General features: G+C 45.5%; 2 protein-coding genes across 2 annotated transcripts; both read right to left on the bottom strand.

Moving 5' to 3' along the window:
* Positions 1-11: 11 nt before the first annotated feature.
* On the bottom strand, positions 12-6,084 carry LOC120043705 (charged multivesicular body protein 6-like). Its single transcript, XM_038988256.1, has 8 exons — positions 5,849-6,084; positions 5,304-5,413; positions 3,494-3,581; positions 3,234-3,320; positions 2,603-2,668; positions 2,387-2,467; positions 1,221-1,296; positions 12-92 (listed from the first exon to the last, which is right to left on the bottom strand). Exons 1-8 carry the CDS (start codon positions 5,912-5,914, stop codon positions 43-45), a joined length of 624 nt encoding a protein of 207 aa, XP_038844184.1. The 5' UTR covers positions 5,915-6,084; the 3' UTR covers positions 12-42.
* An 8,517-nt stretch (positions 6,085-14,601) lies between these two features.
* Positions 14,602-124,379, bottom strand: ttyh2l (tweety homolog 2, like). Its single transcript, XM_038988250.1, has 14 exons — positions 124,092-124,379; positions 115,627-115,799; positions 100,088-100,199; positions 43,134-43,354; positions 40,558-40,653; positions 35,601-35,673; positions 31,530-31,599; positions 30,391-30,446; positions 29,402-29,494; positions 25,079-25,171; positions 24,365-24,507; positions 23,364-23,549; positions 22,950-23,028; positions 14,602-15,500 (listed from the first exon to the last, which is right to left on the bottom strand). Exons 1-14 carry the CDS (start codon positions 124,218-124,220, stop codon positions 15,417-15,419), a joined length of 1,608 nt encoding a protein of 535 aa, XP_038844178.1. The 5' UTR covers positions 124,221-124,379; the 3' UTR covers positions 14,602-15,416.
* Positions 124,380-131,904: the final 7,525 nt, after the last annotated feature.

The raw sequence follows: 131,904 nt of genomic DNA, 5'->3' as shown, positions 1-131,904 counted from the left end.
TTGGACTAGCTCATCTACTGTTGTTATTGTTGAGTCTTGTCTCTACGCTGCCAGCATCTCTCTGTTCTCCTTGTTCCTTGCTGGTCTTCTCTCTTGAGAACAAAGAAACCATGGTCAGGGACTGTATCTACAATGTGTCTCAGAGTAAGAGTGCTGATCTAGGATCAGGTCCCTCTGTCCATATAATCCTATGAATACATGACCTAAAAAGGCCAAACTGTTCCTAGATCAGCTTTTACTGTGAGACTGTCAATACTTACCACCATAATGATTGAGGTAATGTAACAGGGTAGACAGTACTACTACCACCATAATGATTGAGGTAATGTAACAGGGTAGACAGTACTACTACCATCATAATGATTGAGGTAATGTAACAGGGTAGACAGTACTACTCCATCATAATGATTGAGGTAATGTAACAGGGTAGACAGTACTACTACTACCATCATAATGATTGAGGTAATGTAACAGGGTAGTAATGTAACAGGGTAGACAGTACTACCATCATAATGATTGAGGTAATGTAACAGGGTAGACAGTACTACTACTACTACCATAATGATTGAGGTAATGTAACAGGGTAGACAGTACTACTACCATCATAATGATTGAGGTAATGTAACAGGGTAGACAGTACTACTACTACCATCATAATGATTGAGGTAATGTAACAGGGTAGACAGTAACTACTACCATCATAATGATTGAGGTAGTGTAACAGGGTAGACAGTACTACTACTACCATCATAATGATTGAGGTAATGTAACAGGGTAGACAGTACTACTACTACCATAATGATTGAGGTAGTGTAACAGGGTAGACAGTACTACTACCACCATAATGATTGAGGTAATGTAACAGGGTAGACAGTACTACTACTACCATCATAATGATTGAGGTAATGTAACAGGGTAGACAGTACTACTACTACCATCATAATGATTGAGGTAATGTAACAGGGTAGACAGTACTATTACCACCATAATGATTGAGGTAATGTAACAGGGTAGACAGTACTACTACTACCACCATAATGATTGAGGTAATGTAACAGGGTAGACAGTACTATTACCACCATAATGATTGAGGTAATGTAACAGGGTAGACAGTACTACTACTACCATCATAATGATTGAGGTAATGTAACAGGGTAGACAGTACTACTACTACCATCATAATGATTGAGGTAATGTAACAGGGTAGACAGTACTGTTACCTGGCTCTGTCTCAGCTGGTTCTGGGACCTCTGGTAGAGGCTCAGTGGGGACCTCTGGAAGTTCTACATCTTCACCCTGCAGCAGTAGAGGGAGACAATGGTTACACAGGTTAAACAGGACTTGATCAGCTCAGGTCATCAGTACCTGACCTGGGAAACCAGTCAAGTGCAATTAACTACCAGGTGGAAAAGAAAACCAGAAGTGTTTTGGTCCTCCATGGCAGGTGTTGTTTCACCACCCTCTTCCTCTACCTCCTGGTATTATACCCAGAGGAGACTGATGTAGCTCAGTATGATACACACCTGAGTGATAGCCTCAGTTCAGATAACAGCCAGAGGGACTGATGTAGCTCAGTATGATACACACCTGATGTGATCGTCTCCAGTTCAGATAACAGCCAGCGGAGACTGATGTAGCTCAGTATGATACACACCTGATGTGATCGTCTCCAGTTCAGATAACAGCCAGAGGAGACTGATGTAGCTCAGTATGATACACACCTGAGATGATAGTCTCCAGCTCAGATAACAGCCAGAGGAGACTGATGTAGCTCAGTATGATACACACCTGAGTGAATCGTCTCTCAGTTCAGATAACAGCCAGAGGAGACTGATGTAGCTCAGTATGATACACACCTGAGTGATCGTCTCCAGTTCAGATAACAGCCAGAGGAGACTGATGTAGCTCAGTATGATACACACCTGAGTGATAGCCTCCAGCTCAGATAAACAGCCAGAGGAGACTGATGTAGCTCAGTATGATACACACCTGAGTGATCGTCTCCAGTTCAGATAACAGCCAGAGGAGACTGATGTAGCTCAGTATGATACACACCTGAGTGATCGTCTCCAGTTCAGATAACAGCCAGAGGAGACTGATGTAGCTCAGTATGATACACACCTGAAGTGATAGCCTCCAGCTCAGATAACAGCCAGAGGAGACTGATGTAGCTCAGTATGATACACACCTGAGTGATAGCCTCCAGTTCAGATAACAGCCAGAGGAGACTGATGTAGCTCAGTATGATACACACCTGAGTGATCGTCTCCAGTTCAGATAACAGCCAGAGGAGACTGATGTAGCTCAGTATGATACACACCTGAGTGATAGTCTCCAGCTCAGATAACAGCTAGAGGAGACTGATGTAGCTCAGTATGATACACACCTGAGTGATAGCCTCCAGCTCAGATAACACAGCATCCTCATCCTCCTGAGTCAGGGAGCCTGACAGCATCTCATCTATTTGCTGTAGGATCAACCAGAGCAGAGCATGTCAGCTGGGCAGCAACACACTGAAGAACTTGGGATGGATTAAGAGTTAGGACTGTAAAAAGGGGTATATCAAATTGATTGATGACACCATGGGAACAGAGAATCTCACCCTCTGGTATTCTATAGCATCCTGGGTCTCATCCATGATCCTCTCCACGTCCTCTAGTGACATGGCCTGAGAGGACGAGACAGGGACAATGTCAAGTTAGGAGCAGAAAGTCTTCTACTTTACTTATTCTCAGCGAGAGAGAGAGAGAGGAGAGAGAGGAGAGAGAGGAGAGAGAGGAGAGAGAGGAGAGAGAGAGAGAGAGAGAGAGAGAGAGATGAAACATTTTAAAGAGAATAATTCTCTGAGCAGGTTGTGGCCAGCCAGCCAGACAGCCAGCCAGTGTAACCCAGGATACGCAGCAGCAGTCACACCACTAGGCTCGCTGTAGTCAGGGATTTGGAACCTAATCCTTTAATCTTCAAACAATGTGCACAGTGACGCTAGCTAACACACAGTCTGTTTTCCAGGGGTGCAGATCACATAAAAGAGGTTACATGCCAGTGGAGGTTTATTCATGAACACTTAGGACACTGAGCTGAACGTCTTACACCTGTGTGAGTGTGTGTGCATGCCTAACCGCACGTGAGTGTGTGACTGTGGGCTTATTCTGTCATGTGCCTCATTTGTATTCTGAGGAAGAGCAGATTCCCCCCATAGAAAACCGTGGACTAAGAAGCGAACCATACCCTACCTCATGCATACTCTTCAGACAGTCATTTCCAACCTTCAGCCCCTCAATGACTTTCATCTCGATCTGGACAAACTCAATGTCTTGAACCTGTGAAAACATATCAGTACGTTAAGTAAGATAGCGTTCACCATACAGAACATCCAAGATATACCCAGCCAGGACACCTTTTAGAAGAGAGGTTGGCTGTGCAAAACATTACATCAATGTAGTTACGTTGTATAAAAAGTCACCATCGGACCCAAGAAGAGCCTCAGCCTCACCATGCGTTCCAGGTTTGATATCTGCTTCTCAGTCTTGTCTAGCAGTTGATCCTGATAACGCTTCTTCTTGAGAAGAACCAGTGCCTTCCTACGGAGTGGAAGAACAACACACTGCACAATAAGTCCTAACATAACAACTGTTTATTTTGCTTATCATCAAGCAGCTAGTCATGCATTGATCAGATTCAGTCAGTACACAATTCAAAGGTCAGATTCTGGTGATATGCATGCATTGGTGATTTGACTAGACTTGATAAAGCTTCGTAGTCCCAGCTGTTTGCTAGTGTAATGGGACATTTAAGATGAATAACGTTCATATGCAGTTAAGTGGTTTAACACAATGTATTCTACTTTTCCATTCTGTAATACACAGGATTGTATTTGTGCAAGGTTGAATGTTATGGCCAGTTCTACGTGCTGATAGTGTTGGAGCCAGTCTAAAGGTGCCAGTTCTACGTGCTGATAGTGTTGGAGCCAGTCTAAAGGTGCCCGTTCTATGTGCTGATAGTGTGGGAGCCAGTCTAAAGGTGCCAGTTCTATGTGCTGATAGTGTGGGAGCCAGTCTAAAGGTGCCAGTTCTATGTGCTGATAGTGTGGGAGCCAGTCTAAAGGTGCCAGTTCTATGTGCTGATAGTGTGGGAGCCAGTCTAAAGGTGCCAGTTCTACGTGCTGATAGTGTGGGAGCCAGTCTAAAGGTGCCAGTTCTACGTGCTGATAGTGTTGGAGCCAGTCTAAAGGTGCCAGTTCTATGTGCTGATAGTGTGGGAGCCAGTCTAAAGGTGCCAGTTCTACGTGCTGATAGTGTTGGAGCCAGTCTAAAGGTGCCAGTTCTATGTGCTGATAGTGTGGGAGCCAGTCTAAAGGTGCCAGTTCTATGTGCTGATAGTGTTGGAGCCAGTCTAAAGGTGCCAGTTCTATGTGCTGATAGTGTTGGAGCCAGTCTAAAGGTGCCCGTTCTATGTGCTGATAGTGTTGGAGCCAGTCTAAAGGTGCCAGTTCTACGTGCTGATAGTGTTGGAGCCAGTCTAAAGGTGCCCGTTCTATGTGCTGATAGTGTGGGAGCCAGTCTAAAGGTGCCAGTTCTATGTGCTGATAGTGTGGGAGCCAGTCTAAAGGTGCCAGTTCTACGTGCTGATAGTGTTGGAGCCAGTCTAAAGGTGCCAGTTCTATGTGCTGATAGTGTTGGAGCCAGTCTAAAGGTGCCAGTTCTATGTGCTGATAGTGTGGGAGCCAGTCTAAAGGTGCCAGTTCTATGTGCTGATAGTGTGGGAGCCAGTCTAAAGGTGCCAGTTCTATGTGCTGATAGTGTGGGAGCCAGTCTAAAGGTGCCAGTTCTATGTGCTGATAGTGTTGGAGCCAGTCTAAAGGTGCCAGTTCTATGTGCTGATAGTGTGGGAGCCAGTCTAACGGTGCCAGTTCTATGTTCTGATAGTGTGGGAGCCAGTCTAAAGGTGCCAGTTCTACGTGCTGATAGTGTTGGAGCCAATCTAAAGGTGCCAGTTCTGAGGACACTGGTTATTATTGTTGTATCTGTAGACTGTGTGAGTCACTGCCTTGTCTTATGTCTTTGGTCATGTGTTTAGAGAACATATGTGATTAGAAATGGATGTAAGGGCCTGCTCAGAAACGGCTCGTTATTTTTGCTCTGCTTCTGTGCTGGAGGCGTCTCCCCTGTTGCAACGTGTATTAATCCAGTGACTTCAACAACCGCGCCGGTCTTCATTTCACCTGGAAACACCCCATTACAACAAGATCTGGGACCTGGCTATAGCCTAGATGATGCCTGAACAAGTGAAGTATCCAGTCTCACTCTTTCTTTCCATCCTTCAGCAGCTGCTTGGCCAGACTCCTCTCCTTCTCCAGCTGCAGGGTGACTCTCTTCTGGTAGTGCTTCAGTTTATCTCTCTGCTGTTTCAGTTGCTGGAGAGTTGAACATACACAACGGGACAATCAGACACCGCCTCAATACACTCTTTTCTGAACATTGTTTACCATGTAGATAGCTAGCTAGCTAATTCTGCCATGAAAATAGTTAGCTGGCTACAGTCCCTAGCTAGTTAGCTATAAAGACCTGTCACACCCTGTCATTTGCAGGCTCGGGCACTGCTGATGCGATCACAACTGGCTAATCTAATAGTTAGCTGGCAACTGTTGATCACTTTGAGACGTCATGTCACAGTTTTAACAACTGTGACTGTCCCATGATCGCGCCTGGGTGTTGATAACTATCTAACGTTAGCTAGCAGGCATTGTTCCCAAATTAGTGTGTAGATCAGACAGCTAGCTAACGTTAATCGAGGCCAGCAAGCTAGCTAGCATCCATACTATTGAAACAGGCTAGCAACAACAACTGACCAGAATCGCTCGGTCTTGTTCTGTAACTCGAGAAGGGCGACTCTTTCTCCCGAAAACGTTTCCCATAACGTAGCCACATCCCCGCCACGATCCTCTACTTTGATACAAATGCTATTTTTTCTTGGGGAAACATGTTTTTGTCATGATGCTTACAAGTCGTTGTTCTTAGCTAACACATTTTGGTAACGTACTTCAAAGCCACATCCTGTCCGGGTTTAGTACGGCATCCGGGACGGGTCCATGTATTCCAATGACGTATGTAAACCCTGGATTGCGCATGCTATGTATTGGCACTGAGAGCCTTTGAAACCACCTGTCGGCTATATTGGCACTCCCCAGTGGTGCACCCGATAAACCACCAATCGCCCCATTAAAATATGGAAAAACCTTGCGTCCTCCATAGGACTGAATATAATTCTACAGTATTTCAATTAAATATTTCAAGGACAAAATTACATGTATTTAAGTATTTGTTTGTTGTTGTGGGTGACACTTTCTAAGTCTTAGAAATAAACGTTATGTTTCACTATATTGGATCGCTCCAATATATTGGTATCCATCCGAGGTGAGGATTTACAGATTTACACCCGTGTACACACACGTTCTCTTTCATTTTCTCGGCGGACGTCCGTATGGTTTGAGGTACAAATTATCTGAAGTTTGCTTGGTAAGTCAGTGGTAAGTGTAATATCTTGCGTGGAAGTATACTCACTAGTGGGAGGAGTGTGTCGAGTCCCCATGGGTGTTGTCCACAATGCTCGAGGTGTACCGACTCAATTCCGGGGCCGGCCCCTGTCCTTCAGGGGCCTTCGTGTCACCACGGTGGGCGACCGTAGTTTGTGACGCTGGACCTGAGGGATGCATATTTCCATGTTCCTGTTCACCCATCTCATTGGCAGTACCTCCGATTCGCTTTCGAAGGGAGTGCTTACGAATTCATGGTTCTTCCCTTCGGCCTCTCCTTGGCACCCGCTGTCCTGGCACCTCTCACATCCCGAGGGTTGTTGATCCTCAATTACCTGGACGATTGGCTGATTTGTGCACCAACCAGGACCCAGGTCCTGTCAGACAGAGACAGGCACCTGACCCACATCGGCGGGCTGGGCATTACCCCAGAGGGTGGCCTTCATTGGCATGGAACTGGACTCAGTCCTCATGAGAGCACGCCTGCCCACCAGAAGGGTTCAGGCGATCTTAACTTGCCTCAACCACTTTCGGCAGGGGCGGATAGTATCCGTCCTAACCTGCCAACGCCTGTTGGGCTTGCTGACGGCGCCCTCGTTGCTGACTCCCCTGGGCCTGCTCCATCTCCAGCCTCTTCAACGGTGGTTCAACTCCCACTGGCTGCACCCAAAGCGCTACCGTCACCGCCAGCTGTGGGTGACCGCACAGTGCTTCAGGGCATTGTTGAGGTGGCACTGTCACTCCTGGAGATGCTGAGGATGTGCTGCCGGGAGCTGGTCAGCACAGACACCTCCCAGTTCGGCTGGGGGGGTGTGGCCAGCGGCTGTTGGCTACCCACTTGGAGCGGCAGGCACATCAATACACTAGAGCGCCGAGCTGTACTGCTGGCCCTGCGGTCTTCTCTTCCACATCTGAAGGGAAGACATGTCCTGGTGAGAACGGACAACACCACAGTGGTGGCTTACATCAACCATCAGGGTGGACTGAGGTCGCACCGCCTCCATCTTATCATTCAAACAGAGATGCCTCCCTGGCAACCAGGGCTTATTTCCAACCTGTTTGTATATAATGACAATAACATCTCAAAACTATGCTGGTATTCTTTTGTCCATTATTGAATTGTTTATTATATATGCTTAGCTTAATTACTGTTTATTAGTAGTTGCCTTACATCATAAATGGCATCATACAGGGTTCTCTATGGAACCATTTTGGCTCAGTGAAGAAGAACCTCTAGAGTTCTGAACAAAGACGGGTTCTATATAGAACTTTTAGAGGTTCCATATATGAAGCAAGCGATAGGACACTTTGGTTTTATAAGGAACCTTTTTTTCTAGGTGTATGGTGACACCATTTACCAGAATTCAGCCCTACTCTTAAATATTTGAATGCCGTCTACCATTACGCCCTTCGCCTTATCACAGGCGACAGTTTTCATATGCATCACTACATCCTGTATGAAAAGGTTGGCTGGTCCTCGTTGAAGTCCCGTAGATCACTTCACTATTCCCTTTTTTTTTTTTTTTTTTTTTTTTTTTTTTACAAAGCTCTACTACACAAGTATAAAAACATGAGATACCAAACCTGCTCACAGGGTTGGTTAACTCTGGAGGTTCCTCGGGCTTCACCAAATTAGCTAAATCCACCTTCAGTTTTAAAGCTGCAATATGTAACTTTTTGGGTGACCGGACCAAATTCACATCGACGTGTGTGTTACGGATCTGTCATTCTCATTGAAAGCAAGTCTAAGAAGCGGTAGATCTGTTCTATGTGCACTATTTCTATGCTTCCTGTTATGTTTTCTCTGAAGATCGGAATTAGAAGGGCCTTATATGTACTTAATATAGCAAAAAATGCTGAGTGCCTTAAAATATAGAATGCTGAGTGCCTTAACATCTATAATGCTGTGTGACTTACAATCTATAATGCTGTGTACCTTAAAATATATAATGCTGTGTACCTTAAAATATATAATGCTGTGTACCTTAAAATATATAATGCTGTGTACCTTAAAATCTATAATGCTGTGTACCTTAAAATCTATAATGCTGTGTACCTTAAAATCTATAATTGTAACGGCAGCCTTCCCTCTCTTCACTAGAAGAGAGAGTGTAGCAGGGATCGGACCAACACGCAGCGTAGCCAGTGCTCAACATGTTTAATTAAACGAAAAAACAGTGAACACTTACAACGATATAAAACAACAAAATGTGGCAAACCGAAACAGTCCTATCTGGTGCAGACAAAACACAGAGACAAGAAACAACCACCCACAATCCCCAACACAAAACAAGCCACCTATATATGATTCTCAATCAGGGACAACGATTGACAGCTGTCTCTGATTGAGAACCATATTAGGCTGGACACAGAAACAGACTAACTAGACACACAACATAGAATTCCCACCCAGCTCACGTCCTGACCAACACTAAACAAGCAAAACACATAAGAACTCTGGTCAGGACGTTACAATAATCCTGCGTACCTTAACATCTATAATGCTGTGTACCTTAAAATCTATAATGCTGTCTACCTTAAAATCTATAATGCTGTGTACCTTAAAATCTATAATGCTGTGTACCTTAAAATCTATAATGCTGAGTGCCTTAACATCTATAATGCTGTGTACCTGTCACACCCTGGCCTCTGTTATATTGATTTTCTTTATTAGTTTAGTTAGGTCAGGGTGTGACATGGGATGTTTGTGTGTTTTGTCTATGTCTAACGTTAGTAGCTGTGTGTGCACTTTCGTTTGTAGCTTCACGTTCGTGGTTTATTGTTTTGTGTATTAGTTTGTATATTGTTCGTTTCGTCTTCGTCTCTAATAAAAGAAGATGTACTCATATCACTCTGCGTATTGGTCCGATCCATGCTCCTCCTCAGACGAGGAGGAGAACGAACGTGACAGTACCTTAAAATATATAATCCTGCATACCTTAACATCTATAATGCTGAGTGCCTTAACATCTATAATGCTGTGTACCTTAAAATATATAATGATGTGTGCCTTAACTATAACTGTGGTTCCTGTTTTTGCAGGAACAAGCTTGTATCGGCTTCTAGTGGTTCCTGCTTTTCTATAAATAACAAGTACAAAGCCTCCCCGAGCCGGCTCGGCTACCCCAACAACATCAACCTGGTGGTGGGCCGGCTACCCCAACAACATCAACCTGGTGGTGAGCCGGCTACCCCAACAACATCAACCTGTTGGTGGGCCGGCTACCCCAACAACATCAACCTGGTGGTGAGCCGGCTACCCCAACAACATCAACCTGGTGGTGGGCCTGCTACCCCAACAACATCAACCTGGTGGTGAGCCGGCTACCCCAACAACATCAACCTGGTGGTGGGCCGGCTACCCCAACAACATCAACCTGGTGGTGGGCCGGCTACCCCAACAACATCAACCTGGTGGTGAGCCGGCTACCCCAACAACATCAACCTGGTGGTTAGCCGGCTACCCCAACAACATCAACCTGGTGGTGAGCCGGCTACCCCAACAACATCAACCTGGTGGTGGGCCGGCTACCCCAACAACATCAACCTGGTGGTGGGCCGGCTACCCCAACAACATCAACCTGGTGGTGGGCCGGCTACCCCAACAACATCAACCTGGTGGTGGGCCGGCTACCCCAAGAACATCAACCTGGTGGTGAGCCGGCTAGCCCAACAACATCAACCTGCTGGTGGGCCGGCTACCCCAAGAACATCAACCTGTTGGTGGGCCGGCTACCCCAACAACATCAACCTGTTGGTGGGCCGGCTACCCCAACAACATCAACCTGGTGGTGGGCCGGCTACCCCAACAACATCAACCTGGTGGTGAGCCGGCTACCCCAACAACATCAACCTGGTGGTGAGCCGGCTACCCCAACAACATCAACCTGGTGGTGAGCCGGCTACCCCAACAACATCAACCTGGTGGTGGGCCGGCTACCCCAACAACATCAACCTGGTGGTGGGCCGGCTACCCCAAGAACATCAACCTGGTGGTGAGCCGGCTAGCCCAACAACATCAACCTGCTGGTGGGCCGGCTACCCCAACAACATCAACCTGGTGGTGGGCCGGCTACCCCAAGAACATCAACCTGGTGGTGAGCCGGCTACCCCAACAACATCAACCAGGTGGTGGGCCGGCTACCCCAACAACATCAACCTGGTGGTGGGCCGGCTACCCCAACAACATCAACCCGGTGGTGGGCCGGCTACCCCAACAACATCAACCCGGTGGTGGGCCGGCTACCCCAAGAACATCAACCTGGTGGTGAGCCGGCTACCCCAAGAACATCAACCTGGTGGTGAGCCGGCTACCCCAAGAACATCAACCTGGTGGTGAGCCGGCTACCCCAACAACATCAACCTGGTGGTGGGCCGGCTACCCCAACAACATCAACCTGGTGGTGGGCCGGCTACCCCAAGAACATCAACCTGGTGGTGGGCCGGCTACCCCAACAACATCAACCTGCTGGTGGGCCGGCTACCCCAACAACATCAACCTGCTGGTGGGCCGGCTACCCCAACAACATCAACCTGGTGGTGGGCCGGCTACCCCAAGAACATCAACCTGGTGGTGAGCCGGCTACCCCAACAACATCAACCAGGTGGTGGGCCGGCTACCCCAACAACATCAACCTGGTGGTGGGCCGGCTACCCCAACAACATCAACCAGGTGGTGGGCCGGCTACCCCAACAACATCAACCAGGTGGTGGGCCGGCTACCCCAAGAACATCAACCTGGTGGTGAGCCGGCTACCCCAAGAACATCAACCTGGTGGTGAGCCGGCTACCCCAAGAACATCAACCTGGTGGTGAGCCGGCTACCCCAACAACATCAACCTGGTGGTGGGCCGGCTACCCCAACAACATCAACCTGGTGGTGGGCCGGCTACCCCAAGAACATCAACCTGGTGGTGGGCCGGCTACCCCAACAACATCAACCTGGTGGTGAGCCGGCTACCCCAACAACATCAACCTGGTGGTGAGCCGGCTACCCCAAGAACATCAACCTGGTGGTGGGCCGGCTACCCCAACAACATCAACCTGGTGGTGAGCCGGCTACCCCAACAACATCAACCTGGTGGTGAGCCGGCTACCCCAAGAACATCAACCTGCTGGTGGGCCGGCTACCCCAAGAACATCAACCTGCTGGTGGGCCGGCTACCCCAAGAACATCAACCTGGTGGTGGGCCGGCTACCCCAAGAACATCAACCTGGTGGTGGGCCGGCTACCCCAACAACATCAACCTGGTGGTGGGCCGGCTACCCCAACAACATCAACCTGGTGGTGGGCCGGCTACCCCAACAACATCAACCTGGTGGTGGGCCGGCTACCCCAACAACATCAACCTGGTGGTGGGCCGGCTACCCCAAGAACATCAACCTGGTGGTGAGCCGGCTACCCCAACAACATCAACCTGGTGGTGGGCCGGCTACCCCAAGAACATCAACCTGGTGGTGAGCCGGCTACCCCAACAACATCAACCTGGTGGTGAGCCGGCTACCCCAACAACATCAACCTGGTGGTGAGCCGGCTACCCCAACAACATCAACCTGGTGGTGAGCCGGCTACCCCGAGAACATCAACCTGCTGGTGGGCCGGCTACCCCAAGAACATCAACCTGGTGGTGGGCCGGCTACCCCAACAACATCAACCTGGTGGTGAGCCGGCTACCCCAACAACATCAACCCGGTGGTGGGCCGGCTACCCCAACAACATCAACCATCAAACTACACCACTTTTGTTACTGGCATGTCTTTCTTTGTGCTTCATGCCAGTTCATCTCTGTTTTACCACTTGGCTAGATACGTCAACTACACAGTGCTTGACACCTGCACTTGTCTTTTCTTACTATCAGTGACTGTGCTAATAGCTGCTTCATTGAGGGAAAGTTGTACTTACTATGACTGTAATATATGGTTGTAACACCTATCTAGTACATTCATCTTAAGGTAGCTAACTATAAGTCACTCTGGATAGAGTTACTCATATGTAATGATATGTAGTATTTGTGCAGTATAATATTGTGTAATCTCTAAATGACTGTATATCTTATACAGACAGTGTGTGTGCGCAAAATAGAAAAAAACACAGAACGCTTTTTTTTTTTTTTTTTTTTTTTTTTTTTTTTAAATGTAATTGATACACCTGGTCCAATACTTTAACAAACTTAGAAAATATACAGCAGTTGACAGGTTTCAAACAAAGAAGAAAAGCATGACCACAACCAAGAATTCACACTGTACAATGATGGGTTATCTGACTGTTAAGGGCCCCTGTACAATGATGGGTTGTCTGACTGTTAAGGGCCCCTGTACAATGATGGGTTATCTGACTGTTAAGGGCCCCTGTACAATGATGGATTATCTGACTGTTAAGGGCCCTTGTACAATGATGGGTTATCTGACTGTTAAGGGCCCCTGTACAATGATGGGTTGTCTGACTGTTAAGGGCCCCTGTACAATGATGGGTTGTCTGACTGTTAAGGGCCCCTGTACAATGATGGGTTGTCTGACTGTTAAGAGCCCCTGTACAATGATGGGTTATCTGACTGTTAAGGGCCCCTGTACAATGATGGGTTGTCTGACTGTTAAGGGCCCCTGTACAATGATGGGTTGTCTGACTGTTAAGGGCCCCTGTACAATGATGGGTTATCTGACTGTTAAGGGCCCCTGTACAATGATGGGTTATCTGACTGTTAAGGGCCCCTGTACAATGATGGGTTATCTGACTGTTAAGGGCCCCTGTACAATGATGGGTTATCTGACTGTTAAGGGCCCCTGTACAATGATGGGTTATCTGACTGTTAAGGGCCCCTGTACAATGATGGGTTGTCTGACTGTTAAGGGCCCCTGTACAATGATGGGTTGTCTGACTGTTAAGGGCCCCTGTACAATGATGGGTTATCTGACTGTTAAGGGCCCCTGTACAATGATGGGTTATCTTATCTGACTGTTAAGGGCCCCTGCAGTACTTTTCTTTGACCATGTCTTAACCAATTATATGTACTGTATAAATCTATGGTCTTAACAGACCCAGGTGCATGCATTGTGCTTATAGCACATCTCACCAAATGTATATTTTGTCATTCAACATGGAACTGAAGGGATGAATTGGGAGAATGACTGCCTTACTGTAATTCTGATTTCATATCAGTCACAATGTGTCTTACTGTGATTGTGTCCAACTCGTAGTAAACAAACAAACATCCAATAAACGTGACATGAGTGATAATACTTACCAGTAATTCACCATCAACACCATTTCAGTTGTTGATGGTTTCCTCTCCTCCTATCCAGGGAATGTTTAAAATGCTAATGTACAGGCAGTAGGCCTGTAGTCTAGAATCCAACTGTAATATTACTGTAATTCAGACGGCGCATCCCAATGCTCTCTCCATCTTCCTGAAGTGTGAACTCATTCACTACTCCCTACAAGTTCAAAAGCATTGGATTGGTGTAGAAACGGGTTAGAGGGACAGTCATTTCCTTTCTAATCCATGCAGGGAAGTGAACAAGTGAGAGATTATTGGAACACAGCCACAGATTCAAGTGACACAATAGTGAACCAGAGCAATATTCAGTTGAGATGCCAAGCTACGGAAAGCCCTCGGTGTTGTCCTGAAATGAACTGGCATGGAACCTAAACTGAATATCGCTTTGTTTAATTCCTTTCAATGATTCACTGACACAATAATGAAACGGACTGATATTCAGTCGGGAATCCAGGCTAGAATTGAGCAGGACACAGCATGCAGGATGACACAGCATAGGAGAACAGAGAGAAACAGGTTAGAGGAAATAAAGGCTTTAGAAACATCGTCATGCATCCTTTCCCCTCAGTCCCTCTTACACATACATATAGTAGAAAACAGGGTTCTAAAAGGGTTCTTCGGCAGTCCCCATAGGAGAATCCCTTTCGGTTCCAGGTAGAACCATTTTCGGTTCCAGGTAGAACACTTTTGAGTTCCATGTAGAACCCTCTGTGGAAAGGGTTCTACATGGAACCTCAAAAGGTTCTACCTGGAACCAGAAGGGTTCTACTTAGAACCAAAAAGGGTTATTCAAAGGGCTCTCCTATGTGGACAGCCAAAGAACCCTTTTAGGTTCTAGACAGCACCTTTTTCTCTAAAAGTATAGACATCACATGAAAATTATCTGTTTTCCAGTCACATTTAAAAACGAGTCCATTATATTTGCCATTCCTTGACATCAATGAATAACCTGAAAGATAAGTGACAATACAGTATCCGTTTTCATCAAGTTTGACTCATCATTCTGAGGGAAGACATTATGAAGACTTTGGGTTGTGTCAAATGTGTAAGAGCTGTGTAGTCAAGTGTAAGAGGAGCTGAATGCTAGACTGGTTAGATGACACTTTGTAATAGCGATGACAGGTTGGGGAAGATTTAAGAGAGTTCATGTAATAACCATTTAACAGTCTATGGCTGTGAAGGAAATCAATCTGGTTATTTGTTGTCCCCTGAAATCCATCGAAGGTGACATCACTCGCAGGAAAAAAATATAAATGTTCAACTTGGTCCATAACAATCATGTCTTCTGATCTGGCTCGAGACGGACACTCACATTTGAAGAAAACACATAACTGAAGTGTGGGTTTGTTTGGGGAGAGAGGCAAGTGCACTTTACACTCAGGGTTCTATGTAGTCTCCTGGTTTCTACACGTACAGTACAGGACTTTGAGAGCGTCAGTGTGTTCCTGGGCTGTTGTTGACCCCATACCTCCTGCATTTAAGTAACAGATGGCCAGGAGAGCAGGGTGAGACATCCATGGACAGGGTTATCTGTAAACTCCGCTTCCTCAGTACAGTGGTAGTCCCAGACAGACCCTTCCTGAGGGGGACCAGTAGGCCATAGTTGGGGGCTATACCTGCTGGAAGTTTGTCCCAAAGTGTCTGATCTGTGCCTCAGTCATAGACAGGTAGGTGGTTCTCATTCTGGGAGAATACTGTAGGAGGAAGGAACAAAATACACATTAGATCCAATAACTGTGTGAAAGAAAAATTGTTTTTCTATCAATCAAACTTTGAAAAAAATTGCAGAAATTTTCAGACATTTGTTTTGATTAGGAGGTGCTAGGTGGTGGGTAGGTTAGAGAGTTGTGTGACTCAGTGTTCTGAACTACAGGGTAGCGGGGGAGTCGGCAGGACACAGGTCACGGGTGAAGGGCAGGCAGAGGTCAAAGGTGAGGGGCTTGTGGCCGAGTTTTGGGTTAGTGGCGGGAGGGCACATCACATGAAAAGTTCCACTCACAGGTTAACACACTGAGGGCACAACATCGCCGGAGGTCAGAGGTCACACAGCTGAGGTTAGAGGTTACAGAGCTTAGAGAGGTCACATTGTGGTCAGGACCAAACGAGCTGATTGGTTAATAATGGTCAGTCTCATTCCGGAGGTGTAGGGTTACAAGAGCAATAATTAGAACTAAGAACTAGAACTAAGAATTACAAGTAAGACTTAGAACCACCTCTTATTAGATGGGTGGAAGGAGAATGAGAGCGGTACGACAAAGGAAAGTATCCTCCTTAACAAAGGAAAGGGTAGTGTAAAGGTACAGTAAGGTTGTGTGTAGTGTATCCTCCTTAACAAAGGAAAGGGTAGTGTAAAGGTACAGTAAGGTTGTGTGTAGTGTATCCTCCTTAACAAAGGAAAGGGTAGTGTAAAGGTACAGTAAGGTTGTGTGTAGTGTATCCTCCTTAACGAAGGAAAGGGTAGTGTAAAGGTACAGTAAGGTTGTGTGTAGTGCATCCTCCTTAACAAAGGAAAGGGTAGTGTAAAGGTACAGTAAGGTTGTGTGTAGTGTATCCTCCTTAACGAAGGAAAGGGTAGTGTAAAGGTACAGTAAGGTTGTGTGTAGTGCATCCTCCTTAACAAAGGAAAGGGTAGTGTAAAGGTACAGTAAGGTTGTGTGTAGTGTATCCTCCTTAACAAAGGAAAGGGTAGTGTAAAGGTACAGTAAGGGTGTGTGTAGTGTATCCTCCTTAACAAAGGAAAGGGTAGTGTAAAGGTACAGTAAGGTTGTGTGTAGTGCATCCTCCTTAACAAAGGAAAGGGTAGTGTAAAGGTACAGTAGGTTTGTGTGTAGTGCATCCTCCTTAACAAAGGAAAGGGTAGGGTAGTATAAAGGTACAGTAAGGTTGTGTGTAGTGTATCCTCCTTAACAAAGGAAAGGGTAGTGTAAAGGTACAGTAAGGTTGTGTGTAGTGCATCCTCCTTAACAAAGGAAAGGGTAGTGTAAAGGTACAGTAAGGTTGTGTGTAGTGTATCCTCCTTAACAAAGGAAAGGGTAGTGTAAAGGTACAGTAAGGTTGTGTGTAGTGCATCCTCCTTAACAAAGGAAAGGGTAGTGTAAAGGTACAGTAAGGTTGTGTGTAGTGCATCCTCCTTAACAAAGGAAAGGGTAGTGTAAAGGTACAGTAAGGTTGTGTGTAGTGCATCCTCCTTAACAAAGGAAAGGGTAGTGTAAAGGTACAGTAAGGTTGTGTGTAGTGTATCCTCCTTAACAAAGGAAATGGTAATGTAAAGGTACAGTAAGGTTGTGTGTAGTGTATCCACCTTAACAAAGGAAAGGGTAGTGTAAAGGTACAGTAAGGTTGTGTGTAGTGTATCCTCCTTAACAAAGGAAAGGGTAGTGTAAAGGTACAGTAAGGTTGTGTGTAGTGCATCCTCCTTAACAAAGGAAAGGGTAGTGTAAAGGTACAGTAAGGTTGTGTGTAGTGCATCCTCCTTAACAAAGGAAAGGGTAGTGTAAAGGTACAGTAAGGTTGTGTGTAGTGCATCCTCCTTAACAAAGGAAAGGGTAGTGTAAAGGTACAGTAAGGGTGTGTGTAGTGTATCCTCCTTAACAAAGGAAAGGGTAGTGTAAAGGTACAGTAAGGTTGTGTGTAGTGTATCCTCCTTAACAAAGGAAAGGGTAGTGTAAAGGTACAGTAAGGTTGTGTGTAGTGCATCCTCCTTAACAAAGGAAAGGGTAGTGTAAAGGTACAGTAAGGTTGTGTGTAGTGCATCCTCCTTAACAAAGGAAAGGGTAGTGTAAAGGTACAGTAAGGTTGTGTGTAGTGCATCCTCCTTAACAAAGGAAAGGGTAGTGTAAAGGTACAGTAAGGTTGTGTGTAGTGTATCCTCCTTAACAAAGGAAATGGTAATGTAAAGGTACAGTAAGGTTGTGTGTAGTGTATCCACCTTAACAAAGGAAAGGGTAGTGTAAAGGTACAGTAAGGTTGTGTGTAGTGTATCCTCCTTAACAAAGGAAAGGGTAGTGTAAAGGTACAGTAAGGTTGTGTGTAGTGCATCCTCCTTAACAAAGGAAAGGGTAGTGTAAAGGTACAGTAAGGTTGTGTGTAGTGCATCCTCCTTAACAAAGGAAAGGGTAGTGTAAAGGTACAGTAAGGTTGTGTGTAGTGTATCCTCCTTAACAAAGGAAAGGGTAGTGTAAAGGTACAGTAAGGTTGTGTGTAGTGCATCCTCCTTAACAAAGGAAAGGGTAGTGTAAAGGTACAGTAAGGTTGTGTGTAGTGTACAACAGAACACTTACTGTTTCTAAATGTCTGCGAGTAAAAGAAAAAACAAAAATAAAGTTAGAAGCAAAATATGAGTTAGATGTCCGGTTAGGATTGTAAAATAACAAACTGTTCTTTAAGACAGCATAAAGAAATATGTGAGGTTCTGGCCTATACCCTATATGGTAGATGTAGAAAAAACAAAAGGCCAGTATGATTGGCACACAAAAAGGTTTTTGTCTCTGTCATTTGTACAAAAATAAAATATTTTTACAATATAAGATGGACAACTGCATATTGGCAACGGCTTAAAAACATCCAGTGGAAAATATAACGCTTCATAAATAAATAGGTTCCATCTATCCACATAAATCCACATCTGAATTGGATCTGTTTAAAAGACAGCTTCCTATCATCTAGTCCCACTTGTTTCCTGATGCCAGAGACTGACCCTGTGTGTCAGCGGTAGCATCTATTCCCACTTGTTTCCTGATGCCAGAGACTGATCCTGTGTGTTAGCGGTAGCATCTAGTCCCACTTGTTTCCTGATGCCAGAGACTGATCCTGTGTGTTAGCGGTATCATCTAGTCCCACTTGTTTCCTGATGCCAGAGACTGACCCTGTGTGTTAGCGGTATCATCTAGTCCCACTTGTTTCCTGATGCCAGAGACTGATCCTGTGTGTTAGCGGTATCATCTAGTCCCACTTGTTTCCTGATGCCAGAGACTGATCCTGTGTGTTAGCGGTATCATCTAGTCCCACTTGTTTCCTGATGCCAGAGACTGACCCTGTGTGTTAGCGGTATCATCTAGTCCCACTTGTTTCCTGATGCCAGAGTCTGACCCTGTGTGTTAGCGGTATCATCTAGTCCCACTTGTTTCCTGATGCCAGAGACTGATCCTGTGTGTTAGCGGTATCATCTAGTCCCACTTGTTTCCTGATGCCAGAGACTGACCCTGTGTGTTAGCGGTATCATCTAGTCCCACTTGTTTCCTGATGCCAGAGACTGACCCTGTGGGTTAGCGGTATCATCTAGTCCCACTTGTTTCCTGATGCCAGAGACTGACCCTGTGTGTTAGCGGTATCATCTAGTCCCACTTGTTTCCTGATGCCAGAGTCTGACCCTGTGTGTTAGCGGTATCATCTAGTCCAACTTGTTTCCTGATGCCAGAGACTGACCCTGTGTGTTAGCGGTATCATCTAGTCCCACTTGTTTCCTGATGCCAGAGACTGACCCTGTGTGTTAGCGGTATCATCTAGTCCCACTTGTTTCCTGATGCCAGAGACTGACCCTGTGTGTTAGCGGTATCATCTAGTCCCACTTGTTTCCTGATGCCAGAGACTGATCCTGTGTGTTAGCGGTATCATCTAGTCCCACTTGTTTCCTGATGCCAGAGTCTGACCCTGTGTGTTAGCGGTATCATCTAGTCCCACTTGTTTCCTGATGCCAGAGACTGACCCTGTGTGTTAGCGGTATCATCTAGTCCCACTTGTTTCCTGATGCCAGAGACTGACCCTGTGTGTTAGCGGTAGCATCTAGTCCCACTTGTTTCCTGATGCCAGAGACTGACCCTGTGTGTTAGAGCAGTATCATCTAGTCACACTTGTTTCCTGATGCCAGAGACTGATCCTGTGTGTTAGCGGTATCATCTAGTCCCACTTGTTTCCTGATGCCAGAGACTGACCCTGTGTGTTAGCGGTATCATCTAGTCCCACTTGTTTCCTGATGCCAGAGACTGATCCTGTGTGTTAGCGGTATCATCTAGTCCCACTTGTTTCCTGATGCCAGAGACTGATCCTGTGTGTTAGCGGTATCATCTAGTCCCACTTGTTTCCTGATGCCAGACACTGATCCTGTGTGTTAGCGGTAGCATCTAGTCCCACTGGTTTCCTGATGCCAGAGACTGATCCTGTGTGTTAGCGGTAGCATCTAGTCCCACTTGTTTCCTGATGCCAGAGACTGACCCTGTGTGTTAGCGGTATCATTTATTAAATGTGCAGACTTAAGTGCTCTGTAGTCTCGCTTGCACGTGTGTGTGTGTGTGTGTGTGTGTGTGTGTGTGTGTGTGTGTGTGTGTGTGTGTGTGTGTGTGTGTGTGTGTGTGTGTGCGTGCGCATGCCTGTGTGTGTGTGTAAGAAGAGACTAAGTGTTCTGACTCTGAAGAGTTTGATTCTCTCCCTGCACACAGCAGCACTAGAACAACGGTTCTGCTTCACAGCAACATCATGTAACATTACCAGTCAGGTCATACTGTAACATTACCAGTCAGGCCATCCTGTAACATTGCCAGTCAGGCTATCCTGTAACATTGCCAGTCAGGCCATACTGTAACATTACCAGTCAGGCCATACTGTAACATTACCAGGCAGGCCATACTGTAACATTACCAGTCAGACCATACTGTAACATTACCAGTCAGACCATACTGTAACATTACCAGTCAGACCATACTGTAACATTACCAGTCAGACCATACTGTAACATTACCAGTCAGGTCATACTGTAACATTACCAGTCAGACCATACTGTAACATTACCAGTCAGGCCATCCTGTAACATTGCCAGGCAGGCCATACTGTAACATTACCAGTCAGACCATACTGTAACATTACCAGTCAGACCATACTGTAACATTACCAGTCAGACCATACTGTAACATTACCAGTCAGGCCGTACTGTAACATTACCAGTCAGACCATCCTGTAACATTACCAGTCAGACCATCCTGTAACATTACCAGTCAGACCATCCTGTAACATTACCAGTCAGACCATCCTGTAACATTACCAGTCAGACCATCCTGTAACATTACCAGTCAGGCCATACTGTAACATTACCAGTCAGGCCGTACTGTAACATTACCAGTCAGACCATACTGTAACATTACCAGTCAGGTCATCCTGTAACATTACCAGTCAGGCCATACTGCAACATTACCAGTCAGGTCATACTGTAACATTACCAGTCAGACCATACTGTAACATTACAGTAGCATCTCTCTAGGGTCATTAGCAGGCTAGCCTCTCTCTAGGGTCATTAGCAGGCTAGCCTCTCTCTAGGGTCATTAGCAGGCTAGCATCTCTCTAGGGTCATTAGCAGGCTAGCATCTCTCTAGGGTCATTAGCAGTCTAGCCTCTCTCTACGGTCAGTAGCAGGCTAGCATCTCTCTGAGGTCATTAGCAGGCTATCCTCTCTATAGGGTCATTAGCAGGCTATGCTCTCTATAGGGTCAGTAGTAGGTTAGCCTCTCCCTAGGGTCATTAGCAGGCTAGCATCTCTCTGAGGTCATTAGCAGGCTAGCCTCTCCCTAGGTTCATTAGCAGGCTATCCTCTCTATAGGGTCATTAGCAGGTTAGCCTCTCCCTAGGGTCATTAGCAGGCTAGCGTCTCTCTAGGGTCATTAGCAGGCTAGCCTCTCTCTAGGGTCATTAGCAGGCTAGCATCTCTCTACAGTCATTAGCAGGCTAGCATCTCTCTACAGTCATTAGCAGGCTAGCATCTCTCTACAGTCATTAGCAGGCTAGCATCTCTCTACGGTCATTAGCAGGCTAGCATCTCTCTACGGTCATTAGCAGGTTAGCCTCTCCCTAGGGTCATTAGCAGGCTAGCATCTCTCTGCGGTCATTAGCAGGTTAGCCTCTCCCTAGGGTCATTAGCAGGCTAGCATCTCTCTGCGGTCATTAGCAGGTTAGCCTCTCTCTAGGGTCATTAGCAGGCTAGCATCTCTCTGCGGTCATTAGCAGGTTAGCCTCTCTCTAGGGTCATTAGCAGGCTAGCCTCTCTCTAGGGTCATTAGCAGGCTAGCCTCTCTCTAGGGTCATTAGCAGGCTAGCATCTATCTACAGTCATCTGCAGGCTAGCATCTCTCTAGGGTCATTAGCAGGCTAGCCTCTCTCTAGGGTCATTAGCAGGCTAGCATCTCTCTATGGTCATTAGCAGACTAGCCTCTCTCTAGGGTCATTAGCAGGCTAGCCTCTCTCTAGGGTCATTAGCAGGCTAGCATCTCTCTACGGTCATTAGCAGGCTAGCATCTCTCTAGGGTCATTAGCAGGCTAGCATCTCTCTACGGTCATTAGCAGGCTAGCATCTCTCTACGGTCATTAGCAGGCTAGCCTCTCTCTAGGGTCATTAGCAGGCTAGCCTCTCTCTAGGGTCATTAGCAGGCTAGCCTCTCTCTAGGGTCATTAGCAGGCCTGCATCAGAGCATCAGGCCAAATAATGGCACAAGGGAGAAGAGCATGTACTGTTTTGTCAGTATTTCAGTCCATGACCAGCAGAGAGCAGACTTTCACCATAATGTGCAGTGGAAGGGCCAATCCCAAATCGACCCCACAAATAAACCCTAGTGAAAATCTGAGAGTATTTGATTGGTATAAGCAATATGATGAAACGTCCAGATAGCAAGGTGGATCACAAGTGTATAGGGCACAGGTTTTAGGGGACAATTTAGGACTGGGCCAATTATCTGGACCAGACGCTCTTATCCAGAGAGATTTACAGGAGCAATTAGGGTTAAGTGCCTTGCTCAAGGGCACAGTGACAGATTTTTGCCCTAGTCGGCTCAGAGATTTGAACCAGTGACCTTACGGTTACTGGCCCAACACTCTTAACCGCTAGGCTACCTGCTGCCCACAGGAGGTTTCTGTCAGGCTGTGGATACTGTATGGTAGACACAGTGAAGGCAGCAGGGTGTCTTGGAGAATGTCTGTGGTCCTTCAGTACAATATGTGTTAGTGTTGATGCCATTATCTAACAAGGGACCTGTCTGGCCTCTGGCTCTACACACAGTAACTCTACATGAGTGTTGTCTGTGGTCCTTCAGTAGAACGGAGCACTGTTAATGTCAGTGACATCATCACACGAGGGACCTCCAGAACGAGAGACCTGGCCAACGTACCGAGGGTGGCGGGGATCCCCTCCCGATCAGAGGAACGTTCTCATAACGAGGGTTCCCTCCAAACAGCATGGACTGATTCCTATAGGAGAGAGACATGGGGGGAGAGATAGAGAGAGAGAGACAGAGAGAGTGAGTGAGGGGGGGTGCAGAAAGAGAGAGAAAGAGAGACAGAGAGAGAGAGTGAGAGAGGGAGTGAGAGAGCGAGAGAAACAGACAGAGAGAGAGAGAGTGAGAGAGAAACAGAGAGAGAGAGAGAGAGAGAGAGAGTCAACTTATCTGATAAAACAAACACAGTGCTGCTTATTCCAGACACACACACATGGACACAGATACGGACAGGGATAGGGACACGCACACGGACAGGGACACACAGGCCAACACAGACACCCTACCGCACCTCCTCTCTCTACTTACATGTACTCTGAGGTGGGGAGGATGGCGGCAGTCTGTGGTGGAGGGTGTGGACTGGCCTGGCTGTCCAGACTGCTGCTGAAGCTACAGAAGCTGTGTACATGGCTGGCTCTACTGGGGTTGAAGGCCATATGACGGGCCTGGGGGTTAAACGGATCCTCCTCATCGATATCGTCATAGTCCCTGTCCCTGAGATCACCACAGGGGAGAACACAGTCAGTCAGAGCCAGGCTTTCTGTTAGTTTCATTTCAAGGAAGGGCACAATGGTGCCCAAAGCAACATCCAGGCCCTCTAGCATCAACATCCAGGCCCTCTAGCATCAACATCCAGACCCTCTAGCATCAACATCCAGACCCTCTAGCATCAACATCCAGGCCCTCTAGCATCAACATCCAGGCCCTCTAGCATCAACATCCAGGCCCTCTAGCATCAACATCCAGGCCCTCTAGCATCAACATCCAGGCCCTCTAGCATCAATATCCAGGCCCTCTAGCATCAACATCCAGGCCCTCTAGCATCAACATCCAGGCCCTCTAGCATCAACATCCAGGCCCTCTAGCATCAACATCCAGGCCCTCTAGCATCAACATCCAGGACCTCTAGCATCAACATCCAGGCCCTCTAGCACACAGTAGGTTGGTGACACCTTAATTGGGGAGGACAGGCTCATAATAATGGCTGGAGCGGAGTCGGTGGAATGGTATGAAATACATCAAACACATGGTTTCCATGGTTTCCAGGTGTTTGATGCCATTCCATTTGCTCCGTTCCGGCCATTATTATGAGCCGTCCTCCCCTCAGCAGCCTCCTGTGGTCTAACATCAACATTGTTCATTGAAACCAATAAACACAAAAGAACCACTATAGCAAACATCTTTTAGGCCGTGAATCTCCCAGTCCTTATTTGGTTAGGCTTAGGTGTAAAGGTCAAGGTTGGGGTTGTGGATGTGGTTACAGGTAGGTTGAACACACATAGACCAGATACAGTGTTACCAGTGCCTACCTGCTGGTGATGAGGGTCCATGCCCGGGGGATGGCACACAGCATGACACAGAAGGCACTGACCGACAGCAGAGAGAAGAGGCAGAGGTAGAGGAGACCCTCCACCCCGTCATAACACACCCCCATCAGACCATCCAGGTAGTTCTACAACACAACATACCCTCACTGTTATCATCACTGTTATCCTCACTGTTATCCTCACTGTTATCCTCACTGTTATCCTCACTGTTATCCTCACTGTTACCCTCACTGTTACCCTCACTGTTATCATCACTGTTATCCTCACTGTTATCCTCACTGTTATCCTCACTGTTATCCTCACTGTTATCATCACTGTTATCCTCACTGTTATCCTCACTGTTATCCTCACTGTTATCCTCACTGTTATCCTCACTGTTACCCTCACTGTTACCCTCACTGTTACCCTCACTGTTACCCTCACAGTTACCCTCACTGTTACCCTCACAGTTACCCTCACTGTTACCCTCACTGTTACCCTCACTGTTACCATCACTGTTACCATTACTGTTAAGATTCGAACTCCTTTTCTATTTTTGGTATAGTCACAAAGTGGAGTGTTGTGAGATAATAGTTTTGGGGGGATTTCAAAGAACCTTTTGTCTTTTCATTCAAGTGTCTCTGGGTATGTTCTCATTCTACAGACGCATTCAGACTGTAACCATGACGTGCTCTCGTGTCAGGGTAATCATCTCACCTTATGGAGCCCCCTGCAGTCTAGCAGGGCTGTTAACTGGTTCAGGTTGAACTCTGTAGAGTTCAGCAGGCGCTGGATGCCCAGAAGGTCTCTCTGTAGACAAGGTATGAAGATAGTGTGAGGAAAAACTCACTATGTATCCTCCTGTAACACTATGGGTTCTCCTATAACACTATGTATCCTCCTGTAACACTACGTGTCCTCCTGTAACACTATGTGTCCTCCTGTAACACTATGTGTCCTCCTGTAACACTATGGGTCCTCCTGTAACACTATGGGTCCTCCTGTAACACTATGTGTCTTCCTGTAACACTATGTATCCTCCTGTAACACTATGGGTCCTCCTGTAACACTATGTGTCTTCCTGTAACACTATGTATCCTCCTGTAACACTATGTATCCTCCTGTAACACTATGGGTCCTCCTGTAACACGATGTGTCTTCCTGTAACACTATGTATCCTCCTGTAACACTATGTATCCTCCTGTAACACTATGTATCCTCCTGTAACTCCATGTGTCCCCCTGTAACACTATGTGTCCTCCTGTAACACTATGGGTCCTCCTGTAACACTATGTATCCCCCTGTAACAATATGTGTCCTCCTGTAACACTATGTGTCTTCCTGTAACACTATTTATCCTCCTGTAACACTATGTATCCTCCTGTAACACTATGAGTCCTCCTGTAACACTATGTGTCTTCCTGTAACACTATGTATCCTCCTGTAACACTATGGGTCCTCCTGTAACACTATGTGTCTTCCTGTAACACTATGTATCCTCCTGTAACACTATGTATCCTCCTGTAACACTATGTATCCTCCTGTAACACTATATGTCCTCCTGTAACACTATGTGTCCTCCTGTAACACTATGTGTCCTCCTGTAACACTATGTGTCCTCCTGTAACACTATGCGTCCTCCTGTAACACTATGTGTCCTCCTGTAACTCCATGTGTCCTCCTGTAACACTATGTGTCTTCCTGTAACACTATGTGTCTTCCTGTAACACTATGTGTCCTCCTGTAACACTATGTGTCCTCCTGTAACACTATGTGTCCTCCTGTAACACTATGCGTCCTCCTGTAACACTATGTATCCTCCTGTAACACTATGTATCCTCCTGTAACACTATGTGTCCTCCTGTAACACTATGTGTCTTCCTGTAACTCCATGTATCCTCCTGTAACTCCATGTGTCCTCCTGTAACACTATGTGTCCTCCTGTAACACTATGTATCCTCCTGTAACACTATGTGTCCTCCTGTAACACTATGTGTCTTCCTGTAACTCCATGTATCCTCCTGTAACTCCATGTGTCCTCCTAGCTCCACTAGTCTAAGGATAACATTTCACTCTTCTATACACAGTGGCACAGAGCACTAATTAACCCTAACATGTTAAACAGACATGCAGGATTTGACCATTCATCTCCATGAGGGCTTTAACAGCGTTTTAACGCTCTGCCCGTACATGTTGAGAAGAGAACATTGTCACCATGAGCACCAGATGTTGAACTCCATAGAGATATATGTAGTGAATATAATAAATATAATGCTATTTCTATGTTGACGGCTGCTCCATCCACCCACCTCAGCAGTAGGGAAGACAGGTACAGACAACTGCAGTAGTCCTTGTATCTGTCCCAGTCACCCACCTCAGCAGTAGGGAAGACAGGTACAGAGAACTGCAGTAGTCCTTGTATCTGTCCCAGTCACTCACCTCAGCAGTAGGGAAGGCAGGTACAGACAACTGTAGTAGTCCTTGTATCTGTCCCAGTCACCCACCTCAGCAGTAGGGAAGACAGGTACAGACAACTGCAGTAGTCCTTGTATCTGTCCCAGTCACTCACCTCAGCAGTAGGGACGACAGGTACAGAGAACTGCAGTAGTCCTTGTATCTGTCCCAGTCACTCACCTCAGCAGTAGGGAAGACAGGTACAGACAACTGCAGTAGTCCTTGTATCTGTCCCAGTCACTCACCTCAGCAGTAGGGAAGACAGGTACAGACAACTGCAGTAGTCCTTGTATCTATCCCAGTCACCCACCTCAGCAGTAGGGAGGGCAGGTACAGACAACTGCAGTAGTCCTTGTATCTGTCCCAGTCACTCACCTCAGCAGTAGGGAAGACAGGTACAGACAACTGCAGTAGTCCTTGTATCTGTCCCAGTCACTCACCTCAGCAGTAGGGAAGACAGGTACAGAGAACTGTAGTAGTCCTTGTATCTGTCCCAGTCACCCACCTCAGCAGTAGGGAGGACAGGTACAGACAACTGCAGTAGTCCTTGTATCTGTCCCAGTCACTCACCTCAGCAGTAGGGAAGACAGGTACAGACCAACTGCAGTAGTCCTTGTATCTGTCCCAGTCACCCACCTCAGCAGTAGGGAAGACAGGTACAGACAACTGCAGTAGTCCTTGTATCTGTCCCAGTCACTCACCTCAGCAGTAGGGACGACAGGTACAGAGAACTGCAGTAGTCCTTGTATCTGTCCCAGTCACTCACCTCAGCAGTAGGGAGGACAGGTACAGACAACTGTAGTAGTCCTTGTATCTATCCCAGTCACTCACCTCAGCAGTAGGGAGGACAGGTACAGACAACTGTAGTAGTCCTTGTATCTATCCCAGTCACTCACCTCAGCAGTAGGGAGGACAGGTACAGACAACTGCAGTAGTCCTTGTATCTATCCCAGTCACTCACCTCAGCAGTAGGGAGGACAGGTACAGACAACTGTAGTAGTCCTTGTATCTATCCCAGTCACTCACCTCAGCAGTAGGGAGGACAGGTACAGACAACTGCAGTAGTCCTTGTATCTATCCCAGTCACTCACCTCAGCAGTAGGGAGGACAGGTACAGACAACTGTAGTAGTCCTTGTATCTATCCCAGTCACTCACCTCAGCAGTAGGGAGGACAGGTACAGACAACTGCAGTAGTCCTTGTATCTATCCCAGTCACTCACCTCAGCAGTAGGGAGGACAGGTACAGACAACTGCAGTAGTCCTTGTATCTGTCCCAGTCACTCACCTCAGCAGTAGGGAGGACAGGTACAGACAACTGCAGTAGTCCTTGTATCTATCCCAGTCACTCACCTCAGCAGTAGGGAGGACAGGTACAGACAACTGCAGTAGTCCTTGTATCTGTCCCAGTCACTCACCTCAGCAGTAGGGAAGACAGGTACAGAGAACTGCAGTAGTCCTTGTATCTGTCCCAGTCACTCACCTCAGCAGTAGGGAAGACAGGTACAGAGAACTGCAGTAGTCCTTGTATCTGTCCCAGTCACTCACCTCAGCAGTAGGGAGGACAGGTACAGAGAACTGCAGTAGTCCTTGTATCTGTCCCAGTCACTCACCTCAGCAGTAGGGAGGACAGGTACAGACAACTGCAGTAGTCCTTGTATCTGTCCCAGTCACTCACCTCAGCAGTAGGGAAGACAGGTACAGACAACTGCAGTAGTCCTTGTATCTGTCCCAGTCACTCACCTCAGCAGTAGGGAAGGCAGGTACAGACAACTGCAGTAGTCCTTGTATCTGTCCCAGTCACTCACCTCAGCAGTAGGGAGGACAGGTACAGAGAACTGCAGTAGTCCTTGTATCTGTCCCAGTCACTCACCTCAGCAGTAGGGAGGACAGGTACAGAGAACTGCAGTAGTCCTTGTATCTGTCCCAGTCACTCACCTCAGCAGTAGGGAAGGCAGGTACAGACAACTGTAGTAGTCCTTGTATCTGTCCCAGTCACTCACCTCAGCAGTAGGGAAGACAGGTACAGACAACTGTAGTAGTCCTTGTATCTATCCCAGTCACTCACCTCAGCAGTAGGGAGGACAGGTACAGACAACTGCAGTAGTCCTTGTATCTGTCCCAGTCACTCACCTCAGCAGTAGGGAAGACAGGTACAGACAACTGCAGTAGTCCTTGTATCTGTCCCAGTCACTCACCTCAGCAGTAGGGAAGGCAGGTACAGAGAACTGCAGTAGTCCTTGTATCTGTCCCAGTCACTCACCTCAGCAGTAGGGAAGACAGGTACAGACAACTGCAGTAGTCCTTGTATCTGTCCCAGTCACTCACCTCAGCAGTAGGGAAGACAGGTACAGACAACTGCAGTAGTCCTTGTATCTGTCCCAGTCACTCACCTCAGCAGTAGGGAGGACAGGTACAGACAACTGCAGTAGTCCTTGTATCTGTCCCAGTCACTCACCTCAGCAGTAGGGAAGACAGGTACAGACAACTGCAGTAGTCCTTGTATCTGTCCCAGTCACTCACCTCAGCAGTAGGGACGACAGGTACAGAGAACTGCAGTAGTCCTTGTATCTGTCCCAGTCACTCACCTCAGCAGTAGGGAAGACAGGTACAGAGAACTGTAGTAGTCCTTGTATCTGGATCTGCATGGTGGTCAGAGACCTCTGGAAGATAGTCAGAGACTGATGCACACACACACACACACACACACACACACACACACACACACACACACACACACGTAAGAAAAGACACACACACATGCAGGAAAACACGCACAAACGACATGCACACACATTCACACACACACACAAAAAATAATTGTAGAGTCAAAGCTGTGTAGAAACACGAGTGAAAATATGTCATAAAGTGTGTCATTATGGACGCTTAATGGAGGACACGTTCATTTCAGATGGAGGGCCCCATATTATCCAGATTACCCCACACACCCCAAAACACCCTCCCCTCTCTGATCCCTCTCTGATCCCTAGCACAAACAACAGACAATATTTCCATTGGCTCAGCCATAAGAGGGCACATTATCTGTGTCTACTTAACAAGGCATAACACAAAGCTTTAAATGGATACTGCTGTGTGTGTGTGTGTGTGTGTGTGTGCATGCGTTCTGTGTGTGTACGTGCGTTCTGTGTGCGTGCGTTCTGTGTGTGTGCGTGTGTGTGTGCGTGCGTTCTGTGTGTGTGTGTGTGTGTGTGTGTGTGTGTGTGTGTGTGTGTGTGTGTGTGTGTGTGTGTGTGTGTGTGTGTGTGTGTGTGTGTGTGTGTGTGTGGACTGTGTAGTCCTTGAGGCAGACTATACACACTGTCTATGTCTACACCCCACTAATTATCTCCAAACCCCACTGATAACATGGACTTGGATCAAAGTGTATTTTTGTTGTGGTCTTGAAGTCATTAAATTAGTAGTGCTGCTTGTTTTTATCCCCAGAAGCTCAAAAACGTTTTCATTAACATCTGCTTCTGAACTAATCAAACTAATGAAGGTAAACTACTTTTAAAAGTAAAATATTATTAATGTGTGTGTCTGTGTTTGTGTGTGTGTTAGAAGGTGATTTCAGTACCTGTTGGAAAGGGTTGGGTAGACTCTGACTGCAATACAGGTAGTAGTGTGTCACTTCTGTTAGGAGGAGAGAGAGAGGAGAGAGAGGGGGGAGAGAGAGCAAGAGAGAGCGAGAGGGGGGAGAGTGTGAGAGGAGAGAGAGGGTGGGAGAGAGAGAGGGGGAGACAAAGAGAGCGAGAGATGGACGGAAGTGGAGAGAGAGAGGCGAGAGAGGGAGTGACAGGGAGAGAGACATAGAGAGGGGGGGGGGATAGAGAGAGAGGGAGAGAGAGAGAGAGGGGGGGGAGGGAGAGAGAGACCATGAGAGAATGAGAGAGGGACAGGAAGAGAAAGGGACAGGGAGAGAGAGGGGGAGGGAGATTGGAGCATGAGAGAGAGCGGGAGAGGAGAGAGGGAGAGACAGAGAGGAGAGAGAGGGAGGAAGGGGGGGCAGGGGGAGAGAGGGGGAGAGGAGAGCGCAAGTGAGAGAGCAGGAGAGGAGAGAGGGAGAGAGAGAGGAGAGAGAGAGGGAGGAAGGGGGGGGGGGGGGGGGGGGATGGGGAGAGAGGGGGAGAGGAGAGCGCAAGAGAGAGAGCGGGAGAAGATAGAGAGAGAGAGAGTCAAACAACCAAAGCTCATCCCAATGAAGATGAACCCAAACACACACTGTACTAATTATGTTCATTCGTTTTAGAAAGAAAAGACAACATAAACACATCTTAACATGTAGGATTTGTTCTGAAACAGTGATTCTATCTGGCCAGTGGTTCTATCTGACCAGTGATTCTATCTGACCAGTGATTCTATCTGACCAGTGGTTCAATCTGACCAGTGGTTCAATCTGCCCAGTGGTTCTATCTGCCCAGTGGTTCTATCTGCCCAGTGGTTCTATCTGCCCAGTGGTTCTATCTGGCCAGTGATTCTATCTGCCCAGTGATTCTATCTGCCCAGTGGTTCTATCTGCCCAGTGGTTCTATCTGCCCAGTGGTTCTATCTGCCCAGTGGTTCTATCTGCCCAGTGGTTCTATCTGCCCAGTGGTTCTATCTGGCCAGTGGTTCTATCTGGCCAGTGATTCTATCTGACCAGTGTGGACTGTGAAGATAACTTGCATAAATCACTGCTATTAGTAAAACTTGAACTTGAACAGGAAGGTACCTCACCTGCACTGAGGAACTCCTTGGTCCTGTTTGCTATGAACTTGTCTGGAGACACACAGAAGTCACTGGTGCCCTGAAGGGAAAACAAGATAATATACTGTCAGAAGTCATTGGTGCCCTGCAGGGGAAACAAGATAATATACCGTCAGAAGTCACTGGTGCCCTGCAGGGGAAACAGGACACTATACAGTCAGAAGTTACTGGTGCCCTGCAGGGAAACAGGACCCTATACAGTTAGAAGTTACTGGTGCCCTGCAGGGGAAACAGGACACTATACAGTCAGAAGTTACTGGTGCCCTGCAGGGGAAACAGGACACTATACAGTTAGAAGTTACTGGTGCCCTGCAGGGGAAACAGGACACTATACAGTCAGAAGTTACTGGTGCCCTGCAGGGGAAACAGGACACTATACAGTCAGAAGTTACTGGTGCCCTGCAGGGGAAACAGGACACTATACAGTCAGAAGTTACTGGTGCCCTGCTGGGGAAACAAGACACTATACAGTCAGAAGTTACTGGTGCCCTGCTGGGGAAACAGGACACTATACAGTCAGAAGTTACTGGTGCCCTGCAGGGGAAACAGGACACTATACAGTCAGAAGTTACTGGTGCCCTGCAGGTAACAGGACACTATACATTCAGAAGTTACTGTTTTATTAGACAGTCGATGGAGGCCGTGACAGAAAATAACATCCTGTCCAAGTAAATCAACTATAGATCACACAAGAGGGCTGTTAGTTACAACAGTCTACACGCCTCTTTAACCTGTGCTGAACGTAGCAGAACCAACCCTGGCATACAGTCTGTGTGTGTGTGTGTGTGTGTGTGTGTGTGTGTGTGTGTGTGTGTGTGTGTGTGTGTGTGTGTGTGTGTGTGTGTGTGTGTGTGTGTGTGTGTGTGTGTGTGGTTAGTGCTATCCGGGGTCCTTGGGACATCCCAACCCTAAACCCTAACCTTAAACCTTACCTTAACCATTTCACATTTCAACTTTAATGGGGTGACCTCAGAGTTAGATGCCCTAAGGACCCCAGATAGCAAGGACTGTGCATGCGTGTGTGTGCGTGTTTGTGTGTGTAGGGAGAGAGCCTGTTGATGTGCATGCATAAGCAATTACTGGCAGGCCAAAAATCCCCAGTATTCAGACTGTCACTCCTAGAGAGGGCCATACACATAGAAATACAATGACATGTCTAGAAGTTTAGAGGTAATCTATATAGTCATGATCTATTGGCATTATATTTCTATGACCAAATATTTCTCACCCTCTCTTATTGTTGGGAGAGGAGGAGTTGAGGAGGAGGAACAATGATCTGGGTTGAGGAGGAGGAGAAACAATGATCTGGGTTGAGGAGGAGGAGGAACAATGATCTGGGTTGAAGAGGAGGAGGAACAATGATCTGGGTTGAGGAGGAGGAGGAACAATGATCTGGGTTGAGGAGGAGGAGGAACAATGATCTGGGTTGAGGAGGAGGAGGAACAATGATCTGGGTTGAGGAGGAGGAGGAACAATGATCTGGGTTGAGGAAGAGGAGGAAAAATGATCTGGGTTGAGGAGGAGGAGGAACAATGATCTGGGTTGAGGAGGAGGAGGAACAATGATCTGGGTTGAGGAGGAGAAATCAACGGAAGAGGAGAATGAGGAACGCAGGGAAAAAAACTGCATCACAGTATCTGTGTCTTACTGCTAGGGATTGACCTCTACCCTGATCTCCATAGACCACATCACAGTATATGTGTCTTACTGCTAGGGCTTGACCTCTACCCTGATCTCCATAGACCACATCACAGTATCTGTGTCTTACTGCTAGGGATTGACCTCTACCCTGATCTCCATAGACCACATCACAGTATCTGTGTCTTACTGCTAGGGATTGACCTCTACCCTGATCTCCATAGACCACATCACAGTATCTGTGTCTTACTGCTAGGGATTGACCTCTACCCTGATCTCCATAGACCACATCACAGTATCTGTGTCTTACTGCTAGGGATTGACCTCTACCCTGATCTCCATAGACCACATCACAGTATATGTGTCTTACTGCTAGGGCTTGACCTCTACCCTGATCTCCATAGACCACATCACAGTATCTGTGTCTTACTGCTAGGGATTGACCTCGTCCCTGATCTCCATAGACCACATCACAGTATCTGTGTTTTACTACTAGGGATTGACCTCGTCCCTGATCTCCATAGACCACATCACAGTATATGTGTCTTACTGCTAGGGATTAACCTCTACCCTGATCTCCATAGACCACATCACAGTATCTGTGTTTTACTACTAGGGATTGACCTCGTCCCTGATCTCCATAGACCACATCACAGTATCTGTGTTTTACTACTAGGGATTGACCTCTACCCTGATCTCCATAGACCACATCACAGTATCTGTGTCTTACTGCTAGGGATTGACCTCTACCCTGATCTCCATAGACCACATCACAGTATCTGTGTCTTACTGCTAGGGATTGACCTCGACCCTGATCTCCATAGACCACATCGCAGTATCTGTGTCTGGCTCCCAAATGGTGCTCCATTATCTACAAGGGCACTATGTAGGGAATAGGATGCCAGTTGGGACGCAGACTACTGTATATCCTGACCCCCAACAGATACTGACTCTGCAATTACCAGCTGGAGAAGTGTGGCATGCTTACTGTGGCATCATGTTATTCTAGGTCAGAGGTCGTGTCATTATTCTAGGTCAGAGGTCGTGTCATTACTCTAGGTCAGAGGTCGTGTCATTATTCTAGGTCAGAGGTCGTGTCATTATTCTAGGTCAGAGGTCGTGTCATTATTCTAGGTCAGAAGGTCGTGTCATTATTCTAGGTCAGAGGTCATGTCATTATTCTAGGTCAGAGGTCGTGTCATTATTCTAGGTCAGAGGTCGTGTCATAATAACACAGACACAATGGTTTCTGTAGCTGGCTGGTTGTGGATAAACTGGTCAGTGATGTCAACATTGCATGCATTACTGTAATTCTGACTGTTGTTGTGATATTGTTGCAGTGTATTTTCTGGTCAAATAAATGTAGACTCATGATTTCCTCATGTCACTCAATCCCTCCTCCTCTCTCCTCCCTCTCCCTCCAGCCTGCGTCAGAAGCACAGCTGCCCAGCCTCTGGATAATCCTAGTCCCACCATGCTGGCTCCTCTCTGGGATGGAGGGAGGGGGGAGAGGGATCCTGAATGGCCCTGTTATTAACAATGTCTGCCCCATTAACCCCACTAAGACTAGACATTCTGTAGACACACATACACTACATGACCAGTATGTGGACACCTGCTCGTCAAACATCTCATTCCAAAATCATGAACATTAATATGGAGTTGGTCCCCCCTTTGCTGCTATAACATCTTCCACTCTTCTGGAAAGATTTTCCACTGTTGGAACATTGCTGTGGGGATTTGCTTCCATTCAGACACAAAAGCATTAGTGAGGCTGGGCGCTGATGTTAGGTGATTGGGCCTGGCTCGCAGTCAGCGTTCCAATTCATCCCAAAGGTGTTCAATGGGGTTGAGGTCAGGCTCTGTGCAGGCCAGTCAAGTTCTTCCAGCTTGTGTGGCCTACCACTTTGTGCCTGAGCCGTTGTTGCTCCACGCGTTTCCACTTCACAATAACAGCACTTACAGTTGACCAGGGCAGTGCTAGCAGGGCAGACATTTAATGAACTGACTTGGAGGAAAGGTATCATTCTATGACGGTGCCACATTGAAAGTCACTGAGCTCTTCATTAAATCCATTCTACTGCCAATGTTTGTATATGGCGTATGTATGGATGTATGCTCGATTTTATACACCTGTCAGCAATGGGTGTGGCTGAACTACCTGAATACACTCATTTGAAAGGGTGTCCACATACTTTTGTATAGATAGTGTATGTGTAGGACAGGTCATAGTTTGGTTGTTATCTGGCCAGATAATCAGATTATAACCAGTGAAAGACTTTCAAAAAAACTATAATTTTGCAACCTGACCATGACGTCACAAAAGACATAAGAATGAGATCACTTGAATCCGTTTTTTAATTCGAGCATGTTTGGTGATGACGGGACAGAACAGACACTCACCACAGCAGTAGCAGTGCCTGCTCCAAGTGTTCCCCAGCTCAGGACCAGAGATATCACCCCAAACACCATGATCCTGAAACACACACACAGAGACAGAGAGAGAGACAGAGAGAGAGACAGAGAGAGAGACAGAGAGAGAGAGACAGAGAGACACAGAGACAGAGAGACACAGAGACAGAGAGACAGAGAGAGAGACAGAGAGAGAGACAGAGAGAGACAGAGAGACAGAGAGACAGAGAGAGAGAGAGAGAGAGAGAGAGAGAGAGAGAGAGAGAGAGAGAGAAGACAGGAGGAGAAAGATAAATAGAGTGAGAAAGAAAAGGGCTCCTAGATGGTAGTAAAAAGGCTGGGGATGGTTTCAGCTCCTATCTCTCTGGTAGTCTTACAGCAGCAGTAAAGTGGTTGAAAGCTCACAGTAATGAGTTAAGGGCATTAAGGGCATGGTAGTACACATAGTGGAGAGCAGGTCGATAGACATTAGTGGACACCATCAGAGAGAAGACAAGAAGTCTTCAGCAGAATCGTTCAACAACACTGATACAGTCAGATACAGAGAGATATTAAAGGGGAAAGAGATATGAGGAGAATTACTGGGATGTTGTTGACTTGTTTTAACTGCACTGCTGGACACAGATATTGAATAGTTAGGTGTTTTCTTGTCAAGTTTTGTGTCAAGTCCATATAACTGGGCTTTTGTGTCCATTGTCCAGAGGGGGTAAGAAACCACCTCTACGGTAACTTACTGTATGTGGTTGGTAGTCGTCTCAGCTCTACGGTAACTTACTGTATGTGGTTGGTAGTCGTCTCAGCTCTACAGTAACTGTTACTGTATGTGGTTGGTAGTCACCTCAGCTCTACAGTAACTGTTACTGTATGTGGTTGGTAGTCACCTCAGCTCTACAGTAACTGTTACTGTATGTGGTTGGTAGTCACCTCAGCTCTACAGTAACTGTTACTGTATGTGGTTGGTAGTCATCTCAGCTCTACAGTAACTGTTACTGTATGTGGTTGGTAGTCACCTCAGCTCTACGGTAACTTACTGTATGTGGTTGGTAGTCATCTCAGCTCTACAGTAACTGTTACTGTATGTGGTTGGTAGTCACCTCAGCTCTACAGTAACTGTTACTGTATGTGGTTGGTAGTCGTCTCAGCTCTACAGTAACTGTTACTGTATGTGGTTGGTAGTCGTCTCAGCTCTACAGTAACTGTTACTGTATGTGGTTGGTAGTCACCTCAGCTCTACAGTAACTGTTACTGTATGTGGTTGGTAGTCACCTCAGCTCTACAGTAACTGTTACTGTATGTGGTTGGTAGTCGTCTCAGCTCTACAGTAACTGTTACTGTATGTGGTTGGTAGTCACCTCAGCTCTACAGTAACTGTTACTGTATGTGGTTGGTAGTCGTCTCAGCTCTACAGTAACTGTTACTGTATGTGGTTGGTAGTCACCTCAGCTCTACAGTAACTGTTACTGTATGTGGTTGGTAGTCGTCTCAGCTCTACAGTAACTTACTGTATGTGGTTGGTAGTCACCTCAGCTCTACAGTAACTGTTACTGTATGTGGTTGGTAGTCACCTCAGCTCTACAGTAACTGTTACTGTATGTGGTTGGTAGTCGTCTCAGCTCTACAGTAACTGTTACTGTATGTGGTTGGTAGTCACCTCAGCTCTACAGTAACTGTTACTGTATGTGGTTGGTAGTCACCTCAGCTCTACAGTAACTGTTACTGTATGTGGTTGGTAGTCGTCTCAGCTCTACGGTAACTGTTACTGTATGTGGTTGGTAGTCGTCTCAGCTCTACAGTAACTTACTGTATGTGGTTGGTAGTCACCTCAGCTCTACAGTAACTGTTACTGTATGTGGTTGGTAGTCGTCTCAGCTCTACAGTAACTGTTACTGTATGTGGTTGGTAGTCACCTCAGCTCTACAGTAACTGTTACTGTATGTGGTTGGTAGTCGTCTCAGCTCTACAGTAACTGTTACTGTACGTGGTTGGTAGTCATCTCAGCTCTACAGTAACTGTTACTGTATGTGGTTGGTAGTCACCTCAGCTCTACAGTAACTGTTACTGTATGTGGTTGGTAGTCGTCTCAGCTCTACGGTAACTTACTGTATGTGGTTGGTAGTCATCTCAGCTCTACAGTAACTGTTACTGTATGTGGTTGGTAGTCGTCTCAGCTCTACGGTAACTGTTACTGTATGTGGTTGGTAGTCGTCTCAGCTCTACAGTAACTTACTGTATGTGGTTGGTAGTCACCTCAGCTCTACAGTAACTGTTACTGTATGTGGTTGGTAGTCGTCTCAGCTCTACAGTAACTGTTACTGTATGTGGTTGGTAGTCACCTCAGCTCTACAGTAACTGTTACTGTATGTGGTTGGTAGTCGTCTCAGCTCTACAGTAACTGTTACTGTACGTGGTTGGTAGTCATCTCAGCTCTACAGTAACTGTTACTGTATGTGGTTGGTAGTCACCTCAGCTCTACAGTAACTGTTACTGTATGTGGTTGGTAGTCGTCTCAGCTCTACAGTAACTTACTGTATGTGGTTGGTAGTCGTCTCAGCTCTACAGTAACTGTTACTGTATGTGGTTGGTAGTCGTCTCAGCTCTACAGTAACTTACTGTATGTGGTTGGTAGTCACCTCAGCTCTACAGTAACTGTTACTGTATGTGGTTGGTAGTCACCTCAGCTCTACAGTAACTGTTACTGTACGTGGTTGGTAGTCATCTCAGCTCTACAGTAACTGTTACTGCATATGGTTGGTAGTCATCTCAGCTCTACAGTAAATGTTACTGTATGTGGTTGGTAGTCGTCTCAGCTCTACAGTAACTGTTACTGTATGTGGTTGGTAGTCGTCTCAGCTCTACAGTAACTGTTACTGTACGTGGTTGGTTGGTAGTCGTCTCAGCTCTACAGTAACTGTTACTGTACGTGGTTGGTAGTCATCTCAGCTCTACAGTAACTGTTACTGCATATGGTTGGTAGTCACCTCAGCTCTACAGTAACTGTTACTGTATGTGGTTGGTAGTCACCTCAGCTCTACAGTAACTGTTACTGTATGTGGTTGGTAGTCATCTCAGCTCTACAGTAACTGTTACTGCATATGGTTGGTAGTCATCTCAGCTCTACAGTAACTGTTACTGTATGTGGTTGGTAGTCACCTCAGCTCTACAGTAACTGTTACTGTATGTGGTTGGTAGTCGTCTCAGCTCTACAGTAACTGTTACTGTATGTGGTTGGTAGTCACCTCAGCTCTACAGTAACTGTTACTGTATGTGGTTGGTAGTCACCTCAGCTCTACAGTAACTGTTACTGTATGTGGTTGGTAGTCGTCTCAGCTCTACAGTAACTGTTACTGTATGTGGTTGGTAGTCGTCTCAGCTCTACAGTAACTTACTGTATGTGGTTGGTAGTCACCTCAGCTCTACAGTAACTGTTACTGTATGTGGTTGGTAGTCGTCTCAGCTCTACAGTAACTGTTACTGTATGTGGTTGGTAGTCACCTCAGCTCTACAGTAACTGTTACTGTATGTGGTTGGTAGTCGTCTCAGCTCTACAGTAACTGTTACTGTACGTGGTTGGTTGGTAGTCGTCTCAGCTCTACAGTAACTGTTACTGTATGTGGTTGGTTGGTAGTCATCTCAGCTCTACAGTAACTGTTACTGTATGTGGTTGGTAGTCGTCTCAGCTCTACAGTAACTGTTACTGTATGTGGTTGGTAGTCACCTCAGCTCTACAGTAACTGTTACTGTACGTGGTTGGTTGGTAGTCGTCTCAGCTCTACAGTAACTGTTACTGTACGTGGTTGGTTGGTAGTCGTCTCAGCTCTACAGTAACTGTTACTGTATGTGGTTGGTAGTCGTCTCAGCTCTACAGTAACTGTTACTGTATGTGGTTGGTAGTCGTCTCAGCTCTACAGTAACTGTTACTGTATGTGGTTGGTAGTCATCTCAGCTCTACAGTAACTGTTACTGTATGTGGTTGGTAGTCGTCTCAGCTCTACAGTAACTGTTACTGTATGTGGTTGGTAGTCATCTCAGCTCTACAGTAACTGTTACTGTATGTGGTTGGTAGTCACCTCAACTCTACAGTATGTGGTTGGTAGTCGTCTCAGCTCTACAGTAACCGTTACTGTACGTGGTTGATAGTCACCTCAGCTCAGTACCAGTTACTGACACTGAGCAGAGTGGGTACCAGTTACTTACACAGAGCAGAGTGGGTACCAGTTACTGACACAGAGCAGAGTGGGTACCAGTTACTGACACAGAGCAGAGTGGGTACCAGTTACTGACACAGAGCAGAGTGGGTACCAGTTACTGACACAGAGCAGAGTGGGTACCAGTTACTGACACAGAGCAGAGTGGGTACCAGTTACTGACACTGAGCAGAGTGGGTACCAGTTACTGACACAGAGCAGAGTGGGTACCAGTTACTGACACATAGCAGAGTGGGTACCAGTTACTGACACAGAGCAGAGTGGGTACCAGTTACTGACACAGAGCAGAGTGGGTACCAGTTACTGACACAGAGCAGAGTGGGTACCAGTTACTGACACATAGCAGAGTGGGTACCAGTTACTTACACAGAGCAGAGTGGGTACCAGTTACTGACACATAGCAGAGTGGGTACCAGTTACTGACACATAGCAGAGTGGGTACCAGTTACTGACACAGAGCAGAGTGGGTACCAGTTACTGACACAGAGCAGAGTGGGTACCAGTTACTGACACAGAGCAGAGTGGGTACCAGTTACTGACACAGAGCAGAGTGGGTACCAGTTACTGACACATAGCAGAGTGGGTACCAGTTACTTACACAGAGCAGAGTGGGTACCAGTTACTGACACATAGCAGAGTGGGTACCAGTTACTGACACATAGCAGAGTGGGTACCAGTTACTTACACAGAGCAGAGTGGGTACCAGTTACTGACACAGAGCAGAGTGGGTACCAGTTACTTACATGGTGAGTAGCCACCGGGACTGCTTTGCCACCCCCAGACAGGCCACCAGGCATATAACCAGATCTAGGATCAGCAGTAACAGGTAGGTCAGCCACCTAGAGAACAGAGAGGGCACAGTGTTACAGACCTAGGATCAGCAGTAGCAGGTCTGTGTGTGTGTGTGTTAGCCTCTTAGTTAGATCTCATCTGCAGCAGGTCATTTCCAGTACGTTAAGTTAATAATTGAACAGGACATAGATAATACATGTCCTACAGTGTCTTCTACAGGAACCTCTGTCTGTCTGTCTGTCTGTCTGTCTGTCTGTCTGTCTGTCTGTCTGTCTGTCTGTCTGTCTGTCTGTCTGTCTGTCTGTCTGTCTCTGTCTCTGTCTCTGTCTCTGTCTCTCTCTCTCTCTCTCTCTCTCTCTCTCTCTCTCTCTCTCTCTCTCTCTCTCTCTCTCTCTCTCTCTCTCTCTCTCTCTCTCTCTCTCTCTCTCTCTCTCTCTCTCTCTCTCTCTCTCTCTCTCTCTCAAGGGGTTTTATTGGCTTGGGAAACATATGTTGATGTTGTCAAAGCAAGAGAGGTAGATATTACAAATGTCATTTTATGTCTATATACAGTGTTGTAACGATGTGCAAATAGTTAAAGTACAAAAGGGAAAATAAATAAACATAAATATGGGTTGTATTTACAAGGGTGTTTGTTCTTCACTGGTTGCCCTTTTCTTGCGACAATGGGTCACAAATCTTGTGATGGCACACTGGTATTTCACCCAGTAGATGTGGGAGTTTATCAAAATTGGGTTTGTTTTCTAATTCTTTGTGGATCTGTGTAATCTGAAGGAAATATGTGTCTCTAATATGGTCATACATTGGGCAGGAGGTTAGGAAGTGCAGCTCAGTTTCCACCTCATTTTGTGGGCAGTGTGCACATAGCCTGTCTTCTCTTGAGAGCCAGGTCTGCCTGCAGCGGCCTTTCTCAATAGCAAGGCTATGCTCACTGAGTCTGTACATAGTCACAGTTTTCCTTAAGTTTGGGTCAGTCAGTGGTCAGGTATTCTGCCACAGTGTACTCTCTGTTTAGGGCCAACTAGCATTCTAGTTTGCTCAGTTTTTTTGTTAATTCTTTCCAATGTGTCAAGTAATTATCTCTCTGTCTCTCTCTCTCTGTCTGTCTCTCTGTCTCTCTCTCTCTGTCTGTCTGTCTGTCTCTCTCTCTCTTTCTTCTATGTAAATGTGTATTTGCAGTGTGTGTGTGTGTGTGTGTGTGTGTGGAGTCTACATAAAACCACGTTTCCACTGCACTGGCCCCTGTGAAAAAATCATGACGCTTCTAGCTTTGAATAAGAGGGATATTGAGGTCAAAGTGCAAACCTACGTTCACCTCTAGTGCAATAGTGACATCATACTTGGCGAACTAGGGCAGAATCCATAGTGTGAGAGTCTTGAAACGGCCATTTGGAATGGAATGTATTGGATTGAAAGGGCTTGGAATGGGCCCCAAACCACTTATCTGTTTGGTAACCCCACACCACGATAGCCTGCAGTAAATTGACCAAAACATATCTTTATAGAGAAGAGACTGGGTGGGTGAGGAGCAGCACTAAGCGATCGCTATGCTATTACATTTGTCTAGATAAATGTCTGTATAAATGCAGACAAATGTGTTCTAATGAAAGGAAGTAAAGGAGAGAGTGAGAGAGAGAAAGAGAGAGAGAGAGAACAAGAATAAGAGAGAAAGAGTGCCTTCCATCCCCTTCTGCCCTCAGTGAAACAACACCTCTTCATCAATACATACTGCATCCTCCACTGGCACAGTACCCCCTCTAGCAGTCACTTCATAACACACTGACTCACCAGCCTTGGAAAACCAATATATATGTGTCAGATTACACCAGTCAGTCAGGCCGGAGCAACAGGCCCAGTCTAGAGCCTTGACTACAGTGAGATAAGACACATAGACTGGCTGGTAGTCACGATGAGGACGTCAATTATAATAGACATTATAATTATAATAGGTCAGTGACAGCAGCACTTCACTGTTCATTCTGTCTGTCTGTCTGCATATCTGTCTGTCTGTCTGTCTGTCTGTCTGTCTGTCTGTCTGTCTGTCTGTCTGTCTGTCTGTCTGTCTGTCTGTCTGTCTGTCTGTCTGTCTATCTGTCTGTCTGTCTGTCTGCATATCTGTCTGTCTGTCTGCATATCTGTCTGTCTGTCTGTCTGTCTGTCTGTCTGTCTGTCTGTCTGTCTGTCTGTCTGTCTGTCTGTCTGTCTGTCTGTCTGTCTGTCTGTCTGTGTGTCTGCATGCCCGCCTACCTCTCCCTGTCTATCTGCCTGTCTGCATGCCTGACTGTCTGTCTTTCTGTCTGTCTCCTCTTCTCACCTGTAGTGCTGTACGTAAGCTGACTGATCAGCGATGGCCGACAGGTCTGACTGTCTGTCTGTCTTGTCTGTCTTGTCTGTCTGTCTGTCTGTCTGTCTGTCTGTCTGTCTGTCTGTCTGTCTGTCTGTCTGTCTGTCTGTCTGTCTGTCTGTCTGTCTGTCTGTCTGTCTGTCTGTCTGTCTGTCTGTCTGTCTGTCTGTCTCCTCTTCTCACCTGTAGTACTCTACGTAATCTGTCTGATCAGCGATGGCCGACAGGTCCACCTTGGCCTTGCTGAGGTCCGGCATGGCGGTCAGCTGTCTGATGATGTTGTCAGCCATCTGACCCATGAACCTCAAGGCCTGGACATAGTCTCCCCGCGTAGCAAAGATCTCATACAGACGATTCAGGTGCTGCTGCAGACCCACCTCCATACTGCCCAGAGAACTGGAGACCTGGAAGAGAGAGAGAGAGAGAGAGATGAGAGAGAGAAGGTGTCGAGTGAGATATGGAGAAGGGAGAGAAAGGGAGAGAGAGAGATGGAGAAGGGAAGAGAGGGAGAGAGAGAGAGATGGAGAGGGGAGAGAAAGGGAGAGAGAGAGAGAGAGAGGTGGAGAACGGGATAGAGAGATATATGGAGAAGGGGAGAGAAAAGGGTAGAGAGAGAGATGGAGAAGGGAAGAGAGGGAGAAGGGGAGAAAGAGAGATAGATGGAGAAGGGGTCGAGAGAGATATGGAGGAGGGAGAGAAAAGGAGAGAGAGAGAGAGATGGAGAACGGGATAGAGAGAGATATATGGAGAAGGGGAGAGAGGGAAAAGGGGAGAAAGAGAGAGAGATGGAGAAGGGAAGAGAGCGGGAGAGAGCGGGAGAGATATGGAGAAGGGGAGAGAGAGAGATGGAGAAGGGAAGAGAGAGAGAGAGATATGGAGAAGGGAGAGAAAAGGAGAGAGAGAGAGGTTATTAACAACATCTCATGCAGGTCTTTTAGATGCTGCTGCAGAACCACCTCCATACTACTCAGAGAGGAGCTGACCTGATGGGAGAGGAGGGGGGAGTGGAGGTTATTTAGAAGAGCTCATCCATACTACTCAGAGAGGAGCTGACCTGATGGGAGAGGAGGGGGGAGTGGAGGCTATTTAGAAGAGCTCATCCATACTACTCAGAGAGGAGCTGACCTGATGGGAGAGGAGGGGGGAGTGGAGGTTATTTAGAAGAGCTCATCCATACTACTCAGAGAGGAGCTGACCTGATGGGAGAGGAGGGGGGAGTGGAGGTTATACACACCAGAGGAGAGGTGTTTTATTTAGTAACAATCACCACTGTTCCTTTTGGGAGGGGGAGGAGAGGGTGAAGGAGAGAGAGAGAGAGAGTGAGAGAGAGAGAGAGAGAGAGAGAGAGAGAGAGAGAGAGAGAGAGAGAGAGAGAGAGAGAGAGACTAGAAGGAGAAAGGGGAAGAGGGAGAGGTAGATTTATTGACTGTTCAATAGGGTTAAAGGGAGTAAATTACTGCTTTTGTACTCGAGAGATAGTTCACATGGCAGGACAGATTTAGGAGTCATGTACAGCTCTGTATAATGTATGTACAGCACGTACATGTGTGTGTGTGTGTGTGTGTGTGTGTGTGTGTGTGTGTGTGTGTGTGTGTGTGTGTGTGTGTGTGTGTGTGTGTGTGTGTGTGTGGTTAGTGCTATCCAGGATCCTTGGGACATCCCAACCCTGTGTGTGTGGACTGAAGTGAATGTTGGCATGTATTTGCATATCTGTGTATCTATTTGTGAACCGTATCCGTGTTCCACATGCAACATTCCATTAATATAGAGTGGTTGAACGCTAACATTGTAACATACACTATATATACAAAAGTATGTGGACACCCCTTCAAATTAGTGGATTCAGCTATTTCAGCCACACCCTTTGCTGACAGATGTATAAAATTGAGCACACAGCCATGCAATTTCCATAGACAAACATTGGCAGTAGAATGGCCTTACTGAAGAGTTCAGTGACTTTCAACGTGACACCATCATAGGATGCCACCTTTCCAACAAGGCAGTTCGTAAAATCTCTGCCCTGCTAGAGCTGCCCAGTTCAACTGCCCCGTCACAAAGCAAGGTCCTTACAGAAATGGTTTGTCGAGATCAGTGTGGAAGATCTTGACTGGTCTGCACAGAGCCCTGACCTCAACCCCATCGAACACCTTTGGGATGAATTGGAACGCCGACTGCGAGTCAGGCCTAATCACCCAACATCAGTGCCCGACCTCACTAATGCTCTTGTGGCTGAATTGAAGCAAGTCCCCACAGCAATGTTCCAACATCTGGTGGAAAGCCTTCCCAGAAGAGTGGAGGCTGTTATAAAGGTAAAGGGGGGGACCAACTCCATATTAATGTCCTAGATTTTGGAATGAGATGTTTGATGTCTTTCAGATGGGATGTTAAATTGGTGTCTTGAGTCTCTGTGGTCACTAAAGATCCCACTTATCATAAGAGTAGAGGTGTTAAATAAATTCCCAATCTGGACCTCATACCACCATGGCCACCTAATCATCCTCAGCTTCCCATTGGCTCATTCATCCCACCTCCCCACTGTACCTCTTCCCCAGGTGGTTGGTGTAAAAGAAAATGTGTTCTCAATCAACTTACCAGGTGAAATGAGGGTGTAATGGCTAGGTTCTAACATCTATAGATCTATAGATATAGCCACTTCTAGAGACGATTTTACCAACACGGTTCCAATGTGTTTCCACATTAAAGGACTTGACAGAGTTCTTGTTCTTGTTGCAGCTACTCACAAAAAGGTCCAGGTTTGTCACACACATTCCAGGTGATGAATGGTAGAACCAAGCATTCTAAACACATTCCAGGTGATGAATGGTAGAACCAAGCATTCTAAACACATTCCAGGTGATGAATGGTAGAACCAAGCATTCTAAACACATTCCAGGTGATGAATGGTAGAACCAAGCATTCTAAACACATTCCAGGTGATGAATGGTAGAACCAAGCATTCTAAACACATTCCAGGTGATGAATGGTAGAACCAAGCATTCTAAACACATTCCAGGTGATGAATGGTAGAACCAAGCATTCTAAACACATTCCAGGTGATGAATGGTAGAACCAAGCATTCTAAACACATTCCAGGTGATGAATGGTAGAACCAAGCATTCTAAACACATTCCAGGTGATGAATGGTAGAACCAAGCATTCTAAACAGATTCCAGGTGATGAATGGTAGAACCAAGCATTCTAAACAGATTCCAGGTGATGAATGGTAGAACCAAGCATTCTAAACAGATTCCAGGTGATGAATGGTAGAACCAAGCATTCTAAACACATTCCAGGTGATGAATGGTAGAACCAAGCATTCTAAACACATTCCATGTGATGAATGGTAGAACCAAGCATTCTAAACACATTCCAGGTGATGAATGGTAGAACCAAGCATTCTAAACACATTCCAGGTGATGAATGGTAGAACCAAGCATTCTAAACACATTCCAGGTGATGAATGGTAGAACCAAGCATTCTAAACAGATTCCAGGTGATGAATGGTAGAACCAAGCATTCTAAACAGATTCCAGGTGATGAATGGTAGAACCAAGCATTCTAAACACATTCCAGGTGATGAATGGTAGAACCAAGCATTCTAAACACATTCCAGGTGATGAATGGTAGAACCAAGCATTCTAAACAGATTCCAGGTGATGAATGGTAGAACCAAGCATTCTAAACAGATTCCAGGTGATGAATGGTAGAACCAAGCATTCTAAACAGATTCCAGGTGATGAATGGTAGAACCAAGCATTCTAAACAGATTCCAGGTGATGAATGGTAGAACCAAGCATTCTAAACAGATTCCAGATGATGAATGGTAGAACCAAGCATTCTAAACAGATTCCAGGTGATGAATGGTAGAACCAAGCATTCTAAACAGATTCCAGGTGATGAATGGTAGAACCAAGCATTCTAAACAGATTCCAGGCGATGAATGGTAGAACCAAGCATTCTAAACAGATTCCAGGTGATGAATGGTAGAACCAAGCATTCTAAACACATTCCAGGTGATGAATGGTAGAACCAAGCATTCTAAACACATTCCAGGTGATGAATGGTAGAACCAAGCATTCTAAACAGATTCCAGGTGATGAATGGTAGAACCAAGCATTCTAAACACATTCCAGGTGATGAATGGTAGAACCAAGCATTCTAAACAGATTCCAGGTGATGAATGGTAGAACCAAGCATTCTAAACAGATTCTAGGTGATGAATGGTAGAACCAAGCATTCTAAACAGATTCCAGGTGATGAATGGTAGAACCAAGCATTCTAAACAGATTCCAGGTGATGAATGGTAGAACCAAGCATTCTAAACACATTCCAGGTGATGAATGGTAGAACCAAGCATTCTAAACAGATTCCAGGTGATGAATGGTAAAACCAAGCATTCTAAACAGATTCCAGGTGATGAATGGTAGAACCAAGCATTCTAAACAGATTCCAGGTGATGAATGGTAGAACCAAGCATTCTAAACATATTCCAGGTGATGAATGGTAGAACCAAACATTCTAAACAGATTCCAGGTGATGAATGGTCCTCCTCTCTCTTCCCTCTCCTCGTTCTTCTTCACTCTCTTCTCTCTCCTCTTCCACTCTGCTGCTCTGCTGTTCCTGTGTCTGGGCTGCAGTCCTCCGGGTCTTCAGGGAAGCCTGGTCTCTTCTCCTGGCCTTCAGGTTCACAGTGATCACAGCACAGACCATCCCCAGCAGAGCACAGCCCATCAGTGAAGAGTACACTCTGTAGAACGTGGAGTCGATGCCAAATGGGTCCCACACCAGCAAGAGGGTCTTAGTTACTGAGACACACACCTCTTCGTAGAAGACAGCACACCAGTACTCCCCACTGTCCGCCAGTGAGAGGTTAGAGAGGACCAGCAAGAGGGTCTTAGTTACTGAGACACACACCCCTCCGTAGAAGACAGCACACCAGTACTCCCCACTGTCTGCCAGTGAGAGGTTAGAGAGGACCAGCAAGGAGGGAGGGTGTGATGCATTCATTCGGCCATCCAAGTCTTCAGGCAAGTTTGCTAGTTGTAATCTTGTGTCCAGAATGACATCGTTCAGCTGAGCAGTCCGTCTGTACCACACCACCCTGTCAGACTCAGTGAGATTAGAGTTACAGCTGAGAACAACCTCCTCTCCCTCTGAGAAAAACTCTGTGAGCGGTTCAGCCTTGGGGCACACCAGGAGAGCATAGCGTTTTGTGTATCTGTACGTTCCTTGTAACTTCTCAGAGCACCCATGCCACCCTGAGTGGTTGAGCATCAGTGATGGGATGACCAGGGAGTAGTTCCCTGATGTTCTTCCATCTGTCAGGTACATCTGCTTCCCTCCGCTAGTGAGATGACTGGGGACCCATCTGATGTCTCCAAAGAGGATACTATACCACCTTGTCTCTGTCCCATTGGGGTCATCATGGTTAAAGCAGGGCAGTACAGCCTCCTCTCCTACTGAGAGAGCAACATACTGTAACTTATGTCCCAGATTAAAGACCAGGCTGTAAACACAAAGCTGTCCCCCCAGTCCCATGCACCAGTAATACGACTCCAGGTCCTTTATGGTGATGTTGCTGATGTGGAGAGAGGAGCTGTTCTCAGGTAACTGCACTCTGTTGTCCCCATTTTCATCCTCCCTGAACCATCTGACTGTCATGTTGGCATCTTCCCTTGTGCCCTCACACTGCAGCTCTACCCTGTGTCCTAAATGAACCTGCAGAATCGTTTCTTCATTTGAACCACTGCAGACTAGGAGGTCCTTGCTGTCCCGGCGTGACACCCTGCCATCTGTCCAACACTCCATCCTGTACCGTCCAGAGTCTGACTGAGTGAGACTGTTGATATAGAGAAGTGATTTCTCCAGTACCACTCGATCCCTAAACTCAGCAGCCAGGGTGGAATTCTCAAGTGGGTTTGAAGTGTTCCACAGCAGCAGGCTCTCTCCAGCTGAGGATCTGAACATCAAACAGTAGTCTTCTCCATCATTAGGAATGTAAAAGGTACAGTTGTCTCCTTCATCTTTGATATCCTGGTCTGTAAGGACAGTTCTGATTAGAACAGCCAGTTGAATGACGAGATGTATGAGCCAAGCCATTCTACTCTGAGAAGTCTGTCAACCCAGTGGATCTTATATCAGTCATTTCTGTCATGTTTTCACTCTGATGATGCAGTTGATCTTATCTATTCATGTGAGTTTCTGGAGGCAGGAAGAGGCGGAGTTAGCATAGGTGATAAAATACCACAGAAGACAACATGATGACGATGATGGAAAGAGGTGATAAAATACCACAGAAGACAACATGACGCTGGTGACGATGATGGAAAGAGGGGTTAAAATACCACAGAAGACAACATGATGCTGGCGACGATGATGGAAAGAGGGGTTAAAATACCACAGAAGACAACATGATGCTGGTGACGATGATGGAAAGAGGGGTTAAAATACCACAGAAGACAACATGATGCTGGTGACGATGATGGAACGAGGGGTTAAAATACCACAGAAGACAACATGATGACGATGATGGAAAGAGGGGTTAAAATACCACAGAAGACAACATGATGCTGGTGACGATGATGGAAAGAGGGGTTAAAATACCACAGAAGACAACATGATGCTGGTGACGATGATGGAAAGAGGGGTTAAAATACCACAGAAGACAACATGATGCTGATGACGATGATGGAAAGAGGTGTTAAAATACCACAGAAGACAACATGATGCTGGTGACGATGATGGAAAGAAGGGTTAAAATACCACAGAAGACAACATGATGCTGATGACGATGATGGAAAGAGGGGTTAAAATACCACAGAAGACAACATGATGTTGGTGACGATGATGGAAAGAGGTGTTAAAATACCACAGAAGACAACATGATGACGATGATGGAAAGAGGGGTTAAAATACCACAGAAGACAACATGATGACGATGATGGAAAGAGGGGTTAAAATACCACAGAAGACAACATGATGCTGATGACGATGATGGAAAGAGGGGTTAAAATACCACAGAAGACAACATGATGACGATGATGATGATGGAAAGAGGTGTTAAAATACCACAGAAGACAACATGATGACGATGATGGAAAGAGGGGTTAAAATACCACAGAAGACAACATGATGCTGGTGACGATGATGGAAAGAGGGGTTAAAATACCACAGAAGACAACATGATGCTGGTGACGATGATGGAAAGAGGGGTTAAAATACCACAGAAGACAACATGATGCTGGTGACGATGATGGAAAGAGGTGTTAAAATACCACAGAAGACAACATGATGCTGGTGACGATGATGGAAAGAGGTGTTAAAATACCACAGAAGACAACATGATGCTGGTGACGATGATGGAAAGAGGGGTTAAAATACCACAGAAGACAACATGATGCTGGTGACGATGATGGAAAGAGGGGTTAAAATACCACAGAAGACAACATGATGCTGGTGACGATGATGGAAAGAGGGGTTAAAATACCACAGAAGACAACATGATGCTGATGACGATGATGGAAAGAGGTGTTAAAATACCACAGAAGACAACATGATGCTGGTGACGATGATGGAAAGAAGGGTTAAAATACCACAGAAGACAACATGATGCTGATGACGATGATGGAAAGAGGGGTTAAAATACCACAGAAGACAACATGATGTTGGTGACGATGATGGAAAGAGGTGTTAAAATACCACAGAAGACAACATGATGACGATGATGGAAAGAGGGGTTAAAATACCACAGAAGACAACATGATGACGATGATGGAAAGAGGGGTTAAAATACCACAGAAGACAACATGATGCTGGTGATGATGATGGAAAGAGGGGTTAAAATACCACAGAAGACAACATGATGCTGGTGACGATGATGGAAAGAGGGGTTAAAATACCACAGAAGACAACATGATGACGATGATGATGATGGAAAGAGGTGTTAAAATACCACAGAAGACAACATGATGACGATGATGGAAAGAGGGGTTAAAATACCACAGAAGACAACATGATGCTGGTGACGATGATGGAAAGAGGGGTTAAAATACCACAGAAGACAACATGATGCTGGTGACGATGATGGAAAGAGGGGTTAAAATACCACAGAAGACAACATGATGCTGGTGACGATGATGGAAAGAGGTGTTAAAATACCACAGAAGACAACATGATGCTGGTGACGATGATGGAAAGAGGTGTTAAAATACCACAGAAGACAACATGATGCTGGTGACGATGATGGAAAGAGGGGTTAAAATACCACAGAAGACAACATGATGCTGGTGACGATGATGGAAAGAGGTGTTAAAATACCACAGAAGACAACATGATGCTGAAGACGATGATGGAAAGAGGGGTTAAAATACCACAGAAGACAACATGATGCTGGTGACGATGATGGAAAGAGGTGTTAAAATACCACAGAAGACAACATGATGCTGATGACGATGATGGAAAGAGGGGTTAAAATACCACAGAAGACAACATGATGCTGATGACGATGATGGAAAGAGGGGTTAAAATACCACAGAAGACAACATGATGCTGGTGACGATAATGGAAAGAGGGGTTAAAATACCACAGAAGACAACATGATGCTGGTGACGATGATGGAAAGAGGTGATAAAATACCACAGAAGACAACATGATGCTGATGACGATGATGGAAAGAGGTGTTAAAATACCACAGAAGACAACATGATGCTGGTGACGATGATGGAAAGAGGGGTTAAAATACCACAGAAGACAACATGATGCTGGTGACAATGATGGAAAGAGGTGTTAAAATACCACAGAAGACAACATGATGCTGGTGACGATGATGGAAAGAGGGGTTAAAATACCACAGAAGACAACATGATGCTGGTGACGATGATGGAAAGAGGTGTTAAAATACCACAGAAGACAACATGATGCTGGTGACGATGATGGAAAGAGGGGTTAAAATACCACAGAAGACAACATGATGCTGGTGACGATGATGGAAAGAGGTGTTAAAATACCACAGAAGACAACATGATGCTGGTGACGATGATGGAAAGAGGTGTTAAAATACCACAGAAGACAACATGATGCTGGTGACGATGATGGAAAGAGGGGTTAAAATACCACAGAAGACAACATGATGCTGGTGACAATGATGGAAAGAGGTGTTAAAATACCACAGAAGACAACATGATGCTGGTGACGATGATGGAAAGAGGGGTTAAAATACCACAGAAGACAACATGATGCTGGTGACGATGATGGAAAGAGGTGTTAAAATACCACAGAAGACAACATGATGCTGGTGACGATGATGGAAAGAGGGGTTAAAATACCACAGAAGACAACATGATGCTGGTGATGATGATGGAAAGAGGTGTTAAATACCACAGAAGACAACATGATGCTGATGACGATGATGGAAAGAGGTGTTAAAATACCACAGAAGACAACATGATGACGATGATGGAAAGAGGTGATAAAATACCACAGAAGACAACATGATGCTGGCGACGATGATGGAAAGAGGGGTTTTTATTTGAACGTTGTGGTCTGAAGGTTGTGAATATTTTCAATGTCCTTTCTGAGATCAGAAGTTTGTCCTAATATTCTCTCCCTGCAAACACACAGGACATGAGGTACTGCTTGGGTTATCTTTGACTCAGTATTCATTTACTTTATTAAACTTTACAGTTTTTTAATTATTATTTAACCTTTATTTATATATTTATTCTCATTAACCATGTTTCCATCCACAGTTTTTATGCGAATAAAGTAATACTGTATAAAAAAATCACGAGAGCTTTGATGGAAACAGGAAGTTTTGGTACAATTGTATAAATGCAGACAAATAATTTGTTCGTTCAACATGGTGGGAACTTTTTGTGTCAGTAAAATTAATTATGCGAGAAATGGCAGTGGACACGCCTTTATGCACAAATATTGATATAATAACAATCATATCGAAGTAAACTTGGAGTCCCGCAATGGTATGTTGTGTGTTCCTCCCACTACGACTCGGGAAACCATGCAGTTTATTAGTCTACAGATGAAATCAGTTATGATGAACTTTACAGGGTGGTGAAAGATGAGCTTGATGCTCCTTTCCAATAAATATCCAGGGTCTGATTCTGGTGACAGGATGATTGATGCTTGACTGCAGTTTGACAAATAAAAATAGTTATCCATACTAATCTCATTTTGTAGACTAGCCTACCTGCACAGTCTACCCGCACTGTACCTGTGAGCTGTTGGCTTGAGCACACGTGCCAAGACCAGAGTAGGCAAATGTATGTAACGCACCAGTTTTTGTGACAACTGTTCAAAATGCCATGGAAACACATTGAACTTTTTATTTTTATTCGGTACATGAAAACTTTGTCGAAAAAGTCCATTGTGTGTGTGCACTATGTCATCACATACTAATTTGTATCCACAACAAGTCAGTTTGGTGGAAGCACCACCACTGGTTGGATAATGCTCATTTTGTTTTATATTTGCATGAAAATCTGTCGCCAACTGGATAGAAACCTAGCTACAGAGATAAACTGTATTTCACAAGAAAGGCCTGTTGGACAGTTTGCTTGAAGGGGAACATGGTTCTGCCGTGGGTAGCCTAAGAGCCCTGGCGTGTTCCTGTACCATAGGCGATTTGCCATGGGGGATGGGGGGACATGTCCCTCCTCAATATTCAGAAAAAATCAATTCTTCCCCCAAATAATTTATTTAAAATTACATTTAAAAAAATGGGGTGGGGACCCCCAGATAGCATATGAACACGTCATAAGCAATGGCAAAATGTGTAGAATTGCAGGAAATCAGCTTTAACGGTTGACTTTGTGCCCTAAAAATGGTCCAAATCCTTCTCAATGTTCAAACAGAAATGGGGCCTTTGGTGGTCCATCGATGTGTCATTCTGGTCATGCGCGCTGTGGCCAATGTAGCTAGTTTGTTAGCTAAGCTAGCCACTATAGCTAGCCAGGAACTCCTCCAGTATGTGTTGATGTGACGTAGCTAGTTCGTTAGCTAGCTAGCCACTTGTAGCTAGCCAGTAAATCCTCCAGTATGTCTTGATGTCATTTCACAGGATTCGTTTTTGGATGGAAGCTTTAGAAATCGGTAAGAAATGGCACTTCTGTAGCTAAATATCTTATTCAAGCATTAAATGACCTGGCATGATGGTGCATTGATCAGTTATACAGTTTAAAGACTTTATTTTTGCGTTTTGAACAAAGTCGACCTTTAAAGTAACTGTCGAGTGCTTCCATATTTCTATGAAATATGATCTATAATTAATTACAATATGAGTGAAATAGTTTTCCTTCCAAAAAATAGTAATTAACTATGTTATAAAGCAGCTTTTCTGTGTTGGAATGGTGTGGGTGTACCCCAACAACAGAATGGTGTGGGCGTACCCCAACAACAGAACGGTGTGGGTGTACCCCAACAACAGAACGGTGTGGGCGTACCCCGACAACAGAACGGTGTGGGCGTACCCCGACAACAGAACGGTGTGGGCGTACCCCAACAACAGAACGGTGTGGGCGTACCCCGACAACAGAACGGTGTGGGCGTACCCCAACAACAGAACGGTGTGGGCGTACCCCAACAACAGAACGGTGTGGGCGTACCCCGACAACAGAATGGTGTGGGCGTACCCCAACAACAGAATGGTGTGGGCGTACCCCGACAACAGAACGGTGTGGGCGTACCCCGACAACAGAACGGTGTGCGCGTACCCCAACAACAGAACGGTGTGGGCGTACCCCGACAACAGAACGGTGTGGGCGTACCCCAACAACAGAATGGTGTGGGCGTACCCCGACAACAGAATGGTGTGGGTGTACCCCGACAACAGAATGGTGTGGGCGTACCCCGACAACAGAATGGTGTGGGCGTACCCCGACAACAGAACGGTGTGGGCGTACCCCAACAACAGAACGGTGTGCGCGTACCCCAACAACAGAATGGTGTGGGCGTACCCCAACAACAGAACGGTGTGGGCGTACCCCAACAACAGAACGGTGTGGGCGTACCCCAACAACAGAACGGTGTGCGCGTACCCCAACAACAGAACGGTGTGGGCGTACCCCAACAACAGAACGGTGTGGGCGTACCCCAACAACAGAATGGTGTGGGCGTACCCCAACAACAGAATGGTGTGAGTATACCCCAACAACAGAACGGTGTGGGTGAACCCCAACAACAGAACGGTGTGGGTGAACCCCAACAACAGAACGGTGTGGGTGAACCCCAACAACAGAACGGTGTGGGTGAACCCCAACAACAGAACGGTGTGGGTGAACCCCAACAACAGAACGGTGTGGGCGAACCCCAACAGCAGAACGGTGTGGGCGTACCCCAACAGCAGAACGGTGTGGGCGTACCCCAACATCAGAACGGTGTGGGCGAACCCCAACAGCAGAACGGTGTGGGTGAACCCCAACAGCAGAACGGTGTGGGCGTACCCCAACATCAGAACGGTGTGGGCGAACCCCAACATCAGAACGGTGTGGGCGAACCCCAACAACAGAACGGTGTGGGTGAACCCCAACAACAGAACGGTGTGGGTGAACCCCAACAACAGAACGGTGTGGGTGAACCCCAACAACAGAACGGTGTGGGCGAACCCCAACAACAGAACGGTGTGGGCGAACCCCAACAACAGAACGGTGTGGGTGAACCCCAACAACAGAACGGTGTGGGCGTACCCCAACAACAGAACGGTGTGGGCGTACCCCAACAACAGAACGGTGTGGGCGTACCCCAACAACAGAATGGTGTGGGCGTACCCCAACAACAGAAGGGTGTGGGCGTACCCCAACAACAGAAGGGTGTGGGCGTACCCCAACAACAGAATGGTGTGGGCGTACCCCAACAACAGAATGGTGTGGGCGTACCCCAACAACAGAAGGGTGTGGGCGTACCCCAACAACAGAATGGTGTGGGCGTACCCCAACAACAGAAGGGTGTGGGCGTACCCCAACAACAGAATGGTGTGGGCGTACCCCAACAATAGAACGGTGTGGGCGTACCCCAACAACAGAATGGTGTGGGCGTACCCCAACAACAGAACGGTGTGGGTGTACCCCAACAATAGAACGGTGTGGGCGTACCCCAACAACAGAATGGTGTGGGCGTACCCCAACAACAGAATGGTGTGAGTGTACCCCAACAACAGAACGGTGTGGGTGTACCCCAACACCAGAATGGTGTGAGTGTACCCCAACAACAGAACGGTGTGGGCGTACCCCAACAACAGAACGGTGTGGGCGTACCCCAACAACAGAACGGTGTGGGTGTACCCCGACAACAGAACGGTGTGGGCGTACCCCAACAACAGAACGGTGTGGGCATACCCCAACAACAGAACGGTGTGGGTGTACCCCAACAACAGAATGGTGTGGGCGTACCCCAACAACAGAATGGTGTGGGCGTACCCCAACAACAGAAAGGTGTGGGTGTACCCCAACAACAGAACGGTGTGGGCGTACCCCAACAACAGAATGGTGTGAGTGTACCCCAACAACAGAATGGTGTGGGCGTATAGCAGTCATAAAACATTTTCATGCGAGTAGACCACTGATTGGCCAGCTCATCTTCCTCCTCATGAGGATGACAAATCCTCTATGAGGAAATAGCAAGCATTTTTTTAAAGGCCCGTTTTAGATACAAGTTTGACGTGGGGTTTTTGAAGTGGTTTTTCTCCAATTGATGCTTTGGCCACAAATACGAGTATAGGATGAGTCAACAACATTATTTGGGTATGAGTTAACGTTTTACGGCAGTGGGCTAAATCAGGGTCACACAGCGTTTCTTGGTAGTCTTAAACAAATCTACTTTGAAACAAAAGTATACACCTCACACACATGGTTATGGTAGCAAGTCAGATTTAGATGTTCAATTTTGAGTTTGCGTCCCAATATTACACTTTATATACATCACAGAAGATTGAAATATAACAAAACTGTTTGACATAGAAATACCGGATTTTCGTAAAAAAAAGAAAAGTGTATTAATTATGAAATGATGAAAAATATGAACAACATTCCACCCATGAGGCCACTAGAGGGAGATTTGGTCATTTGACAACAGGAAAGGGCAACCAGAATATAACGTTTTAAAAGGGATATTTTCACTGGACACTCACTTTAAAACGTTTTCTCTCAGCTTCATGGCAAAATGTGAACATTAGCATGAGATGAGCTATAAGACAGCAAATGTTTCACTCTGCACCATGACAAAATGTCTAGAATTGCAAAAAATGTGCTTTAAAACTAAAACATTTTCTCTCAGACTCATGACAAAATGCGTAGAATTTTTTCTCTCAATGTACACATTTTTCTGTCAATGTACAAATGTGTTGAAATGTTTTTCTAAAATAAAAATCTGGGGGGTTGGGGGCATTCCAGTTATCCTTCCACTTATCCTTCCATTGAAACTGTTTTCAAATTACCCCTCCATATACAGTACTTCTCAAAATACCCCTCAAGAGAGGCATATAACAGTAAGACATGTCAAACTGTTTAGAATAGCAGGAAATGCATTTTTTAAATTTTTCCCAAAACAATTCAGGGGGAGGACCCCCCGTCTACTGTTCTTCCTCCCCAATATCTACACCACCATTTTGCCCTTGTCCTTTACAGACACAGATTCAGACTTAGAGCAAAATGTTACATAAACCTCATTATAATCTTACAGAGTGATTTCTGTTTTTAAAATGTTCTTCATCAATGTGCGTTATAAGGAGGCGATTATTTACCTTTAGTTTAGTAACCTGAGAAATACATAAGTAACCCTAACCATTTTAAATGTAGTTGAAGAAAACTTTTAAATTGGAAAGAACATCATATCTTTGCAACCCTCATAAGATGCAGAATCTTCAAACCACAAACTTTAAAATACACCTTGTTTTTCCATCATCAGCTTCATATTTTTATATGTGGTATTTTACCACCTCTGCTAGCTCTGCTCTGACACTTCAGTCCTCCAGCTACTCAGAGGAAACCAGATCTTATCAGAGTACTGCTAGATGTTATCTAGGGATCTATGGGCTCTGGTCAAAAGTATTTAGGGAATAGGGTGCCATTTGGCATACCTATAACATGCTAATGTAGCTATGGTGAAGGGAGAGAGTAGTAACAACAAGATGAGAGATGTCTGCCTGCCTGCCTGCCTGTCTGTCTGTCTGTCTGTCTGTCTGTCTGTCTGTCTGTCTGTCTGCCTGTCTGTCTGCCTGTCTGTCTGCCTGTCTGTATGTCTACAGACCAAGAGTTACCATAGCAGCCACCAGAACAAGCAGAACTCTACTATGTCTAGAACTGGTCGCTAGCAGAACTCTACTATGTCTAGTACTGGTCTCTAGCAGAACTCTACTATGTCTAGTACTGGTCTCTAGCAGAACTCTACTATGTCTAGTACTGGTCTCTAGCAGAACTCTACTATGTCTAGTACTGGTCTCTAGCAGAACTCTCCTATGTCTAGTACTGGTCTCTAGCAGAACTCTCCTATGTCTAGTACTGGTCTCTAGCAGAACTCTACTATGTCTAGTACTGGTCTCTAGCAGAACTCTACTATGTCTAGTACTGGTCTCTAGCAGAACTCTACTATGTCTAGTACTGGTCTCTAGCAGAACTCTACTATGTCTAGTACTGGTCTCTAGCAGAACTCTACTATGTCTAGTACTGGTCTCTAGCAGAACTCTACTATGTCTAGTACTGGTCTCTAGCAGAACTCTCCTATGTCTAGTACTGGTCTCTAGCAGAACTCTACTATGTCTAGTACTGGTCTCTAGCAGAACTCTACTATGTCTAGTACTGGTCTCTAGCAGAACTCTACTATGTCTAGTACTGGTCTCTAGCAGAACTCTACTATGTCTAGTACTGGTCTCTAGCAGAACTCTACTATGTCTAGTACTGGTCTCTAGCAGAACTCTACTATGTCTAGTAATGGTCTCTAGCAGAACTCTACTATGTCTAGTACTGGTCGCTAGCAGAACTCTCCAATTCCATGCTCCACCCAACTGTTAAATGCACACACCATATAGCCCAGGGGCCTAAGAAATGCCTACCGAAGAACATTATTAGAGCCAATGTCTTAAATCTTCCACCCCAAGTATTGTTGCTGTAGTACATACAGTACCAGTCAACGGTTTGGACACATCTACTCATTCAAGGGTTTTTCTATCTTTTTAAAAACTATTTTCTACATTGTAGAATAATAGTGAAGACATCAAAACTTAGAAATAACACAAATCTTAGACTAGGCTATGTTGACAGTATCAAAACCAATCCTAGTTCAGCTAGTATCTTAGACTAGGCTATGTTGACAGGATCAAAACCAATCCTAGTTCAGCTAGTATCTTAGACTAGGCTATGTTGACAGTATCAAAACCAATCCTAGTTCAGCTAGTATCTTAGACTAGGCTATGTTGACAGTATCAAAACCAATCCTAGTTCAGCTAGTATCTTAGACTAGGCTATGTTGACAGGATCAAAACCAATCCTAGTTCAGCTAGTATCTTAGACTAGGCTATGTTGACAGGATCAAAACCAATCTTCAGTAAACAATCCAGTTATGTGCCAGTAAATTGCATCACCATGCTTCAGTCTCCACCTTGGTGTTGTCGACACTCTCCTCAGGCCCCCTTAGTTTCCTGAGTTAGTTCCAGTAGTAAGCTAGTGTGGTAACGCCACAGTTTCCTGAGCTGCATAACACACACACTGACGCACACACACACAAAATACCATACCATACCATACATACAGTACCAATCAAATGTTTGGACACACCTACTCATTCAAGAGTTTTTCTGTATTTTTATAATTTTTTCTACATTGTAGAATAATAGTGAAGACATCAAAATTATGAAATAACACATATGGAATCATGTAGTAACCAAGAAAGTGTTAAAAAAATCAAAATCCATTTTAGATTTTAGATTCTTCAAAGTAGCCACCCTTTGCCTTGATGACAGCTTTGCACACTCTTGGCATTCTCTCAACCAGCTTCATGAGGTAGTCACCTGGAATGCATTTCAATTAACAGGTGTGCCTTGTTAAAAGTTAATTTGTGGAATTTCTTTCCTTCTTAATGCGTTTGAGGCAATTAGTTGTGTTGTGACAAGGTAGGGGTGGTACACAGAAGATAGCCCTATTTGGTAAAAGACCAAGTCCATATTATGGCAAGAACATCTCAAATAAACAAAGAGAAACGACAGTCCATCGTTACTTTAAGACAGAAAGTTTCTTCAAGTGCAGTGGCAAAAACCCTCAAGTGCAATGTAGAAAATAGTAAAAATAAAGAAAAACCCTTGAGTAGGTGTGTCTAAACTTTTGATTGGTGCTGTATATACAGTATATAGTACTATTGTTCCCGCCGTATGGGTCAACAGTAGTGAAATTCATAGGGAATAGAGTACCACTTGGAACACAGTAACCTGACAGTATGGAGCCAGAGAGCACAGCTATGTGGTAAGACAGTAAGGACACTATGTAACACATCCTCCTCTCCTCCCCAAGTCCCTAGGGAAGGTCTGATTGCCAGGAAACTGCTCTGATGCCCTGCCCCCACCACCTGCCGCCTAACGTTCATCTTTCACCCCAGTCCGACCAACAGGAAGGAGAAGTGGGACCCTGACAGCCCATAGGTCTGCCTGGCCTGGAAGGAGAGGTGGAAGCCTCACAGCCTCTTGGTCTACCTGGCCTGGAAGGAGAGGTGGAAGCCTCACAGCCTCTTGGTCTGCCTGGCCTGGAAGGAGAGGTGGAAGCCTCACAGCCTATTGGTCTGCCTGGCCTGGAAGGAGAGGTGGAAGCCTCACAGCCTATTGGTCTCCCTGGCCTGGAAGGAGAGGTGGAAGCCTCACAGCCTATTGGTCTACCTGGCCTGGAAGGAGAGGTGGAAGCCTCACAGCCTATTGGTCTACCTGCCCTGGAAGGAGAGGTGGAAGCCTCACAGCCTATTGGTCTGCCTGGCCTGGAAGGAGAGGTGGAAGCCTCACAGCCTATTGGTCTGCCTGGCCTGGAAGGAGAGGTGGAAGCCTCACAGCCTATAGGTCTCCCTGGCCTGGAAGGAGAGGTGGAAGCCTCACAGCCTATAGGTCTCCCTGGCCTGGAAGGAGAGGTGGAAGCCTCACAGCCTATAGGTCTCCCTGGCCTGGAAGGAGAGGTGGAAGCCTCACAGCCTATTGGTCTACCTGCCCTGGAAGGAGAGGTGGAAGCCTCACAGCCTATAGGTCTACCTGGCCTGGAAGGAGAGGTGGAAGCCTCACAGCCTATAGGTCTGCCTGGCCTGGAAGGAGAGGTGGAAGCCTCACTGCCTATAGGTCTGCCTGGCCTGGAAGGAGAGGTGGAAGCCTCACAGCCTATAGGTCTGCCTGGCCTGGAAGGAGAGGTGGAAGCATATCTCTGGTGTGGCTAACTATTAATGTAACGTATGAATCTGTGTCTGCAGTTCGTCCCTGCATCTGACAGACTAGAACTGATAGTCTCCTGTTCAGTAAGGGGCATGACGTCCCAAAATGTTTTGTAACACAACATGAATATCTGTCTTCTTAGAGAGACAGGTAATACCTTCCCGTTTCAAAACGTTTCCACCTTCTGAACACAACCCAGGTAATGCCTAGTCTAGCAGGTTGCCAGAGTAGAGTGGTTATTTACATGGGGCCGAGGTCTGCCGCCAAACCATCAGTGGCCCTGTGCCCTGTTTCACTCTGTGCCTTGGCTGTGTGGCCCCTAGCTGTGTGGCCCCTGGCTGTGTGGCCCCTGGCTGTGTGGCCCCTGGCTGTGTGGCCCCTGGCTGTGTGGCCCCTAGCTGTGTGGCTGTGTGGCCCCTGGCTGTGTGGACAGAAACAGGTTGTGTCTCAAGTGGCACTCCATTCCCTATATAGTGACCAGGCTGGTCCAAAGTAGTGCACTATATAGGGTATAGAGTGTCATTTGGGACACAAGACAGAGAGCTGATAGAACCACTGTTCATTTAAGAGGGGGGATTTGACCAGACAACACGTCTCAGCGTCATCAAACCAGATAAGCTGGTTGGAATTGGGGAACATTTGAGGAGACATTTTAGGAACTGTGGGGAGTTTCCAACACTCTACCTCCCTGCATTTACACTGCCACAAATGGTATTTATAAAACATGTTAGTTACTACTTCCTGTTCTGGTTTAAATAAGGAAGTCTCTGTTTGTTTCCCTGGAGGACTGTTCACTACAATCAATACCAGCATAGATTGCAGGCCCCAGGAACCACGTTGGAATACCATGGGAAACTCCCGGTACACAAAACATCCTGGAGGTACAACCGTTCAAAAGATTGGGGTCACTTAGAAATGTCCTTGTTTTTGAAAGAAAAGCATTTTTTGTTCATTATAATAACATAAAACTTATCAGAAATACAGTGTAGACATTGTTAATGTTTTAAATGACTATTGTAGCTGGAAACAGCTGATTTTTTATGGAATATCTACATAGGCGTACAGAGGCCCATTATAAGCAACCATTACTCCTGTGATCCAATGGCATGTTGTGTTAGCTAATCCAAGTAAATCATTTTAAATTGCTAATTGATCATTAGAAAACCCTTTTGCAATTATGTTAGCACAGCTGAAAACTGTTGTTCTGATTAAAGAAGCAATAAAACGGGCCTTCTTTAGACTAGTTGAGAATCTGGAGCATCTGGAGTGTGTGTGTGATTCGTGTGAATGGTGTGTGTGTGTGCTTGGTATGTGTGTGTGCTTGTGTGTGTAAGTGGTGTGTGTGCATGTGTATAACCTGGATGTTTAGAGGGAGATATGAGAGTAACGTGTCAAGAAACACTGAAAGGAGCTGAACCACCATTAGTACAGACAGATGGAGAGATAATCCCTGTTCTACTTCCTGACTAACAGACCCTCTACTGCCCCAGACTGTTACTACCTTCTAACAGACCCTCTACTACCCCAGACTGTTACTACCTTCTGTCTAACAGACCCTCTACTGCCCCAGACTGTTACTACCTTCTAACAGACCCTCTACTACCCCAGACTGTTACTACCTTCTGTCTAACAGACCCTCTACTACCCCAGACTGTTACTACCTTCTAACAGACCCTCTACTACCCCAGACTATTACTACCTTCTGTCTAACAGACCCTCTACTACCCCAGACTATTACTACCTTCTAACAGACCCTCTACTACCCCAGACTATTACTACCTTCTGTCTAACAGACCCTCTACTACCCCAGACTATTACTACCTTCTGACTAACAGACCCTCTACTACCCCAGACTATTACTACCTTCTGACAGACCCTCTACTACCCCAGACTGTTACTACCTTCTAACAGACCCTCTACTACCCCAGACTGTTACTACCTTCTAACAGACCCTCTACTACCCCAGACTATTACTACCTTCTGTCTAACAGACCCTCTACTACCCCAGACTATTACTACCTTCTGACTAACAGACCCTCTACTACCCCAGACTATTACTACCTTCTGTCTAACAGACCCTCTACTACCCCAGACTATTACTACCTTCTGTCTAACAGACCCTCTACTACCCCAGACTATTACTACCTTCTGACTAACAGACCCTCTACTACCCCAGACTGTTACTACCTTCTAACAGACCCTCTACTACCCCAGACTATTACTACCTTCTGACTAACATACCCTCTACTGCCCCAGACTATTACTACCTTCTGTCTAACAGACCCTCTACTACCCCAGACTATTACTACCTTCTAACAGACCCTCTACTACCCCAGACTGTTACTACCTTCTAACAGACCCTCTACTGCCCCAGACTATTACTACCTTCTAACAGACCCTCTACTGCCCCAGACTGTTACTACCTTCTAACAGACCCTCTACTGCCCCAGACTATAACTACCTTCTAACAGACCCTCTACTACCCCAGACTATAACTACCTTCTAACAGACCCTCTACTACCCCAGACTATAACTACCTACTAACAGACCCTCTACTACCCCAGACTAGAACTACCTTCTGACTAACAGACCCTCTACTACCCCAGACTATAACTACCTTCTAACAAACCCTCTACTACCCCAGACAAAAACTACCTTCTAACAGACCCTCGACTACCCCAGACAGTTACTACCTTCTGTCTAACAGACCCTCTACTACCCCAGACTATTACTACCTTCTAACAGACCCTCTACTACCCCAGACTATAACTACCTTCTGTGTAACGGACCCTCTACTACCCCAGACTATAACTACCTTCTGACTAACAGACCCTCTACTACCCCAGACTATAACTACCTTCTGACTAACAGACCCTCTACTACCCCAGACTGTTACTACCTTCTGACTAACAGACCCTCTACTACCCCAGACTATAACTACCTTCTAACAGACCCTCTACTACCCCAGACTATAACTACCTTCTGACTAACAGACCCTCTACTACCCCAGACTATAACTACCTTCTAACAGACCCTCTACTACCCCAGACTATAACTACCTTCTAACAGACCCTCTACTACCCCAGACTGTTACTACCTTCTAACAGACCCTCTACTACCCCAGACTATTACTACCTTCTGACTAACAGACCCTCTACTACCCCAGACTATAACTACCTTCTGACTAACAGACCCTCTACTACCCCAGACTATAACTACCTTCTGACTAACAGACCCTCTACTACCCCAGACTATAACTACCTTCTGACTAACAGACCCTCTACTACCCCAGACTATAACTACCTTCTGTCTAACAGACCCTCTACTGCCCCAGACTGTTACTACCTTCTAACAGACCCTCTCCTACCCCAGACTGTTACTACCTTCTGACTAACAGACCCTCTACTGCCCCAGACTGTTACTACCTTCTGACTAACAGACCCTCTACTACCCCAGACTGTTACTACCTTCCAGTGAGAGGTTAGAGAAGGACCAGCAAGGAGGGGGGTGGATGCAAGTCATTCCGGTACCATCACAAGTCTTCAGCAAGTTTGCTATTGTAATCTTGTGTCCAGAATGACATCGTTCCTTCAGCTGAGCAGTCCGTCTGTACCACCCACCCTGTCAGACTCAGTGTGAGATAGAGTTACAGCTGAGAAGACAACCTCCTCTCCCTCTGAGAAAAACTCTGGGAGCGGTCAGCCTTGTGGGCACACCAGGAGAGCATAGCGTTTTGTGTATTGTACGTTCCTTGTAACTTCTCAGAGCCACCATGCCACCTGAGTGGTTGAGCATCAGTGATGGGATGACCAGGGAGTAGTTCCCTGAGTTCTTCCATCTTTCAGGTACCATTGCTTCCCTCCGCTAGTGAGAGTACTGGGGACCCATCTGATGTTCCAAGAGGATATCATACCACCTTGTCTCTGTCCCATTGGGTCATCATGGTTAAAGCAGGGCAGTACAGCCTCCTCTCCTACTGAGAGAGCAACATACTGTAACTTATGTCCCAGATTAAAGACCAGGCTGTAAACACAAAGCTGGCCCCCCAGTCCCATGCAACCAGTAATACGACTCCAGGTCCTTTATGGTGATGTTGCTGATGTGGAGAGAGGAGCTGTTCTCAGTAACTGCACTCTGTTGGCCCCATTTTCATCCTCCCCGAACATCTGGCTGTCATGTTGGCATTTCCCTTGTGCCCTCACACGCAGCTCTACCCTGTGTCCTAAATGAACCTCGCAGAATCGTTTCTTCATTTGAACCACGCAGACTAGGAGGTCTTGCTGTCCCGGCGTGACACCCGCCATCTGTCCAACACTCCATCCGGTACCGTCCAGAGTCTGACTGAGTGAGACTGTTGATATAGAGAAGTGATTTCTCCAGTACCACTCGATCCCTAACTCAGCAGTCCGGTGGAATTCTCAAGTGGGTTGAAGTGTTCCACAGCAGCAGGCTCTCTCCAGCTGAGGATCTGAACATCAAAACAGTAGTCTTCTCCATCATTAGAATGCAAAAGGTACAGTTGTCTCCTTCATCTTTGATATCCTGGTTGTAAGGACAGTTCTGATTAGAACAGCCAGTTGAATGACGAGATGTATGAGCCAAGCCATTCTACTCTGAGAAGTTGTCAACCCAGTGGATCTTATATCAGTCATTTCTGTCATGTTTTCACTCTGATGATGCAGTTGATCTTATCTATTCATGTGAGTTTCTGGAGGCAGGAAGAGGCGGGTTAGATAGTTGATAAAAGACCACAGAAGACAACATGATGACGATGAGGAAAGAGGTGATAAAATACCAGAAGACAACATGACGTGGTGACGGATGATGGAAAGAGGGGTTAAAATACCACAGAAGACAACATGATGATGGCGACGATGATGGAAGAGGGGTTAAAATACCACAGAAACAACATGATGCTGGTGACGATGATGGAAAGAGGGGTTAAAATACCACAAGACAACATGATGCTGTGACGATGATGAACGAGGGTAAAAAACCAAGAAGAACCTGAGACGTGATGGAAAGAGGGTTAAAATACCACAGAAGAACACTGATGATGGTGACGATGATGGAAAGAGGGGTTAAAATACCACAAAACGACAACATGATGCTGGTGACGATGTGGAAAGAGGGTATTAAAATACCACAGAAGACAACATATGCTGATGACGATGATGGAAAGACGAGAGGTGTTAAAATACCACAGAAGGACAACATGATGCTGGTGACGATGATGGAAAGAAGGGTTAAAATACCACAGAAGACAACATGATGCTGATGACGATGATGGAAAGAGGGGTTAAAATACCACAGAAGACAACATGATGTTGGTGACGATGATGGAAGAGGTGTTAAAAAACCACAGAAGACAACATGATGACGATGATGGAAAGAGGGGTTAAAATACCACAGAAGACAACATGATGACGATGATGAAAGAGGGGTTAAAATACCACAGAAGACAACATGATGCTGAGACGATGATGGAAGAGGGGGTTAAAATACCACAGAAGACAACATGATGACGATGATGATGATGAAAAGGTGTTAAAATACCACAGAAGCAACATGATGACGATGATGGAAAGAGGGGTTAAAATACCACAGAAGACAACATGATGCTGGTGACGATGAGGGAAAGAGGGGTTAAAATACCACAGAAGACAACATGATGCGGTGACGATGATGGAAAGAGGGGTAAAATCCACAGAAGACAACATGATGCTGGTGACGATGATGGAAAGAGGTGGTTAAAATACCACAAAGGACAACATGATGCTGGTGACGATGATGGAAAGAGGTGTTTTAAAATACCACAGAAGACAACATGATGCTGGTGACGGATGATGGAAGAGGGGTTAAAATACCACAGAAGACAAACTGATGCTGGTGACGAGTGAGAAAGAGGGTTTTTTAAATACCACAGAAGACAACATGATTGCTGTGACATGATGGAAAGAGGGGTTAAAATACCACAGAAGACAACATGATGCTGATGACGATGATGGAAAGAGGTGTTAAAATACCACAGAAGACAACATGATGCTGTGACGATGATGGAAAGAAGGGTTAAAATACCACAGGAAGACAACATGATGCTGATGACGATGATGGAAAGGAGGGGTTAAAATACCACAGAAGACAACATGATGTTGGTACGATGATGGAAAGAGGTGTTAAAAACCACAGAAGAAACATGATGACGATGAAGGAAAGAGGGTTTAAAATACCACAGAAGACAACATGATGACGATGATGGAAAGAGGGGTTAAAATACCACAGAAGACAACATGATGCTGGTGATGATGATGGAAAGAGGGGATTTAAAATACCACAGAAGACAACATGATGCTGGGGACGATGATGGAAAGAGGGTGTTAAAATACCACAGAAGACAACATGATGACGATGATGGATGAAAGAGGTGTTAATACCACAGAAGACAAACATGATGACGATGATGGAAAGAGGGGTTAAAATACCACAGAAGACAACATGATGCTGGGGACGATGAGGAAAGAGGGGTAAATAACACAGAAAGACAACATGATGCTGGTGACGATGATGGAAAGAGGGTTAAAATACCACAGAAGGACCACATGATGCTGGTGACGATGATGGAGAGGTGTTAAAATACACAGAAGACAACATGAGGCTGGTGACGATGATGGAAAGAGGTGATAAAATACCACAGAAGACAACATGATGCTGGTGACGATGATGGAAAGAGGGGTTAAAATACCACAGAAGACAACATGATGCTGGTGACGATGATGGAAAGAGGTGTTAAAATACCACAGAAGACAACATGATGCTGAAGACGATGATGGAAAGAGGGGTTAAAATCCACAGAAGACAACATGATGCTGGTGACGATGATGGAAAGAGGTGTTAAAAATACCACAGAAGACAACATGATGCTGATGACGATGATGGAAAGAGGGGTTAAATACCACAGAAGACAACATGATCTGTATGACGATGATGGAAAGGGGGTTAAAATACCACAGAAGACAACATGATGCTGGTGACGATATGGAAAAGAGGGGTTAAAATACCACAGAAGACAACATGATGCTGGTGACGATGATGGAAAGAGGTGATAAAATACCAAAGAGCAACATGATGCTGATGACGATGATGGAAAGAGGTGTGTTAAAATACCACAGAAGACAACATGATGGTGACGATGATGGAAAGAGGGGTTAAAATAACCACAGAAGACAACATGATGCTGGTGACAAATGATGGAAAACAGAGGTGTTAAAATACCACAGAAGACACATGCTGCTGGTGACGATGATGGAAAGAGGGTTAAAATACCACAGAAGACAACATGATGCTGGTGACGATGATGGAAAGAGGTGTTAAAATACCACAGAAGACAACATGATGCTGGTGACGATGATGGAAAGAGGGGGTAAAATACCACAGAAAGACAACATGATGCTGGTGACTGAGATGGAAAGAGGTTTTAAAACCACAGAAGACACATGATGCTGGTGACGATGATGGAAAGAGGTGTAAAATACCACAGAAGACAACATGATGCTGGTGACGATGATGGAAAGAGGGGTTTAAAATACACAGAAGACAACATGATGCTGGTGACAATGATGGAAAGGGTGTTAAAATACCACAGAAGACAACATGATGCTGCTGTGGACGATGATGGAAAGAGGGGTTAAAATACCACAGAAGACAACATGATGCTGGTGACGATGATGGAAAGAGGTGTTAAAATAACACAGAAGAAACAACATGATGCTGGTGACGATGATGGAAGAGGGTTAAAATACCACAGAAGACAACATGATGCTGGTGATGATGATGAAAGAGGTGTTAATACCACAGAAGACAAATGATGCTGATGACGATGTGGAAAGAGTGTTAAAAATACACAGAAGACAAATGATGACGATGATGGAAAGAGGTGATAAAATACCACAGAAGACAACATGATGCTGCGACGATGATGGAAAAGAGGGGTTTTATTTGACCGTTGTGTCTGAAGGTTGTGAATATTTTCAATGTCCTTTTCGAGATCAGAAGTTTTGTCCTAATATTCTCTCCCTGCAAAACACACAGGACATGAGGTACTGCTTGGGTTATCTTGACTCAGTATTTTCATTTACTTATTCAAACTTTACAGTTTTTTAATTATTATTTAACCTTTATTTTATATTTATTCTCATAACCATGTTTCATCCACAGTTTTTATGCGAAATAAAGTAATACTGTATAAAAAAATCACGAGAGCTTTGATGGAAACAGGAAGTTTTGGTACAAATTGTATAAAGCAGACAAATAATTGTTCGTTCAACATGCGTGGGAACTTTTGTGTCAGTAAAAATTAATTATGCGGAGAAATGCAGTGGACACGCCTTTATGCACAAATATTGATATAATAACAATCATATGGAAGAAACTTGGAGTCACACAATGATATGTTGTGTGGTCCTCCCACTACGAATGGGAAACCATACAGTTTATTGGTCTACAGATGAAATAAGTTATGATGAACTTCACAGGGTGGTGAAAGATGAGCTTGATTCTCCTTTCCAATAAATATCCAGGGTCATGAATTCTGGTGACAGGATGATTGATGCTTGACTGCAGTTTGACAAATAAAAATAGTTATCCATACTAATCTCATCATGTAGACGTAGCCTACCTGCACAGCCTACCTGCACTTGTACTGTGAGCCGTTGGCTTGAGCACACGTGCCAAGACCAGAGTAGGCAAATGTATGTAACGCACCAGTTTTTGTGACAAACTGTTCAAAATGCCATGGAAACACATTGAACTTTTTATTTATTCGGTAATGAAAACTTTGTCGAAAAAGTCCATTGTGTGTGTGCACTATGTCATCACATACTAATTTGTATCCACAACAAGTCAGTTGGTGGAAGCACCACCACTGGTTGGATAATGCTCATTTTGTTTTATATTGCATGAAAATCTGCGCCAACTGGATAGAAACCTAGTACAGAGATAAACGTATTTCACAAGAAAGGCCTGTTGGACAGTTTGCTTGAAGGGGAACATGAGTTCTTGACGTGGTAGCCTAAGAGCCCTGTGCGTTTCCTGTACCATAGGCGATTTGCCATGGGGGATGGGGGGGACATGTCCCTCCTCAATATTCAGAAAAAATCAATCTTCCCCAAATAATTTATTTAAAATTTACATTATAAAAAATGGGGGGGACCCCCAGATAGCATTCAGAACACGTCATAAGCAATGGCAAAATGTGTAGAATTGCAGGAAATCAGCTTTAACGGTTGACTTTGTGCCCTAAAAATGGTCCAAATCCTTCTCAATGTTCAACAGAAATGGGGCCTTTGGTGGTCCATCGATATGTGTCATTTGGTCCATGCCGCTGTGGCCAATGTAGCTAGTTTGTTAGCTAAGCTAGCCAATATAGCTAGGCAGGAACTCCTCCAGTATGTGTGATGTGACGTAGCTAGTTCGTTAGCTAGCTAGCCACTTGTAGCTAGCCAGTACATCCTCCAGTAGTCTTGATGTCATTTCACAAGATTCGTTTTTGGATGGAAGCCTTAGAAATCGGTAAGAAATGGCACTTCTGTAGCTAAATATCTTATTCAAGCATTAAAAGACCTGGCATGATGGTGCATGATCAGTTACAGTTTAAAGACTTTTTTTTGCGTTTTGAACAAAGTCGACCTTTAAAGTAACTGTCGAGTGCTTCCATATTTCGATGAAATATGATCTTAATTAATTACAATATGAGTGAAATAGTGTTTCCTTCCAAAAAATAGTAATTAACTATGTTATAAAGCAGCTTTTCTGTGTTGGAATGGTGTGGGTGTACCAACAACAGAATGGTGTGGGCGTACCCCAACAACAGAACGGTGTGGGTGAACCCCAACAACAGAACGGTGTGGGCGAACCCCGACAACAGAACGGTGTGGGAGTACCCCGACAAACGAACGGTGGGGCGTACCCCAACAACAGAACGGTGTGGGCGACCCGACAACAGAACGGTTGTGGGCGTACCCCAACAACAGAACGGTGGGCGTACCCCACAAACAGAACGTGTGGGGTACCCCGACAACAGAACGGTGTGGGCGTACCCAACAACAGAATGGTGTGGGCGTACCCCGACAACAGAACGGTGTGGGCGTACCCCGACAACAGAACGGGGTGTGCGCGTTACCCCAACAACAGAACGGTGTGGGCGTACCCGACAACAGAACGGTGTGGGGTACCCCAACAACAGAATGGTGTGGGCGTACCCCGACAACAGAATGGTTTGGGTGTACCCCGACAACAGAATGGTGTGGGCGTACCCCGACAAACAGAATGGTGTGGCGTACCCCGACAACAGAACGGGTGTGGGCGTACCCCAACAACAGAACCGTGTGCTGCGTACCCCAAACAACAGGAATGGTGTGGGCGTACCCCAACAACAGAACGGTTGTGGAGCGTACCCAACAAACAGAACGGTGTGGCGTACCCCAACAACAGAACGGCTCCATGTGCGCGTTACCCCAACAACAGAACTGGTGTGGGCGTACCCCACACAACAGAACCAGTGTGGGAGTCCTACCCCAACCACAGTAATCGGTGTGGCGTACCCCAACAACAGAATGGTGTGAGTATACCCCAAACAACCAGAACGAGGTTGTGGGGTGTACCCCAACAACAGAACGGTGTGGGTTGTACCCCAACAACAGAACGGTGTGGGGTGTACCCAACACAGAACGGGGGGTGTACCCCAACAACAGAACGGTTGTGGGTAAACCAACACAGAACGGTGTGGCGTACCCAACAACAGACGGTGTGGCGTACCCCAACAACAGAAAAGGTGTGGCGGTTACCCCAACAACAGAACGGTGTGGGCGTACCCCAACAACAGAACGGTGGGGTGTTACCCCAACAAACAGAATGTGTGGGCGTAACCCAACAACAGAACGGTGTGGGTTACCCAAACAACGAACGGTGTGGGCGTTACCCCAACAACAGACTGGTGGGGTGTACCCCAACAACAGACTGGTGGGGTGTACCCCAACAACAGAACGGTGTGGGTGAACCCCAACAGAACGGTGTGGCGACCCCCCAAACAGACGGTTGAGGCGTACCCAAACAACAGAACGGTGTGGGTGTACCCCAACAACAGAACGGTGTGGGCGTACCAACAACAGAACGGTGTGGGGTACCCCAACAACAGAACGGTGTGGGCGTACCCCACAACAGAATGGTGTGGGTGTACCCCAAAAAGAACGGCGTGGGCGTACCCCAACAACAGAACGGTGTGGGCGTTACCCCAACCAACAGAATGTGTGGGTGACCCAAACAACAGAATGGTGTGGGCGTACCCCAACAACAGAAGGGTGTGGGCGTACCCCAACAACAGAATGGTGTGGGCGTACCCCAACAAACCAGAAACGGTGTGGGGTACCCCAACAACAGAATGGTGTGGTGTGTACCCCAACATAGAACGGTTGTGGGCGTTACCCCAACACAGAATGGTGTGGGCGTACCCCAACAAACAGAACGGTGTGGGTGTACCCCAACAATAGAACGGTGGTGGGCGTACCCAAACAACAGAATGGGGTGGGCGTACCCCAAACAGAAGGTGTGAGTGTACCCCAACAACAGAACGGTGTGGGTGTACCCAACACCGAATGGTGTGAGTGTACCCCAACAACAGAACGGTGTGGGCGGACCCCAACAACAGAACGGTGTGGCGTACCCCAACAACAGAACGGTGTGGGTGTACCCGAACAACAGAAGGTGTGGCGTACCCCAACAACAGAACGGGTGTGGGCATACCCCAAACAACAGAACGGTGTGGGTGTACCCCAACAAACAGAATGGGTGGGCGTTAACCCCAACAACAGAATGGTGGGGTGTACCCCAACAACAGACTGGTGGGGTGTACCCCAACAACAGACTGGTGGTGCGTACCCCAACAACAGAATGGTGGTGTGTACCCCAACAACAGAATGGTGTTGGGCGTATAGCAGTCATAAAACATTTTCATGCGAGTAGACCACTGATTGGCCAGCTCATCTTCCTCCTCATGAGGATGACAAATCCTATGAGGAAATAGCAAGCATTTTTTAAAGGCCCGTTTAGATACAAGTTTGACGTGGGGGTTTTGAAGTGGTTTTTCTCCAATTGATGCTTTGGCACAAATACGAGGTATAGGATGAGTCAACAACATTATTTGGGTATGAGTTAACGTTTTAGGCAGTGGGCTAAATCAGGGTCACACAGCGTTTCTGGTAGTCTTAAAAAATATACTTTGAAACAAAAGTATACACCTCACACACATGGTTATGGTAGCAAGTCAGATTTAGATGTTCAATTTTGAGTTTGCGTCCCAATATTACACTTTATATACATACAGAAGATTGAAATATAACAAAACTGGTTGACATAGAAATAACGGATTTTCGTAAAAAAAGAAAAGTGTATTATTATGAAATGATGAAAAATATGAACAACATTCCACCATGAGGCCACTGAGGGAGATTTGGTCATTGACAAACAGGAAAGGGCAACCAGAATATAACGTTTTAAAAGGGATATTTTCACTGGACATCACTTTAAACGTTTCTTCAGCTTCATGCAAAAGTGAACATTAGCATGAGATGAGCTATAAGACAGCAAATGTTTCACTCTGCACCATGACAAAATGTCTAGAATTGCAAAAATGTGCTTTAAAAACTAAAACATTTTCTCCAGACTCATGACAAAATGGTAGAATTTTTTCTCTCAATGTACAAATTTTTTGCCAATGTACAAATGTGTTGAAATGTTTTTCTAAAATAAAAATCTGGGGGGTTGGGGGCATTCCAGTTATCCTTCCAATTATCCTTCCATTGAAACTGTTTTCAAATTACCCTCCATATACAGTACTTCTCAAAATACCCCTCACAGAGAGGCATATAACAGTAAGACATGTCAAACTGTTTAGAATAGCAGGAAATGGCATTTTTTTTTTAAAGTTCCAAAACAATCAGGGGGAGACCCCCCGTCTACGTTCTTCCTCCCCAATATCTACACCACAATTTTGCCCTTGCCCTTTACAGACACAGATTTAGAATAGAGCAAAATGTACATAAACCTCATTATAATCTTACAGAGTGATTTCTGTTTTTTAAAATGTTCTTCATCAATGTGCGTTATAAGGAGGCGATTATTTACCTTTAGTTTAGTAAACTGAGAAATACATAAGTAACCCTAACCATTTTAAATTTAGTTGAAGAAAAATTTTAATGGGAAAGAACATCATATCTTTGCAACCCTCATAAGATGCAGAATCTTCAACCACAAACTTTAAAATAAGCACTTGTTTTTCATAATTCAGCTTCATATTTTATCTGTGGTATTTTTACCACCTTGCTAGCTCTGCTCTGACACTTCAGTCCTCCACGTTACTCAGAGGAAACCAGATCTTATCAGAGTACTGCTAGATGTTATCTAGGGATCTATGGGCTCTGGTAAAAGTATATAGGGATAGGGTGCCATTTGGCATGTAACCTAATACATGCTAATGTAGCTATGGGAGGGAGAGAGGAGAGAGTAGTAACAACAAGATGAGAGATGTCTGCCTGCCTGCCCTGCCTGTCTGTCTGTCTGTCTGTCTGTCTGTCTGTCTGTCTCTGTCTGTCGCCTGTCTGTCTGCCTGTCTGTCTGCCTGTCTGTATGTCTACAGACCAAGAGTTACCATAGCAGCCACCAGAACAAGCAGAACTCTACTATGTCTAGAACTGGTCGCTAGCAGAACTCTACTATGTCTAGTACTGGTCTCTAGCAGACTCTACTATGTCTAGTACTGGTCTCTAGCAGAACTCTATATGTCTAGTACTGGTCTCTAGCAGAACTCTACTATGTCTAGTATGGTCTCTAGCAGAACTCTCCTATGTCTAGTACTGGCTCTAGCAGAACTTCCATGTCTAGTACTGGTCTCTAGCAGAACTCTACTATGTCTAGTACTGGTCTCTAGCAGAACTCTACTATGTCTAGTACTGGTCTCTAGCAGAACTTTACTATGTCTAGTACTGGTCTCTAGCAGAACTCTACTATGTCTAAGTACTGGTCTCTAGCAGAACTCTACTATGTCTAGTAATGGTCTCTAGCAGAACTCTAATATGTCTAGACTGGTCTCTAGCAGAACTCTCACTATGTCTAGTACTGGTCTCTAGCAGAACTCTACTATGTCTAGTAAGGTCTCTAGCAGAACTACTATGTCTAGTACTGGTCTCTAGCAGAAACTCTACTATGTCAGTACTGGTCTCTAGCAGAACTCTATATGTCTAGTACTGGTTCTAGCAGAACTCTACTATGTCTAGTATAGGTCTCTAGCGAGAACCTACTATGTCTATATGTCTATGCAGAACTCTACTATGTCTAGTACTGGTCGCTAGCAGAACTCTCCAATTCCATGCTCCACCCAACTGTTAAATGCACACACCATATAGCCCAGGGGCCTAAGAAATGCCTACCGAAGAACATTATTAGAGCCAATGTCTTAAATCTTCCACCCCAAGTATTGTTGCTGTAGTACATACAGTACCAGTCAACGGTTTGGACACATCTACTCATTCAAGGGTTTTTCTATCTTTTTAAAAACTATTTTCTACATTGTAGAATAATAGTGAAGACATCAAAACTTAGAAATAACACAAATCTTAGACTAGGCTATGTTGACAGTATCAAAACCAATCCTAGTTCAGCTAGTATCTTAGACTAGGCTATGTTGACAGGATCAAAACCAATCCTAGTTCAGCTAGTATCTTAGACTAGGCTATGTTGACAGTATCAAAACCAATCCTAGTTCAGCTAGTATCTAGACTAGGCTATGTTGACAGTATCAAAACAATCCTAGTTCAGTAGTATCTTAGACTAGGCTATGTTGACAGGATCAAAACCAATCCTAGTTCAGCTAGTATCTTAGACTAGGCTATGTTGACAGGATCAAAACCATCTTCAGTAAACAATCCAGTTAGTGCCAGTAAATTGCATCACCATGCTTCAGTCTCCACATTGGTGTTGTCGACACTCTCCTCAGGCCCCTTAGTTTCCTGAGTAGTTCCAGTAGTAAGCTAGTGTGGTAAACGCACAGTTTCCTGAGCTGCATAACACACACACTGAAGCACACACACACAAAATACCATACCATACCATACATACAGTACCAATCAAATGTTTGGACACACCTACTCATTCAGAGTTTTTTCTGTATTTTTATAATTTTTTCTACATTGTAGAATAATAGTGAAGACATCAAAATTATGAAATAACACATATGGAATCATGTAGTAACCAAGAAAGTGTTAAAAAAATCAAAATCCATTTTAAGATTTTAGATTCTTCAAAGTAGCCACCCTTTGCCTTGATGACAGCTTTGCACACTCTTGGCATTCTCTCAACCAGCTTCATGAGGTAGTCACCTGGAAGGCATTTTCAATTAACAGGTGTGTCCTTGTTAAAAGTTAATTTGTGGAATTTCTTTCCTTCTTAATGCGTTTGAGGCATTAGTTTGTTTGTGACAAGGTAGGGGTGGTACACAGAAGATAGCCCTATTTGGTAAAAGACCAAGTCCATATTATGGCAAGAACATCTCAAATAAACAAGAGAAACGACAGTCCATCGTTACTTTAAGACAGAAAGTTCTTCAAGTGCAGTGGCAAAAACCCTCAAGTGCAATGTAGAAAATAGTAAAAATAAAGTAAATAAGAAAAACCCTGAGTAGGTGTGTCTAAACTTTTGATTGGTGCTGTATATACAGTATATAGTACTATTGTTCCCGCCGTATGGGTCAAACAGTTAGTGAAATTCATAGGAATAGAGTACCACTTGGAACACAGTAACCTGACAGTATGGAGCCAGAGAGCACAGCTATGTGGTAAGACAGTAAGGACACTATGTAACACATCCTCCTCTCCTCCCCAAGTCCCTAGGGAAGGTCTGATTGCCAGGAAACTGCCTGATGCCCTGCCCCACCACCTGCCCCTAACGTTCATCTTTCACCCCAGTCCGACCAACAGGAAGGAGAAGGGACCCTGACAGCCCATAGGTCTGCCTGGCCTGGAAGGAGAGGTGGAAGCCTCACAGCCTCTTGGTCTACCTGGCCTGGAAGGAGAGGTGGAAGCCTCACAGCCTCTTGGTCTGCCTGGCCTGGAAGGAGAGGTGGAAGCCTCACAGCTTATTGGTCTGCCTGGCCTGGAGGAGAGGTGGAAGCCTCACAGCACTATGGTCCTCCCTGGCCTGGAAGGAGAGGTGGAAGCCTCACAGCCTATTGGTCTACCTGGCATGGAAGGAGAGGTGGAAGCCTCACAGCCTATTGGTCTACTGCCCTGGAAGGAGAGGTGGAAGCCTCACAGCCTATGGTTCTGCCTGGCCTGGAAGGAGAGGTGGAAGCCTCACAGCCTATTGGTCTCCTGGCCTGGAAGGAGAGGTGGAAGCCTCACAGCCTATAGGTCTCCCTGGCCTGGAAGGAGAGGTGGAAGCCTCACAAGCCTATAGGTCTCCCTGGCCTGGAAGGAGAGGTGGAAGCCTCACAGCCTATAGGTCTCCCTGCTGGAAGGAGAGGTGGAAGCCTCACAGCCTATTGGTCTACCTGCCCTGGAAGGAGAGTGGAAAGCCTCACACCATAGGTCTACCTGGCTGGAAGGAGAGGTGGAAGCCTCACAGCCTATAGGTCTGCCTGGCCTGGAAGGAGAGGTGAAGCTCACTGCCTATAGGTCTGCCTGGCCTGGAAGAGAGGTGGAAGCCTCAAGCTATAGGTCTGCCTGGCCTGGAAGGAGAGGTGGAAGCATATCTCTGGTGTGGCTAACTATTAATGTAACGTATGAATCTGTGTCTGCAGTTCGTCCCTGCATCTGACAGACTAGAACTGATAGTCTCCTGTTCAGTAAGGGGCATGACGTCCCAAAATGTTTTGTAACACAACATGAATATCTGTCTTCTTAGAGAGACAGGTAATACCTTCCCGTTTCAAAACGTTTCCACCTTCTGAACACAACCCAGGTAATGCCTAGTCTAGCAGGTTGCCAGAGTAGAGTGGTTATTTACATGGGGCCGAGGTCTGCCGCCAAACCATCAGTGGCCCTGTGCCCTGTTTCACTCTGTGCCTTGGCTGTGTGGCCCCTAGCTGTGTGGCCCCTGGCTGTGTGGCCCCTGGCTGTGTGGCCCCTGGCTGTGTGGCCCCTGGCTGTGTGGCCCCTAGCTGTGTGGCTGTGTGGCCCCTGGCTGTGTGGACAGAAACAGGTTGTGTCTCAAGTGGCACTCCATTCCCTATATAGTGACCAGGCTGGTCCAAAGTAGTGCACTATATAGGGTATAGAGTGTCATTTGGGACACAAGACAGAGAGCTGATAGAACCACTGTTCATTTAAGAGGGGGGATTTGACCAGACAACACGTCTCAGCGTCATCAAACCAGATAAGCTGGTTGGAATTGGGGAACATTTGAGGAGACATTTTAGGAACTGTGGGGAGTTTCCAACACTCTACCTCCCTGCATTTACACTGCCACAAATGGTATTTATAAAACATGTTAGTTACTACTTCCTGTTCTGTTTAAATAAGGAATCTCTGTTTGTTTCCTGGAGGACTGTTCACTACAATCAATACCAGCATAGATTGAGGCCCCAGGAACCACGTTGGAATACCATGGGAAACTCCCGGTACACAAAACATCCTGGAGGTCAAACCGTTCAAAAGATTGGGGTCACTTGAAATGTCCTTGTTTTTGAAAGAAAAGCATTTTTTGTTCATATAATAACATAAAAGGGACCAACTCCATATTAATGTCCTAGATTTTGGAATGAGATGTTTGATGTCTTTCAGATGGGATGTTAAATTGGTGTCTTGAGTCTCTGTGGTCACTAAAGATCCCACTTATCATAAGAGTAGAGGTGTTAAATAAATTCCCAATCTGGACCTCATACCACCATGGCCACCTAATCATCCTCAGCTTCCCATTGGCTCATTCATCCCACCTCCCCACTGTACCTCTTCCCCAGGTGGTTGGTGTAAAAGAAAATGTGTTCTCAATCAACTTACCAGGTGAAATGAGGGTGTAATGGCTAGGTTCTAACATCTATAGATCTATAGATATAGCCACTTCTAGAGACGATTTTACCAACACGGTTCCAATGTGTTTCCACATTAAAGGACTTGACAGAGTTCTTGTTCTTGTTGCAGCTACTCACAAAAGGTCCAGGTTTGTCACACACATTCCAGGTGATGAATGGTAGAACCAAGCATTCTAAACACATTCCAGGTGATGAATGGTAGAACCAAGCATTCTAAACACATTCCAGGTGATGAATGGTAGAACCAAGCATTCTAAACACATTCCAGGTGATGAATGGTAGAACCAAGCATTCTAAACACATTCCAGGTGATGAATGGTAGAACCAAGCATTCTAAACACATTCCAGGTGATGAATGGTAGAACCAAGCATTCTAAACACATTCCAGGTGATGAATGGTAGAACCAAGCATTCTAAACAGATTCCAGGTGATGAATGGTAGAACCAAGCATTCTAAACACATTCCAGGTGATGAATGGTAGAACCAAGCATTCTAAACACATTCCAGGTGATGAATGGTAGAACCAAGCATTCTAACACATTCCATGTGATGAATGGTAGAACCAGAGCATTCTAAACACATTCCAGGTGATGAATGGTAGAACCAAGCATTCTAAACACATTCCAGGTGATGAATGGTAGAACCAAGCATTCTAAACACATTCCAGGTGATGAATGGTAGAACCAAGCATTCTAAACACATTCCAGGTGATGAATGGTAGAACCAAGCATTCTAAACAGATTCCAGGTGATGAATGGTAGAAACCAAGCATTCTAAACACATTCCAGTGATGAATGGTAGAACCAAGCATTCTAAACACATTCCAGGTGATGAATGTAGAACCAAGCATTCTAAACAGATTCCAGGTGATGAATGGTAGAACCAAGCATTCTAAAACAGATTCCAGGTGATGAATGGTAGAACCAAGCATTCTAAACACATTCCAGGTGATGAATGGTAGAAACCAAGCATTCTAAACAGATTCCAGGTGATGAATGGTAGAACCAAGCATTCTAAACAGATTCCAGGTGATGAATGGTAGAAACCAAGCAGTCTAAACAGATTCCAGATGATGAATGGTAGAAACCAAGCATTCTAAACAGATTCCAGGTGATGAATGGTAGAACCAAGCATTCTAAACAGATTCCAGGTGATGAATGGTAGAACCAAGCATTCTAAACAGATTCCAGGCGATGAATGGTAGAACCAAGCATTCTAAACAGATTCCAGGTGATGAATGGTAGAAACCAAGCATTCTAAACACATTCCAGGTGATGAATGGTAGAACCAAGCATTCTAAACACATTCCAGGTGATGAATGGTAGAACCAAGCATTCTAAACAGATTCCAGGTGATGAATGGTAGAACCAAGCATTCTAAACAGATTCCAGGTGATGAATGGTAGAACCAAGCATTCTAAACAGATTCCAGGTGATGAATGGTAGAACCAAGCATTCTAAACAGATTCCAGGTGATGAATGGTAGAACCAAGCATTCTAAACAGATTCCAGGTGATGAATGGTAGAACCAAGCATTCTAAACAGATTCCAGGTGATGAATGGTAGAACCAAGCATTCTAAACAGATTCCAGGTGATGAATGGTAGAACCAAGCATTCTAAACAGATTCCAGGTGATGAATGGTAAAACCAAGCATTCTAAACAGATTCCAGGTGATGAATGGTAGAACCAAGCATTCTAAACAGATTCCAGGTGATGAATGGTAGAACCAAGCATTCTAAACATATTCCAGGTGATGAATGGTAGAACCAAACATTCTAAACAGATTCCAGGTGATGAATGGTCCTCCTCTCTCTTCCCTCTCCTCGTTCTTCTTCACTCTCTTCTCTCTCCTCTTCCACTCTGCTGCTCTGCTGTTCCTGTGTCTGGGCTGCAGTCCTCCGGGTCTTCAGGGAAGCCTGGTCTCTTCTCCTGGCCTTCAGGTTCACAGTGATCACAGCACAGCCCATCAGTGAAGAGTACACTCTGTAGAACGTGGAGTCGATGCCAAATGGGTCCCACACCAGCAAGAGGGTCTTAGTTACTGAGACACACACCTCTTCGTAGAAGACAGCACACCAGTACTCCCCACTGTCCGCCAGTGAGAGGTTAGAGAGGACCAGCAAGAGGGTCTTAGTTACTGAGACACACACCCCTCCGTAGAAGACAGCACACCAGTACTCCCCACTGTCTGCCAGTGAGAGGTTAGAGAGGACCAGCAAGGAGGGAGGGTGTGATGCATTCATTCGGCCATCCAAGTCTTCAGGCAAGTTTGCTAGTTGTAATCTTGTGTCCAGAATGACATCGTTCAGCTGAGCAGTCCGTCTGTACCACACCACCCTGTCAGACTCAGTGAGATTAGAGTTACAGCTGAGAACAACCTCCTCTCCCTCTGAGAAAAACTCTGTGAGCGGTTCAGCCTTGGGGCACACCAGGAGAGCATAGCGTTTTGTGTATCTGTACGTTCCTTGTAACTTCTCAGAGCACCCATGCCACCCTGAGTGGTTGAGCATCAGTGATGGGATGACCAGGGAGTAGTTCCCTGATGTTCTTCCATCTGTCAGGTACATCTGCTTCCCTCCGCTAGTGAGATGACTGGGGACCCATCTGATGTCTCCAAAGAGGATACTATACCACCTTGTCTCTGTCCCATTGGGGTCATCATGGTTAAAGCAGGGCAGTACAGCCTCCTCTCCTACTGAGAGAGCAACATACTGTAACTTATGTCCCAGATTAAAGACCAGGCTGTAAACACAAAGCTGTCCCCCCAGTCCCATGCACCAGTAATACGACTCCAGGTCCTTTATGGTGATGTTGCTGATGTGGAGAGAGGAGCTGTTCTCAGCTAACTGCACTCTGTTGTCCCCATTTTCATCCTCCCTGAACCATCTGACTGTCATGTTGGCATCTTCCCTTGTGCCCTCACACTGCAGCTCTACCCTGTGTCCTAAATGAACCTGCAGAATCGTTTCTTCATTTGAACCACTGCAGACTAGGAGGTCCTTGCTGTCCCGGCGTGACACCCTCCCATCTGTCCAACACTCCATCCTGTACCATCCAGAGTCTGACTGAGTGAGACTGTTGATATAGAGAAGTGATTTCTCCAGTACCAGTCGATCCCTAAACTCAGCAGCCAGGGTGGAATTCTCAAGTGGGTTTGAAGTGTTCCACAGCAGCAGGCTCTCTCCAGCTGAGGATCTGAACATCAAACAGTGGTCTTCTCCATCATTAGGAATGTAAAAGGTACAGTTGTCTCCTTCATCTTTGATATCCTGGTCTGTAAGGACAGTTCTGATTAGAACAGCCAGTTGAATGACGAGATGTATGAGCCAAGCCATTCTACTCTGAGAAGTCTGTCAACCCAGTGGATCTTATATCAGTCATTTCTGTCATGTTTTCACTCTGATGATGCAGTTGATCTTATCTATTCATGTGAGTTTCTGAAGGCAGGAAGAGGCGGAGTTAGCAGAGGTGATAAAATACCACAGAAGACAACATGATGACGATGATGGAAAGAGGTGATAAAATACCACAGAAGACAACATGATGACGATGATGGAAAGAGGGGTTAAAATACCCCAGAAGACAACATGATGCTGGTGACGATGATGGAAAGAGGGGTTAAAATACCACAGAAGACAACATGATGCTGATGACGATGATGGAAAGAGGGGTTAAAATACCACAGAAGACAACATGATGACGATGATGGAAAGAGGTGTTAAAATACCACAGAAAACAACATGATGCTGGTGATGATGATGGAAAGAGGGGTTAAAATACCACAGAAGACAACATGATGCTGGTGACGATGATGGAAAGAGGTGTTAAAATACCACAGAAGACAACATGATGCTGGTGACGATGATGGAAAGAGGTGTTAAAATACCACAGAAGACAACATGATGCTGGTGACGATGATGGAAAGAGGTGTTAAAATACCACAGAAGACAACATGATGACGATGATGGAAAGAGGGGTTAAAATACCACAGAAGACAACATGATGCTGGTGACGATGATGGAAAGAAGGGGTTAAAATACCACAGAAGACAACACGATGCTGGTGACGATGATGGAAAGAGGTGTTAAAATACCACAGAAGACAACATGATGCTGGTGACAATGATGGAAAGAGGTGTTAAAATACCACAGAAGACAACACGATGCTGGTGACGATGATGGAAAGAGGGGTTAAAATACCACAGAAGACAACATGATGCTGGTGACGATGATGGAAAGAGGGGTTAAAATACCACAGAAGACAACATGATGCTGGTGACGATGATGGAAAGAGGTGTTAAAATACCACAGAAGACAACATGATGCTGGTGACGATGATGGAAAGAGGTGATAAAATACCACAGAAGACAACATGATGCTGGCAACGATGATGGAAAGAGGGGTTTTTATTTGAACGTTGTGGTCTGAAGGTTGTGTATCTTTTAAATGTCCTTTCTGAGATCAGAAGTTTGTCCTAATATTCTCTCCCTGCAGACACACAGGACATGCAGTACTGCTTGGTTTATCTCTGACTCAGTATTCATTTACTTTATTCAACTTTACAGTTTTTTTATTATTATTTAACCTTTATTTATATATTTATTCTCATTAACCATGTTTCCATCCACAGTTTTTATGCGAATAAAGTAATACTGTATAAAAAAATCACGAGAGCTTTGATGGAAACAGGAAGTTTTGGTACAATTGTATAAATGCAGACAAATAATTTGTTCGTTCAACATGGTGGGAACTTTTTGTGTCAGTAAAATTAATTATGCGAGAAATGGCAGTGGACACGCCTTTATGCACAAATATTGATATAATAACAATCATATGGAAGTAAACTTGGAGTCACACAATGATATGTTGTGTGGTCCTCCCACTACGACTCGGGAAACCATACAGTTTATTGGTCTACAGATGAAATAAGTTATGATGAACTTCACAGGGTGGTGAAAGATGAGCTTGATTCTCCTTTCCAATAAATATCCAGGGTCTGATTCTGGTGACAGGATGATTGATGCTTGACTGCAGTTTGACAAATAAAAATAGTTATCCATATTAATCTCATCATGTAGACTAGCCTACCTGCACAGCCTACCTGCACTGTACCTGTGAGCTGTTGGCTTGAGCACACGTGCCAAGACCAGAGTAGGCAAATGTATGTAACGCACCAGTTTTTGTGACAACTGTTCAAAATGCCATGGAAACACATTGAACTTTTTATTTTTATTCGGTACATGAAAACTTTGTCGAAAAAGTCCATTGTGTGTGTGCACTATGTCATCACATACTAATTTGTATCCACAACAAGTCAGTTTGGTAGAAACACCACCACTGGTTGGATAATGCTCATTTTGTTTTATATTTGCATGAAAATCTGTCGCCAACTGGATAGAAACCTAGCTACAGAGATAAACTGTATTTCACAAGAAAGGCCTGTTGGACAGTTTGCTTGAAGGGGAACATGGTTCTGCCGTGGGTAGCCTAAGAGCCCTGGCGTGTTCCTGTACCATAGGCGATTTGCCATGGGGGATGGGGGGGACATGTCCCTCCTCAATATTCAGAACAGATCAATTCTTCCCCCAAATAATTTATTTAAAATTACATTTAAAAAAAATGGGGTGGGGACCCCCAGATAGCATATGAACACATCATAAGCAATGGCAAAATGTGTAGAATTGCAGGAAATCAGCTTTAATGGTTGACTTTGTGCCCTAAAAATGGTCCAAATCCTTCTCAATGTTCAAACAGAAATGGGGCCTTTGGTGGTCCATCGATGTGTCATTCTGGTCATGCGCGCTGTGGCCAATGTAGCTAGTTTGTTAGCTAAGCTAGCCACTATAGCTAGCCAGGAACTCCTCCAGTATGTGTTGATGTGACGTAGCTAGTTCGTTAGCTAGCTAGCCACTTGTAGCTAGCCAGTAAATCCTCCAGTATGTCTTGATGTCATTTCACAGGATTCGTTTTTGGATGGAAGCTTTAGAAATCGGTAAGAAATGGCACTTCTGTAGCTAAATATCTTATTCAAGCATTAAATGACCTGGCATGATGGTGCATTGATCAGTTATACAGTTTAAAGACTTTATTTTTGCGTTTTGAACAAAGTCGACCTTTAAAGTAACTGTCGAGTGCTTCCATATTTCTATGAAATATGATCTATAATTAATTACAATATGAGTGAAATAGTTTTCCTTCCAAAAAATAGTAATTAACTATGTTATAAAGCAGCTTTTCTGTGTTGGAATGGTGTGGGTGTACCCCGACAACAGAATGGTGTGGGCGTACCCCGACAACAGAATGGTGTGGGCGTACCCCAACAACAGAACGGTGTGGGCGTACCCCAACAACAGAACGGTGTGGGTGTACCCCAACAACAGAATGGTGTGGGTGTACCCCAACAACAGAATGGTGTGGGCGTACCCCAACAACAGAACGGTGTGGGTGTACCCCAACAACAGAATGGTGTGGGCGTACCCCAACAACAGAACGGTGTGGGTGTACCCCAACAACAGAACGGTGTGGGTGTACCCCAACAACAGAATGGTGTGGGCGTACCCCAACAACAGAAAGGTGTGGGTGTACCCCAACAACAGAACGGTGTGGGTGTACCCCAACAACAGTACGGTGTGGGTGTACCCCAACAACAGAACGGTGTGGGTGTACCCCAACAACAGAACGGTGTGGGTGTACCCCAACAACAGAATGGTGTGGGCGTATAGCAGTCATAAAACATTTTCATGCGAGTAGACCACTGATTGGCCAGCTCATCTTCCTCCTCATGAGGATGACAAATCCTCTATGAGGAAATAGCAAGCATTTTTTTAAAGGCCCGTTTTAGATACAAGTTTGACGTGGGGTTTTTGAAGTGGTTTTTCTCCAATTGATGCTTTGGCCACAAATACGAGTATAGGATGAGTCAACAACATTATTTGGGTATGAGTTAACGTTTTACGGCAGTGGGCTAAATCAGGGTCACACAGCGTTTCTTGGTAGTCTTAAACAAATCTACTTTGAAACAAAAGTATACACCTCACACACATGGTTATGGTAGCAAGTCAGATTTAGATGTTCAATTTTGAGTTTGCGTCCCAATATTACACTTTATATACATCACAGAAGATTGAAATATAACAAAACTGTTTGACATAGAAATACCGGATTTTCGTAAAAAAAAGAAAAGTGTATTAATTATGAAATGATGAAAAATATGAACAACATTCCACCCATGAGGCCACTAGAGGGAGATTTGGTCATTTGACAACAGGAAAGGGCAACCAGAATATAACGTTTTAAAAGGGATATTTTCACTGGACACTTACTTTAAAACGTTTTCTCTCAGCTTCATGGCAAAATGTGAACATTAGCATGAGATGAGCTATAAGACAGCAAATGTTTCACTCTGCACCATGACAAAATGTCTAGAATTGCAAAAAATGTGCTTTAAAACTAAAACATTTTCTCTCAGACTCATGACAAAATGCGTAGAATTTTTTCTCTCAATGTACAAATTTTTCTGCCAATGTACAAATGTGTTGAAATGTTTTTCTAAAATAAAAATCTGGGGGGTTGGGGGCATTCCAGTTATCCTTCCACTTATCCTTCCATTGAAACTGTTTTCAAATTACCCCTCCATATACAGTACTTCTCAAAATACCCCTCAAGAGAGGCATATAACAGTAAGACATGTCAAACTGTTTAGAATAGCAGGAAATGCATTTTAAAAAAAAAAATGTTCCCAAAACAATTCAGGGGGAGGACCCCCCGTCTACTGTTCTTCCTCCCCAATATCTACACCACAATTTTGCCCTTGCCCTTTACAGACACAGATTTAGACTTTGAGCAAAATGTTACATAAACCTCATTATAATCTTACAGAGTGATTTCTGTTTTTAAAATGTTCTTCATCAATGTGCGTTATAAGGAGGCGATTATTTACCTTTAGTTTAGTAAACTGAGAAATACATAAGTAACCCTAACCATTTTAAATTTAGTTGAAGAAAAATTTTAAATTGGAAAGAACATCATATCTTTGCAACCCTCATAAGATGCAGAATCTTCAAACCACAAACTTTAAAATAGCACTTGTTTTTCATCATCAGCTTCATATTTTTATCTGTGGTATTTTACCACCTCTGCTAGCTCTGCTCTGACACTTCAGTCCTCCAGTTACTCAGAGGAAACCAGATCTTATCAGAGTACTGCTAGATGTTATCTAGGGATCTATGGGCTCTGGTCAAAAGTATATAGGGAATAGGGTGCCATTTGGCATGTAACCTATAACATGCTAATGTAGCTATGGTGAAGGGAGAGAGTAGTAACAACAAGATGAGAGATGTCTGTCTGCCTGCCTGCCTGCCTGCCTGTCTGTCTGTCTGTCTGTCTGTCTGCCTGTCTGTCTGCCTGTCTGTCTGCCTGTCTGTATGTCTACAGACCAAGAGTTACCATAGCAGCCACCAGAACAAGCAGAACTCTACTATGTCTAGAACTGGTCGCTAGCAGAACTCTACTATGTCTAGTACTGGTCTCTAGCAGAACTCTACTATGTCTAGTACTGGTCTCTAGCAGAACTCTACTATGTCTAGTACTGGTCTCTAGCAGAACTCTACTATGTCTAGTACTGGTCTCTAGCAGAACTCTACTATGTCTAGTACTGGTCTCCAGCAGAACTCTACTATGTCTAGTACTGGTCTCTAGCAGAACTCTCCTATGTCTAGTACTGGTCTCTAGCAGAACTCTACTATGTCTAGTACTGGCCTCTAGCAGAACTCTACTATGTCTAGTACTGGCCGCTAGCAGAACTCTACTATGTCTAGTACTGGTCGCTAGCAGAACTCTACTATGTCTAGTACTGGCCGCTAGCAGAACTCTACTATGTCTAGTACTGGTCTCTAGCAGAACTCTACTATGTCTAGTACTGGTCGCTAGCAGAACTCTACTATGTCTAGTACTGGTCGCTAGCAGAACTCTACTATGTCTAGTACTGGTCGCTAGCAGAACTCTACTATGTCTAGTACTGGTCTCTAGCAGAACTCTACTATGTCTAGTACTGGTCTCTAGCAGAACTCTACTATGTCTAGTACTGGTCGCTAGCAGAACTCTACTATGTCTAGTACTGGTCGCTAGCAGAACTCTACTATGTCTAGTACTGGTCGCTAGCAGAACTCTACTATGTCTAGTACTGGTCGCTAGCAGAACTCTCCAATTCCATGCTCCACCCAACTGTTAAATGCACACACCATATAGCCCAGGGGCCTAAGAAATGCCTACCGAAGAACATTATTAGAGCCAATGTCTTAAATCTTCCACCCCAAGTATTGTTGCTGTAGTACATACAGTACCAGTCAACGGTTTGGACACATCTACTCATTCAAGGGTTTTTCTATCTTTTTAAAAACTATTTTCTACATTGTAGAATAATAGTGAAGACATCAAAACTTAGAAATAACACAAATCTTAGACTAGGCTATGTTGACAGTATCAAAACCAATCCTAGTTCAGCTAGTATCTTAGACTAGGCTATGTTGACAGTATCAAAACCAATCCTAGTTCAGCTAGTATCTTAGACTAGGCTATGTTGACAGTATCAAAACCAATCCTAGTTCAGCTAGTATCTTAGACTAGGCTATGTTGACAGTATCAAAACCAATCCTAGTTCAGCTAGTATCTTAGACTAGGCTATGTTGACAGTATCAAAACCAATCCTAGTTCAGCTAGTATCTTAGACTAGGCTATGTTGACAGTATCAAAACCAATCCTAGTTCAGCTAGTATCTTAGACTAGGCTATGTTGACAGTATCAAAACCAATCCTAGTTCAGCTAGTATGTTAGACTAGGCTATGTTGACAGTATCAAAACCAGTCCTAGTTCAGCTAGTATCTTAGACTAGGCTATGTTGACAGTATCAAAACCAGTCTTCAGTAAACAATCCAGTTATGTGCCAGTAAATTGCATCACCATGCTTCAGTCTCCACCTTGGTGTTGTTGACACTCTCCTCAGGCCCCCCTTAGTTTCCTGAATGAGTTCCAGTAGTAAGCTAGTGTTGTAACGCCACAGTTTCCTGAGCTGCATAACACACACACTGACGCACACACACACAAAATACCATACCATACCATACATACAGTACCAATCAAATGTTTGGACACACCTACTCATTCAAGAGTTTTTCTGTACTTTTATTATTTTTTCTACATTGTAGAATAATAGTGAAGACATCAAAATTATGAAATAACACATATGGAATCATGTAGTAACCAAAAAAGTGTTAAACAAATCAAAATCCATTTGAGATTTTAGATTCTTCAAAGTAGCCACCCTTTGCCTTGATGACAGCTTTGCACACTCTTGGCATTCTCTCAACCAGTATCATGAGGTAGTCACCTGGAATGCATTTCAAATAACAGGTGTGCCTTGTTAAAAGTTAATTTGTGGAATTTCTTTCCTTCTTAACGTGTTTGAGGCAATTAGTTGTGTTGTGACAAGGTAGGGGTGGTACACAGAAGATAGCCCTATTTGGTAAAAGACCAAGTCCATATTATGGCAAGAAGAACTCAAATAAACAAAGAGAAACAACAATCTATCATTACTTTAAGACAGAAAGTTTCTTCAAGTGTAGTAGCAAAAACCAATGTAGAAAATAGTAAAAATAAAGAAAAACCCTTGAGTAGGTGTGTCTAAACCTTTGACTGGTACTGTATATACAGTATATAGTACTATTGTTCCCGCCGTATGGGTCAACAGTAGTGACATTTATAGGGAATAGAGTACCACTTGGAACACAGTAACCTGACAGTATGGAGCCAGAGAGCACAGCTATGTGGTAAGACAGTAAGGACACTATGTAACACATCCTCCTCTCCTCCCCAGGTCCCTAGGGAAGGTCTCTGATTGCCAGGAAACTGCTCTGATGCCCTGCCCCCACCACCTGCCGCCTAACGTTCATCTTTCGCCCCAGCCCGACCAACAGGAAGGAGAAGTGGGACCCTGACAGCCCATAGGTCTGCCTGGCCTGGAAGGAGAGGTGGAAGCCTCACAGCCTCTAGGTCTGCCTGGCCTGGAAGGAGAGGTGGAAGCCTCACAGCCTATAGGTCTGCCTGGCCTGGAAGGAAAGGTGGAAGCCTCACAGCCTATAGGTCTGCCTGGTCTGAAAGGAGAGGTGGAAGCCTCACAGCCTCTAGGTCTTCCTGGCCTGGAAGGAGAGGTGGAAGCCTCACAGCCTATAGGTCTACCTGGCCTGGAAGGAGAGGTGGAAGCCTCACAGCCTATAGGTCTGCCTGGCCTGGAAGGAGAGGTGGAAGCCTCACAGCCTATAGGTCTACATGGCCTGGAAGGAGAGGTGGAAGCCTCACAGCCTATTGGTCTACCTGGCCTGGAAGGAGAGGTGGAAGCCTCACAGCCTATAGGTCTGCCTGGCCTGGAAGGAGAGGTGGAAGCCTCACAGCCTATTGGTCTACCTGGCCTGGAAGGAGAGGTGGAAGCCTCACAGCCCATAGGTCTGCCTGGCCTGGAAGGAGAAGTGGAAGCCTCACGGCCTATAGGTCTGCCTGGCCTGGAAGGAGAGGTGGAAGCCTCACAGCCTATAGGTCTACCTGGCCTGGAAGGAGAGGTGGAAGCCTCACAGCCTATAGGTCTGCCTGGCCTGGAAGGAGAGGTGGAAGCCTCACAGCCTATAGGTCTGCCTGGCCTGAAAGGAGAGGTGGAAGCCTCACAGCCTATAGGTCTGCCTGGCCTGGAAAGAGAGATGGAAGCCTCACAGCCTATAGGTCTGCCTGGCCTGGAAGGAGAGGTGGAAGCCTCACAGCCTATAGGTCTACCTGGCCTGGAAGGAGAGCTGGAAGCCTCACAGCCTATTGGTCTACCTGGCCTGGAAGGAGAGGTGGAAGCCTCACAGCCTATAGGTCTGCCTGGCCTGGAAGGAGAGGTGGAAGCCTCACAGCCTATAGGTCTGCCTGGCCTGGAAGGAGAGGTGGAAGCCTCACAGCCTATAGGTCTGCCTGGCCTGAAAGGAGAGGTGGAAGCCTCACAGCCTATTGGTCTGCCTGGCCTGGAAAATGAGGTGGAAGCCTCACAGCCTATAGGTCTCCCTGGCCTGGAAGGAGAGGTGGACGCCTCACAGCCTATTGGTCTACCTGGGCTGGAAGGAGAGGTGGAAGCCTCACAGCCTATAGGTCTGCCTGGCCAGGAAGGAGAGGTGGAAGCCTCACGGCCTATAGGTCTGCCTGGCCTGGAAGGAGAGGTGGAAGCCTCACAGCCTATAGGTCTGCCTGGCCTGGAAGGAGAGGTGGAAGCCTCACAGCCTATAGGTCTGCCTGGCCTGGAAGGAGAGGTGGAAGCCTTACAGCCTATAGGTCTGCCTGGCCTGGAAGGAGAGGTGGAAGCCTCACAGCCTATAGGTCTGCCTGGCCTGGAAGGAGACGTGGAAGCCTCACAGCCTATAGGTCTCCCTGGCCTGGAAGGAGAGGTGGAAGCCTCACAGCCTATAGGTCTGCCTGGCCTGGAAGGAGAGGTGGAAGCCTCACAGCCTATAGGTCTGCCTGGCCTGGAAGAAGAGGTGGAAGCCTCACAGCCTATAGGTCTGCCTGGCCTGGAAGGAGAGGTGGAAGCCTCACAGCCTATAGGTCTGCCTGGCCTGGAAGGAGAGGTGGAAGCCTCACAGCCTATAGGTCTGCCTGGCCTGGAAGGAGAGGTGGAAGCCTCACAGCCTATAGGTCTGCCTGGCCTGGAAGGAGAGGTGGAAGCCTCACAGCCTATAGGTCGGCCTGGTCTGGAAGTAGACGTGGAAGCATATCTCTGGATCATACCGTAATTGTATAAACTAAACTATACATTCAGAGAGACACTGTATTCAGAGACATACTGTAAGGAAGAGATATATATTGTATAGGGTATGAGTCTCCAGCTAACTGGGGTCTTTCTCTGTTGTAAATTATATCCAGAATTCATCAAATTCCATAACAGTCACACCGTATTGTTATTTTTCATTGACTTCATGCAACTTCAAAACAATCTTTATTTGTCCTACTTCCTCATGGATTTCTGAGCAGCACATCCTGGTAACAAATGGACTTCAGAGAACTTATGAGAGAAATTAAGAAGTCCCCAAAAAATAACCACATAGTGGTGGAGGTGTGGCTAACTATGAATATGAACGTATGAATCTGTGTCTGCAGTTCGTCCCTACATCTGACAGACTAGAACTGATAGTCTCCTGTTCAGTAAGGCATCTGACAGACTAGAACTGATAGTCTCCTGTTCAGTAAGGCATCTGACAGACTAGAACTGATAGTCTCCTGTTCAGTAAGGCATCTGACAGACTAGAACTGATAGTCTCCTGTTCAGTAAGGCATCTGACAGACTAGAACTGATAGTCTCCTGTTCAGTAAGGCATCTGACAGACTAGAACTGATAGTCTCCTGTTCAGTAAGGCATCTGACAGACTAGAACTGATAGTCTCCTGTTCAGTAAGGCATCTGACAGACTAGAACTGATAGTCTCCTGTTCAGTAAGGCAACTGACAGACTAGAACTGATAGTCTCCTGTTCAGTAAGGCATCTGACAGACTAGAACTGATAGTCTCCTGTTCAGTAAGGCATCTGACAGACTAGAACTGATAGTCTCCTGTTCAGTAAGGCAACTGACAGACTAGAACTGATAGTCTCCTGTTCAGTAAGGCATCTGACAGACTAGAACTGATAGTCTCCTGTTCAGTAAGGCATCTGACAGACTAGAACTGATAGTCTCCTGTTCAGTAAGGCATCTGACAGACTAGAACTGATAGTCTCCTGTTCAGTAAGGCATCTGACAGACTAGAACTGATAGTCTCCTGTTCAGTAAGGCATCTGACAGACTAGAACTGATAGTCTCCTGTTCAGTAAGGGGCATGACGTCCCAAAATGTTTTGTAACACAACATGAATATCTGTCTTCTTAGAGAGACAGGTAATACCTTCACGTTTCAAAACGTTTCCACCTTCTGAACACAACCCAGGTAATGCCTAGTCTAGCAGGCTGCCAGAGTAGAGTGGTTATTTACATGGGGCCGAGGTCTGCCGCCAAACCATCAGTGGCCCAATGCCCTGTTTCACTCTGTGCCTTGGCTGTGTGGCCCCTAGCTGTGTGGCCCCTGGCTGTGTGGCCCCTGGCTGTGTGGCCCCTGGCTGTGTGGCTGTGTGGCCCCTGGCTGTGTGGCCCCTGGCTGTGTGGCCCCTAGCTGTGTGGCCCCTGGCTGTGTGGCCCCTGACTGTGCGGCCCCTGGCCACTGAGAGAGACTGAGACTGTGGCCCCTGACTGAGACACAGCCAGGGGCCACAGTCTCAGTCTCTCTCAGTCTCTCACCACAGAGAGAAGAGGCTGCCAGCACAGTCACACAGTGACAGACACAGGATGTGTCTCAAGTGGCACTCCATTCCCTATATAGTGACCAGGCTGGTCAAAAGTAGTGCACTATATAGGGAATAGAGTGCCATTTGGGACACAAAACAGAGAGCTGATAGAACCACTGTTCATTTAAGAGGGGGGATTTGACCAGACAACACGCCTCAGCATCATCAAACCAGATAAGCTGGTTGGAATTGGGGAACATTTGAGGAGACATCTTAGGAACTGTGGGGAGTTTCCAACACTCTACCTCCCTGCATTTACACTGCCACAAATGGTATTTATAAAACATGTTAGTTACTACTTCCTGTTCTGGTTTAAATAAGGAAGTCTCTGTTTGTTTCCCTGGAGGACTGTTCACTACAATCAATACCAGCATAGATTGCAGGCCCCAGGAACCACGTTGGAATACCATGGGAAACTCCCGGTACACAAAACATCCTGGAGGTACAACCGTTCAAAACACTGGGGTCACTTAGAAATGTCCTTGTTTTTGAAAGAAAAGCACATTTTTTGTTCATTATAATAACATCAAACTGATCAGAAATACAGTGTAAACGTTGTTAATGTTTTAAATGACTATTGTAGCTGGAAACAGCTGATTATTTATGGAATATCTACATAGGCGTACAGAGGCCCATTATAAGCAACCATCACTCCTGTGTTACAATGGCATGTTGTGTTAGCTAATCCAAGTAAATCATTTTAAATGGCTAAATGATCATTAGAAAACCCTTTTGCAATTATGTTAGCACAGCTGAAAACTGTTGTTCTGATTAAGAAGGAATAAAACTGGCCTTTAGACTAGTTGAGTATCTGGAGCATCTGGAGTGTGTGTGCGTGGTATGTGTGTGCGTGGTATGTGTGTGCGTGGTATGTGTGTGCGTGGTGTGAGTGCTTGGTGTGTGTGCTTGCGTGGTGTGCGTATGTGCGTGTGTGTGTGTGCGTGGTGTATAACCTGGATGTTTAGAGGAAGATATGAGAGTAACGTGTCCAGACACATTGAAAGGAGCTGAACCACCAATAGTACAGACAGATGGAGAGATAATCCCTGTTCTACCTTCTGTCTAACAGACCCTCTACTACCCCAGACTGTTACTACCTTCTAACAGACCCTCTACTGCCCCAGACTATTACTACCTTCTAACAGACCCTCTACTGCCCCAGACTGTTACTACCTTCTAACAGACCCTCTACTACCCCAGACTATTACTACCTTCTAACAGACCCTCTACTACCCCAGACTATTACTACCTTCTAACAGACCCTCTACTGCCCCAGACTGTTACTACCTTCTGTCTAACAGACCCTCTACTACCCCAGACTGTTACTACCTTCTGTCTAACAGACCCTCTACTACCCCAGACTATTACTACCTTCTAACAGACCCTCTACTACCCCAGACTGTTACTACCTTCTGACTAACAGACCCTCTACTACCCCAGACTGTTACTACCTTCTGTCTAACAGACCCTCTACTACCCCAGACTATTACTACCTTCTGTCTAACAGACCCTCTACTACCCCAGACTGTTACTACCTTCTGTCTAACAGACCCTCTACTGCCCCAGACTGTTACTACCTTCTAACAGACCCTCTACTACCCCAGACTATTACTACCTTCTAACAGACCCTCTACTACCCCAGACTGTTACTACCTTCTGTCTAACAGACCCTCTACTACCCCAGACTATTACTACCTTCTAACAGACCCTCTACTACCCCAGACTGTTACTACCTTCTAACAGACCCTCTACTACCCCAGACTATTACTACCTTCTAACAGACCCTCTACTACCCCAGACTGTTACTACCTTCTAACAGACCCTCTACTACCCCAGACTATTACTACCTTCTGTCTAACAGACCCTCTACTGCCCCAGACTGTTACTACCTTCTAACAGACCCTCTACTACCCCAGACTATTACTACCTTCTAACAGACCCTCTACTACCCCAGACTGTTACTACCTTCTAACAGACCCTCTACTGCCCCAGACTGTTACTACCTTCTAACAGACCCTCTACTACCCCAGACTGTTACTACCTTCTAACAGACCCTCTACTACCCCAGACTGTTACTACCTTCTAACAGACCCTCTACTGCCCCAGACTGTTACTACCTTCTGTCTAACAGACCCTCTACTGCCCCAGACTGTTACTACCTTCTAACAGACCCTCTACTGCCCCAGACTGTTACTACCTTCAGTCTAACAGACCCTCTACTGCCCCAGACTATTACTACCTTCTAACAGACCCTCTACTGCCCCAGACTGTTACTACCTTCTAACAGACCCTCTACTGCCCCAGACTGTTACTACCTTCTGTCTAACAGACCCTCTACTGCCCCAGACTGTTACTACCTTCTAACAGACCCTCTACTGCCCCAGACTGTTACTACCTTCTAACAGACCCTCTACTACCCCAGACTGTAACTACCTTCTAACAGACCCTCTACTGCCCCAGACTGTAACTACCTTCTAACAGACCCTCTACTGCCCCAGACTGTTACTACCTTCTAACAGACCCTCTACTGCCCCAGACTGTTACTACCTTCTAACAGACCCTCTACTACCCCAGACTGTTACTACCTTCTAACAGACCCTCTACTACCCCAGACTGTTACTACCTTCAGTCTAACAGAGCCTCTACTGCCCCAGACTATTACTACCTTCTAACAGACCCTCTACTACCCCAGACTGTTACTACCTTCTAACAGACCCTCTACTACCCCAGACTGTTACTACCTTCTAACAGACCCTCTACTACCCCAGACTATTACTACCTTCTAACAGACCCTCTACTACCCCAGACTATTACTACCTTCTAACAGACCCTCTACTACCCCAGACTGTTACTACCTTCTAACAGACCCTCTACTACCCCAGACTGTTACTACCTTCTGACAGACCCTCTACTACCCCAGACTGTTACTACCTTCTAACAGACCCTCTACTACCCCAGACTGTTACTACCTTCTGTCTAACAGACCCTCTACTGCCCCAGACTATTACTACCTTCTAACAGACCCTCTTCTGCCCCAGACTGTTACTACCTTCAGTCTAACAGACCCTCTACTGCCCCAGACTATTACTACCTTCTAACAGACCCTCTACTACCCCAGACTATTACTACCTTCTAACAGACCCTCTACTGCCCCAGACTGTTACTACCTTCAGTCTAACAGACCCTCTACTGCCCCAGACTATTACTACCTTCTAACAGACCCTCTACTACCCCAGACTATTACTACCTTCTAACAGACCCTCTACTACCCCAGACTGTTACTACCTTCTAACAGACCCTCTACTACCCCAGACTATTACTACCTTCTAACAGACCCTCTACTACCCCAGACTATTACTACCTTCTAACAGACCCTCTACTACCCCAGACTGTTACTACCTTCTAACAGACCCTCTACTACCCCAGACTGTTACTACCTTCTAACAGACCCTCTACTGCCCCAGACTGTTACTACCTTCTGTCTAACAGACCCTCTACTGCCCCAGACTATTACTACCTTCTAACAGACCCTCTACTACCCCAGACTGTTACTACCTTCTAACAGACCCTCTACTGCCCCAGACTGTTACTACCTTCTGTCTAACAGACCCTCTACTACCCCAGACTATTACTACCTTCTAACAGACCCTCTACTACCCCAGACTATTACTACCTTCTAACAGACCCTCTACTACCCCAGACTGTTACTACCTTCTAACAGACCCTCTACTACCCCAGACTGTTACTACCTTCTAACAGACCCTCTACTGCCCCAGACTGTTACTACCTTCTGTCTAACAGACCCTCTACTGCCCCAGACTGTTACTACCTTCTGTCTAACAGACCCTCTACTGCCCCAGACTATTACTACCTTCTGACTCCACTCCCTCCCCTGCTCCCCTAACTCCATACCCCTCCCTCCTATCCTCACCCCCTGTTACTGCACCTCACCCCTCTACCTCTCCTCTATTCATCACCCTGTTACTGCACCTCACCCCTCTACCACTCCTCTATTCATCACCCTGTTACTGCACCTCACCCCTCTACCACTCCTCTATTCATCACCCTGTTACTGCACCTCACCCCTCTACCACTCCTCTATCCATCACCCTGTTACTGCACCTCACCCCTCTACCACTCCTCTATTCATCACCCTGTTACTGCACCTCACCCCTCTACCACTCCTCTATTCATCACCCTGTTACTGCACCTCACCCCTCTACCACTCCTCTATTCATCACCCTGTTACTGCACCTCACCCCTCTACCACTCCTCTATTCATCACCCTGTTACTGCACCTCACCCCTCTCCCACTCCTCTATTCATCACCCTGTTACTGCACCTCACCCCTCTACCATTTCTCTATTCATCACCCTGTTACTACACCTCACCCCTCTACCACTCCTCTATTCATCACCCTGTTACTGCACCTCACCCCTCTACCATTTCTCTATTCATCACCCTGTTACTGCACCTCACCCCCACTATACCCCCCACTTCCATTCCATCCACCCCCTCTAAACCCCCAATTCTATTCCATCACCCCCCCCCCACCCACCACACTCCACGGGCTGGAAGCAGGTCACAACTAGAAGGAACCAGGCTCCACCACCAGTCCCCAAACCAGTCACCCCCTACCAGGACTGGGGGATCATAAGGGGATAGAGGTCCCCCGGGGCGTGTGATTTTACTGGGACAGATGATGAACCCTCCATTAACAAAGGAAACCTTTGTTTCCTTTGTAAACTAAGCTTGTAGTTGTTATTTACCGAACTGGATAACAACATACCACTACAGTGATATTTACAGAGTCCATAACAACATGCCACTACAGTCATATTTACAGAGTCCATAACAACATACCACTACAGTGATATTTACAGAGTCCATAACAACATGCCACTACAGTCATATTTACAGAGTCCATAACAACATACCACTACAGTGATATTTACAGAGTCCATAACAACATGCCACTACAGTCATATTTACAGAGTCCATAACAACATACCACTACAGTCATATTTACAGAGTCCATAACAACATACCACTACAGTCATATTTACAGAGTCCGTAACAACATACCACTACAGTCATATTTACAGAGTCCGTAACAACATACCACTACAGTCATATTTACAGAGTCCGTAACAACATACCACTACAGTGATATTTACAGAGTCCATAACAACATACCACTACAGTGATATTTACAGAGTCCATAACAACATACCACTACAGTGATATTTACAGAGTCCATAACAACATACCACTACAGTGATATTTACAGAGTCCATAACAACATACCACTACAGTCATATTTACAGTCCATAACAACATACCACTACAGTCATATTTACAGAGTCCATAACAACATACCACTACAGTCATATTTACAGAGTCCATAACAACATACCACTACAGTGATATTTACAGAGTCCATAACAACATACCACTACAGTCATATTTACAGAGTCCATAACAACATACCACTACAGTGATATTTACAGAGTCCATAACAACATACCACTACAGTCATATTTACAGAGTCCGTAACAACATACCACTACAGTGATATTTACAGAGTCCATAACAACATACCACTACAGTGATATTTACAGAGTCCATAACAACATACCACTACAGTCATATTTACAGAGTCCGTAACAACATACCACTACAGTGATATTTACAGAGTCCATAACAACATACCACTACAGTGATATTTACAGAGTCCATAACAACATACCACTACAGTGATATTTACAGAGTCCATAACAACATACCACTACAGGGATATTTACAGAGTCCATAACAACATACCACTACAGTGATATTTACAGAGTCCATAACAACATACCACTACAGTCATATTTACAGAGTCCGTAACAACATACCACTACAGTGATATTTACAGAGTCCATAACAACATACCACTACAGTGATATTTACAGAGTCCATAACAACATACCACTACAGTGATATTTACAGAGTCCATAACAACATACCACTACAGGGATATTTACAGAGTCCATAACAACATACCACTACAGTGATATTTACAGAGTCCATAACAACATACCACTACATTGTAGCTAGAAGGACTGGGGTTATACAAGACAAATAGCTACTAGCTGTATTGAATATTGAATAACAACATTTCAATGGGAGACTTGCATGAAAATGGAAGCTGCGCACACTGACCTCCAGGTACAGTTCTACCCACAGTGAACTGTACCAGTGTACAGGGCTCTACTGAGCTGTGTCCTGGGATCTTACCAAGCTGTTGATGCCACCCAGAGTGTGGTTGGCATTGTGGAGGGAGTAGGTCAGCTGGTACACCCCGTCATTGGTCTGACTGTTACCATAGAAACCCACTCCAACAGCAGAGCTGCAACAGAAGAAATAAACATTAAAAACAGAGAACCTTTTAATTTCTTCATGTTCACATTGGAACTAAATCTGGGTCCAAATCAAGTATCAAACAAAATAGTTGTGGAAAGATTTGAGGGGCGGGGCACTTTGTTTCATCTTCATCTGTAACTCAATCAAACCAATAAAACGGCAGAATCAAAGGCACAAAGAGAGTGCTATTGAACTGAGATGTCTCCCACAATACTGCCTGTCTGCCATATGCAGCCCATTACAGCACAGCTAACTATAGGAAGAAGAGAGGTCTCTGAAGGGTGATTATAGCTCTCGCCTTTCCTTCTCTCTTTCCTCCAATATCTCCTCCTTCTTTCCTTCCTTCCGCTCATCTGTCTCCTCACCTCGTCTCCAGACTTCACACTTAGCATCATGTGTCATTGTGTCGTTGTGACGCATTGGTTAAATATATCCTCTTTCTCTGTAGAGGAAACATCTATCTCTCTCAAGTACAGGACACTCTGATACCCTGTTTCACACTACTGAGCCAAGCTGAGCTGCACTGGCATGGTTACCGAGCCACCTTGCTGAAACTGACTGTTCTGTAATAGGACAACTTGGGCCATTATGCCCAGAGGACCTGTACCCCAGAATGGACAGGCTGCTTTGACATGGATAATGACTCCAGTACATCACTGGGGCCCAGCTCCCTGCCATCCAGGACCTCTATACCAGGCGGTGTCAGAGGACCTGTACCCCAGAATGGACAGGCTGCTCTGACATGGATAATGACTCTAGTACATCACTGGAGCCCAGCTCCCTGCCATCCAGTACCTCTATACCAGGCGGTGTCAGAGGACCTGTACCCCAGAATGGACAGGCTGCTCTGACATGGATAATGACTCCAGTACATCACTGGGGCCCAGCTCCCTGCCATCCAGGACCTCTATACCAGGCGGTGTCAGAGGACCTGTACCCCAGAATGGACAGGCTGCTCTGACATGGATAATGACTCCAGTACTTCACTGGGGCCCAGCTCCCTGCCATCCAGGACCTCTATACCAGGCGGTGTCAGAGGACCTGTACCCCAGAATGGACAGGCTGCTCTGACATGGATAATGACTCCAGTACATCACTGGGGCCCAGCTCCCTGCCATCCAGTACCTCTATACCAGGCGGTGTCAGAGGAAGGCCCTAAAAGTAGCTAAAGACGTTAGCCACCCAAGTCATAGACTGTTGTCACTGCTACCGCATGGCAAGCGGTACCGATGCACCATATAGACAGTGCATTCGGAAAGTATTCAGACCCCTTCCCTTTTTCCACATTTTGTTATATTACAGCCTTATTCTAAAATAGATTAAATACATTTTTCCCTTATCAATCTACACACAATACCCCATAATGCCATCACAACACCCCATAATGACATCACAATACCCCATTAAGAACAAAGCGAAACCCTTTTTATTTTTTTTTAATGGCACTTTTTTGGTACCCTTCCCCAGACCTGTGCCTCAACACAATCCTGTCTCAGAGCTCTACGGATAATTCCTTCGACCCCGTGGCTTGGTTTTTGCTCTGACATACACTGTCAACTGTGGGACCTCATAGAGACAGGTGTGTGCCTTTCCTAATCATCATGTCCAGTCAACTGAATTGACCATAGGTGGACTCCAATCAAGTTGTAAAAACAAAATAAGTGTTCTAATCACACCGGTTTGAGCGAACACTGCGGAGACCACTGTTGAATGATCACACCCGTGTGTTCGTACGTGTCAAAGGTTAAATCAACCCAAATCCCAAACACCACAGCCCCATGGGACTAGACACAGACAGAAACCTGTCTGGCACCATGCATTCTCAACGTTCCTTTAGGCTGTGCTGTAACAGGACACGTTTGCCTAGACATTACAATGCTACTACCTCCCAGTAGACCTGTACTCATGTCCCCCACTAATAATGATACTCGTCCATCACATCTGGTACCAGTGAGCTCATTCTGTTAGAGGTCACAGGTCAGACACACTGGGACAGGTTTTAGGGAGGTTCTGTGCCCCTGAGGATGTAAGTCATCAATCACTGTATTGGACAGAGCAGACCAGGATCTCTGTCATGGTGCACCAATCCCCATCCCACCCTGTATATACACTGACCTTCATATCCTTCAGTCATTCACTAGCTGCCAATGTTCTAGTCTGGTCACTAACTAACTGCACATGTTCTAGTCTGGTCACTAACTAACTGCACATGTTCTAGTCTGGTCACTAACTAACTGCACATGTTCTAGTCTGGTCACTAACTAACTGCCAATGTTCTAGAGTCTGGTCACTAACTAACTGCCAATGTTCTAGAGCCTGGTCACTAACTAACTGCCAATGTTCTAGAGTCTGGTCACTAACTAACTGCCAATGTTCTAGAGTCTGGTCACTAACTAACTGCCGATGTTCTAGAGTCTGGTCACTAACTAACTGCCAATGTTCTAGAGTCTGGTCACTAACTAACTGCCGATGTTCTGGAGTCTGGTCACTAACTAACTGCCAATGTTCTAGAGTCTGGTCACTAACTAACTGCCGATGTTCTAGAGCCTGGTCACTAACTAACTTACAATGTTCTAGAGTCTGGTCACTAACTAACTGCCAATGTTCTAGAGCCTGGTCACTAACTAATTGCCAATGTTCTAGAGTCTGGTCACTAACTAACTGTGATGTTCTGGAGTCTGGTCACTAACTAACGGCCAATGTTCTAGAGTCTGGTCACTAACTAACTGCCAATGTTCTAGAGTCTGGTCACTAACTAACTGCCGATGTTCTGGAGTCTGGCCCAGGAATACAGAGAGAGGGAGAGTAGCAGAGCAGAGACATTTGTGATTCAACACATTTAAATCATTGTTACTAGGTAGAACACTTCACTTCTGATGTAAATGCCTACATTTCTGGTTTAATACGTTCAATGAACCACTTGTGGAGTATGACCACCTGCTGCAATAAAAGCATGATATTATAGTCCACACCACAGAATGAATATAAGACATCTTTAAACAGATGCAGGCGGCCAGATGGACAGAGCAAGCATACTGTTATCACCCCCCACCAGAGAGCCAGAGGCAGGGAGGTGTTATGACGGAAACACATCCTGTAAGTGTGTGTGTGTGTGTGTGTGTGTGTGTGTGTGTGTGTGTGTGTGTGTGTGTGTGTGTGTGTGTGTGTGTGTGTGTGTGTGTGTGTGTGTGTGTGTGTGTGTTTATGTGTGTGTGTGAGAGAGAGTATGTACCACTGTGCACCGTGTCTCTGAAGCATCAATACCATGATTGATACCAGAGTCTGTATCTGTATCTCCACCGTCCATTACTCCAGAACCCTGAGACTAGGATGGTCCTGTATCTCCACCGTCCATTACTCCAGAACCCTGAGACTAGGATGGTCCTGTATCTCCACCGTCCATTACTCCAGAACCCTGAGACTAGGATGGTCCTGTATCTCCACCGTCCATTACTCCAGAACCCTGAGACTAGGATGGTTCTGTATCTCCACCGTCCATTACTCCAGAACCCTGAGACTAGGATGGTCCTGTATCTCTACTGTCCATTACTCCAGAACCCTGAGACTAGGATGGTCCTGTATCTCCACCGTCCATTACTCCAGAACCCTGAGACTAGGATGGTCCTGTATCTCTACTGTCCATTACTCCAGAACCCTGAGACTAGGATGGTCCTGTATCTACACCGTCCATTACTCCAGAACCCTGAGACTAGGATGGTTCTGTATCTCCACCGTCCATTACTCCAGAACCCTGAGACTAGGATGGTCCTGTATCTCTACTGTCCATTACTCCAGAACCCTGAGACTAGGATGGTCCTGTATCTCCACCGTCCATTACTCCAGAACCCTGAGACTAGGATGGTCCTGTATCTCCACCGTCCATTACTCCAGAACCCTGAGACTAGGATGGTTCTGTATCTCCACCGTCCATTACTCCAGAACCCTGAGACTAGGATGGTCCTGTATCTCCACCGTCCATTACTCCAGAACCCTGAGACTAGGATGGTCCTGTATCTCCACCGTCCATTACTCCAGAACCCCGAGACTAGGATGGTCCTGTATCTCCACCGTCCATTACTCCAGAACCCCGAGACTAGGATGGTCCTGTATCTCCACCGTCCATTACTCCAGAACCCCGAGACTAGGATGGTCCTGTATCTCCACTGTCCATTACTCCAGAACCCCGAGACTAGGATGGTCCTGTATCTCCACCGTCCATTACTCCAGAACCCTGAGACTAGGATGGTCCTGTATCTCTACTGTCCATTACTCCAGAACCCTGAGACTAGGATGGTTCTGTATCTCCACCGTCCATTACTCCAGAACCATGAGACTAGGATGGTCCTGTATCTCCACCGTCCATTACTCCAGAACCCTGAGACTAGGATGGTCCTGTATCTCTACTGTCCATTACTCCAGAACCCTGAGACTAGGATGGTCCTGTATCTCCACCGTCCATTACTCCAGAACCCTGAGACTAGGATGGTTCTGTATCTCCACCGTCCATTACTCCAGAACCCTGAGACTAGGATGGTCCTGTATCTCCACCGTCCATTACTCCAGAACCCTGAGACTAGGATGGTTCTGTATCTCCCCCGTCCATTACTCCAGAACCCTGAGACTAGGATGGTTCTGTATCTCCCCCGTCCATTACTCCAGAACCCTGAGACTAGGATGGTCCTGTATCTCCACCGTCCATTACTCCAGAACCCCGAGACTAGGATGGTTCTGTATCTCCACCGTCCATTACTCCAGAACCCTGAGACTAGGATGGTTCTGTATCTCCACCGTCCATTACTCCAGAACCCTGAGACTAGGATGGTCCTGTATCTCTACTGTCCATTACTCCAGAACCCTGAGACTAGGATGGTCCTGTATCTCTACTGTCCATTACTCCAGAACCCTGAGACTAGGATGGTCCTGTATCTCCACCGTCCATTACTCCAGAACCCTGAGACTAGGATGGTTCTGTATCTCCACCGTCCATTACTCCAGAACCCTGAGACTAGGATGGTCCTGTATCTCCACCGTCCATTACTCCAGAACCCTGAGACTAGGATGGTCCTGTATCTCCACCGTCCATTACTCCAGAACCCTGAGACTAGGATGGTCCTGTATCTCCACTGTCCATTACTCCAGAACCCTGAGACTAGGATGGTTCTGTATCTCCACCGTCCATTACTCCAGAACCCTGAGACTAGGATGGTCCTGTATCTCCACCGTCCATTACTCCAGAACCCTGAGACTAGGATGGTCCTGTATCTCCACTGTCCATTACTCCAGAACCCTGAGACTAGGATGGTCCTGTATCTCCACTGTCCATTACTCCAGAACCCCGAGACTAGGATGGTTCTGTATCTCCACCGTCCATTACTCCAGAACCCTGAGACTAGGATGGTCCTGTATCTCTACTGTCCATTACTCCAGAACCCTGAGACTAGGATGGTTCTGTATCTCCACCGTCCATTACTCCAGAACCCTGAGACTAGGATGGTTCTGTATCTCCACCGTCCATTACTCCAGAACCCTGAGACTAGGATGGTCCTGTATCTCTACCGTCCATTACTCCAGAACCCTGAGACTAGGATGGTCCTGTATCTCCACCGTCCATTACTCCAGAACCCTGAGACTAGGATGGTCCTGTATCTCCACCGTCCATTACTCCAGAACCATGAGACTAGGATGGTTCTGTATCTCCACCGTCCATTACTCCAGAACCCTGAGACTAGGATGGTCCTGTATCTCCACCGTCCATTACTCCAGAACCCTGAGACTAGGATGGTCCTGTATCTCCACCGTCCATTACTCCAGAACCCTGAGACTAGGATGGTTCTGTATCTCCACTGTCCATTACTCCAGAACCCTGAGACTAGGATGGTTCTGTATCTCCACTGTCCATTACTCCAGAACCCTGAGACTAGGATGGTCCTGTATCTCCACCGTCCATTACTCCAGAACCCTGAGACTAGGATGGTCCTGTATCTCTACTGTCCATTACTCCAGAACCCTGAGACTAGGATGGTTCTGTATCTCCACCGTCCATTACTCCAGAACCCTGAGACTAGGATGGTCCTGTATCTCTACTGTCCATTACTCCAGAACCCTGAGACTAGGATGGTCCTGTATCTCCACCGTCCATTACTCCAGAACCCCGAGACTAGGATGGTCCTGTATCTCCACCGTCCATTACTCCAGAACCCTGAGACTAGGATGGTCCTGTATCTCCACCGTCCATTACTCCAGAACCCCGAGACTAGGATGGTCCTGTATCTCCACCGTCCATTACTCCAGAACCCTGAGACTAGGATGGTTCTGTATCTCCACCGTCCATTACTCCAGAACCCTGAGACTAGGATGGTCCTGTATCTCTACTGTCCATTACTCCAGAACCCTGAGACTAGGATGGTCCTGTATCTCCACCGTCCATTACTCCAGAACCCTGAGACTAGGATGGTCCTGTATCTCCCCCGTCCATTACTCCAGAACCCTGAGACTAGGATGGTCCTGTATCTCTACTGTCCATTACTCCAGAACCCTGAGACTAGGATGGTCCTGTATCTCCACCGTCCATTACTCCAGAACCCTGAGACTAGGATGGTCCTGTATCTCCACCGTCCATTACTCCAGAACCATGAGACTAGGATGGTTCTGTATCTCCACCGTCCATTACTCCAGAACCCTGAGACTAGGATGGTTCTGTATCTCCAACTGTCCATTACTCCAGAACCCCGAGACTAGGATGGTCCTGTATCTCCACCGTCCATTACTCCAGAACCCTGAGACTAGGATGGTTCTGTATCTCCACCGTCCATTACTCCAGAACCCTGAGACTAGGATGGTTCTGTATCTCCACCGTCCATTACTCCAGAACCCTGAGACTAGGATGGTTCTGTATCTCCAACTGTCCATTACTCCAGAACCCCGAGACTAGGATGGTCCTGTATCTCCACCGTCCATTACTCCAGAACCCCGAGACTAGGATGGTCCTGTATCTCCACCGTCCATTACTCCAGAACCCTGAGACTAGGATGGTCCTGTATCTCCACCGTCCATTACTCCAGCATACCCTAGCATTATCACACCTGATTCCAGTAGTCAAAGGTTTGATGATGAGTTAGTGGAATCAGGTGTGTAAAAAGTGCCCCCTCTGTGTCCCCAGGACAAGGGTTAAATAACACTGAGCTGTAGAGTTACAGTGCGGCTACACACATGACTTCAGAGTGGTTGTTTTCTTCCAGCTGTACTTGATCAGGATTGCCTCGTTGGCACAATGTAACCAAAGGAATAGTCCCAAAAGTTCAAACCCAGCACATGCAGGCTTTATGAAATACAATTTGTACCCTGATAGCATTACTGTGCTCCACTACACACACTGCTAGACCACGTGCTCCAGCGCTCTCTCTCTCCGTCTCTTTCCATCACTCTCTCTCTCCGTCTCGCTCTGCTCTCTCTCTGTCTCTCTCCGTCTCTTTCCATCACTCTCTCTCTCCATCTCGCTCTGCTCTCTCTCTGTCTCTCTCCGTCTCTTTCCATCACTCTCTCTCTCTCCGTCTCGCTCTGCTCTCGCTCTGCTCTCGCTCTGCTCTCGCTATGCTCTGCTCTCTCTTTGTCTCTTTCCGTCTCTCTCTCTCTCTCTCTCTCTCTCTCTCTCTCTCTCTCTCTCTCTCTCTCTCTCTCTCTCTCTCTCTCTCTCTCTCTCTCTCTCTCTCTCTCTCTCTCTCTCTCTCTCTCTCTCTCTCTCTCTCTCTCTCTCTCTCTCTCTCTCTCTCTCTCAGATCTGCATACAAAAGCTGCACTAAGATCTCTACTGAAGGAAGACACCTCAGCATACTTAGATCCATAAATGACAGTAATTTATTTGCCAAGCGTTCGGTCACACCTTCGTCAGAGAGAGCAAGTCACTTATCTAACTGCACCTTAGCTACTTCGTTGTGTTGGGTGCAGATTTCTGTATTTCCTGCATGAGGATCTCTGTTTGCATCTCAAATGCCAATCCATTTCCTATATAGTGTACACAGGGCTAGGGTGTCATTGGCCATAGGGCTCTGGTCTAAAAGTAGTTTACTATTTCAAGGCTATAACCTACAACGAAATACATTATGAAGCATTTGCGAGTGGGACACAATAGGCTGGTAGGGGACATAAAGCTCTCAGCATTTAAATAACTTTTAAATTTAAATTTAGAAGTATTAAATCATTATAGTCTATAAGTTGTGACTTATTTAGAATTAAATACAAATTAAAAGAAAAAAGCCTTATTAGGCCCAGTCTACAGTGCCTTTGAATTCATTTTGAGAAACATGAGTTGGGCCAGTCTGTGGCTTCATGCTCATGCAATGGTTTCTGGAGAGCCGGCCAGCAGCGGAGAATATCCTCCCTACACTGGCAGGGCCAATGGGGATGCTCAACACCCCAGGCTGGGCAGAGATTGTTTATTTATTTTTTCCATACAGTAGGTAGGCCTAAAGGTTTTTAGGCTAAATAACCCAATCAAAATGGAAAGCTCCTTGAAAATGGAAATATGCCAGGCCTATTGAGCCACAATCAATTACGACCTATTGTATAAATAATAAACAAAAACGAATTAAACTTTTAAGAGATCTGTTTTTTTGTAAATAAATACTTTGCTACAATGACACAGTTATCTACCCACCTCATTCCTTTCTTTTAGCATGTGCACGTAGTAAGTATCCCATCATGCTTTTGGGATACGTGTCTTTTCAGATTCCACAATGAATCTTTAGTTGTGGACACTTGTCACGTTGGCAGGAAGGATCGGGAGACAGCCACAGGAAGGATCGGGAGACAGCCACAGGAAGGATCGGGAGACAGCCACAGGAAGGATCGGGAGACAGCCACAGGAAGGATCGGGAGACAGCCACAGGAAGGATCGGGAGACAGCCACAGGAAGGATCGGGAGACAGCCACAGGAAGGATCGGGAGACAGCCACAGGAAGGATCGGGAGACAGCCACAGGAAGGATCGGGAGACCGCCACAGGAAGGATCGGGAGACCGCCACAGGAAGGATCGGGAGACCGCCACAGGAAGGATCGGGAGACAGCCACAGGAAGGATCGGGAGACAGCCACAGGAAGGATCGGGAGACAGCCACAGGAAGGATCGGGAGACAGCCACAGGAAGGATCGGGAGACAGCCACAGGAAGGATCGGGAGACCTCCACAGGAAGGATCGGGAGACAGCCACAGGAAGGATCGGGAGACAGCCACAGGAAGGATCGGGAGACAGCCACAGGAAGGATCGGGAGACAGCCACAGGAAGGATCGGGAGACAGCCACAGGAAGGATCGGGAGACAGCCACCACCGGAAGGATCGGGAGACAGCCACAGGAATGCGTAGTAGTTTTTTAAATTAAGCCTAAATTACGGCGTGCCGTGTAAAGGCACGGGGACGAAGACCAAACAAACACGTCACAAAACACAGGGTAGAAACCCAAAACAAAAGAGCGAGGAGTACCTCGAATAAATAACACACGCGCACAACGATTAACACACGGGACGAGACCCGTAATCATCTGCACAATCCACAAGGGCACGAAAGCCAAAACACACAGCACAGGTACTCACACGCACCAACGGACATAGTAACAATAATCTACCGCCCAATGGAAACCAGAGGGCACATATATAGAAATACAATCAGTGGGGATAGGGGACAGGTGTGTGTAATGAAGGTTCTGGAGGGATCCGTGACAACACCTCACTCTCTTGGTCCTCATCTTTGTAAGTCACCATGATTTAGCACCTTTGTGTTTTATCAGTTTCTTTATGAAACTATTAGGTGAACTCCATAAACGTAGCTAAAGCAAGAGGCTATAGCAGCACACAGATGCATGCTGGGCTGAGCATGCCCTGAGATTGTGAACTGAGCGGTACTGGAGCGGGTGAGAAGAGCTCTGCACTCCAGTCAAACTGGGCACGCTCCACTCCTCGCTCCTGCTCCACTCCGCTCCACTCCTCGCTCCAGCTCCACTCCACTCCGCTCCACTCCTCGCTCCAGCTCCACGTTCCAGCTACAGGCTCCAGCTCCGCCCTCACTCCAGCTCCACTCCGCTCCACTCCACGTTCCAGCTACAGGCTCCACTCCGCTCCTCGCTCCAGCTCCACTCCGCTCCACTCCTCGCTCCAGCTCCACTCCGCTCCTCGCTCCAGCTCCACTCCGCTCCTCGCTCCAGCTCCACTCCGCTCCTCGCTCCACTCCTCGCTCCAGCTCCACTCCGCTCACATACTCTGACTCAATGATACAACAGGCACTACCTCCACCCATACCATCTAACATGTTAGGCCTGGTTGAATGATCTGAAAGGAATTTTATAATATCTGTACATTACAATTCTACCTGTGATTACAAAAGTACAATGATTAATGCTTTGCTTCAGCTTGAGATTAAGAATCAGTGGTAGACTTTGCAAGTGCATGAAGAGGTGAACTGTAGAAAAGTCATATACCTGCTTGTTGAAACAATACTTTCAGTTCCTGTTGATACTATGTTCCAGTCTTACTTCTGCTAGCACATGATAGCAATAGGAGGAAGAAGGATTGGGAAACTAACTGCAAATAACAATAAACTGAACTCTGCCTAGCAGAAACATCTTTGTATTAGCAACTATTCATTATTAGTTTATATTGTATTAAAGTTAAGGGATGTCACCCTGGGCGGGGTGAACCATAGTAGGGGATAAAAAGAGAAAACACCATCTTGAGAACTGAGTGTCTTGTTTGTAAATTGCTGTAAGTGTAAACTCCGGGTTGCAAACCTTATTAAACAAACTAACCTCTGATCAAAGAAGTTTCCTGTGGTCACTTGTATAAACATAGGGCTGAATTCCCTTACAGATCCAACTGTCTCTACCTCCACCCACACCATCTAACATGTTAGGCCTGGTTGAATGATCCAACTGTCACTATCTCCACCCATACCATCTAACATGTTAGGCCTGGTTGAGTGATCCAACACTACCTCCACCCATACCATCTAACATGTTAGGCCTGGTTGAATGATCCAACACTACCTCCACCCATACCATCTAACATGTTAGGCCTGGTTGAATGATCCAACTGTCACTATCTCCACCCATACCATCTAACATGTTAGGCCTGGTTGAGTGATCCAACACTACCTCCACCCATACCATCTAACATGTTAGGCCTGGTTGAATGATCACACACTACCTCCACCCATACCATCTAACATGTTAGGCCTGGTTGAATGATCCAACACTACCTCCACCCATACCATCTAACATGTTAGGCCTGGTTGAATGATCACCCTCTACCTCCACCCATACCATCTAACATGTTAGGCCTGGTTGAATGATCACACACTACCTCCACCCATACCATCTAACATGTTAGGCCTGGTTGAATGATACAACACTACCTCCACCCATACCATCTAACATGTTAGGCCTGGTTAAATGATCACCCTCTACCTCCACCCATACCATCTAACATGTTAGGCCTGGTTGAGTGATCCAACAGTCCAAGTTAATCAGAATGATATATTCCAAGTAGAGAAGGTAATAGAATGATAACAGGTAATATAATGGAATAACATATGATATAACATGAAACTGTTCGGTGACATCATCTAATCATAAAAACCCTGTGACTCATAAAACAAAGGACAGAGAAATAAAAAGACAGGTTATTGGATTAAAGTCTTCGGGTTATAATAAAACCATTAGACAACAGAAAAACACCAGGCTATCCGTGGGCACTAGTCCTGGGGGCTGCAACGGGCATTGCACACTTTTGTTCCAGACCAGCACTAAACCCTACTAGCTATAGCGAATCAAGGACACCGTTTCCCTCCAAGTCAACGTTCAAACATCTTTCAATAGAAGTCTCCTGTCCAACAACTCAGCCACCAGATGAGAGGAGCTACAGCAGACAAACGACTGTTATTGAGAGCTTGTTGATTTATGGAAGACCACATCTGAAAATAACCTTGTACAGGAAACCAAACCACATTCCCAAATCACATGAACAAGAACAGGACCTCATGTAAGAGCAGAACAGAGCGTCCAGTCACACAGGCCCTTGTGGACAAGGTAAGTAGCTGAGAGGTGAAGGACGGAGGTCATTAAGGTGTTAGTGTCACTAGGGTTTTCCCCTATTACAGCAACCACATGGACAATTACAGAAACCAAATCAAATTCTATTGGTCACATGCGCCGAATAAAACAGGTGTAGAATTCACAGTGAAATGCTTACTTAAATAAACACCATAAAACACATTCCCAAAGTTACATGACAAGGTTCCAGGTTGGCTTGGCTGTAGAAAAGGTTCCAGGTTGGCTTGGCTGTAGAAAAGGTTCCAGGTTGGCTTGGCTGTAGAAAAGGTTCCAGGTTGGCTTGGCTGTAGAAAAGGTTCCAGGTTGGCTTGGCTGTAGAAAAGGTTCCAGGTTGGCTTGGCTGTAGAAAAGGTTCCAGGTTGGCTTGGCTGTAGAAAAGGTTCCAGGTTGGCTTGGCTGTAGAAAAGGTTCCAGGTTGGCTTGGCTGTAGAAAAGGTTCCAGGTTGGCTTGGCTGTAGAAAAGGGAAACTGATATTCGCCCAAAAGTCCAGGCACAAATCTTATAGTTGTATTTAATTTCCGACAGGAGTAGTTCACTGAAAGCTGTGAGCCTGTTTAGTTATATCACAACAACAGTAGAGGTTTTACTAGACTAGCTGTACTGAGGAAAGGTGAAAGCCACCCAGAACCCGGACAGAAAAGGTTTAACACAGCACTTGTTGGTTAAATAAACATTTTATTATGCATTTCAAAATAAGATAAGATAGTATTTCCTATATGGGTAGTAAGCTGAATGCTCTGTGATCCTGTTAAGTTACAACACAAAGTCACGTTTGCAGTCTGGCCCCAGACAGTGAAGGGTTAACACATTTCATATCATAATACTAAGATAGTATTTCCTACAGGGGGGTAGGTTGCTGAATTGTGTGAGCTTTAAAATGTAAATGAAGTGACGTTTCTATAGGAAACAGAGAGCCGTTCAGAGCCCAGACATTCAAGAGTTCACACAGTGCTCCTTGGTCAGGCTAAGTAGCATCATGCCATAGCACTTAGCACAACAATAGGTTTGGTGTAAGAGAGACCAATCAGTGCTGGGCTGCCCCCCTCCTGGAATGTAATCAGCTAACTAACTCAATTACCTTCAGCACTTAGAGCTCTGTCACAAGATTAAGCTCAACACAGTGCCAACTCAATCATGCACTTTGGGAGGGGGAATCATTTGTTGTTCTCTTTCATTGGGAGGAGGAATCATTTGTTGTTCTCTTTCATTGGGAGGAGGAATCATTTGTTGTTCTCTTTCATTCGGAGGAGGAATCATTTGTTGTTCTCTTTCATTGGGAGGAGGAATCATTTGTTGTTCTCTTTCATTCGGAGGAGGAATCATTTGTTGTTCTCTTTCATTGGGAGGAGGAATCATTTGTTGTTCTCTTTCATTGGGAGGAGGCATCATTTGTTGTTCTCTTTCATTCGGAGGAGGAATCATTTGTTGTTCTCTTTCATTGGGAGGAGGATTCATTTGTTGTTCTCTTTCATTCGGAGGAGGAATCGTTTGTTGTTCTCTTTCATTGGGAGGTGGAATCATTTGTTGTTCTCTTTCATTCGGAGGAGGAATCGTTTATGGTTCTCTTTCATTGGGAGGAGGAATCATTTGTTGTTCTCTTTCATTGGGAGGAGGAATCATTTGTTGTTCTCTTTCATTGGGAGGAGGAATCATTTGTTGTTCTCTTTCATTCGGAGGAGGAATCATTTGTTGTTCTCTTTCATTCGGAGGAGGAATCATTTGTTGTTCTCTTTCATTGGGAGAAGGAATCATTTGTTGTTCTCTTTCATTGGGAGGAGGAATCATTTGTTGTTCTCTTTCATTCGGAGGAGGAATCATTTGTTGTTCTCTTTCATTCGGAGGAGGAATCATTTGCAGGTCCTATAGTGATGAGGTGGGCAGCCCTACAGGTCCTATAGTGATGAGGTGGGCAGCCCTACAGGTCGTATAGTGATGAGGTGGGCAGCCCTACAGGTCCTATAGTGATGAGGTGGGCAGGTCCTATAGTGATGAGGTGGGCAGCCATACAGGTCCTATAGTGATGAGGTGGGCAGCCATACAGGTCCTATAGTGATGAGGTGGGCAGCCATACAGGTCCTATAGTGATGAGGTGGGCAGGTCCTATAGTGATGAGGTGGGCAGGTCCTATAGTGATGAGGTGGGCAGGTCCTATAGTGATGAGGTGGGCAGGTCCTATAGTGATGAGGTGGGCAGCCCAACAGGTCCTATAGTGATGAGGTGGGCAGGACCTATATTGATGAGGTGGGCAGTCCTACAGGTCCTATAGTGATGATGAGGTGGGCAGCCCTACAGGTCCTATAGTGATGAGGTGGGAAGCCCTACAGGTCCTATAGTGATGAGGTGGGCAGCCCAACAGGTCCTATAGTGATGAGGTGGGCAGGTCCTATAGTGATGAGGTGGGCAGGTCCTATAGTGATGAGGTGGGCAGGTCCTATAGTGATGAGGTGGGCAGGTCCTATAGTGATGAGGTGGGCAGCCCTACATGTCCTATAGTGATGAGGTGGACAGCCCAACATACAGATCCAAAAAGGGACTTTCTGCTTGTGGCAGTGAGACAATGCACAACTGCACATTGTGAATGTTGCAAACCACAATCTCAGAGGATAAAGGATAACGCCTCAATGGACACTGTTCTGTGCACACCCAGGACACGTGAATAGATAGTGTAGTGTAATGTAGTGTAGTGATAGTGTAGGGTAGACAGTGCATAGTCTGCTTTAGACACAATGAGAGCAGGACTGTCATCAGTGAACATGGTCAGTCACAGTGACCTCAGTCTACAACATCCTGCATCAAAGTGGGTCAGGCCAAAAGTGACCATCTGGTCTCTCTCTCTCACCACCATAGCAGCATGTCAGCCTCTGTGTGTGAGTTAATGAGGTCAGAGGTCAAATCCTGAATGTCAAAGATCACATCAAAGCCTTTTCCAAGAACACAGGAGGGCGGTCTAGGGTTGTCCAATTCCCCTCCTGGAGTTTCACTCCAACCCTAAACACTTTATTTGACTAATTAGCTACCGGCCAGGACCTTGATTAGCTAGCTGTGTTACATCCCTATCACAGAACCAGAGTTGTAGAACCCTGATCTAGACACTAAAGGAGCCCCACATACTAGATTTGGTTTGCTTCTAGTGGAACTTGGCTAGGTGAAGGGAACGTCTGTGCCTTGTATACTCCCTTTAAAGACCTTGGCTTGTAATTCTGTAATATAAGATAACACCTCTAACCACACCCGGGACAGACTGAAGAAAGGCCCCTGTAACACTAATACTGTAGTACACTACTGTTAGATACAAACAGTTCCAGTGATACTACTCACCATAGGATGAGTCCAGTGATGACAGCGGTCCAGGAGACACAGCAGGAGTCAGGCCTCTTGGTCTCCTCCTCCTCCTCCTTCCTGCAGCAGCACACACTGGTCAGGTAGACAGACAGCAGCAGGAGGCTCAGGACTAGTCCAGCAGCTGATATACAGGCTAGGAAGACCAGAGACTGGGGGAGGACGGGGAGGGAGGGAGAGGAGAGGGAGGGAAGGGGAGGAATGGAGAGGGAGAAACAGAGAGATGAGCATGTTATAATACATTTGTTATTGACTAATAAGAGGACAAATACAACGGTCACACTTAGAGAACTCATTTGCAAAGCACCATTTCTTCAGACAACCAGTATATATTATCATGTCAGGTCCTGAGTTGATACAAGCCCTGTGATTGGTTACTTTGTAGAGTGAACCCACTCTGATGGAAAGGGAGACACTGGAATCAAGTGAGACTAATATGAAAAGATATACTGGGTCAAAAGTCATGTTTGTTTCATCAGTCATCACCACTAGCATGTCTCTGTGTGAAGCCAGAGATAGGGTGAGAGAGGAGGGGAGGGAGAGAGAGATGGGGGAGGGGAGAGAGAGAGAGATAGAGACAGAGAGACAGAAAAAAAGAGAAAGAGAGACAGAAAGAGAAAGAGAGTGAGAGAGTGAGAGATGGGGGGGGGGCTCACTGAATACACCCCAGGATCATGTTCAGTAGGGCACAAAGTAGCAAATATTAAAAATAAAAAAATGAACATGAAGGTTTCTCATTGGACAAGTCTAGGTATTCCTTCTCTGTGTTATCAGTTTGGTGTTTAATGAACATGACCTGGAGTTGCTGGTTTGAGAGATACCTGGGGTCTATTGGACTACTACTATTAATATTTGTCATTCAACAGACACTTTTATCCAAAGTAACTTACAGTCATGCTCGCCAACATGCATCCATTGTACGTATGGGTGACCCCGGGTATCTGACCCACAACCCTGGTGGTTAAAGCACCACGCTCTACCAGCTGATCCACACAGGAGTTGGGGTGTTAGGGGGGGAAACAGTAATGATCAGAGGCTGATGGAGTTTCAGCTCAACGTCAGGTGACAAAGCGGCCTCCCTCCAATCTTGTGATTCCCAGACTGAGGTTACCCTCAGAGCATGAATGATGAAGGGATAGCCAGGGTAGGAAAGGAGAGAGAGCGAGAGAGAGAGAGCGAGGGAGCAAGCGAGAGAGTGAGAGAGTGAGAAAGCGAGAGAGAGAGAGCGAGAAAGAGAGCGAGAGAGAGCGAGAGAGAGAGAGCGAGAGAGAGCGAGAGAGAGAGAGAGAGGGGTATAGAAAGCAGAACATGGGGGGTCTACTGTAGCCATATGTCTTTGTTTTTGAGATTAGGTACGCCTGAAGTTTGTACCTTGCATTTTGATGAAAGGTGATGAAAGCGATCAAACATAGTGTACTACACAAGTACAACTACACACATAGCCATTTACAGAAGTACAACTACACACACAGCCATTTACAGAAGTAGACAAAAGTGCAGCCCATGGTTTGGAGTGTTGAGGAGTTCAAAATTCAAGAAGTGAAATCAAAGCCAAGTGAAAGCATGGGATTTTGGCCAAATATGGTTGACTCTCAAATGGCACCCTATTCCCTATATAATGCACTACTTTTGACCAGAGCCCTATGGGCCCATGTTGTTTCTCCACACTCCTACCTGGCATGGTTTCATGACTCTAATAAGGTACTGTTTGTCTCAACAGGCCTTATCAGGAAGCTACCTTTTATTTTCCTGACTCAATTTGACTGATCAAGTTATGGGTTCTGGCATCATTTTCGGACCGCGGTCTTGACCAAGGTTGCAGACTCAGACAGGGCCGGGCAGCGGAAACTAAAGACGCATGTATTATTTCTCATCCAACCAGTGTCTAAATCAATGTAACTACCTGTATTTGGGGCTCCCGCGTGGCGAAGTGGTCTAAGGCCCTGCATCTCAGTGCTAGAGGCGTCACTACAGACACCCTGGTTCCATTCCAGGCTGTATCACAACCGGCCGTGATTGGGAGCCCCATAGGGCGGTGCACAATTGGCCCCATGTCATCCGGGTTTGGCCGGTGAAAGCCATCATTGTTAATAAGAATTTTTTCTTAACTGACTTGCCTAGTTAAATATAATAAATGTAACCATGTAAGTCATTGAGAACACATTCTCTTTCACAACAATGACGTGGAAAGTAAGATGAAACTGCTATTCAAACTCCTGTGGTAAACTTCTGGACTCAAACAGAGTTCAACTGTACCAAGTCATTAAAGTGATCATATTCTGGGCTCTGTCCTCAATCCCACCTCTCCATCTGAAATGGTCCCGTTGTTCCAGAAGGATGTGCCAACAGGAGGAAGGTGCACATTGTTCAGAACTGCTTTAGAAGATAATCTGACAGTGTTACACATCATGTAGTCTTAATCAAAGAGGACAGACTACGGTGTTACACATCATGTAGTCTTAATCACAGAGGACAGACTACGGTGTTACATATTGTGTAGTCTTAATCACAGAGGACAGACTACGGTGTTACACATCATGTAGTCTTAATCACAGAGGACAGACTACGGTGTTACACATCGTGTAGTCTTAATCACAGAGGACAGACTACAGTGTTACACATCATGTAGTCTTAATCACAGAGGACAGACTACGGTGTTACACATCATGTAGTCTTAATCACAGAGGACAGACTACGGTGTTACATATTGTGTAGTCTTAATCGCAGAGGACAGACTACAGTGTTACACATCATGTAGTCTTAATCACAGAGGACAGACTACGGTGTTACACATCATGTAGTCTTAATCACAGAGGACAGACTACGGTGTTACACATCATGTAGTCTTAATCTCAGAGGACAGACTACGGTGTTACACATCATGTAGTCTTAATCTCAGAGGACAGACTACGGTGTTACACATCATGTAGTCTTAATCACAGAGGAAAGACTACGGTGTTACACATCATGTAGTCTTAATCACAGAGGACAGACTACGGTGTTACACATCATGTAGTCTTAATCTCAGAGGACAGACTACGGTGTTACACATCATGTAGTCTTAATCTCAGAGGACAGACTACGGTGTTACACATCATGTAGTCTTAATCACAGAGGAAAGACTACGGTGTTACACATCATGTAGTCTTAATCACAGAGGACAGACTACGGTGTTACACATCATGTAGTCTTAATCTCAGAGGACAGACTACGGTGTTACACATCATGTAGTCTTAATCTCAGAGGACAGACTACGGTGTTACACATCATGTAGTCTTAATCAAAGAGGACAGACTACGGTGTTACACATCATGTAGTCTTAATCACAGAGGACAGACTACGGTGTTACCTACTTACACAAACAAACTAAATGCAGAGACCGATTACACAGACAGACAGTTTCCCAGTTTGGCCGGAGAGAGAGAAGTGAATCTGTTAGCATCACACTACCTCCATTGACCTGTCTATTCAGCAACACAGGTCAATGTCACAATGTAAAGTAGTATAGAAGTACGACAACACACAACAGCAGCATTCACAAACACCCCCCACACAGAGAAGTGATGCTGCATGCTCACACAATCACCAGGCTGTGAATGATAACAGCGTAGAACATGTGGTTTACAACATCAGTCAGTAAAGAGGTGCTTTATGACAAGTTTAGACTCATTTCTTTCCCACCTGTTGACATCAAATGGAACTTTTGTGTTTAGCCTTGAGGTACATGGAGAGAACTCGAGCTGAAGTTATTTTCAAATAGGCACTTAGAGATGCCAAAAGCATTTGACAAACTCTACAATACATACAAATCACAAGACAAAATCTAATCAAGGCAATGCAAAACCAACTAAATTACTGCACAATACATACATTCTAGAAAAACAGCCACATTCCTCAGAAAGTAGTTCCCCAATCAGTATTTTAAATTGCAATTGGACGCTATGGGACTTTAATGAGGACCAGCCAACCTTTTTGATACAGGAAGCAGTGATCCATATTAAAACTGTCGCCTGTTATAAAGTGAAGGGCGCCATTCAAATATTTAAGAGTAGTGGCTGCTGCAATCTGGTAAATAGTGTCACCATAGTCAAAAACTGGCAGGTAAATTGACTGTACAATCTGCCTCCTGCTGTTTAGGGAGAGGCAATATCTATTTCTAAAAAAGAAGCCTACTTTAAATCATAGCTTTATAACTTGCTCATCCGTATGTTTCTTAAACATTACGTCAATCCAAATGCTCAGATATACAGTATATAGATGGGAACCTGATCGATGGAAGAACCATCCAATGAATAAATACGTCGTCCATCTGACATTTGTGGAGAGAGAATTAGAGAACAACATGTCTTTAGTCTTGCCCGCAATAAGTACAAGTTTTAAACCAACCAGGGCTTTCTGTAAGGTAACACGGTCAGATTGCAGCTCAAACATAGCCAGGCCAACAGTTGGGGGTTGGGGTCAATGGCATATATAACAGTGTTGTCTGCATACAGATGAATATTACAAGTTAACAGACCAATATTATGTATATAAATAGTCAAGATACCAGGTCCCAGTACCGACCCCTGCGGTACACCTTTTGTAATATCCAGGAAACTAGACTTAACACCATCAGAAATCCCACATTGAGTCCTGTCTGACAGATCATTGCCAAAGCCAGAAGGTTTGGAGAGAAAGCAGTTGTGCATGTGTTGGAGGTTTGTCTCTGGTCTGGAGTGTAGTGGTAACCAGTGTTATGTAGTGGTAACCATTGGTAACCCGTGTTATGTTGTGGTAACCAGTGTTATGTTGTGGTAACCAGTGTTAAACAGTGGTCCCATGTGGTTCAGTTGGTAGAGCATGGCACTTGCAATGCCAGGGTTGTGAGTTCGATTCCCATGTATGCAATCACTACTGTAAGTTACTCTGGATAAGAGCGTGTATTTTTTAAACCAGTTTTATGTAGTAGTAACCAGTGTTACGTACTTATAACCAGTGTTATGTAGTGGTAACTAGTCTTATGTAGTGGTAACCAGTGTTATGTCGTGATAACCAGTGTTATGTAGCGGTAACCAGTGTTATGTACTTATAACCAGTGTTCTATAGTGGTAACCAGTGTTATGTAGCTATAACCAGTGTTATGTAGTGGTAACTAGTCTTATGTAGTGGTAACCAGTGTTATGTCGTGGTAACCAGTGTTATATAGTGGTAACCAGTGTTATGTACTTATAACCAGTGTTCTATAGTGGTAACCAGTGTTATGTAGTGGTAACTAGTCTTATGTAGTGGTAACCAGTGTTATGTCGTGGTAACCAGTGTTATATAGTGGTAACCAGTGTTATGTAGTGGTAACTAGTCTTATGTAGTTATAACCTGTGTAATTTATTTATTTATTTTTATTTCACCTTTATTTAACCAGGTAGGCCAGTTGAGAACAAGTTCTCATATACAACTGCACACTGGCCAAGATAAGCCTATATAGTGTTATATAGTGGTAACCAGTGTTATGTAGTGGTAACCAGTGTTATGTAGTTATAACCAGTGGTATGTACTTATAACCAGTGTTATATAGTGGTAACAAGTGTTAAGGTGTTATGTAGTGTTAACCCTTGTGTTATGTAGTTATACCCAGTGTTATGTCTTAATAACCAGTGTTATGTAGTGGTAACCAGTGTTATGTAGTGGTAACCAGTGTTATGTAGTGGTAACCAGTGTTATGTAGTGGTAACCAGTGTTCTATAGTGGTAACCAGTGTTATGTAGTTATACCCAGTGTTATGTCTTAATAACCAGTGTTATGTAGTGGTAACCAGTGTTATGTAGTGGTAACCAGTGTTATGTAGTGGTAACCAGTGTTATGTAGTGGTAACCAGTGTTATGTAGTGGTAACCAGTGTTATGTAGTGGTAACCAGTGTTATGTAGTGTTAACCTCTGTGTTATGTAGTTATAACCAGTTTTATGTAGTTATAACCAGTGGTATGTACTTATAACCAGTGTTATATAGTGGTAACAAGTGTTAAGGTGTTATGTAGTGTTAACCCTTGTGTTATGTAGTTATACCCAGTGTTATGTCTTAATAACCAGTGTTATGTAGTGGTAACCAGTGTTATGTAGTGGTAACCAGTGTTATGTAGTGGTAACCAGTGTTATGTAGTGGTAACCAGTGTTATGTAGTGGTAACCAGTGTTATGTAATGGTAACCAGTGTTATGTAGTGATAACCAGTGTTATGTAGTGGTAACCAGTGTTATGTAGTTATACCCAGTGTTATGTCTTAATAACCAGTGTTATGTAGTGGTAACCAGTGTTATGTAGTGATAACCAGTGTTATGTAGTGGTAACCAGTGTTATGTAGTGGTAACCAGTGTTATGTAGTGGTAACCAGTGTTATGTAGTGATAACCAGTGTTATGTAGTGGTAACCAGTGTTATGTAGTGGTAACCAGTGTTATGTAGTGATAACCAGTGTTATGTAGTGGTAACCAGTGTTATGTAGTGATAACCAGTGTTATGTAGTTATACCCAGTGTTATGTCTTAATAACCAGTGTTATGTAGTGGTAACCAGTGTTATGTAGTGGTAACCAGTGTTCTATAGTGGTAACCAGTGTTATGTAGTGGTAACCAGTGTTATGTAGTGGTAACCAGTGTTATGTAATGGTAACCAGTGTTATGTAGTGGTAACCAGTGTTATGTAGTGGTAACCAGTGTTCTATAGTGGTAACCAGTGTTATGTAGTGGTAACCAGTGTTATGTAGTGATAACCAGTGTTATGTAGTGGTAACCAGTGTTATGTAGTTATACCCAGTGTTATGTCTTAATAACCAGTGTTATGTAGTGATAACCAGTGTTATGTAGTGGTAACCAGTGTTCTATAGTGGTAACCAGTGTTATGTAGTGGTAACCAGTGTTATGTAGTGATAACCAGTGTTATGTAGTGGTAACCAGTGTTATGTAGTTATACCCAGTGTTATGTCTTAATAACCAGTGTTATGTAGTGGTAACCAGTGTTATGTAGTGGTAACCAGTGTTCTATAGTGGTAACCAGTGTTATGTAGTGGTAACCAGTGTTATGTAGTGGTAACCAGTGTTATGTAATGGTAACCAGTGTTATGTAGTGGTAACCAGTGTTATGTAGTGATAACCAGTGTTATGTAGTTATAGTCAGTGTTATGTAGTGGTAACCAGTGTTATGTAGTGGTAACCAGTGTTATGTAGTGGTAACCAGTGTTATGTAGTGGTAACCAGTGTTATGTAGTGGTAACCAGTGTTATGTAGTGGTAACCAGTGTTATGTAGTGATAACCAGTGTTATGTAGTTATAGTCAGTGTTATGTAGTGGTAACCAGTGTTATGTAGTGGTAACCAGTGTTATGTAGTGGTAACCAGTGTTATGTAGTGGTAACCAGTGTTATGTAGTGGTAACCAGTGTTATGTAGTGGTAACCAGTGTTATGTAGTTATAGTCAGTGTTATGTAGTGGTAACCAGTGTTATGTAGTGGTAACCTCTGTGTGAACATCTCTGTGTGTGCCCCTGATCTCTGACACTGTGGCTACGTTCCAGGACGTCTTTCTGCAGTCACACTGCACATCTCACATCTCAGAACACTGCTATGGTGTGTAATGTGGCTATTGACAGGATAAACACTGTGTGGTGTAGTGAGATATGGGGCTGTGTCTAGCAAGTGTCCTGGAGCAGGAGTACTGATCTATATAGGATCCGTTTTGCCCCTTAGATCACAATGAATAGGATTACATGGACGGGACGGGGGGCTGATCCTAGATCAGCAATCCTATTCTGAGAAGCTTAACACATATTCATCTGTGGAGCACTACTGCAATAAAGAAGACAACCAGGAACATGCCCAGACTCAGACACTGAAGGCTGGTAGCAAACAACCAACCAGCCAGATTGGCACTAGTTTGGCTACCAGTCTTTTTAGCTAACATTCCACTCCTTCCCACTAATTTGCCAAAGACAGGAGCGGCAAGGAGTGGAATGTAATAGCTTAACAGAGAATGCAACCAGGCTAGATAGGCACACTCATTCTTTGCAGCTGGAGATGTCAATACTAAAACGGATGTGATTTCATGTGATGATGTGTCCACTCTGCTCATAACTTTATTTTGCTACGTCCTATTGAACATGCCACAGTGATGATAGCAGAGAATAGAGAGAATAAAGTGTGTTCACTTCATTAAAAGTTAAACTGTGCAGAGTTGGTGCGGATGGAAATACATCCTATAGCAATGTGGGAAATTACAAGAAAATTTAAAACATTCTTCAGCTAAAGACAAATTATGTATTTTATTTTCCAAATAAATTGTTAAATCTTTGACCAACAAAGTCGTTTTCAGATCATTTGCCTAGATATGTGGGCTGTCAGTGAAGGTCTTTCAGTGAGCCCTCTCTTTAGTCTAGAAGAGAAACGTGGCCGCGCTTTACGCGCAGTGGGTAGTAGGTACCAACCTGCTGGTAGCTCGTCTCCCCGGGTCTGAAGGTGTTATCAACGGGCTGGAAGGTGAAGTTGAAGTGGGGGAAATTGTGCAGCCAGTAGGTCCACCATGGAGCGATATAGTCCAGCCGTGCCGTGGCCATTCCTTATTACAAAAAGTGCTTCTGGACCCCTAAAATCTCATCCGAGAACTCGAGACCCCGTCAGTATCCTAATCCTCGGTTCTGTACAAAAACAAATCATGAATCCGCGACTTCTTGTTGGAAAACACTTTACAGTGTAGAGCAGGAGAATAAACAATACAAAACTACTTCCTTGGACTCTTTGCTCTCAGAACAAAGCATAACAACAGCATTATCTCGGTGGTCCCGTGTCGTGTTCTGCAGCTAGACAGCTGTTTTAACTTCTCGGAGGCGCGCTCACGGGTAAGCTCGTTCCAGTAGAAGCCGCTTCTTCTGACTGGACCGCGCGACGCGCACTCATCCAAGGCACGAGACTGACTGACGATAGCGCCCTTCAATACACAGTGCGTGACCGGTTTTAAACCATTTACAGCTCCGGTCAGAAAGTATAACCTAGTGGGAAAGGATATGGCTACAGTGAAGACGATGCGGTTAATACATTCAGGTCATGAAATTAAATATATAATGATGATAGTGGTATTAGAATAAAACCCATAGGCTATCTTATATCTGGTATAAAACTGCTGGTTATTAGAGCAGAATTTATCTCATGTAATCCGACGGCTAAAGCTGGATAGAGCACTACAGTAGTGAACCATTCATGAAAGGCTGTGGTTTGTGTGAGTGTAGGTTCTGATAATGCCTGTAAGGCTGGCCCAGCACTAGGAGGCTTGCAAGCGTTTGAACGGAGGCAGCGCTAGGCCTAAACGTGCTACGTGGTCAATCTGTCGTCTGTATTGGCCGTGCAGTATTTACGGTGATAATTATTTTTATTTTATTTAACTAGGCAAGTCAGTTAAAATAACAAATTCTTATTTGCAATGACGCATACCCCGGGCAAACCCGGAACACGCGCACTGGGCCAATTGTGCGCCACCCTATGGGACCCCCAATCACTGTGATACATGTGATACAGCCTGGATTCGAGGATTCGAACCAGGGACTGTAGTGACGCCTCTAGAACAGAGATGCAGTGCCTCGGGCGCCACTCGGGAGTCCGTAATATGGCCTCTACAGAAGTCAGGACCCTCATACTTATTGCGCTCCGCAGAGCGAAGCAACAAATTCAACGGAGCTGTTGTGAAGGAAGTTGTCAAGGAAGTGAGTTTGTGTGTATACAGGACCTCCCAGCCGCCCCCACCTACCGTCAAACAATCACACCAATGCGACCCTATATGGAGCCCACCGCATTGTTACAACATTTGGGAGGCTCATGGCGATGCGGTACAGAGTTCAAGTTGGCCTCTGCAGTATAAGTTGGCTTTCAGTTACATTGGTTTATTTTACAAAATAATTGAATTCTGTTTCGTAGCCCATGTGGGAATTATTTTTAACAGTGCCATGTCAGGACACAACAAAAAAAGGACATACATTGAAAAAAAACGAGGCTACATCCATTTGATTTGGGCCCTAAAAAGTTTCATGCGACACGCACCAGATGTTTCCCAGGGTCTGCTAACTGCCAACCTCGTTGTGGTTATGGGCCATTCATGTGCTCATGGGGAAAGTGGGAAACGGTGAAGTCGGAAGCAATAAATCCAACAACATGAATGCACCAGTAGCCCATTCACGATTTATTTGACTATTTAAAAACCCAATTCAACCCACATGTGGAAGCAATGCATTTAAAATCATTGAGGATAACACAAAAACCCGTTTAACAAAGTATTTCCATTGGGATCCTCTTGCAGGCCTGCTATAAACATGACCATGGAGTAAAGTGTATGGATGCATGGATCGTGTGTGTAGTGCTGATAGTACTAAGGTAAGTAGACTGTTACACACATGTTATCTGATGTGTGCTGGCACGATGTTACTCAGATGAACATGCATGAATGACTAGGCCTGTGTTTGTGTATAGGCCTATCGCCGTGTCAGTGTGTCTTACTCCGTAGGGCACGGAGTAGATATTGCACAGAGTAGATATTGTCATTTTCATGTGAGCTGTTTTACGGTCAGCTCAATGTAGGCTGATGTCTAGGCTACCAGCCACTTGATTCATCTTGATAACTGATAAGATGCCTCCTGACATCAGTAACGGAATGCCTTATAGGTCTGCACCTGCTCTGGAATCCATAGGAAGTCCTGGGAAACTACAGGTGTACTGTAGTATCTATCTATCTACTCTAATCATCATTTGATTGGGTAGTGGAGAATCTATTTCACTTCACATTAGTAATCCTATTATTAAAACATACACAAACATTTTCTGGGTTTCTGAGGTCAATGAGATCAGGCCCACCATTAGACCTACAACAGAGCCAGAGAGAGAGAAAGTGTGTGTGTGAGAGAGAGAGAGGACAGACAGACAGACAGACAGGTGTAGTTGAAGCCTGACCTCTGGTGGAGATTAAAGAGAAGTGCAGCAAACAGATATGAGTTGATTAATGTCTCTCTCTTTCTCTCTTAGAGACTGACAAGGAGAGAATGAACCAGAAGGTGGCAGCACAAGATAGCTCATGTAACCTAGTTCAGAGAGGGAGAGAGAGCAAGAGAGAGCAAGAGAGAGAGAGGGAAAGAGAGGACTGGAGAGAGAGAGAGAGAGAGAGAGGGAAAGAGAGGACTGGAGAGAGAGAGAGAGAGAGAGAGAGAGAGAGAGAGAGAGAGAGAGAGAGAGAGAGAAAGAGGGGTAAAATGTTGGGGGTAAAACATACGACATTATAAAATCCATGTACACAAACAACAAGTGTGCGGTTAAAATTGGCAAAAAACACACACATTTCTTCACACAGGGTCGTGGGGTGAGACAGGGATGCAGCTTAAGCCCCACCCTCTTCAACATATATATCAACGAATTGGCGCGGGCACTAGAACAGTCTGCAGCACCCGGTCTCACCCTACTAGAATCTGAAGTCAAATGTCTACTGTTTGCTGATGATCTGGTGCTTCTGTCACCAACCAAGGAGGGCCTACAGCAGCACCTAGATCTTCTGCACAGATTCTGTCAGACCTGGGCCCTGACAGTAAATCTCAGTAAGACCAAAATAATGGTGTTCCAAAAAAGGTCCAGTCGCCAGGACCACAAATTCCATCTAGACACCGTTGCCCTAGAGCACACAAAAAACTATACATACCTCGGCCTAAACATCAGCGCCACAGGTAACTTCCACAAAGCTGTGAACGATCTGAGAGACAAGGCAAGAAGGGCATTCTATGCCATCAAAAGGAACATAAATTTCAACATACCAATTAGGATCTGGCTAAAAATACTTGAATCTGTCATAGAGCCCATTGCCCTTTATGGTTGTGAGGTCTGGGGTCCGCTCACCAACCAAGATTTCACAAAATGGGGCAAACACCAAATTGAGACTCTGCATGCAGAATTCTGCAAAAATATCCTCCGTGTACAACGTAGAACACCAAATAATGCATGCAGAGCAGAATTAGGCCGATACCCACTAATTATCAAAATCCAGAAAAGAGCCGTTAAATTCTACAACCACCTAAAAGGAAGCGATTCCCAAACCTTCCATAACAAAGCCATCACCTACAGAGAGATGAACCTGGAGAAGAGTCCCCTAAGCAAGCTGGTCCTAGGGCTCTGTTCACAAACACAAACACACCCCACAGAGCCCCAGGACAACAGCACAATTAGACCCAACCAAATCATGAGAAAACAAAAAGATAATTACTTGACACATTGGAAAGAATTAACAAAAAAACAGAGCAAACTAGAATGCTATTTGGCCCTAAACAGAGAGTACACAGTGGCAGAATACCTGACCACTGTGACTGACCCAAACCTAAGGAAAGCTTTGACTATGTACAGACTCAGTGAGCATAGCCTTGCTATTGAGAAAGGCCGCCGTAGGCAGACATGGCTCTCAAGAGAAGACAGGCTATGTGCACACTGTCCACAAAATGAGGTGGAAACTGAGCTGCACTTTCTAACCTCCTGCCCAATGTATGACCATATTAGAGACACATATTTCCCTCAGATTACACAGATCCACAAAGAATTCGAAAACAAATCCAATTTTGATAAACTCCCATATCTACTGGGTGAAATTCCACAGTGTGCCATCACAGCAGCAAGATTTGTGACCTGTTGTCACAAGAAAAGGGCAACCAGTGAAGAACAAACAGCATTGTAAATACAACCCATATTTATGCCTATTTATTTTAACCTGTGTGCTTTAACCATTCGTACATTGCTACAACACTGTATATATATATAATATGACATTTGTAATGTCTTTATTGTTTTGAAACTTCTGTATGTGTAATGTTTACTGTTAATTTGTATTGTTTGTTTCACTTTTGTGTATTGCTACCTCACTTGCTTTGGCAATGTTAACACATGTTTCCCATGCCAATAAAGCCCCTTGAATTGAATTGAATTGAATTGAAAGAAAGAAAGAAAGAGAGGACTGGAGAGAGAGAGAGAAAGAGAGGACTGGAGAGAGAGGGAAAGAGAGGACTGGAGAGAGAGGGAAGCGAGAGAGAGAGTGGGGGCAGTCAAGCATCCCTGCCTCTCTCCATCCATCAGAGTAATGTAGCAGAGAATTCCCATCCTATTCCAGTGTTATTGTATCTGAGAAGAATTATATTCCTGAACACCTCATCCTAAGTGCTCCTCTCTGTGTGTGTGTGTGTGTGTGTGTGTGTGTGTGTGTGTGTGTGTGTGTGTGTGTGTGTGTGTGTGTGTGTGTGTGTGTGTGTGTGTGTGTGTGTGTGTGTGTGTGTGTGTGTGTGTGTGTGTGCATTATACCGCCTGTGAAGTTAGATCTAATCCCAATGAACTGTAGCTTATCATGAATAATGGCATCTGGGACATAACCAAAGGGTCTCTGGGGGCAGCAGAGCAAAGCAGAACACTGGAGCTAATTTAGTGTTGGAGCAGATACAACATCATGAAAGAAGTCTTTGAAGTAGACCTCTGTCTATGGTCCTGTGTCTATGGTCCTGTGGTGTCTATGGTCCTGTGGTGTCTATGGTCCTGTGGTGTCTATGGTCCTGTGTCTATAGTCCTGTGGTGTCTATGGTCCTGTGGTGTCTATGGTTCTGTGTCTATGGTCCTGTGTCTATGGTCCTGTGTCTATGGTCCTGTGGTGTCTATGGTCCTGTGGTGTCTATAGTCCTGTGGTGTCTATGGTCCTGTGGTGTCTATGGTCCTGTGGTGTCTATGGTCCTGTGGTGTCTATGGTCCTGTGGTGTCTATGGTCCTGTGTCTATGGTCCTGTGGTGTCTATGGTCCTGTGTCTATGTTCCTGTGTCTATGGTCCTGTGATGTCTATGGTCCTGTGTCTATGGTCCTGTGGTGTCTATGGTCCTGTGTCTATGGCCCTGTGGTGTCTATGGTCCTGTGGTGTCTATGGTCCTGTGGTGTCTATGGTCCTGTGGTGTCTATGGTCCTGTGTCTATGGTCCTGTGGTGTCTATGGTCCTGTGGTGTCTATGGTCCTGTGTCTATGGTCCTGTGTCTATGGTCCTGTGTCTATGGTCCTGTGTCTATGGTCCTATGTGGCTCAGTCAATAAGATCAGGGCACAGGCAACAGTTCATGTGTTGTACAGTATGGTTGTGTTTTACAGAAGAGGAGTTGAGGAAACTACCCAGCTAACAATTCTAGGAAGAGAGAATGTTTTTGTAATGTCACACGTAATGTTCCCTGAATGTTTGAGTGTCCAGTTTTCCGTTAGTTAGGGGAACATTCTATCTATGTTAGAAAAAACCTTCTGAGAACCTTTTGAGCAATTTTTGGAGAACATTACCTTAATATCAAACAGAACATACCCAGAATGTGGTTACCATGTTCTCAGAGAACAAGGAATAGTCTCTTGGAAACATTCCTTTCACATCACAGGAACATTCCTGTGGAAACGTTAGTAAATGACCTAATGAGACTTCCTCTTTGGGAAAGGTGAGGCGCTAGCGCCCCATCTCGACAACACGGTGAAATTGCAGAGGGCGAAATTCAAAATACAAAAATCGTAATATTAAACATTCATGAAAATACAAGTGTCATACATCATTTAAAAGCTTAACTTCTTGTTAATCCAGTCGCTTTGTCAGATTTCAAAAAGGCTTTACGGCAAAAGCATACCATGCAATTATCTGAGGACAGCGCCCCGCGTACAAAAGCATTAAAAACATTTTCCAAACCAGCAGAGGCGTCACAAAAGTCAGAAATAGCGATAAAATAAATCACTTACCTTTGAAGATCTTCCTGTTTGCAATCCCAAGAGTCCCATCTACACAACAAATGGTCATTTTGTTCGATAAAGTCCTTCTTTATATCCCAAAAAAGTCAGTTTAGTTGGCGCGCTTGATTCAGTAATCCACCTGCATACATAGGAATCTCAAAAGTTACCAATAAACTTCGCCCAAACAAATCAAACAACGTTTCTAATCAATCCTCAGGTACCCTAATATGTAAATAAACTATACAATTTAAGATGGAGAATAGTGTGTTCAATAAACGGAGATAAATAATGAAGTGCGCCCCCTCATCCACGTGCGCCACAAGACTACAGTCCAAATGAGAGCCACCTTGAAAAACTACAACTACTAGCTCATTTTTCGAAAAACAAGTCTGAAACCCTTTCTAAAGACTGTTGACATCTAGTGGAAGCCATAGGAACTGCAATCTGGGACTATTTCCTTTGAATTTCCCATAGACAAGCATTTCAATGGGTGGTCACCTCAAAAAATTGATTTTCCGGATGGATTCTCCTCAGGTTTCTGCCTGCCATATCAGTTCTGTTATACTCATATACATAATTTTAACAGTTTTAGAAACTCCTGAGTGTTACTACCAATTACATGCATATCCTAGCTTCTGGGCCTGAGTAACAGGCAGTTTACTTTGGGCACGTCAGTCATCCGAACTTCCGAATACTTCCCCTTATCCCTATTAAGGGAACGTACTCTAAGTTGTGGGAACGTTTATAGTTCGCTGGGTAGGAGAGGTTACCAACTTGGAGAAGATAAAGGAAGAGCTGGATAGAGAGAGAGAGAGAGAGATGGGGAGGCTCGACCTTCAACTATAGATGAACACGGTTCTAAAGTCCAGGTGGGTGACAGAGACAGAGAGACACAATATTGTGGGTTCAATTTCATCTGGGATCACCAACACATACTAAAAACGTATGCCCTCTTTGCACTGGGTAACAGGATCTCTGTGACACTTCAACCTTGACCTGACTGGTTAACAGGATCTCTGTAACACTCCAACCTTGACCTGACTGGGTACCAGAATAGACAGACACACAGTATCTGTTCTGCGTCCCAAATGGCCCCCTATTCCCTTTGTAGAGCACTACTTCCGACCAGGTCCCATAGGGTGCCTCGACCAGGGCCTGTAGGGTACCTCGACCAGGGCCCGTAGGGTGCCCCGACCAGGGCCCGTAGGGTACCTCGACCAGGGCCCGTAGGGTACCTCGACCAGGGCCCGTAGGGTACCTCGACCAGGGCCCGTAGGGTACCTCGACCAGGGCCCGTAGGGTACCTCGACCAGGGCCCGTAGGGTACCTCGACCAGGGCCTGTAGGGTACCTCGACCAGGGCCTGTAGGGTACCTCGACCAGGGCCCGTAGGGGTACCTCGACCAGGGCCCGTAGGGTGCCTCGACCAGGGCCCGTATGGTACCTCGACCAGGGCCCGTAGGGTGCCTCGACCAGGGCCTGTGGGGTACCTCGACCAGGGC

Source organism: Salvelinus namaycush, chromosome 3 (genome assembly GCF_016432855.1).
Source record: "Salvelinus namaycush isolate Seneca chromosome 3, SaNama_1.0, whole genome shotgun sequence".
Classification (NCBI taxonomy): Eukaryota; Metazoa; Chordata; class Actinopteri; order Salmoniformes; family Salmonidae; genus Salvelinus; species Salvelinus namaycush.
The sequence above is the reverse complement of the archived record's forward strand: the minus strand, read 5'-3'. Positions and strand labels throughout refer to the sequence as shown.

Excerpts from the sequence above, each read along its gene's own strand:
- LOC120043705 (XM_038988256.1), bottom strand. The coding sequence starts at position 5,914 with ATGGGAAACGTTTTCGGGAGAAAGAGTCGCCCTTCTCGAGTTACAGAA. Across the intron at positions 5,414-5,848 it reads AACAAGACCGAGCGATTCTG|CAACTGAAACAGCAGAGAGA; the intron begins GTCAGTTGTTGT and ends TCAACTCTCCAG. Across the intron at positions 2,468-2,602 it reads ATGCTATAGAATACCAGAGG|CAAATAGATGAGATGCTGTC; the intron begins GTGAGATTCTCT and ends TTGATCCTACAG.
- ttyh2l (XM_038988250.1), bottom strand. The coding sequence starts at position 124,220 with ATGGCCACGGCACGGCTGGACTATATCGCTCCATGGTGGACCTACTGG. Across the intron at positions 30,447-31,529 it reads CAAGGAGTTCCTCAGTGCAG|AAGTGACACACTACTACCTG; the intron begins GTGAGGTACCTT and ends TCCTCCTAACAG. Across the intron at positions 15,501-22,949 it reads GGGGATCCCCGCCACCCTCG|TATTCTCCCAGAATGAGAAC; the intron begins GTACGTTGGCCA and ends TTCCTCCTACAG.